Source organism: Oryza glaberrima, chromosome 7 (genome assembly GCF_000147395.1).
Source record: "Oryza glaberrima chromosome 7, OglaRS2, whole genome shotgun sequence".
Taxonomy (NCBI): Eukaryota; Viridiplantae; Streptophyta; class Magnoliopsida; order Poales; family Poaceae; genus Oryza; species Oryza glaberrima.
Window position 1 is genome coordinate 2,282,684 of NC_068332.1, and position 136,434 is coordinate 2,419,117.

The following is a 136,434-nucleotide window of genomic DNA, read 5'->3' on the forward strand; positions in this document are numbered from 1 at the left end:
GAGATCGAGTCCGATGCGGTTGGCTGCGGCTGTAGTTTGAGAGAATTACAATTTGGGATTGTAATTTGATTTGGTAATTAAGGATAGAGTCCTAGTGGAATTAGGAGTTGTACTCCTACTTTGAGTAGGAGAATTTTCGGTATAAATAGAGGGGGAGGGTGTGTCCTCCCGGTATCGGTTTTAGGAAGCCGAGTTTGAGAGATTAGATAGGGTTTCGTGAGAAACTTGTAAGGGGTGCTTTGGCTGCACCTTGTGAATAATACTTGAGCAAATAAGATCATATTCAATCATCAAGGCATTGACGATCTATTCCGGTTTCGTAAGTTTCACGTTTATGTTTGGTTTTGGCATTAACTTGTGATTGTTCGTTTGGCTACGATTTTGTTCAAATTAATCTATTCAAAACCTTTCTAATACTTCATAGATCAGATCTGAAAAGTTTCGTTGGTTCTTGTTAGATTTGAATTTGCTTAAGTTTTGGGTTTAGTTCAGATTTGCTGAAATTCCGAGACAGCTGGCTTTCGAGGGTGTTTTCTCTTAAACCGTTTATTAGTTTGCGAATCCCTTCGGTGGAGTTGTTCCTTGGTTTGTCTAGTTTATTCTGTCAAGTTTTCAACTTGATCCAACAGTTGGTTTAAGAGAAATCGTGTTTTCACCGAAGCGCTGTCGAGCTGTTTTCAGGCTAACAGTCCGACCGCTAGAGGACCTGCGGTCAGACCGGTTAGAGGTCGGTCAGACCGGTCATAGTAGGTCGGATAGACCGGTAAACGTGTGTTCCATTGGCTTTTGAGGTTGGGGTGTGTTTTGATCTATTAAGATTCGATTATTTGACTTCCGCTGACGTAATCTACTATTCACCCCCTCTCTGGTAGGCTTAGTTACTTGTGTTCAATCCTACAAGAATTGGAAAGCATGAGAGTATGAGATTGGCATGGAAGATATCATATCTGTTCTGTGCACGTAAACGGATGAACCCCCAGGTGGATTTATGAAATCAGGACCCTTGCTTCTTTCCTGCCGCAAGGATGAAACCATGAATAATCCCTTCTTATTTCTCGAGATGTCATCTACCCTCGTCCCTCGATAAGGCTCTTACAGGCTTCTCTGCATCAATGTCTCAACATCTTCCTATCCATTTTGGGAGCGATGTCCTGTACATAGTATTGCATCGAGCATCAGTATACTTCACAGTGGAGTGCAGCGGTAGTCATCGTCAGTAGTCATCGTCGTCTAAGGCTGCGTTCCTTCATGAGAGTTTAAGTGAGAAAACACATCGTTTTCCACCCGCACGCTTCCCAAACTACTAACTGTGTGTTTTTTTCAAAAATCTTCTATAGGGAAGTTTCTTTAAAAAATCATATTAATCTATTTTTAAATTTTAAAATAGTTTATACTCAATTAATCACGTGCTAATGGCTCACCTCGTTTTGCGTATCTTTCTAATTTTCTCAATCCCAATCGTTGGAATTCCTCATCGCACGTCCACCTTGTATCTGCCACCTGTCGCGGTTGTCGTTCGTCCTTCTCACCCGCCATGACCGGCAAGCCCCTCCCCCTCCCCCCGCGCGCCGTGGCAGGTGAACCCTCTCCGCGCATGCGCCGAGCTCGCGGAGCTCCATCTCGCTCGCCGTTGCCGTCATTCACCTTAGAGAGAGAGAGGGGAGGGGGGGTAAAGAGGGAGGAAAAGGGTAACTGACACGTGGGTCCGAAATTTATCCATTTAGTTTGTTTTTATTTTAGTGCCACTTAAGCTTCATATGGGATGAAGACCAATTCAACCTGCCACATAAGTGCCACGTAGGACGAAACTGCATCGGAACCACCCGGGGAGTCGATTTCCGACAGTTTTGGAAGTTAGGGGACGGGTTATACCCGGTTTTGTGGCTGAGGGATGAGATTCTACGAGGGGCATGACTTGAGGGAGGCAAAATAGACTTAATCCAAATACTTTATTTTCTGGGCTAATAAGCCGATAATGAAAGCCCACCTAATTGGTCAGGCTAGTCTCCTTCCTTTCATCCGATCAGTCACGGGCACGTGGCCGTTGCCAACTTGCCGTCGACGAGAGCAAGCAAAGCAACTTCAAAGCGCTTCTCGCCGCGGCAGCTACGGCCGCCGGAGTCCGGACGCTGTCGTGCAGAGCACGCTACCCCCCATATATATAAGAGGCGCATCTCATCTCTCTCTCACTGACACCTCCATCCCCACCACGCCCCCAGTTCAATTCAAATCACACCGCCTCGCCGCCCCCTCCACCGACATGGCCGATCCCAACGGCCACCACCGCCGCCTCCCCGCCGGTGACCCAGGCCGCCTCAACTTGGGCTCCTCCCCCGCCTCGTCGGCCTCCGCTGCGACGAGCGCGTTGTCCGCCGCCGCCGACTTCGCCCCCAGCAGCCGCGACATCGTCTACGTCCCAGTCAGCCTTGACGTTCCCTTACTTCCCGTCGGCCACCACGTCAACTTGGGCTCCGCCTCCGCCGCCGGCGACGCCATGATCAACTCCGCCGGCGCTCCCGCTGGAGCTCACCAGTACATGACCAACCCATACGCCGGCGACGCCATGATCAACTCCGCCGCCCTCGCTGGTGCTCACCCTCCCCGCACATGGTCAACCCACCACCGTACGCCGGCGCTTCCTCCTCGCGACTCCCCACTGCTTCCGCCGAGTGGAACGGGGTTTGGCTGCACCCCATGATGGCAGAACAGCAGCAGCAGCAGCCGCCGCCGCCGCCACTTGAGCAGAGTGTCTTCTTCCCCCCCACCGCCTACAGCTTCATCCCCTCCCCATCACTCCATCCGGTTCACGCTCCATACCCATCCTTCGCCCCCTCCGCCTACTTCACGATCCCCACCGTCCTAGTGGAGTTCATGCCGGTGCCGTATCAAGTTCCAGCCCCGGACGCGCCGCCATTCCCCGCAACCTATCACTATCCCGGCGCTCCTCCCGCCGCCGCCCACACCATGAGGGACTCCTCGCCGACCGGAACACGGATACCGGCATCAATGGGAGATCGCAAGACGATGATGTGCGTGAGATACGAGTGGCACGGGTGGTGCAACGAAGGGGATGGGTGTCAATTCGCTCACCACGAGGACGAGCAACGAATTGTGCAGGGGAGGTGGGGCAGCCGCTGGTGGCATCGGTGCAATCAGTTCGCCGCCAGTGGATGGTGCAGGTACGGGCGCAACTGCAGGTATTCCCATGACCGTCGTGGCGGCGTATAGGCCGGAGGAGCAGCGCCATGGGAGTGAGGAGGAGTCCTTCGTCTTAGCAGCAGCAGTTACCACGCGCGCGGAGGAAACACGTCAGGTTAGAGTCTGGATCATATGGCCGAATCATTTGGTTCAGATGTTTGCTTCTGTTGTGGTCAGATGAACCCACTGCGTTTTTTCTTCTTTTGCTTCTGTTAGTGATTTGGTTCGAGTACTGAATCCATCCGAATCTGAGTTCGACGAAGCACCAGTGTTGTTTGTTTCTGTTTTGGTCAGATGAACCGATGTGTTTTTGTTGTCAGGGGTCTAGTCTTAGTCTAGGGGAAGAATACTTGTTTAGAACCCATGCATTTGATTTGATTCTGAGTCCTAATAAACTTGATGCCTTGATGATATTGTTGATTGGTTCTGGTATCTGGTTTCAATCTGGGGGAAATTTGGTTATTACAACATTGCTTGCTTCCTTGCTCTGGATTTGGGAATGTGGTGTGTACTATGCCGCGCGCTGTTTGGCTTTCTCTGGAAGTCTGGATTCGGTTTGGTAATGTTGATGCATTGAGATATTGTTATGATATCTGGATTCGATCTGGGAGAATGCAATATTGGCTCATTGCTTGCTTCGAAACGTACGTATACATCTCTGCCTGCTGCGCCGTACGACGCGGCCGGTTCATGATCTCGACGAGGAGCACGACGAAGTTATTAATTTGGGGCATCTAGATTTTGATTCATTTTGCTCGAGTCTGCTTTGTCCTTGTGTTTTGGGTTGCTGTAGCTTGTAAGCTGATAAGAGACAGACATGTAGCTGACCTTGCTGAAATTATGCACGAGTAGTTAAATATCTAGTTAGATACAACTGCGTAATTAAGAGTTTATGGTTAAGTAGAAACTGAAGAATGGTTCATGGTTCTTCACCGTCAGAGCTTCATCATCACTTAATTCTCCATTTAATTACCACGGCCGCCGGCGCCATGGTACCGCAGACGCCGTCGACATGAGATGCGGGCTCACTGGAGGCACACGGCATTGGCTAGATCGAGTTGGACACCGAGACGTGTGTGTCGTGTCGTGTCAGCGCGCGCGGTACGTACGCCTGTTCACTCGGACGTGCGTGCGCGCGTAGGCGTAGCGCCATGCTTTGCAATGCAATCGTACGTGCGTCAACAGGTGGGCCGTGTGTTTCGGCCTGCCATTGCAATTGGTGGGCCTGGTGGTCTAATCTAACCAAGAGATGTATTCTTCAGGCGGAAAAGTCCACTGTACGTCCCTTTTGCTTATACTAGTAATTCTTGGGTGAGTTTCATTCACGCCTTCCGCAAAACCGGGTTACCCGTTCCAGCATCTCAATTAACGGTTTTTCTATTTCACTTGCGATGGAATTTTTGGCTCCCTTTATCATTTCTTGTCCGTAAGATCTGGACAACGATTCATATTGGACATGACTACACAGCTAGTGGTAGTTGGTTTGTCTAAATCAGCTACCACTCCATCTATGATAAACACTATCCACCTACACTTCAAATACAATTTTCTCTTAAACTACTTATCTGATCTACAATCTGATTACACCGTTGTGTTCGTAACAATTAAATCTTTATAACAAGATCTCACATGATTATATTTTGATGAAAAAATATAAATTACTTTTGTAATATATCTAAATTACTTTTAGATTTCACTAAGTTACTTCTTAGACATATAAAAGTAATTCAATATAACCTAAAAGTAATTTACATATATTATAGAAATAACTTATAACAAAAAAGAAAGTAACTTCTATAATATATGTTAATTACTTTAAAACTTTATTGAATTTACTTTTATATATTTAAGAAGTAACTTAGTGAAATCTAAAAGTAATTTAGATATATTATAAAAGTAATTTGTGATTTTTTATCAAAATATAATCATGTGAGATCTTGTTGTAAAGATGTAATTGTTACGAATACAACGGTGTAATCGGATTGTAAATCGGATGAGTAATTTAAGAGAAAATTTTATTTAAAGCATAGATGATAGGAATATTTGTTCTACCTGCTTGATCAATTAGTACTATAGTAAAGTAAGATTCTTCAAGATATATCTGGACAACGGCTAATTGGATGATAGGGTCGCTCATTATGACTAAATCGAGAGCTCTCGATTTAGATTTTACGATTCATATTTCTGTAGACCCAACTTACAATTACACTCATTTACAAAACACTTATATATACCGTAGAACACTTACAAATAGTTACCGTGTATCTGCACTCGGTTATATTATTAAAAAAAAATAGATTTTACAACTGCTTTTGTCTCTAGAATTACTATTTTTGACATGTTTGTTCTTTTTTTTTCATTTAAAACGGGTAGTATTCACTGGTTGAAAATTTTGTAAGATTTGTTGGTCCAAATCTAATGAGTATTACGATGTAGTGATAAACAATCTACTTGTAGAATGCAAAGAAACGAGGTCGTGGCACTGCCATAGTGGCACCCTAGGATCCACACGCACAGACAAAAGGTTTCAGTAGTCAAAGCGAGACGATTCCGTCACTTCCGTGAGAAACAACGACGTTTTCTGAGACGGCGTTTCCGCTGCTCGCCGTCGTCGTCGTCGTCGTCGCCCATGGGTTCGTCACCGGCGCCGGAGCCGCCATGAGATGCAGGAACGGGTTCACCGGAGGCGCGACGTCCATCTCGCCCTCCAGCATCTTCACCACCGCGCCCATCGGCGGCCTCGCCTCCGGCCGCTGCTGCACGCACCAGAACGCCACCTGGTACATCCTCTCCACCGCCTCCTTGCACCGCCGCTCGTCGTCGGCCTCGGCCACGGTCACCACGGCCTCGCCGTCGCCGCCGCTACAGATCTCGCCGCTCGGATGATTGACGACGGCGGCGTCATCGTCGGCCATCATCAGCTCGCCGCGCTCGTACCTGGTCCACGCCGCCATCGGCCACCACTGCTGGCTCTCCGGCGCGGCCTCGTCGAAGTTCCTCCTCCGGCCGGCGATCTCGAGGAGGAGCATGCCGAAGCTGTACACGTCGCACTTCTCCGTCACGCCCGACTGCATCCACGTCTCCGGCGCGGCGTAGCCGGGGGTGCCGCGCATGCCGGACACGGAGACGTGCGTGTCGCCGCGGTTCACCAGCCGCGCCAGCCCGAAGTCGGCCACCTTGGGCGTCATGCCGCCGTCGAGCAGGACATTGCCGGGCTTGATGTCGTAGTGCACGATCTTGTGCTCGCACTCCTCGTGGAGGTAGCGGAGCCCCCTCGCGACGCCGACGGCGATGGCGCGCCGCGCCGGGACGCCGACGTCGCGGCTCCGGTCGAACAGGTAGGCGTCGAGCGCGCCGTTGCCCATGTACTCGTACACCAGCGCGCGCACGGCGGCGTCGAAGCAGAAGCCAAACAGCCTGACGAGGTTGATGTGGTGCGTCCTCCCGATGGTGCCCACCTCTGCCATGAACTGCTCCTCGGACCTCCTCCTGTCCATGCCGCCGCGGAGCACCTTGACAGCCACGGCGAGGCCGTTGGGGAGCGCGCCGCCGTACACCGTCCCGAAGCCGCCGGCGCCGAGCCGCGCCGAGTAGCCGCGCGTGAACCCGGCGAGCTGCCGCGGCGAGAACCGGATGGGCTTCTCGTGCGCCATCTCCCACAGGAACCTCTCCACCGTCGCGCTCCGCATCGCGGCGTCGGGCACCACGGCGTAGTGCGCCGTCGCCTTCATCTCGGCGGCCACCGCGGCGCCGCAGCTCTCGGCGCCCCGGTACACCTTGACCAGCAACGCCGCGAACGCCACCACGAAGATGATCGTGGCAATCACTGCAGCGACCACCGATCGATCAATGCAAAAATCAAACAAGAGGAAGCAACTCAATATAATCGAAATCAAGCAGCCAGTAGATGAGAGAATATATGAGATGATCATGGAAACCGATGACAAGGGTGCACACCGTAAACGGCAGGCGACGCCATGAAGCAGGTGATGTAATCTTGGTGTTTTGATGAAAGCATGTGAAGAGTGACGGCCTTGTGCCTTGCTCCACACGGCCTTGCAAATCTTAATAAATTTAGCCGGCGATTAACTTTTTCTTGAGAGAGAGGCAAGCTTATCCCAACTCTGTGACTAGTGAGGTGATTGCGACATAACTTAGCGGATGATTACTGTAGCATCACTGTAGCAAATCATGGATTAATATGCCTCGTTAGATTCATCTCGTAAAATAGCCTAGGGGTTATAGAATGGGTTTCGTCAGTAATTTACGTTTAATACTTCTAAATAGTAAGATTCTGAAAGACTATTTAATAGTCTGGAGGATCAAACAGAACCATAGTTCGCTGAAATTTTCTGTTATACTTGGATAGATATATCATATATATTTACCTATTCACTACTTTATTAGACATAAAATTTAAATTAGTTTAACTAGTTTGAAAATTGTACGGTCGACACTGTCACAACATCTCCAAAGAGCACCAAATAAAAAAAAGTTCTCCAAACTCCAAAGGGTCCCTATCCCAAGTCACAATCCCTGCCATTCGTTTGTTGTCGCCTTAACTCTATGTCTGCACATTTAAAAATTGAACGTTATTATTGATGGATTCATTCATACTCTCTCCATCCTAAAATAAACTATACATCCTACAAATTTAGTTGTACTATATATTCAGATTCGTTGTACTAAGAAGTCTAAGATACGTCACATACTAATACGATGTTTGTTTATTTTAAAACAGAGAGAGTGGTTTTCAAAGTCTGCTTAGCCACCATGTGCCCTGCTGGTTTGCTAGCTGGCCAATTGGCCATATGCCACCCCTCCGCTCGTCATGCTCATCCTCTTCGTTATCATTTGGATTTATTTTCTATAAAAAAAATTGGAACTTATCATTGCTAAGTTCATTATTTTTCGTTTTTAGAATTCTGGCAGCCAACACATTCCTCTCGCCTCCTGCCCCCCTGCCTCCCAATCGTCACCACATATATTAATCCATTAAAAATATAGCTATTAAAGATAAAGATATTTGTAGGCAATCAATAACATATGACAAAGTTAAATACAGAGGGTGGGATTTAGATATTGGGTTGGAGAAAAAAAATGTGGGGAGAAAATCTTTTTAGGGAGCTCCCTAAATGGGGGTTGTCAAAAATTGAAAAAAACTTGAACAAATATGTAGGTGAATTAACACTTGTATTAGTTTGAATACATCACTTCATGGAGCTAGAGCCCATCTCTCAAGTGTGATGAGATGCATATATATCTTTAAGGATATATAAGTGGAACCCTTGTTTGACATTTCAAGCAAAAGGGAAGCAGATCAGTAGCATCGCCACTTGTGATGCCACTATTTGTGCATTTGTGCAATACTCTCTTTTAGATAATGGATTAACTAAAACCCACACTCTACATCCTACATGTACATGACCAAAACTGTGCAATACTCCTGTCAACAAAAACTAACAGTTGTGCAACTGTAACTTCCAGGAAACATCCAAATTAAGAGAAGCGCTAATACAGAGGTAATGTCAATCCAAACAACTTTATGGTGTTGCGCAATGCCTAACATTCATCATCTCCTCTCCAACTTGCTTCAAACCAACGACCACTCCACTCTACGAGCTCCAAACTCCACCCATATCTTTTGCCACATACTACTTCCTCAGAATAAGTTAATTAATCTGAGATTAATTTATTTTGGATAGACGTCTATCTAGATTTATAAAATTAGGATGTGTCACATTCTGTGCTATCACCGTAATGGTATTTGATTAGAGCAAGTTTAATAGTATAGCCAACTACTAACTCCAAAGCATCTACAGCTAATGTAATAGCCAATTCATACAATAGTTGCTTACTATACTATTAATACCCGGTCATACCTGTCATACACACATTACGTCTTGGAGTTCGTGCTGCAGCTGGCTACAGATCTGTAGTCCGCTGCTCTTCTCTCTCTTTCTTTATCTATTTAAAATATGTTTATAGCTGGATTATAGCCTGCTATTGTACTTGCTCTTAACAATGTAATGATCCAATTGGAATGATCACCTCTGCAGACTGACGAGACCCTGATCTCAATGAGTTATCACTTTCAGCTGAATCTGTAGTGCTTGTCCACCTAAGCGCAGCCGCCGGCGACGCGACCAAATGCTGGAACGGGTTCACCGGCGGCGCGTCGATGTCCACCTCCCCTTCCAGCATCCTCACCACGGCGCTCATCGGCAGCCTCGCCTCCGGCTGCTGCTGCACGCACCAGAACGCCACCTTGCACATCCTCTCCACCGTCTCCCTCTCCTGCTTCTCCATGGCGTCGCAGCCCTCGATGGCCTCGGCGAGGTGTCCGGCCTCGTGCTTGCTCCACGCCAGCATCGGGAACCACTACTGCTGGCTCCCCGGCGCGCCGCCGTCGTCGAGGTTCCGCCGCCGGCGGACGATCTCGAACAGGAGCACGCCGAAGCTGTACACGTCGCACTTCTCAGTCACGCCCGCCTGCATCCACATCTCCGGCGCGGCGTAGCCCGGGGTGCCGCGCATGCCGGACACCGAGACGTGCGTGTCGCCGCGGCTCGCCAGCCGCGCCAGCCCGAAGTTGGCCACCTTGGGCGTCAGGCCGCCGTCGAGCAGGACGTTGCCGGGCTTGATGTCGTAGTGCACGATCTTGTGCTGGCACTCCTCGTGGAGGTAGCGGAGCCCCCTCGCGACACCGACGGCGATGGCGCGCCGCGTCGCGACGGGGACGGCGCGGCTCCGGTCGAACAGGTAGGCGTCGAGCGCGCCGTTGTCCATGTACTCGTACACCAGCGCGCGCACGTCGGCGTCGAAGCAGAAGCCGAACAGCCTGACGAGGTTGATGTGGTGAATCCTCCCGACGCTGCCCACCTCCGCCATGAACTGCTCCTGCGACGTCGACCACCTGTCGCCATGGCCGCCGACGTGGAGGCGCTTCACGGCGACCGTGAGGCCGTTCGGGAGCATGCCCTTGTACACGGTGCCGAAGCCGCCGGCGCCGAGCCGGGCCGAGTAGTTGTTCGTGAATCCGGCCAGCTGCTGCGCCGTGAACCGGATGGGCTTCTCGCCGGCGATCTCTTTGAGAAACCTCTCGACGGGGGCGTCGCGTATCTGGGAGTCCGGCACCACGGCGTACATCGCCGCCGCCGCCGTCGGGTTGGTGTTGATGTTGACGGCCGGGAGGCCATTCTTCTTGACACATCTGTACACGAGGTAAACAATGGCGACTGATCCAGCAATGCTCACCACTGAAAGCACTGCATCACCAGAGATCAAAACCAAGCATCATCTCAGTGAAACCAGCTCATCATCTCGAAACAAGAAACTGAAAATTGAAAAGAACAAAAGAAAGAAAAAACATATACAAATTGCCGAGATTTCACGCACCGACGACGATGGCTAGGAAGGAGTTGAAATTGCTGGAGGCTTGCTTGTTGAAATCGTCGAACGACTGGTTGGGATTAGCAGACATGTTGGTGGATGAATAATGAATTACTGCTGCAAATGAAGAACGAATTGGGAGGATTCTGAACTTCTTGGTGATCCAAACTCTGAAGCTGATCGATCAAGCTTGCATGCAAACTAACAATGCGTGTAGCATATGCAGCTGTAATCTGGGGCTGAATTTATAGCACTCAAGGGGCTATCGTGTTGGGACAGCAACCAAAGAACTGTTCAACACGCGCTGCAGTAACCAGGTCAAGTCAGAAAAAAGAACGCGGGAGATATGATAATTAACCTGACAGCGACAGGCATATCGTATCTCATTAGATTAAAAAATGCAGAAGAAAACCTGAACAAAAGAACTAGGACTCTGCTTACTTCCCTCAAGAAGAAAAAACAGAGAGGGTCTCCTGTCTGAATTATTCATTGCCGCCGTTGATATGAAGTATTCATCGACGCAATCACTCAGTTTCGACCCTTCCATTCATCAAATTTTGCAGAAAACTCCCTTACTTTCTCTTTTTCAGAACGCGGTCCTATACTTGAATTTTTTTTCACCTTCACATAAGATATATCAGGATCTAGAGGGCCTTTACATAAGAATACATAAGACAGTGAACTTACATTTAGAGACTTAAGAAAGATTATCAAGTTAAGCGAGGACTTTTTTGAAAAATTGCCAGCTCGTGCACCAGGCGACGTGGCCATCACCGGAAGCGAACATGCCAGTAAGAAAAGCCTCGGAGCGCTCTGGTGCAAGCAGATCGCCTTCATCTTTAATTACTCCGATTGACTCCTGAACAAAATAAAAAGAAGAAGAGAAAAGTCAAATCTTCTAATCTTCATCACAAATAAAATCTCATGTTCTCCCAAATCCCAATGTTAAGGCGTAATAAGGCTCCAGGTTAGGGTGACTGCGGCCTAAGGGAGCAATTTCTACTGGGCAAGAGGATGTTGGGTATCCAAGCAAGCGACGGCGGAGGCGCCATTGCCGCCGTATGCGGTTCTCCCTGAGCCATCGCCGCCGCCCCCACCGCCTCCGCTCGGTACTTCCAAACTTCGGTCGCGGCGGATAAGGCAGAGCTCGCCGGAGAAAGTCGGAGGCACCACCGTCGCCGTGTCGCTAGAGAGCCGAGCGCGTCACCGTGCCGATTCGATTTTGAGTTTACCTGAGGGTTTTTGTGAAAAATGACGTACTAAATTATTACACCTCCGTCTTAAAATAAATGCGACCATGAGTTTCCATGTTCAATTTTGATCATCGTCTTATTTAAATTTTTTTATGATTAATATTTTTATTGTTATAAGATTATAAAATATGAACAATATTTTATGCGTGACTTATGTTTTTTAGTTTTTTTTAAAAAAATAAATAAGATGAACGATCAAAAGTTGAACACGAAAATTTATGATTACGCTTATTTTGGGAGTATTACCTTATTCCACACCGTCTGATCAAGTATAGGTGGTGGAGATTAAAGAAAGGCAATATTGCAACACGCCCCCCCTTACAATGTTTCCTTTCCCAATTCGGACTCGTAATCCGAATCCGAATAAGATTTAAAACCTTCGGCGCCGGCGGCGGCCTATATTAAGTAGCACAAACCCACATCTCTGATCCTCACAAACGCAGCCATGGCGGCGGTAACTGTGCTCGATTGCCAAGTGTTCGGCATTCACAAGATGGTGCTACTCTCCGAGACGGCGGCCGCGCCACCACCGCCGCCGCCGCTGGCGGAGCAGCAGACAGCGCCACCGGCGGTCACGCTACGGCTGCTCGTCCAGCGGGCTTGCTGCTACCACGACAGCGACGCCGACGCCGACGGTGTCGTCGACCACGACATGGACACAATGGAGGACGTGATCTGCCGAGTGCCGCTCCGCGAGCTGATGGCGGATGATCGCGACGACGATGGCGCCTCGGTGGCGGAGCGGGCGTTCCGGGAGATGGTGGCCGGGATCGAGCACCCGACGCTGCTCCCGGAGGTCGAGCCGGAGGTGTCGAAGGCCGCGGCGCGCGTCCGGGCGCGGTGCGAGGGTCGCCCGGAGGAGGAGATCGCCGGGCTCGAGCTCCGCCTGCACGTCCTGCTCGTGGTGCACGTGTTCGGAGGCGCCGGCGACGACGACGACGACGACGACGAGATCGGGAGCGACATGGATCTCAGCGACGTGTGCGGGGAAACAGAGGACGACGACGACGGCGTACTCATCAGCGACGAGGACGACGACGAGTACGGCGTCTACGGCGGCGGAGGGTGCGCCATGGCGCGGGAGGGCGGGCCGAGCGACGGCGCGCTGCTGCTGTCGGGCTTCGCGGCGCGCTCCGACGGCGCGGAGCTCGACGACGACGACCAGCTCGAGGTGACGCCGCGGGACGTCCGCCGGCTGGTGCGCATGGCGCTGGACGGCGAGGACGTCGAGCGCGACGAGGCCTACCAGCGGGCGCTTGCCGGCGGCACGGCCGTGTCGCCGGCGTCGCTCGCCGCGATGGTCGACCAGGCGCTCCAGTCCGTTCGCCGGCAGCAGCAGAACGCGCCGCGAGACGGCGTGGTTCGCCGGATGCGCACCGGATTCTGACGTGCAGCAGAGCGGATGACGTGTCGCGCCAACGCAACAACGCCAAGTTTTGTCTGTTACTACTACTGCTCCTATTTTTGATCTTGGTAGAGAAGTTGGTTGTCAATCGATTATTGAATAGCAAAAGCTGATTTCAGAAGATGTTTGGGGGAGTTTTTAGCTAATGCAGCTTCTACCAGAATCAGAAGCTCCCCTAAATAGTCCAGCTTTTGGTTCAGATTGAAGCTGTAGTTGTGGAATCCAGAAAATAAATAGAAGACAGAAACTGGGAAACCCAGGCTCCCATCGGTTGCCATTTTACCCAAAATGGCTTATTTGGCTTATTGGAAAATTAAAATTAATTTATAAGTAAAACTTTTGTAGATTTGTTCGTAGCGACTTAAAAGCCAACATTAACAAAAATTACGTTAAAAGCATTCCAAAATCAACTTCAAAATCAAGTTCAAAAATTCAAATTTTGGCTTATTCTTTGGCTGTTTAGGCCAAACGATGGGGCTGCCAGCTTTTTCATATTCTCATAAGCTGGCTGCTGGTTACCAGCCAGCTGCTTCTCAGAATTTTAAGCTCACAAAACAGACTCTTAGGTACTGTTTTTCAAATTGATTGAAGGCAAATGCAAGCCTTGTTCAGGTTCAAATATTGGAATCTTGAAATCAGCTTATATGTTTCAATTGGATGTAGGCAGATTAAAACCTTGTTCAGGTTCAATAATTCAAATCTATATCAAGCATGCACTGTCCAATTCAAAAGCTAAACATAGCAAATTAGAAATCTGGACAAGTTCAGTGCCCATTTGAAGCTGGAATATGAAATGGACAAATGGTGGTGTATGAAACTATCAATTTCCAATTTCCGCCCCCAAATTCAGCCAAACAAAACTTCAGGTTAATTAGGAACTGAAAACTTCAATGGCCATTCGGTTCTGCTTCTCGCTATCCTATCCTTCCGATTGGCATAGCTGTGCATCAAGTATGAAAATGCACTAGATTAAACTAAATAAAGCAGCTCCTACATATATATGAGTGACATGTCAAGCATGGATTAAATTAACATAGATACAAAAATGAAACATGATTAATTACTAGGATTACTTAACACACGGATCACAGAAAATCAATCCTTGCATGCAGGGGAAATCGATGGATCGACCTCTCTCCTTAACTTGTTCTTAATTCTCATGTACAATCAAAGAAACACACACGCACACACACATGCGTGCACTGCATCTCTCTGAGCAACGAACTCGATTGATTTAATTTTGATTCGCTAGGGATTAAAGAGAAGCTGAGATAGAGATTTCGACGATCATGCGACGCTGAAGGAGCTGGCTGCGCTCTCGACGAACTTCCTGGCGCCCTTGAACCACCTCTTGTCGCCGGCCTGCGCCTTGCAGATGTACAGCTTGCCGTCGTTGACGGTGGCCGTGATCAGCTGGTGCTTGCCGCCCTCGTCGCCGTCCGCCGTCCTCGTCAGCACCGTTACGCTGTAGTACTGCTTCCCTCCCACCACCGGCGCCGAGCTCTCCAGGATGTTCGCCGTCGCCACCGCGTCCGACTCAAACCCACCCTATATCGCATATCCGCACATCACAACACATTCTCGCAAAAACATCATATTTAAAGGGAAATACTACAAGACGATATCCCGTTCGAACAAGATGACTGATACCTTGTTCGGACGGGATGATACCGTATCAGCCGATAACTACGAAATATCATCCTGTCTCAACATGATAGCGTACTATAGCATTCTCATGTATGTAAAGTTTCGAAAAGTTTGACCAAATCCTGTCTCGAACATCAAATACGTTACCTCGGAATCTGTCTTGCCGGAGTAGGCCTGCTTGCCAAGCAAGAAGTCGACCTGAACAAGAAAGAAATCGTTAATTCAGAACTATTTCTACTTTATCTTATAGAGAGACCGTGTCAATGTCTGAAACGATAAATTTTTTTTTTATTTACCTGGGCGAGGAACTCCTCGGGGGAGCCGAACTCGGTGATGGTCTTCTTGGTGGTGGGGTTGATTATGACGGAGACGTTGCTGTTGGCGTCGAAGTTGTCCTCGTAGCGGAGGACCTGTCCGGGGAACTCGCGCTCCTTGCTGGGGTTCCACTTGGACGGGATCAGCAGCTTGAACCCCTCGCCGCTGTAGGCGATGAACTCCGTGTTCGTCTTGGGCTTCCCGAACACGTTCGCCGCCTCGCCGTAGGCCGCGGCGGCGGGCGCCACCTTCACCCCCACCGCCGCCGTCGCTCCGGCCAGCAGCGCGAGCGCCGCGCGGCGGGAGACGTCGGCGTCGTCCTGCTTCTGGGCGCGGCAGACGAGGAGGTGGGTCCGTGTCGCCGGGGACGGGGAGGCGACGCGCGCGGCGACGCGGGCCGTGGACTGGTGGAGGAAGCAGGAGGTGGACGCCATTGCCGGCCGGTGGGCTGGTGCCTCGCCGCTGATTGCCTGCCTGAGAGTGGAGCGGTGTGTAGTGTGGTGGAGGGAGAGGGTGATGGGGCGAGGTGGCGACGGGATAACGAAGAGGAGAGCGCGGTGGGGGCGCGGCGGTGGCGAGGACTTGTGGTGTTTGGCGCGGCGAGTGGATGGTGTTCGGATCGCGGGATAAGGCTTCGCGCCGCGCCATTGGCCCACGTCGGATCGAGCCGTGTTTCGTCGCGCGCTCTCTGGTCACGTCACTCTGCTTGCCTCCCCCCCTCGTACTCTGCCCTCTTGGCACTCTGCTGTTACTATCTGCGATCATTTTTTTTTCACTGAAACTTTTTAGGGTGAATGCCACTAACTTTCTCCGTAATTAAAATTCAGAAGATCTGCTGCCCTTTGTAAAACCAGACCTTTCCAGCTCCTATGTATAAGATGAAGATACATGACTGAAAACAAATAATTATAGCGAAGTAAACATAGCTCAACCGGTTAATTTTAAGATATGCCGACTAAGTTTTTCGAACTTGCTTGTATGGGTGAGTGCGAGCACTTGCGTTTATTTTATGTTTCTAAAAAAATAAGATAATACTTTTATAGTTTTACTCCTGATTTGAAAGCCATGGTTTAATATAAAAACAATGAAAAAAAATTATAAATTAATTATAAAATTCAAAACTGGCAGTAATTTTTAAGACATCTGAAACAAGTATCCCATCTCTGTCCCAAACTATCTAAACAGTTTTTCCCCTTGTTGGACCTATGAAACATCTGGTGACGATTAGCAGTAACATCAAGTGGATAAGGGATTAACAAAGATTTTTTTTTTTAGAAAATAAATGGACCAGAGGCTGATAAAAGTCATTTTTCTTCCATTTTAGATGTGTCGCCGTTCAAACGGATAGACTTCTATTGGTATTTACAGGGAACCGCGCGTTTTGTGATTTTTTTTTCATATTACTATTGCAATTGCATTTCGAATTATTACATCAGCGCGCATTATATGTCATAAAATTCTTGAACGAATTCAAGAAGTCGTTATAGGTTGTGATCTAAACTTCAGTCCTTTTCCATCACATCAAACTGTCATACACACACAACTTTTCAATCACATCATCTCCAATTTCAACCAAAATAAGATACAGAAAAATGGCAATCCCTTGATACTTTTGGAGATTCACAAATGAGCAAAGATGCAACACGGCCACAAACCATAGTCCATATTCCCACACACAACACATACTAATTTTCCTCCAAAAATCTAAACAACTTCTTTTCAGAGAAATTAAGCTGTACAGGTCACAACAATGGCACGCAACTTACACCACCAACCATGTCACAAGAACTCGAGGCAATGATGACGCCATCGCCATCGCCATCGCCATTGCTAAGCTCGATCAAGCTTAAGAGGTTTCTTCATCCACCATCTTGTTGATGAACTCGGGGATCTGCACGTCGAACCCGAAGAGCGTGATGTTGTGCGGCATCGACGGCATCTTCGCCGACGGCATCGGCGGGAACGACAGGTCGGTCAGGCCGGAGAAGTCCGGCATCTTGGGCATCTGCGGGATGCCGGCGGCGGCGGCGACCGCCGGCTGGTTCTTCCCCGCCGCCGCGAGCTCGGCGACCAGCTTCTCCGGCGGGACGTTGGCCGGGAGCTGCTTCTGCACGTCCGGCGGGAGGTTCACCAGCACCTCCGGCGGCATGTCGGCCAGCATCTCCGGCGACACGTTCGCCGGCAGCTTGGCCAGCACGTCCGGCGGCAAGTTGGCTAGCACGTCCGGTGACACGTTGGCCGGAATCTTGGACAGCGTCTCCGGTGGCACGTTGGCCGGCAAGCTGGCCACCATCTCCGGTGGCACGTTGGCCGGAAGGTTCGCCGGCAAGCTGGCCAGCATCTCCGGTGGCACGTTGGCCGGCAAGTTGGCTGGCATCTCCGGTGGCACGTTGGCCGGCAAGTTCACCGGAATGTTCGCCGGAGGGGGCGGCGCCGGTGCTCCTGGCTGGCCATTTGGGATCACCGGCAATGGAGTTTCAGCTAGGAGGCGCAAGCATGCAGAGGAATGGACGTTTATGGACAAAATGGCCAGGAAAGTCACGTAGAAGAGGGATCTCATCGTGACTTTCCCTTTGGAATTCCAAAGCCGGCAAACTGAGGGATTTGCAAGTCCAAAGTGAAGAATTCTCGCTGATATATGAGAATCTAATCAAAGAACAAGCTAAATTTGGTGAGGTTAAAACTGTAAACAACCCATGCTAAAAATAGCCCCAAAATGAGCTGGAAATGGCTCCAAAATGTAGCAAACAACTCATGCTTCAGAGCAAAAACTAAATATAGATGCCAAAGTGTATTTTGCGTGTATTAACCAAACCATTTGGTACTACTGGTAGTAGTTCTTTTGCAACCAGCTGGAATAGTTGACTGCTAAGCCCATGATAAGTATGTAGAAAACAATAATCATGGTTTAAAGGTGGGTTTATAAGGGAATGCATTTTCAGAACGTAACTTCACATCAATAATTTCACACATATCAATCACTGAGATTACAGATTGAAATCAGTAGTTTCATTACCCCTCGAAATGTTTCAGCTAGAAGAAAGATATCTTACATGGGGACGCTGAAAATGTCGGTTGTTCTTGTCAGGAGAAAGGGAGCTTCATGATCATCACACCTCATGGTCTGCTCTGTGAAGGATTAGAGACCTGAATTTCATGAATTTTGCGCTGTATGTGCATCAACCTTCCGTTTTAATTCTTCAACACTATCCAGCACCAACATGAGCAGTTCATTTGATACCACTGCCTTCTCTGCCACTTCATAGAAGGATTTGCATAACAAATCAAACCTTCGTGCAACCGGTGAGTCGACCATCTCATTATAGGACCAGTTAGTAATGGTACCGTGTCTCCGAATCATATCCTTTCTCCATCGCTGCAATACATATTTGGAGGGTACTTTTTTGACCTTCAGTAGAGCAAGTACGGTAATGATGTGGCTACACAATATTCCCCGGAATTCGAAATGACGGCATGTGCATTTACATCTTCCATCACAATCATCTCTGTCCCACCACACTGTGAAATCCAAGCTACATTGTTGCTCCCTAATTTTAACATCTTGCGTCACCTTGAATATGTAAACCGAACCTTCCTGTTTCAGAAGAGTTGGATAACAGTACATCTTACCTTTTAGCTGCTCTTGAAATTCTTCAAACATTTTATTTGTATAAACCTTCTGGAATTTCTTCTCAATGTCATAATGGGTGACACATGGTACAACCTCATGTGAGGATTTCCAGTTAGCATCAGTTTCCTTACAATCAATGCCCACAATTGTTTTATTATATTGGTCCAGAAACTCGTCCAACGTTGTGGTAGAATTGATATATCCATGAAATAAACTACCAATGCTTTCACTATTTTGTGTGCAAAACATACCAGCACAAAAGTTATTTTTCACATAAGTGGGCACCCATTTATGCCTATTACAGAACAGCATATTAAGCCATGCGCTTCTGCCATGAAGGCCAAACTTATCAATTATCTTACTCCAATTGTTTTCAAAAACAGTTTGTGTCAATGAATTATGTACCACAGTTGAAAAAGCATTTTCAATGCTTTGAAATCCTGAGAATCCACTGAGATTTTCAGGCATCTTCTTCATGACAGACTGTAAACGCCATATATGACAAGTTTGTGGAAAAACTTTCTCGATAGCATCCTGAATCGCATCACACTGATCAGTAATTATGACTTCTGGTGGCTTATTTGACATAGCTAGCCAGGATTTGAACAGCTATAGAAAGGTCACAGTGGTCTCATCTGATAGTAGTCCACATCCCAACAAAATCGGCTGCCTGTGATGATTTACACCAACAAAAGGAACAAGAGGGATGCTCTCCTTGTTCATTAAGTATGTAGTGTCAACTGTCACGACATCCGAGAAATATTTACATGAAGCCCTACTTCTTGCATCTGCCCAGAAAACATTTCTCAGGCAGGAGTCCTTGCCAAAGTCCAAAGCATAGAAAAAGCTAGGATTCTTGAACTGCATGCAGAAGAAGTAATGATAAAGCTTATATGCATCACTGAGCTTCAGTTTTCTTTCCAATTGCAAATTGTTCATGGGATCCTTTTGACCAAATGGGCGATTTTCAGTTTGCAAGCAAGGAGTACTGGACTTCTTGTTGGCATGATTGTCTGCTCTCCCATTTGACACCCTTCTTCTTTTAGCACACGAATCAGTTTTTTGTTACATATGAAAACTTCCATTCGACTTGTTTCACTTGGACTGAGATCGTGATTGTGCTCAAGCGTAACTGAAGATAAGAAGAATTTGTCGTCAGGACCATCAAGATCCACAATTATCTTAGCTGGACATTCATTCTGATGATGCTTCCATGCATTGTTTGAGGAGCATTGAGCGTTGTCTTGTCTTCTGCAAGCGAAGGTGAAGGATTGGAAAGTGCTTGAGATTCTCCTTGTTATAGAAAATCCCTTCTTCTGAGCATATCTCTCATAGAACACAAAAGCATCATTCACACTGGCAAATGCCATCCCTTCCTTTGGTTCCATGATTTCCAAGTCATTTTCTGTGGCTTGTTCATCAGTATCACTTCCTGATTCCTCATCGACAAAATCATCCTCATTAACCACTGTTTTCACGAGTGCATTTTCTACTGTTTCCAGGTGCACATTTATCTCTTGCACCTCATCAAGGGATCCACTTGTTGCCATTACCTAAAGATTTAAGAAATTAAGAGAGTCATAAACCCAGTCGGTAAAAACCTAGAATACAGTATTTCTTTTTGAGGACTCTACTTACTGTGTGAGAATTTGTCACAGCAGCAAGGAAATAAACCAAGTTGCCTTCTAAATTCCAATGCTCAACTCTTTCCAGTGGATAGAAACCAGGTGAGATTTTTGCACTGCTTTAAGGGCTCAGCAACCACGATTTGACCACACCTAAAACGCAAATATTAGGGAATGACCTAATATCAAATAAATAGAAGGGTGAGGCTTCAAACCCAGGCCGGCTAGCCCACCACCTTGTGGAGCTAGCAAAAAAACCCTTGAGCGTTTCTCACGATTTAACCACACCTGGAACACGACCACTCACAAGCTGAAATAAGTGGTGATAGGAAAAAAAAAAAAGGAAAGCAAAGCTTCTGCTTACAACATTTCCCACCCTTTTCCCCGATAATGTTGTAATGTAAGCTATTCACATTAAAACAAAAGAACAAGTTTACCATTTTGACATGACATGATACTAGAAGGTTGAAGAATGAAGACTATATGAATCCGAGCAAAAACAGAACTCAGCATTCTAAGTTTCTAACCCATTAATCAACATAATAACTCCGTACTAGTACTATCCACACTCTACCCCTATTCTTGTTCAGGTATACTAACAGTATTCACTTCTACCAGGATCCAGGAGGCGAGGGTCTCTCATCGGCTGCTGCGCCGCAAATCAAACAGAAGACAATCTTTCATGCATCCTAAGTCCCAGATAAACACACCTGGAAGAGGAAGGACCCGTTGCCGCCGCCGGAGGCAACGTTGGGCCCCGCGAGAAACCGCTCCCCGTCCTCACGCCACCGCACACCGCTGCGAACCAAGCTGACGGGGAGCCGAGAACGGAGGAGCGCGAAGATGCCGGCGGCGGGAGGGAGAGCCGGCGCCGCCGGCGGCACAGGTGGAGGTGGGCGAGCGAGTTCGCCGGCGATGGCGAGGGCAACCACAATCTATTGTGGTCTTGACGCGAGCCCAATTCTCATTCGGCCCAATTAATGTGGGCCCATGGATTTCTCAAGCCCATTGGTAAATTTTCAGAAAGGCCCCTTCGTGTATATTGCGCATGATGCACTTTTGCGGAAACAACCTCAGAAAAGATCAAACATACCTTTGCCGCGACACAACGTCCTCTTCCTTCTCCTTCTCATCCTCGCTACGGGGCGGCGCGGCGGCGGCGGCGGAGAGGCGATCAATCGACGCAGACGAAGGTTCGGTTCTACCTTGCTTATGCTGGGCGGGTGTGGAATTGAGATCCGTTGGGAGTCGGATGGATTTGTTCCTGTCGTTGGTGACGAACCCTAGCCTACTCTGTTTGGATTATTTTGCTGTGATAAATCTAATCGGGCCTCGTTTATGGTACGGATTCTCGAAACCAATCAGTTTTTAGCGGATTTATTTTATGCGAAGTATAGCGGTATAGTTTCTTAACTAATTTTTTTTTTAAAATCCTCGGTTGGACATCTCATGCCTGCCTCGGTGCCTCCCCTTGCTAGATGTGCATAATTTTAGGATTGCCGAAGGGCTGAATTTTGGCGAAACCGCATTGCAGACCAAATCGATAAACCGAAGAACAAAGGGTTAATTAAGTGTTTAATTATGTACTTCGTATTTCTCTGCCCAAAAAAGCTTTACTGTTTGGAGTGCCGTGTTGTAAATTAGAAAATGTGTCACAAAACTTTGCTTACACTAATATTTATAGTGGCCAATGTTCATTCTACAATAATAGTTTGGTAGTAATACCGCTTACTACTTCTTTCTTTTTATTTGCACAGTGCCACTGACTACATAACCACTATGAATCAGGTGTACTGATCCTCCTCAATAAGTTGGAGCAGGAGTTATCATGGTGAGTACATTCTAACTGCTTGATAGTAGCTTGTGCTAAATCCATATTCTGTTTAAGGTTTGCAAGTTCTTTTCTTCCGTGGTCACTTATTCGCCTTTTTTTTTTCTGATTGGTGCCACTTCGCAGGCAAGCCTTGCTGATTCTTTCTTAGCAGATCTTGATGAACTGTCAGACAATGAAGCCTATCCTGTGAGTTTATTTCTATTTCTGCCATGCAACTAGATTTAATAAGCGATACTTCTTGAGAGCTTGTTCATTTATCGTCAAAATTTTCAGGAAGAAGAAAATGCTGAGGCAGTGGGTATGGATGAGGATGGCGGTGAAGATATGCTTGACCTTGAGTCTCTTAATTATGATGATCTTGACAGTGTCTCAAAGCTGCAGAAGACACAGTGTTATAATGACATAATGCAGGTGCACGATCAAACTCATAAATCCTCAGTTTGTTTTATATAGTTCTACATGTTGCATATGTAGGCCGTTTCTTTGTTTACCTGTCAAACTTAAAACCATATTCATATGGCGTTCCATGATGTTTTACACCAGAAGTCCAGAACATTGTTTGCTAGTTCAAAAAAGAAACATTAAAGTTGACGAATTACGTGGAACACTTTAGCACTGTAGCCTTCTGTTCGAATAAATAGAATTTGAGAGGTGTTTGTAGGATGCAAAATGAATATAGTTCACTATGCTCAGTGTTAGAATGGTTTGTGTAACTATTGGATTAATATTGACCCTGTAGGCAGGCAACCCAGTTCTTTTATATTTTGAGGCACAAATTGCCGTACTCCTGATGCATGATAGATTGACAATTGATGACTCCATTTGTTTATTTGCAGAAAGTTGAGGATGCACTTCAGAAAGGCACAGACTTCTCCAATCAAGGGTCCATCTTGGAGGAGGATCCAGAATACCAGCTTATTGTTGATTGCAATGCTTTGTCAGTAGATATTGAGAATGAAATCATTATAATACATAATTTCATACGCGACAAGTATAGACTGAAGTTTCCTGAACTGGAATCCCTTGTTCATCATCCTATTGACTATGCCCGTGTTGTTCAGAAGATTGGAAATGAGATTGATTTGACACTCGTAGACCTGGAAGGGCTTTTACCTTCTGCAATTATAATGGTTGTGTCAGTGACAGCATCAACAACTAACGGGAAGCCTCTTTCTGAGGAGAATCTGGCAAAAACCATTGAAGCATGTGAGAGAGCCCTTACTCTTGATGCTGCAAAGAAGAAGGTGCTTGATTTTGTCGAGAGCAGAATGGGTCACATTGCACCAAACCTTTCTGCTATTGTTGGCAGCGCTGTTGCCTCAAAACTGATGGGAACTGCTGGTGGTTTGGGAGCACTTGCAAAAATGCCTGCTTGCAATGTTCAGTTACTTGGGGCAAAGAAGAAGAATCTTGCTGGATTTTCTAGTGCCACATCTCAGTTTCGTGTTGGCTATCTTGAACAAACTGAAGTATTTCAGAGCACACCTCCAGCTCTGAGAACTCGTGCTTGCAGACTTATAGCTGCAAAATCAACTCTAGCCGCAAGAATCAATTCAATCAGAGGTGATCCAACTGGAAAAGCTGGCCGGAACTTGTTAGAAGAAATTCGTAAGAAGATTGAGAAGTGGCAAGAACCGCCTCCTGCAAAGCTTCCAAAACCACTTCCTGTTCCAGACTCTGAGCCTAAAAAGAAGAGAGGAGGCCGTCGGCTTCGGAAAATGAAAGAAAGGTAAGCTTTGCTCATCGTTCTCTTTTACAGATAATATAAAACAGTCCCAGGCTTAATTTTGTGTTAACCTACTTATTGTTTTGTGCCATATGCTGAAACTTGATTTTCCAGACCCGCAATATTACCTTGTCTTAAATTTTGGAACTGATTCTGCAGATATGCGCAGACTGACATGATGAAGCTTGCGAACCGAATGCAGTTTGGGGTACCAGAAGAAAGCTCATTAGGTCAGTTAGTGTTGAGTATAGATATGCCAGTTTGACATAACATTATGTGTTTAGTTTCACCATTGTCATACTGCCTTAGATGGAAATATGGCTATTTCTTACATAATCACATCTTGCTATCATTAGGTGATGGCTTGGGGGAAGGCTATGGCATGCTTGGACAGGCAGGAAGCGGGAAACTACGTGTATCAGCTGCGCAAAGCAAACTTGCTGCTAAAGTGGCCAAAAAGTATGCTTTTGATTCTTTCTGTAGTATGTTTTTTTTTTGTCTTTACATATTAAAGAAATAAACATGGTTCAACTTCAAAAATAAAAGGATCACTCACCATGATTGAGGGCTGGTTTAGATGGCAAAATTTTTTGTTTATGGGTGTCACATCGGATATACGGACACACATTGAAGTATTAAATGTTATCTAATAACAAAACAAATTACAGATTCCGCCTAGAAACTGCGAGACGAATTCCGTCATTAGCAAATGTTTACTGTAGCACCACATTGTCAAATCATGGCGCAATTTGGCTTAAAAGATTCGTCTCGCAATTTACACGCAAACTGTGTAATTGGTTTTTTTTATTAAACCACATTTAATACTCCATGCATGTGTCCAAACATTCGATGTGATGGGTGAAAAGTTTTTGTTTTGGGAACTAAACAGGGCCTGAGAGTCGGAGACAGCTTGTGCCCATTTATTCGAGTCTAGACGCAGGATAATATCTAATGCGAAGTTCTCTTTCTAACTGTTAATCCAATGCAAGCAGGTTAAAACTTCACACTATTAGAGAAAATGTGCAAGCAGGTTAAAACTTCACACTATTCTCTGTTGTTGCATACATATAATTCGCACTGCGTCCAGTTCCAGTTGCCCAGCAAAAGCACTAGTGAAATCCATGTTGCTGTTCTACCCTCCTGCGTTATTTTTTTTTTTAACTATGTTGCTTGTGTTTCAAGTTTTGACCTCTCACGAAATCATCAACATCACTTTGATTCTATATTATTTTTCGAATATCAGATTCAAGGAGAAGAGCTATGGTAGCAGTGGTGCAACATCTGGACTGACGTCTAGTTTGGCCTTTACACCAGTTCAGGTGAGTTCTTGTTATATTGATAAATAATTTTAGTCATGTATGCCCTTCAGCTAATCCAATTGTTGAATATGAAATTGACTGCTACCTAGATTGCTCTTTTTACTTTGGTATTTGGATTGCTCATACTTGATGGATCGGAAAAGACTATGCCAACATTTCTTGTTTCACTTTGCTCTGCAGAGTACTTTTTAATAAGTTCCTGTTGGAAATTAATTTGTGTTCTTGAGATAACAAAGTCAAATTGGATTTAACTAAGGTGAAATGCACGCATGGTAAGTGAATTGTTTAGAGCTATCACTAGAACATACATGTACTAGAAGATCGGTGATCAGCTAGCTGTAAAATGTTATGTCGGCAGGGAGTAATTCAAAAGGAAATTTACTAGCTAGCTAGTTTTGAGCTGTAAAAACGTGTTACTGTAGCAGGTCGATCACGGTAGCAACCAACCTAAAATTCCTATAAAAGGACATATACCCCGATGTAACAAAAGCTGTCTTGGCTTGTGCAATATATCAAGAATGCATACACCCGTTCTTTTACCCTAGTGTCAGGGCCAACAGTTCCTAAATTTTCTATCTTTGAATTCATGTCAACCATGTGTTCTGCCATGCATTTAATTCTGCACCATGCATCACATGTTCCTTGCAAATCTAGTGTCGTGTGTTTCGCGCCATACGTGTTCCCTGATGTATAACATGGAGTACCTTCTAGTGATTCTACATAAAGTCCCTTCCCATCATTTTGTCTTTGTAACATACCATTTTTTTTCTTGTTCAGGGAATAGAACTATCAAATCCCCAGTCCCATGGGAACCTGCTAGGCAGTGGAACACAAAGCACTTACTTTTCTGAGACTGGAACATTTTCAAAGATCAAGAGGAACTGAGCAGAGAAGTTGGTCTCTTCATCCCACCCACTGCATCCGTTTTACCCACAGGTTAAGAACCCTTTGGGATGCACTGACAAAGAACCCTTTGGGATGCACTGACAAAAAACCATCTTGCTATGTAGCAACTTAGGAAGATATCTATCTTGTTTTTTCTTTTTGGTGGTTGTTCCTAATGACAGTAACCACATATCAGGTGTCAAAACCAGAGGCATTTCACTTTAGTTGCCCTTGTACAGCCTATTCCATATAAGGCCTTTTCATCTAATTTTCTCATCTAGTACCTGTTTGACAAGTTCTCATGCTGTCATGCATAGCTAACTTACTAATTCTTTCATAATTCAATATACATCACAGACATTTGGCATCACTTAATCATATAGATCCAATAATTTTTGTGGATAAGTGCACGCATATCACGTGGCATGCATGAAAACACGGTAATGCAGCTGAACACAATCACATATACATGCAAATCCAATTCCAAATCATGACTAGCAGCTAGGGCAGCTCTCAAACACCATACAAACAAGCACGCATTACAATTTACATAAGGTTGAAAATTAGGAGTCCAGAAGAGTACAACTATTATATGTCTAAAGAAATTTGACATACATGCAGGAAAGGCCAACGGATTGACACTAGAAGGAATTCATCAAACTCGGTGAGCTGGCACTTGAGATAGGACGAAGATGACAAGGATTTTATCCACAAATGCATCTTGATTTGAGGATAAATTAATGAATCAATCAAGTAATACTCTCGATGTGTTTGGGAGCTGATGCTGAGGCAGAGGCAGAGGTCGAGGCAGCAGAATCATCTCCATGGCCTTGACGGTTATCAGGATGCTTCACATCTGGATGGTTGGGAGCTGAGACTGAGGCACAGGTTGAGGCAGCATCAGCATCCAAGCTTCCAGCAGCGTCTCCCTGGCCTTGACGGTTACCATGATGCTCCAAATCTGGATGGTTGGGGTGATCTTTTAGAGCAATTTCCACCTTATCTGGGTTGCAGTCACCATGAAGCTCAAGTGATCGCAAGCTCGGAAGACGCTCAATTCCAGAAATGGATTTCATCTCCCTGAAACTCCAAACAATTTTTTCCAACTTAGGATTCTTGCTGAAGCTGATATCGGTAATGTCTTCGCCGTGGATGAGAAGAACCTTGAGATGCTGGAACTGTTTTTCCCCAAGGGTGAGCTTGCTTTGGACATATGACCTGCACCGGAGCCGGAGATACCGCAGTGCTTTGAGATTGCCAACAACTGCCATATCTTGTTCTCCCAGATGAGTGTCGCAAAGAGTTAACTTCGCAAGTCGGCTGAGCTCCTTGATCCAACGAGGCAGCCCACATCTTATGCCGCATATGTTCAGGCTCTCAAGAAGCTTTGGATATGAGAATGCTGTAGGCTCTGCCATGTTCATGTCAGGAAAATTCTCGCATCCATCTGGTACTTCAACACGGATTGACAGAGAGATGAGACTTTTATGCAACTTCTCAATTGCCTGGACTAAGTGCTTGAAGCTGTTTTGGTCACCATGGAAGACCACACCTAGCTTCCTAAGTTGTAGTAGCTTCCCAATGTCCATCAGCTCATCTTCTATGCCAGAAACAACAACATGGCACAATACCTGCAGATTTGTCATGCTTCCGATCCCACGTGGCATACGCACTGTGGAAAATTTTTCGGTCTGTTCATTTTGTTGTTGGGTGTATCCAGAGAGCAAATGTTTTAGCATTGGAAGAACTAGAGATTTTGTAGCGAATGAGCTCACGGTTGTTTCTCTGATGTCCAGTGTCTCCAGCTGCTGGAGATTTTGAATTTTCTTGGGAAGTTTGGTGAGCTTACTTCTTCGAAGGTTCAGATACCTGAGCTGAAATAGTTTGCAGATGTTCTCCAGATGATGGTCCTTTAAGCCATCACAGCCTTCTAGATCCAGCACTTTGAGCAATCCCAGCCGAGAGAATGCTGGCAATGACTTCAGAAAAATTGTGAGGTCATCCAAGGGCTGATCATAATGCTTGCGCATGTTCCAGCATGAGGAAGAACTGGGGCGTGGAGAAGCCTGAAGCTCTGCTAGGACCTGTTGCAGCTGACTCCTGTTCCAAATCGAAACACGGTGCGCAAAATCTGGCTGAAGATCTGCATCCACAAAGTTATCCTCTCTAGCAACCTTGGTGATGAACTTTGAGATCAAGCCATTCACTGCACAGCTCTTGATCTTCCCAGAAGCGCCGATGTCTCTCTCAAGAACAAATCTTTTTGCTAAGAGCACACCAAAGCATCGCTCGGCTTCATCCAGCGCTGTCTGCCCGTTTCGTCCTGTGATTATGCTCTCAGCAGCCCATCTTCTGACTAAGCTTGTTCTCCTGATCATCATAGTACTGTTGCTACTGCTTCCATCATCTTGGATAAATAGAGAGAGATACGTCAAGCAGCTCTTGTAATGGACAGGCAGGTCGTTGTACCAGAACATCAGGATTTGCTGCATGTTTTCATCCAGCATTAAACCATGTGAATCATGCAGGCTATCACACAAGCCCTGAAGTTCTTCCCTGTTCCTGTTAGGATTGGCATAAAGGACATGGAGGAATGCTCTGATGCACATGTCAGTGGAGTTGGAGGCACATTTTGACAGTATGGATCTAATCACTTCATCCAGGTTACCGTTGCTGGGATAGTTTTCAACCAGGGAGACAGCCTTGGCATGGAAGAAGTCGATGAGATGATCCAGAGGAGGGAAGACTCTGTCATGTGGTGAACAGGAGTAGGCTACGGCAGGTGACCGGGTTGTCAGCAGGATGGCACTGTGAGCCGTGTTGCCGGGGAAAGCTGATTCGATGCCACGCCATAGCGATTCATCAGGAACATCATCAAGAACAATTAGGTAGCTCTTATCTTTCAGGAAGTTCTCCATCATCTCCTGAAATGTCATTCCTTGATGAAATCCCATCTCGGATGCCATCGTTTCTGAAATAATCTTGGCAACGTCCATTGCAAATCCTTCATGAACTTCCATTGCCGCTGCTTGTAGAAATCCCTCCTCCTCCTCCTCCTCCTCCTCCTCCTTGTCGGATGCTGTTCCACCGATAAATTCCTTCACCTCGTCAAACGTCGTTCCTACAGGAAATTTGTTCCCCTTTGAGCCCAGATTTTTTCTCGAAAAATTTGAGACCACAATTCTCTTCTTTTTCTTCTTCAGCCGCGTATATCTCCTCTTGTTCCTCTTGTCGTAATCGGATACCATCCCTCCCAGCGCCCGATGCATGTGCTGTATCATAGGGAGTATTTGTGTCATCATGTCTTGGTAAACCCAGCCGGGATGAGATTGGCCGCTGTGCCACTGCCTGATTTGGAACAATTCAAGTATGCGCGGATCATCCAACGCTCGCTTTACAGGATCAATGGCAGCTGCGACGAGCTCCTCGTCATCAGGTCGTATGATTGATATCACTTTTGGCCGTCGGTGCTCGTCGGCGGCAGCCAGCAGCCAGCCAGCCAGCGTGTCGGTTTCACCTGCGAAAAGGTTCGCGGGTGTCTCCTCCTCCAGCAGCGCGCGCCTCCGGTGATCTTGCTTGGTGGTGTTGCCGGCGGAGGAGGCGTCGGCATGGTGGTCGCCGCCGCCAGCCTCCGACAGCTGCCTCTTCGCCAGCCCACGTTGGCCGCCGCGACGGGCGGCGGCGGCGGCGGCGGCATTGTTTCTGGTTCTGGGGACGACGACGCCGTACCTGCGCCGCCGCTCCCCGACGTCGCAGGCGCGCGATTTGAGCTCCCGGATCCGCGTGGCGATGCGGCGGCGTGCCGGCAGCGTGAGGAGGAGCCTGACGATAGGGGTGCTAAGGTCAAATAAAAAATAATTTATGGGTTTTCTCGTGGGACTGCTAGCGCGCACAAGAAAAAGAGAGTTGACGAGCACTTCCTCCCTTTTAGTTTTAACTACCTATATTATTTATTAATATACTTAATAATAATAATTAAGAAAATATTCTCGAGATTTTTTACTGACAGATTGAAAATTTTTTAAGTTAGATTTGAAAACTTTCGATTTAAGTTTTAAATTTTACAGTCAAATTTTAAAAACTTTCAACTTGAAATTTAAAAACTTTCAACTCAGATTTGAAAACTTTCAACTCAAGAATCGAGATTCAAAAACTTTTAAGTCTAGATTTGAAAATTTTGAAAACTTTCAATTTGAGATTTGAAAACTTTCAACTCGAGATTCGAAAACTTTCAAATCCAGATTTGAAAAATTTGAAAATTTTCAAATTGAGATTCGAAAACTTTCCACTCGAGATTTGAAAACTTTCTACTCAAAATTTAAAAACTTTCAAACTCAAAACATGTTAAAAGATAAAAAAAAGTCAGAAAAAAGCGAGGAAAAAAAACGAAAAAAAAAAGCGTGGAGAGGCGCGCGCGCACGCTAACTAGTGATTTCGTTTCTCGTTGTAACCCGGCTTGCCGTATCTAAATATACAGGTGGATCCATCCATAAACTTATTTATAAGTCAAATTAATAGTTAACCCGTAAGTCGAATATGTGGGTTATGCATTTTTTTTTTCCTATAAGCGAGTTCACGGACAAACCTACTTGCACCCCTACCTGAGGAGCCGCCGCGCGCGGCCGCCGGAGCCGGAGCCGGCGAGGCGCTGCATGTAGACGTCGACGCAGTTGTCGCAGTCGCGGGCGAGGTCCTTGACCTGCCTGGTCCACCCCTGGAGCTGGTGGTCGGGGCGGTCGAGGTGGAGGACGTGGAGGAGGAAGCCGTTGATGCTCTCCATCTCGTCCTTGATGAACTGCACGTCGCCGCGGACGCCGCCGAGCAGCCTCGCCTCGTCCTCCAGGATCCGGATCAGCCGCCCCAGGAGCGAGTCCACGGCGCTGTGCGCTGAGCTCACCTGCAACTCACCCATCGATCACTAGCATAGCAGCAGCCAGCAGCCCACCATGACCATGGGAATCAAATCATATATGAATGGAAGGATGACTTTATCAAATGGCCCAAAGGGAAAAGTGAAACGGAAAGATTGGTCTCCCCAAAGCCAAAAGAAAAAAAAAGATAAAAATGGCAGGAAAAGTAGGAAAAGGAGATGATAGATACTCCATCGAGCAGCCCACCATGACCATGGGAATCAAATTATGGATGCCTTTATCAAATGGCCCAAGGGGGAAGTGAAACGGAAAGATTTGTCTCCCCAAAGGGCAAAAAAAAAAAAAAGGCAGGAAAAGAAGATGAGAGATAAAAATGCATGCACGCATGCTCCAACAGGTTATACCGTGAAAGCTGAGGTTAGAAAAAAGAAAAGCTATCAGTGAAAAATGCGTAGAGAGCCGATTATATAGTGGTCCGCTTTTGGCACTAGCTATACTAACTAGGCCAATTTGGTTGTTTTGGAGACAGTAGCCGGCGCTTTCATTAAACTTGCTCTAATCGCATATACCATGTATCAAAACTACAGCATTTTACATTTTACTTTTTTATGAAGGTACAACTAAGTACGCACATATAAACTTATTCTAAGTTCACACAACACCACACGCACACACCCGCGCATGCGTCCAACACACGCAATTGTAGACTTTGAGTTCCATTGAACTCACATGCGCGGATACGACATATTCCGTGCAGTGCCGTTTCATCAAAGTTTCCTACGTAAAGCTTGTTTCAGAGGTTCTCATGCATAACAAACTTAACTATTTTTCTTTCATAAATCAACAAATAGCACTGACATTTGGCATCGCCTAATAAGATAAGCTGTCTAGCTAATTTTTGCGGCTAAGCGCATGAATGTCATTTGATATGGAATCATGCATGGATGAAACATGGTATGGCAATGCAACCGAACACATGCAGATCGAATCCCACAATGTACAGCTACGGCAACTCTCTGAGATAGGGATACAAAACATGCCACACAATTAAAATCTTGACATTCCAAATGAGTACAGCTGTGTACTAAGTATTATTTGCATCCAAGAGCAGGTTCAAACATGAGAATTATAATCAATTGCATAGATTGGAAATGGGTCTAAACAATTAAGAGAAGTGATTTTGCAACAATTAAGAAAAGTGGTTTTGCTCCGTTGAAGTATCATCAGGAAATCTACTACAAAAGGTAAACAGCTAGGAAAAGAATCAAGGTGAGCACTTTGTGGTATGGTATGAACCCACACATGAGGCCATTTACAACAAGAAAAATGACATGACAGAAACAGGAAACCATATCATGGTTCATCTGAGACTGCAGTAAAATGGCAGATCATATTAATGTATAGGAAGCATGCCATGGATTCTCGATGATAACTTCAACTTCAGCATGACCTCGACATGAATCTGATTGACATCAAAGGTTTTGCCCATCTTTTTTAAACTAGTTTGTTTTATATACAACCTTTTTATTTTTTTTTCTATGGAGAGTGGTAGTTGCACGCAATTTTGGATGAAAGTATAAATAAAATTAAATCAAGTATATTGAATTGTATGTAGCACACTACACCTTGAGGTTGAGGGCGCCGTTGCTTACATTGTTCATGCCCTATTCAATCATCAAAATTTCGCAATATCGCACCTAATGCTTGTTTGAGATGTTCTCATCCACAACCAACTTACTATTTTATATTATATTTCATAAATCAACAAATAGCACAGACATTTGACATCACTTAATCAGATATGCTCAATAATTTTTGTGGCTAATTTTTTTTTGAGGTAACCGACGGCAGGAGATTTGCCGGAATGCCATAGAAGGGGGAAATCAAAGTTTTACAAAGATAATAAAGAGAGACAGAGCTCAACCAACTGGAAAAAAAAACAAAAAACAGTCTAGAGATCAAGGCGGTTTAAAAGCCAAAGCTCTTATATCTAGATCTTCCTTTACTTGGTGAGCTACTCTTAACTCCGAAGCCTCATTTTTTTTGGAAGATTCTTCTATTCCTCTCTAACCAAATATTCCACCAGGCGGTGAGAAGGCTTCCAGAGATCACTCTTTTTTGTTCTTTGGATTTGATGCAGTTGATATCATTCCACCACAGTCAAATGTCATCGCGCAATGACAAGGAGGGAAGACCACCCCAAGCACTAACCAGGGAACAAACATTTCCGAAAAAAATGCACGAACGGAAAAGATGGTTTGTGTCTTCAAAAGCTTCTTTGCACAGGTTACAGATCTAGTTGCAAGGCTAATGCCTGCGAAGGAGGCTTTGCGCTGTCAACGTTTTTTGGTGAATGATCAACCATCCAAAGAAACGAGTCTTCGGTTCCGCAGGTGCTTTCCAGATGGAAATGAAGTCATGTGTTACAAAGGATCCTTGAAACTGAGCCAAATAAGCGCTTTCTGCTGTGTAAAACACCTTTCTCATTCCAGTTCCAAGCAATGTCATCCTGCACTTGCGGGTTAACCTGAATTTGCTGTAGCATCTCCCCTAGTTGCACTAATTCGTTGATTTCTTCCACCGTGGTGAATTGCTTGAAGGACTGGAGCCAAAGATTGCCTTCCAGCTCTTTCTGAACATTTCTTTGTTTTTGTTTTGCTAGCTTGAAGCAGAGTGGCACAACATCCTTTGGGCAGGAGTTTTGGAGCCAGTTGTCGCGCCAAAAGCTTGTTTTTGCTCTATTTCCAATAGAAATTGTTGTTTGCCGCTTGGAATAGCCTTTTGTCGGTTTCATCGCAAGGTATTTCCATACCAACCCCGGGCCTGTTTTGGTTCTTCCAGCTGAACCAAAGCCACCGAAGCCTAAGGGCTCCCAAAAAAATTTCAAGGTCCGGAAGCCCCAAACCCCCTAGAGCTTTCGGCCTACACACTGTTTGCCAGTTTACCAGACTGCTTCCTGGGTTTGTGTTACTTGGGTCTTCACAAAAGGAAAGCTCTTTGAAAACGATCTATTCTTTTTATCACCCATCTTGGGTATTGGATGGCGGTGAGGTGATGAATTGGCAACGCACTTAGGACCGACTGAACCAGGGTCCTTCTGCCTTCCGAAGTGAAAAAATTACCTTTCCATGCCGGTATTCGTGACCCAATTTTCTTGATCAAAGGTAGGAAGTCAACCTTAGTTTTCGCGTGTGAAGTGGTAGACCAAGATATCGAAAAGGGAAAGATTTCAGCATTCCAGGGAAGTTCTGAATAACAGTTTCCAGTACTAAATTTTCACATCTTATCGGGAAAGATTTCCGTCTTGTTCATATTTGTGTGCAAACCTGAGACTTGAGAGAAAATTTCGAGGATCCTTCTAATAGCTGTCAGTTCATCAAGGGAGGGTTTCACAAAGAGTGCAACATCGTCAGCTAATTGCACGCAATATCATTTAACATGCATGAAACGCTGTAGTGCAATGCAGCCGAACACATATGCATATCGAATTCCACAACATCAGCTCTCTGAGTGCAAACCGAACACACGAAGATCGAAATTCGACACGGATAAACACGCAGGCCCACACATTAAAAGGTTGCAATTCCAAAAGAGTATAACTATGTTCTTAGCGTTACTTGCACCCAAGAGCAAGTTCAAACTCGAGAATTAGTACAATGAATTGCATAGATTGGAAATGGGTCTAAACAATCAACAAAAAAGTGAATTTTGCAAGGATTAAGGCCTTATTTGGAAGGAATAAGTTCACTTTAGGTCCCTCAATTTTTCGCCCAGTCTGATTTTCATCCTCCGACCAGAAAACCGGATACAACCCATCCCTCAGCTTACAAAACCGTGCAGATCGACAGGGCCGGCCCTGGGCCTAGGCGGGTTGTGCGACCGCCTAGGGCCCAGGCCAGCAGGGGCCCATCAACCCCCACCCCCACCCCATTCCCCCTCCTGCTGCACAGGCCTTGCAGGCCAGCCCGCAGCCCAGTTGGCGTAGCGCGTGCGATGCAATTAGTAGGGAAGGAGAGTAGGAGATGCGAGAGTGCGGCGTAATCGAAGCGACGCATCGTCGCGCCGGTTCGTTCTCTGTGCTTGTTGTTCCTCCTGACGATAGCCGACGCGACGACGTCGACGCCACATGATGCCCCCACACAGTGAGTCCGCGACGCGACACCGACGAGCGAGGGCAACTGACGACGGCGTGACCGCGAGTGTGATCAGTCACAACTCCGAAGTCCGGAATCCCTACTCCGGCAGAAACGGCAGCAGCAGGCGCTAGCGCTCCCAACGCCCTAACCTCCATCCAGGCAGGCAGCCAGAAGCCTAATCGTGACTGGTGAGGACTCCTAATGATTTGATTTTCTCTTAATCTCATTTGCCTCTAACCATCTATTTAGACTTTGTGACTGGTGAGGACTTCTAACTAGGTTAGGGTTTTGTTTTGTGCAAAAATTAGGTTAATTAGGGTCTTGTTTTGTTCCTGTTGATATAGTGCAATAAACTTCTAATGATGTTCTTGTTGTTTACTTTAGTTGGAAATTTCAGGCGTCAGAATGTTGCGTCAGAAATGCTTGAAGAAGAGATTTTTATGAGAGGTATTGTATATTTGCAGTTTCATATTTAAGGTATTAATAATCATACTATTTTGTTTCTACAATTCTTTTAGTTGTTTATTATACTATCAGCAATATTTATCGAGAATAAAATACCATATTACAATTTGCATTGCGTAATTTACTGTTCATTAGTGTTTATTAATGTCACTTTATAAAAAAATGATTTTATAGAGTATATATTGCAAATAAAAAAATTTAGGGCATATAGCGTCAAGTTTGCCTAGGGCCCTCGAAATTATAGGACCGGCCCTACAGATCGAAAAGGTCCCTCGGCAGTATTGTGTCCGGTTTTGGATGACATGGCGTCTACGTGGCTCTCTTTAACTAATCCTCGTTCTACGTGGCATTGATTTGGCGCTTATGTGGCAATTGAATCCAAAAATAATAAAAAACAGTAGGGCCCATATGTCAGCTACAAAAAATAATAAGAAAAAACAGTAGGGCCCATATGTCAGCTACAAAAAATAATAAGAAAACAGTGGAGATAGTTGATTAGTTAGTCGTCGATGGCCTTGGCTCGCATGCAGCACGACGGCCCGCGCCGCTGCCGGCGGCTGTCACGGCGGCGCCCGTAGAGGTACTCCCCGAGCTGCACCCTCAACGACCACCGCTGCACGGCGGCGGAGGACTTGCCGCCGCTTGCCGCGGCGGCGGCGCGGCGGGTGGCGTGGTCCTTCTCGTGGCGGAGCTGCGCATGCTGGAAGCGCTGCGTCTCCTGCTCCCGCGGCGTGATCTTCTCCGACATCTTGCGGACCAGCTCGAGGATCTTGCGCTGGCTGCGGCTGCGGAGGTCGTCGCCGGCGAAGGCGTCGGCGGAGGTGAACTCCTCGGCCTTGCGCAGGAGCTTCCCGTTGGTGTCGATGAGCTGCGCGATGGCGGACTCGGCGTCGACCATCTGCGCGGTGACGTCGTCGAGCTCGGGCGCCGCCTCCGTGCTCCCCCAGAGCTCGCCGACGATCGACTGCAGGTCGACCAGCCGCTGCGCGTCCGCCGACAGCCACTCGATCACCTTCGCGAGGAGGGAGGCGGCGCGCGGCGACCGGGCGAGGAGGGAGGGCTCCGACCCGGATGTGAGTGACCGTCGAGGACGTCGGTGGTGGCGGCCAGGCGAGGAGAGGCGGCGGGCGGCGGCCGGGCGAGGAGGGAGGCGGCGTGCGGCGGCCGGGCGAGGAGGGAGGCGGCGCTCGACGACCGGGCGAGGAGGGGCGGCGCCGTTCTGCTGGGCATCGCGGGCGGAGCGGCCGACGGCGTGGAGCAGCCGCGCTCGCCGGCGACCTCCTCCTATGCATCTTCCTCCTCCGGCCACCTCCGTCGCTCCGCCGGCGACCTCCTCCTCCGGCCACCTCCGCCGCAGCTCCGCCCGCGGCCTGCCGTCGCCGCCGCGCCCCGCCGCTCCGTTCGCCGGTATGCTCCTGCCGCCGCTCCGCCGCGAAGACGAGCGTGAGCCCAGAGGAAGAGAGAACCGAGATGGACTTGTGGGGCCCATGTGGGCCCCACCATCTTTATTTGGGACATGTGGGCCCACGTGGGCCCCACCATTTTTAAAAGTAATTTATGTGTGAGCCTGACATTTGGGTCCCGGAAAGTTTATTATTTTTTCAGATAGAATTGCCACGTAAGTACCACGTCAATGTCACATCAGATAAAGACCAAGTCAAATTTGCCACGTAAGCACCACGTCAGCCAAAACCGTCGTCAAAACCACTGAGGGACCTCATCTGTGCTGGTTTTGACAGTTGAGGGACCCGTTGTATCTGGCTTTTCTGTTGAATGGCGAAAATCGGATTCTTTGACAAGTTAAGGGACCTCATCTGAACTTATTCCTATTTGGCAAGCCGGGATTGAGGCCCATTCCCACAGCCCAATAAGATCTCCATTCGGCCCAAAACCCCCCAAACCCAGCGGCGCCGCTTCCCATCTCGCTCATCCATCTCCGAGCGCCGCCACCCTCCGCATGCCGCCGGCGCCTCCCTCCGAGCGGCGCCGTGCAGGGGTTTTACCAGAGCAGCAGCCGTCGAGGGGCGACGGCGACGGCCGGCTGCGGCTGCGTCATGCTGCCCCTCTCCGCCGACCTCGGCAGACTGGGCCAACCATGGTTAGTGCTTGAGCTTGCATGTTAAGAGTTTATCTGCATTCATGTGAAGTTCTGGATTGTTTAGCAATGGAGTTCTCGCCAGATCTATGAACCTATGAGGAAGAGGATTGAGTGATTAACAACAGTAAGGCACTCACAGTTCCATCGCTAGTTAGGCAAGATTTTACCAGTCGCATCCTGACTTAGTGCACAGAACAACGATTGAACCACCTGTTCATGGAAAGAAATGAGTGGACAATTAACTAACCACATGTTTCAATATGGAGATAAAGAACAATACAATGGTTCTTGAAATGTTATAACTTTGCAGGTTCAGAAAAGGAGAGAGATTATGAAGTCTTAAGATAAACTAGCTTCGATTGATGAAGAAAAACATTCCCCTGTGGTGTTCACTAAATTGAGGAAAGAAAAGCTCATACTTAACAAGATGATTTCCATGAATGCTATAGAAATAGAATAAAGGCATATGGGATAATTGAACACTAGTCTATTTATAGCTCATACATGACAAGCAAGTGGATCTACAGACCTGCACGGTTGTGCTCTTGAGAGTTGTATTCAGTTAAATAACTGATCAGTAGCAGGAAAGCATTCCGCCATTTTAAATGCAAATCATATTCAAGACTTCATGCTATGCAGAAACGCTTTTGAGACTATGGGAGCAATACCTTCAAGCCGGGCTACTGACACTATGTTGGGTTTCCAAAGCTGTGCCACATCTGTCAAGCAATCCAACCATCACAGTTATGAATTAAAGTTTGGAACCATGAGTTCATATTTACTACTTTTTTTGCAAGTAAAACTAAAACAGTTATATAAGTAAAACGAAAACAGTTCATACTGGACTAGACTGAAGGGACTCCAGGACAAACTGATATGAACTGATGGCTATTCTTGTGAAGGTCCTGTACACCACTTAAGTTAGTTAAGCAATAGTAACTATGAAGAACTCCAGAACTCTCTCTCTCCTTGTTTTGTTTTCTTTGGCTGATTTGTAGCCCTTTTTTCCCTATCTAATGGAATTACATGCAAGTCTTTTGCATGTTCCCCAAACTAATGATAGAACACCTTTGTATAGGTAGCAAATGTAAGAATGGAGCAAAAAAACTGCAAACCTTAATATCAGTAGCAAAAACACCGAAAACCCAATGTTTTCCACAGATATTCTGTCATGACGATATTTTGATCCATAACTTATTACACCCAACTTGCCATGTACATTGCTAAATCTTCATGAGTGATTATCCAAAAATACAACTTTAGTACCAGTAAGCCTAGTATAAATGACATAATAACACCTGCACACCAAAACCCCAAAAGATGGTCAGTAATCTGAGTGCAAAGTACCTTTCTCGGAATCGACATCAACTGTGTGGATTAAACTAGTACTTGCAACTTATGATAATATAAATCTCAAACAATGATTTAGGAGACATGTTCTCTCATTATTACTTACATTATTTAAGAGTAAAAGATATGAGAACTAGTCATCTAGTGCATCTGCTGTCTGATATAGCTAGGAGCAGGAGACTATGTAAGTTCAGATGTAAGTCAGGATTCAATATATTTGGAATATCTTACAGCATAAGTGAATTTACATGATTCTACAATGAGTATAACCATTATCTTAACACACATGCAGCTAGTATGCAAAACTTATGCTACCTAAGCATTTTTAGTTCCTTTACGGTGCTCACATCTAGCCATCTAGATATAGGCATTGATATGTACACTGAGTAAAGCTCCATTTTACATGCATATACTTACATGATTTATGTACAGGAATATAAGGATACCACCCATACAAGATCCTCATCTGAGGAATGGTGCATGGATGGATTATTGCCATCTGAGGAATGGTGCGTGGATGGATTATTGCCAAGTTGTACACAGATGTATCGATTTTTATGATCGGCAATATAATTTATAGGGAGCTCTAGATCAAGGAGAGATGATGACACAGACGTTTATACTGGTTCAGGCCCTCAATGCGAGGTAATACCCTAGTCCAGTTTTATGTAGATTGGATCTGTGTCCGATGAGTATGAAAGATTGCGTAACCCCTTAAGGTTCATGCCGGCGCCCCTTATATAATGCTGGGGATTTGCCGGCATGTGTGATATGGTATCCCTTATAATCCTGGTGCATACCATTCATGTACAGATATGAGATAGGTTTCCCTCGCTGCTATCCCTTTCCATGTATTACAAATGACCGCATGGGCCTAGGCAACTCGGCCTACCCCCTGCGCTGTAGCCGAAGGTCTCCTATAGGACACCCGGGTAGCATGTCCCCCACAAGCTGTCTAGAAGAAGGTCCACTCCATAATAGTCCCTGCATTGCACTAACTAGTTCATCAACCCCCTGCAAACAATGCGATGGATGGCATTAGAGAAAAAGAAGTATAATTGTGGGATTTAGGTGTTAGTAGGAAGAGAGAAGCATCTATTACCTTGATTAGCAGGGAGAATTAGGATGATTCCTAGGTTGGTTTTTTTGAGCATCAGTATGATTTCTGTGCTTGTGCAGCCGCCACCCTCCACACGCTGCAGCTGCCTCAGCTCCCTCCATGCGCCATGCAGGAGTTTTACAAGAGCAGCAGCCACCGGGGGACGACGGTGACGACTGGCTGTGCTGCGTCATGCTGTCCCTCGACGCCGACCACCGCGGGAGGAACAGCATGATATGTTCCTGGACCGCCTCGGCTGCAGCCAACCATGGTTAGTGCTTGAGCTTGCATGTTAGAGTTTATCTGCATACATGTGAAGTTCTTGACTGTTTAGTAATGGAGTTCTTATGAAATCTATGAGCCTGTGAGGAAGGGGACTAACAACAGTAAGGCACTTACATTTCCGTCACTAGTTAGGCAAGATTTTACTTGTAGCATCCTGAATTAGTGCACAGAACAAAGATTGAACCATCTGTTCATGGAAAGAAATGAGAGGACAATTAACTAACCACATGATTCAATATGGAGATAAGAACAATACAATGGTACTTAAAAATTGAAATGTTATAACATTGCTGGTTCAGAAAAGGAGAGATATTATGAAGTCTTAAGATAAACTAACTTAAAACATTTACCCAAGGTGTTTGCTAAATTGAGGAAAGAAAAACACATATACTTAACAAGATGATCTCCATGGAGGCATGAACACTATAAACAGGCATGGGATAGTGGAACGGTAGTCTTATTTATAGCTCCAACATGAAGAGCAAGTAATTCTACAGATCTGTATGGTTGTGCCCTTGAGAGTTGTATTTAGTTGAATAACTAAGCAATAACACGAAAGCATTCACATCATTTGAAATGCAAATCACGCTCAAGACTTCATGCCATTTGGAAACATTTTCGAGACTACGGGAGCTATACAATGTTGGGTTTCCAAAGCTGTACCACATCTATCAAGCAATCCAACAATTAATCATAGTTATAAATTGAAGTTTGGAACCCTGAGTTCATCTTACTTCATTTTGCAAGTAGAGCAAAAAAACAATTATAGAAGTATATCTTCAATAAAGAATATGTTGAGCATAATATTATATGGAGACTGAAGGGACTCCACAGGGAATGGATTTTGAGGCTGCAGAGCCTTTAGCCAAGGCATTAAGTTCTTAGGAGACTCACAACAGATTGTGCAACATGTGTTCTAAAAATTGCGTCTGGCATTTAGCACATTAGAACTTGGAACGAATCATGTTCAATCTACCGGAAAGTACCATTTTCATGCTGCTGTCAGTGGTAGAAGGCTACCTGAACCAATCACAACTTTTGACAGCCCACATGAGGGTTCCAAGGAGATGATCTACAAAACTAGATTGCGTTGTCATAGATAATTTGAGTGATAGCAAGAAGAATAAGCAGCTTCGATAAGAATACGTTGAGCATAATATTAGCCTGAGATTGACGGAACTCCATGACACACGGATATTGTGATATGATATGATGGCTCTTCTTGGTTTTGGCCGATTTGTAGCCCTTTATTTTTCTATCTAATGGGATGACATGTAAGTCTTTTGCGTATTCGAAAACTAAAATGCTATAACACCTTTGTATGGGTAGCGAATGTGGCAGTGGAGAGAAAAAAATTGCAAACCTTAATGTCAGTAGCAAAATACTGCAAATTCATTGTTATCCACAGATATTCCTCAGTGACGATATTTGATCCATAATCTATTGCACCCCAACTCCATGTTCATGAATGGTGACCAAAATACACGACCGAAGCACCAAGAATCCTAGTAGAACTGACATAACAAAACCTGCACAACAAACACCCCAAAAAGATGGTGAGTATCTGAATGCAAAGCATCTTTGAAATGACATCAACTGTGGATTGATCTAGTATTTGCAACTTATGATAAATTAAATCTTAAATAACGGTTTAGGCCACCTGCTCTCTCATTACTTGCATTACTAAAGAGGAAAAGAAATAAAAACTGGTCATCTATGCATCAGCCACTGATATAGCAGCAGGACACTACATAGTTCATTTGAAAGATATGACTCAAAATATTTGGAGTATCTTACAATACAAGTGAATTTAAATCATTCTACAACGACTATAGCCGTTCTCTGAACACATGCAGCTGGTATTTATGGAAAACTTATGCTACCTTGAAGCATAAGAATATTATTTGTTCTTAAGCAAATACAAACATAAAACAAAGGAGTACGATACCGATGTGATATCCCTTTCTTCGGTATGGGTTTTGAAAAAAAAAGGTTTCCTAGGCAGTTGGTGCATCTAGATCAAGGAATTGATATGTACACTGAGTAAAGCTCTATTTTACATATACTTACATGTTTTATGTACAGGAAGAGGATACCATCCATACAAGATCCGCATGTGAGGAACGGTGCATGGATGGATTGTACACTGTTAGCTAAAAGAAGGGGCACCCCAATATAAGGCCCAACACTGCACTAACTAGTTGATCAACCCCCTGCAAACAATGTGATGGATGGGGTTAGGAAAAAGGAAGTGTAATTGTGGGATTTAAGTATTAGTAGGAAGGACAAAGAAGCATCTATTACCTTTATTAGTCGTCTACCAGCACGTTAGTTCAATTTCTGGGTTTGCTTTCTTGAGCTTCTTGCACTGCTTTGTGAGCTTCTTGTTGCTAGAGACTTCGAGCTCTAGTAGTTCCAGTGAAGGAGGGAGGCCATCCTTGGGCAGCGACCGGATGGATGGGCAGCTCATAATCCTTAATCTCTTGAGGTTGGTAAGTCTATGAAGCCCCGCAGGAAGGCACCGCAGCATAGCATAGTTTTCAAATTTGAGGTCCTGGAGGGAGGTGAGGAACTGAAGGGCCTCCTCTTGCTCCTTTGTGAAGCGTTCCACCTCGACGTTCCCTCGGAGGATTAGGTCAGTGAGGGAGGAAGAGAGGAGCCTGCACATCGGCTTTACAAGGATTCCCGCCAAGTCATTAGTGTCAAGCATCCGCAGTTTGGAGGAATGCTCAATAAGATGAAGCTGCTCCTGTTCTTGCATTCCCCTGAGTATGGAATCCAATACACCAGCAAACAACCCATATGTTCTGTAGACATATAAGTTGATGAGCTGACCCTGAGTAAGGAGAGGCAATAGGCCCTTGCTTGAATACTCCCCGCTATCTTGTATGGATAATTTAGTGAGAGAGGTCAAGTTTGAGAGGTCCAGCATCTGCACGCCCTCCATTGGGCCTATAATAAGGAGGTATTGCAGGGAGGATGGCAAAAGGCAAGCTGGAGCCTCGTAGGCAGAGAGTAACACGGGGCAATTATCCATGTCGAATCTCTGCAGGGAGCACAGGGTTTGGAGCCCCCAACCTCCTCCTGTTTCTTCTTCCTTATTGTGGTGGCCAGTGAGAAGACGATGGGGAACTAGGATAAGCTTTTCGCAGTTTCCAATCCGTAACTCTTGTAGAGAGTTGGTGAGATGGATTGGGAAGAGCAGCAACCTGTAGTCGCCTTTATTTTCTCGATCCACAGCTACACTCAACCGTGTTATCTTTGGGCAGCCAAAAAGATGCAAACAAGACAGCTTTGGGAGGTGAAAGAGGACCTGTGTCAACTCCTTCCCACTACCATTCCAATGCCAAATTGTGAGCTTCTCAACTGAAAGCTGCCACTCCATGTCACTCCTTTCTATTGGATTCAAGGCAATACTCGAACCATTAAGAGTGAGTCTCTTCAATGAAGTGAGTGTTTTAAGGTGCCGCTCTTTCAGAGGTGGGCAACTATTGATCTTCAACTCTTGTAGCTGGGTTAAATTACGGAAAGCCAGCACATTGTCATCTAAAACGTTTAGATCCTTGTTTCCTCTAATTTCTAACTTGGATGATTTACTCAAGTAAACCAAACTTGCCAAACCTGTTCCTATGTCTTTTATATCGACAGAACACAAGGTCTGAGTGTAAGGGATGGGAGGCAGTGACACTAACTTTGGGCAATTCCATATTTCCAACTCTGTTAGCCTAGGAAAGCAAGTCGCTTTCACATCTTCTTCAGATGTGCAATAGGTATAATATGAAAATGGCAGTTCTGTTAGTTCATTGCAATCATTCACAATAAGTACTTCCAAAATTGAGAAGAACATCGGGCAAACTTCTTTCGCTACCCATTTTCTCAAATTAGGTAACCCAACAAGTTCCAATCTCTTCAAGCTACGGAAATTTTGACCAGTTTTGCAACTAACAAGTGATGCCTCACTAGGTCCGTCTATCAGAAACACCTCCCCTAGTGGTGGAAGGATTTTCCAAACTACATAGCATAAACGAAAAGTCTCCAAGAATTTGATAGAGAGTTCTGCACCCAACCATTTTGGGCAAGAAGAGCCTCCATGCCCATGGATTGATAGCTCTTGGAGGCCGTTATGTGGTTGAAGACTCTCAAGTATTTGATCTTCTTTGTTAGCTTTTGTGCTTGTTCTCCCTTCTTTCCAGTTTAATGCTAATTTCCTTAATCGGTTTTTCTTTAACATTTTAGCTTCGGCCGCTTCTTCTTTTGTGCATACTGTCTCAAGGTTATAAATGCCAAGCTCTCTTAGCTCCATCAAATAACCTAGTTGTTTTAGGTCAAAACCTACATCTTTACTATTGACTTGAAACCTTTTTAACTCTTGTATAAATTGCAGTTTTCCAACATTAGAAATAGCAGGGTGATCTTTATGCTCGGGGACAAGAAAATTGTGCAACTTTGCAAGGTTACTTATGTCTCCAGTCAAATCAAAAGAACCAAACCATTTTTGCAGATCCAATATCCTTAAATGGTAAAATCTGGAAAGGCTAATTGGTAAATGAGCTATAATACCATAGTTGGCCTCTAGCTTAAGATACCGTAGGTGAACAAGTGTTGAAAACGTATCCAAAATGGACCCCACGTGAAATGGCATTGCGGGCAAATGCAGAACACGAAGAGCACTTGCTTCCTTAAACAAATCATGAAAGCATCCAATAAAGCTTTTGTCCACTTCTCCAAATATCATCAGAGTTTGCAAGTTTTCAACCTTTAGTCTTTTTTTTAGTTTTATCAATTCACTCTTGAAGATTTCATCACTTATTCTACCAGTATCATTTGCAACATCTGTGATGATAGATAAGTGACGAATGGATGGCCGGATTTCCACTGCTTTCACATTAGAGCAACGTAAACTAACACACTCAAGAGATGCAACCTTCAATGCTAGATTATGTAGCAGATCATGAATAATATAGCATGGCTTCTCATCAGTTTGCTCTTTTTTAAAAAATCCATGGCTGACCAAACTATCTATATTGCTTAGAGCTATATCTTCAAACGTTTTAGTTTGACATTCGGAATGTAAAATATCTAGTCCTACCCAAAAGTGAATGAGCTCTTTGCTGTTGAACTTGTAATCTTCAGGAAACAAAGCACAATAAGAAAAACATTGTTGTAGATGAAATGGTAGATAATCATAGGAAAGCTTCAATGCGGGCATAATATCATGATCACCAGCCTGTAGTTCCCATTCTTTACTCTCTAAGACTCTCTTCCAATGATATTGATCAAGGTGGTTACTCAACAATTTGCCAACGGTTTTTGCCGCAAGAGGGGAGCCTTTTAGTTTTTTCACTATATCTTTTCCAATATCAAGTAAATCTTGACGACCATTTCTTGATTTTCCAGGGCCAAACACATATGCAAGGAATAATTCCTCAAACTCTACATCATCTAAACCTTCCAACAAAATTTTATTATCAATTGTTTTAACCGTTTCTGTTACTACCGGAAACCGAGTGGTCACTATAATTATGTTACCCTTTGTTTGTCCCTTACTGAGTGGTACTAGGAGCCTTTTCCAATCATCACTTTCACACTTCCAAATGTCATCCAATATCAATAAAAATCTTTTAGACTTCAATTTTCGTTCAATCAGCTCTTCTGCACTACCATTTTTATTTTCACCTTCCTTAGGGAGTTTTTCTTTGATCTCTTCTATGAGCTTACCAACACTAAAACTTTGAGATACACATATCCAAACCTTGATCTGGAAATGGTTTTGCACTAGTTGGCTATTATACATGTGTTGTATGAGAGTGGTTTTCCCTATGCCTCCAGGACCAACAATTGGCAAGACAGTCAGGTATTCTTCACAACATTTACCCTGAGTGATACTATCTATAATTCTCTTCATTATAGTGTCTCTACCATACAGTGTGGGCTCTATACTTGTTGGTGTGGTGACAGGACGACTCTTGGCACTTCTTGATTGCATGGTAAGGTGAGAACCCAGGAGCTCTAGATTAAGAATGGTGGCAACTTTTGCGCACACAGGCTGCAATTGCTCTACAATAATCTTCATTTTTTTGGATAGACCCACCCTATCAAACTTTAACTTAGGTGTTGGTTTCACGCTCTTTTTGCTATCATCGTGCACGGAATCACCACCATCATCATCATGAAAATTTGAGCAAGGGAGGTGTTTACCGATAGCAAGCATGGTGTTGCGTGGCCAAGCGCAGCAGCGAGCAGCACATGAGGAGCACGAGGAGAACCCCAGCAGCTTGCCAGCCGCTTTTGCCGTGTGGTGAGTGTTGAGGAAGAGGTTGCCGACGCAACCTTTGGCGTGCTCGGCAGCAGCCTCGGAGGTGTCATCGAGCTCGTCTTGGATGCGGAAGTAGTCAAGCTCATCGAGCACGTCGTCGGCATCGTACGCCAAGTCTCGCAACTTCTGTAGGAGCTCGTTGAGGTCGGGGTTGTGGATCTCCCTGCCACGGACATTGTTGAGCATGGCCCGCGCGTAGAGCAGCTCCATCTTGAGGGCGTCCACGTTAGGGCCGAGCTCCCGGCTGGCCGCCCACGCCTCCACCAAGCCATCTAACACAGGGCTCAGCGCCTTGCCCACCACCCACCGCGCCGCGATGATCCCGGTATCCATTGATCGATCGTGTGGTTGTGGATGTATAGAAGTAGTAGATGCAGCTGCCTGCAATAAGAGGAAGGAATCCATATGCAATTGATAAGCCACTTGATAGTGCCATACTAGTGCTTAATTGTACTACCTCCATTCCAAAATATAAGCATTTATGCATGTTTTTTTTAATGGATCTTTATCACATTTCATTTGGCATTTTATGTGGAGTTCATTTGTTGTTCTTGGGTTGCTTAGATTGCATCCTACAAACTAGTTACCATACCACCAATTTACACATCCTTATGTGTATAGTAACTAGAATATTGTTGTACAGGATGACGGGACCATGAACTTGTTCCGTGGCACGAGGCTTAGGAAGGAGAGTCGTATAAAGAACCGCATCATCATGGTCAGTTCCAATACCTTGGCGAAAGTGCTCATGTTGGCTAGCCAAACCTGTATGGCACAAACCCAACTTGGTAGCATTGAAAGGAACTACGGATTCACCCCTTGGTTCGTCGGGAACGTGAGGTTTCATCCGCGGCGCTAACAAACCCATCTCTGCCACACAACGTCCTTGGTGAGTATATCTCGATGTCCAAGCTACATCACCATGTGTTCCTCCACCGTCTAACTTCGTTTTCGTCCAAGGTTAGCATAGAGCTCCACAACTGTCCATTCTTCTTCTATGGAGTCGACCTAACACAACCACATGTCGTGGTTTGGAAACTTCTAGCTTGGTTAGTTCTAGTCTAATCCATTCATTTGGGGGACTCTACTACTAAGCCCATTCCATGCCTGGTTTCAGTCCCCCAAAGGCCAAAGCCCGTAGGTCGTAGCACCACCTCCCCTATCGCACCTTGCTGCCACCAGTCACTATCGTCTGCCCTTTTTGGTGAGCTCTTGTTTCTACATGTGCTTTCCTTTTGTTCCTAGGAGGCAACTAGTGCCTACCATGCCATAATTTGGCCAACCGCCCAAGCGATGCCTCCATGGCCACATGCATGGCTAAAGCTCAATCGGGGCTACACCACACAAGTTAGAACCCTAGTACCTTGCATGCATAAGCCCTAGATCCTTCTCGCCCCTATCTTCACTACTTGAGCACTAACTCATGAATAAATAGGGAACGGCATGTCTTGCTTTAGCTTGGCATTTCATCGAGCATCTTGTGTACGCTTCTATTTGGCATCATCCATAGGCATCCAGTTGGCTGCCCTGCCATCCCTTGAGTCAGTAACCCTTGTAGGGCCTGCAGGATGGATTCCCATCTTAATCTGTTCAACTAGTTCACAATTTTGCTAGTAGTCATTAACATTGCTAACTGAGTAGGGTAGTTTGCACGCACGAAATCATCGTTTTAGAGGAAATATAGAAAATGTTCTTCCAGTCATTAACATTGCACGTTAAGACTCGCATGGACGATATGATCATTTTTTCTATTTGTTCACGCACGAACGTCTTTTTTTTTGGCTAAGGGCCAAAATTAAACTATATGAATTTTTGCAATTCATACAAGTCTACAAATGAATAGACGATAGCCAATTAGATTTTGCCATGGGCAGAGGCGTTCACCGCTACCGAAGCCTTCCCATAGGTTCCTCTTGCACAACCAATGATCCCTAGGCCCTAGAAACCCTCCATGCCTCCAATCGCCTTAGGTTAATATTTTGCACCCGATGGATTACATGTGTTAGGCGACATGCGAGCATGTGCAATTAACATCTTTGCGAGTTGGAGCATTTCCACTCTCAAAGGTTGTCCTTAGGTTCACAATAGCATATATGTAGGTCTTGTGCCATAGAAACGCCCCTAGAACAAAAAAAAAACGTCCCCAATAAATGACCCGTTAAGTCGGTAGAATGTTTTTAGCCAGTCAGAGGTTCGGTCAAGTGAAAACATTATTTTTTTCATTTATTTGTGATTTTAGGACAAAGCAGAATTCGTTTAGCTGTTTCTCCCTCACACTAGCTTAGATTTGAGCGGGTTTTTTTTTCCTAAATTAATCTAAAATCATGCACTTTCATATTCTAGAGAAATATTTGGGTTTCTTATACTGTACATTTTTGTCGTTGTATTGATTGCATTTGTTAGGTATTCACGTAGAGCACGACGTTGGCATGATTAGGGTGCGTTTGGATCTAAGGGCTAGAACAAGCCTAGCCTGGCCTGGCAAGACCAGCTGTTTGGAATCGTGAAAAAAAAAATCTTAGGGTGTGTTTAGTTCACGCTAAAATTGAAAGTTTGGTTGAAATTTGAACGATGTGACGAAAAAGTTAGAAGTTTGTGTGTGTAGGAAAGTGTTGATGTGATGAAAAAGTTGGAAGTTTGAAGAAAATGTTTGAAACTAAACTCGGCCTTAACTTTCGAGGGCGAGCTAGCCCGCACGGGCGAGAAAAGGCTGGCTTATGAGGGAGAGCCAAATCGGCTCGCCTCCGACGGCAAACTTCTCGCGCGAAAAAAATAGAGATAAGATGAAGCGATTTATTTTCCTCCCGAACACGTGCGACTTTCTTCAACAACCTAGCTCCATTCTTGCCGAACCATCGGGCTAGCAGATCTTGTGTCTATTTCGCAGCCATCCTCTTGTTAGATCACTCCATCTTCCAGTCATGAATGAATGCATACGAATACGATATGAGCTGCCACCAGTCCTAGCCACAGATAGCAAATGAACCAAACGAAGGGGTACAGCAAACCCAGCAAGCAGGCAATGAGTTGGTTTGCCTTTGCCTAGCAAGGCTAGCAAGACATGGGAACTCCAAACGTACCGTGGGCAACTCCAATGTATTTGGCTAACTAGTCCATAAATGTAGGACCCGCAGCTGGGAGTCCATAATTATAGAAACCACCACAACGTGAGTAATTAAAGTGGGTCCCACTAAAGGTAAAAAAATCAGCACCCCCTAAAGCGTCGCTACTCCCGTTGCCCTCCATTCCTGTGTAACGGTTTGTTTAACATTTGTGAACAGTGCTACTATTCAACTATCATATTTTATTATCTTATTGTCTACCCATATTGCTATGGACAGTTTTTGTTATATCCTTGGTATAGACTACTTGCATAATATGGTTAGGTAGCTGAAAAGAATATAATACTCCCTCCGTCTCTAAATATTTGATGCCGTTGACTTTTTTAAACATGTTTGACCGATCGTCTTATACAAAAAAATTTCAGTAATTATTAATTTTTTTCTATCATTTGATTTATTGTTAAATATTCTTTATGTATACATATAGTTTTATATATTTCACAAAAGTTTTTTTAATAAGACGAACGGTTAAATATGTTGAAAAAGGTTAACGGCGTCAAATATTTAGGAATGGAGGGAGGATTACCTATGGATTACTTTTAAACAACGTTGGAGAAACTAGAGGAGTACCAGGTGGTTCAAGAGCAAGGCAAGCACCCTCTTGATCAATTGCTCCTATTTTCAAATTTGCAAGTTATATTAATTCAAAAATTATTATATATTCGATGTTTTACTTAAAAATACGTGGTTTGCTTGGGTTGCCATTTGCGTATATACCTTGTCTTGATTACTTGAGTATCATTATTCATTATCGCCTATGTTACCACTGAGATTTAGGGTCAAATTAATGATGGGATGACAGCCGCATAGAATATGCTTAGCGTGCTTGTCGTAGTGCTAATTTTACTCTGTTTAATGAACAGAGGGTGATGCCTCTGTGATATTGGTGGAAAATGAGTCCAAATTGATTTTCATTTGGATGGGTGATGGTAGAATCTAGTGTGCTTGTGTTCGCTACTGATATTTGATTTGTCCGCCCGGATCACTTATTCACTTAAGTACTGATTCTTTGGTAAAGTCCAAACCCCATGTGGCTAAAGGGAAGCCCCTAGCTAAGTATATATATTGTTGTTTGTTACAATAGATTTGCCAGGGTGTTGTAGGTCACATTGGTTGGCATTGATTTAGTACAAGCAAGCATATATATATGCCATGTTTGCTGGTGCCCTGCAATGTGGCTAAGGTTTACTTGCACATTGTTTGGTGCCTTAGGCAAGTTATCTATGTTTCCGCCATGCATGTTATATACCCTTTTCATGATGTCATGGATTTGGTTGGTCGACCTTTTTTTATCACTTATGTATTTCCTGATGTGTAGTTCATGTATTAACAGTGGTGTCAATGTTGAATGTGTGTGCTGCCAATTAATCATGGAAAATATTTTTATAAAACACACAGAATTGCTTATATTTTGAAACGGGTTAGTAGTAATATAGCTGAATCTGCAGGAAAGATAGGTGTACGTACACAAATTAAGGAGCTGTCCGGCCGGAGCGCACAGTGGAGGTGGACGGCAACGTACGTAGCGCAATGTGCTGCGATGTGCCCCCTCGCTCGCTCGAACCAATCAACCAATCTGATGAAATAAACTGTCATTCTGGTAACAGTAACATAACCTTTTGCATGTACAGATAGGAATTCTAAGTTTGCGTTTATATATCGCCTCCGGTGAAACGTGCTCGATCAGAAAGTCCACGCCAAATTAAAAGTTTAGAAAAATTGGAACGATATGACGGAAAAGTTAAAAATTTAAAGAAAAAAATTGAAATCTAAACAGTGCCAAGATACGGTGATTGAAAAAAAATTAAGCGACTCACGGTTAACTACAGCAACCGGAGTCGCAGCCGAAGCCGAAGTAGCAGCAGCAACTGGAGCCGGAGAAGGATGGCACACAATCGGCAGCTAGCGTTGATCGACCAAGCAGCGAAATGAATAGTGCAGCAGAACGTCGACACAAGAAATTGCAGCAAATTTTATAGATGCAGAAGAAGAGAAGGGGGAAGGCAACGGTCGGTAGCAGACGTGCAGCGAAGGGCAAAGTGTCCGATTCCAACAGCACACACCACCGCGTAACTTTCACCGTTTCTCGAGAATTTACCCTTTGCTTTGATGAAGGGGCGGAGCCACGTGTAGGATAGGTTGAGCTTACACATGACAAAAAAGAAAACAAAAACAATGATAAAACACTAAACTTTAGATAAAATTTAAACAAAATGAATATAAAACTACATGGGTGATACCTACTCTTGATACCTTCCTGCCTCCACCTTGTTCAAGTCAGTAAGAATTTACCCTGTTTTTGTCGAAATAGTTTAGGATATGTCCTCCTCCTACGTGGCTATATCCTTATTCTGGTATTTTTTTTTCTGGTTCCTTCTTTCAGGCCCTTTGAATCGTAGGAATAAAAAAAATAGAGGAATAGAAAAAACGCAGCATTATGATAGGAATGTAAATATAAAACAAAAGATTGCAAAACACAGAAAAAATACAGGATTGATCGTTTGATTGGGTCGTAGGAAAAATGCAGGAATTGGATGAAAGAGATAGACTCAAAGGAATTTTCCAATAGATTGAACCTCTTGCTAAATTTCCTTCAAAACCTACATGCAATAAGCCATTCCATGAAAATTGTATAGAATTTGGAAAACTCCAATCATTTGAATTAAAGGGCGAAATAGGAAAATTTTCTATAGGATTTCAATCCTATGAAATTCCTCCATAAATCTTTTGATTCAAACGGCCCTTAAGTTTAAACTGAAATCAGGTTTGAAATAAGTTCTTTAGGGTGCTTATTTGTAAAATATATTTTCAAAAGGACATAAATATAAAAAATCCAACCCTGGTTACTACTACAGCGACTTGTTACCGTACACCAGTTGTCAGTTGGATAGAACCAGTCCAGGAACGTGTGGCCCCCTAGCAGGCAAATACCGGGCCCACATCTCAGTCACAAGAAGGCGCCATGGCCCACCTAATAATTCCCCTCCCCAAAAATCGGTTGCTCCTTTGCCTAATCACTCAATTCCAGCTAACTTTCCTCTCATCTCTCTCAGAAAAAACATTCCTCTCATCTCCAATCAGCAGCTATCTCCCTTCCTCATCACCAGCTTGCTGTGATCTTATCAGGCCTTTTTGTTGTTCTGCTGGTCTTGCTCGGTAATTTTTTGCTCCAAATCCATCTCCTTTCTCTTCTTTTCTGCTGTTACCCGCCGTATCTTTGCTTTACCTTTTTTTTTTTTTTTTTTTTTTTTTTTTTGCGAATCCATCTTGCTTTAGTTTGTTGTTCTGTTTCGAGTAAAAAGAATACCCTTGATGGCCTAGTCTGACCAAAAAGGAGTGTGAAGCTCTTCGAAAGGAAAAGGTTTAGACAATACGAGCCTCAGATGCTCGGTTGCTTAGTCGATCCGGTGGTGAATCGAACAATTTAATTCACTGATGCTGTTAATCTTTTTCTTTAAAAGAAAATTCCTTTCTGTTATTGGTGGTATTTTCTTCAACATAAACATATATCTGAAGATTCTTCAGAAATGATCTGAAGTCTGAAGATTTCAGCGTGGCGCCTTAGCTGATTTATTGTAACTGTGATGAATATAGCAGCGTTGACTGGGTACAGTACAATTACTTGCACATCCTATTATGTAGAAACAAGAAATTTGATGAATATAACAAGGAATTCTTAATGTTTATGGCCTTAAATCAGCTTAAAACAACACTGAAGCCACGTTGTTACTTGTTAAATGAAGGTGACTGCTACCTTAGTTCATGCGAAAATATTCAGTGCGACCTAACCTAATTGTACTGAAACGAATTCAGCGTGCAAAGAGATGCCGGAGCACTCTGAGAATGCGGCTGCGAACATTGTGGACAGCATAGTGGACGCCATTGCTGACAATCTTCCCAAGCAGAAGTCAGTCAGATTTGAAGATGGCTCAATCTCTGATCAAGCTAAGAGACTCTTCGGTGGTCAGAAGTCTGTCCATCATGTTTTGGGTGGTGGAAAATGTACGCAAAATCTCCCTGATTGATGCTCAGATATACTTTGCAAAGAACCTATACATAATACATATACTGCAATGTTTGACATCTATGATCTCTACTTGCTTGCGATCACAGCCGCCGACGTGTTGTTGTGGAGGAACAAGAAGATATCTTCAAGTGTTCTTGCAGTTGCAACGGCTGTCTGGGTTTTCTTCGAGTGGCTCGACTACCACTTCCTGACGATTGCTTGCTTTGTTCTTGTTCTTGGCATGGTTGTCCAGTTTGCATGGTCCACTTTTGCAGGCATGCTAAATGGGTATGAAACCTGGAAAAAATTCTCTGCATCTTGTGTTGTCAAAGAAAGCCTGTAAATAATCTCTGAACTTTCAGGTCACCTTCGAAAGTTCCTCGCGTCGAATTGCCGGATGAGCTGTTCGCAAACATTGGTTCTGCAATTGGTACCCAAGTGAACAAGTTCTTGGGCACTCTTCAGGATGTGTCTTGTGGAAGAGACCTGAAGAATTTTCTCCTGGTATGGAGTGCAGCAATGTTCATAGTCATTTCATCTGTTTGTCACCAATGTGCACAATGTTGTAACATCAGATCAAGCTTTGTTTCAGGTGATTGCCGGGTTCTTCGCGGCCGCTATCATTGGGAGCTGGTGCAATCTCCTCACTGTCATTTACATTGGTACTGAAAAATCTATTCTGCATTTTCTCTTTCAATTGTCACTGTGGGTCTGTGAAGATTGAGCAAGATTTGATTCTTAAAACTTTGAATTAATTTTCTGTTCAGGATTTGTGTGTGCTCACACTCTCCCGGTGCTGTATGAGAAGAACCAAGAAAAAGTGGACGAGTTCCTGTACAACACACTTGGCCTGCTTCAGAATCAGTATCAGAAACTTGACAAGGGTGTCCTGGGCAAGGTGCCCAAAGGGATCATCAAGCTTAAGAAGAGCGATTAGTTTCACTAGCTGCTGCTGCTGCTAATGCTGCGTACAGTCAATCAGAATACTGCGTAATTTGGACAGATGTTAGCTTCCCCTGAACAGTTAATTGTGTACAGTATTGGAAAACACCGTGTCAGTGATGCTAGTGGTATACTCCTATATTGTAGGCCAAATTCATCAGTGGCAGATTGTTTCAGCTAGTCTCATGTGTTTTGCCCATGAGAGAAATTGGGAAAAAAAATAAAAGGTGATTTGTGATTCTTTTGTTGTTTCTGATATGCAAGAACAAAGGGCTGGTTTGGTTTTGTGGCATAACTTGAGCTTACCAATTTTTGTCAATCCCAAATTTTGGCAAGTTTTAGCATGACTAATCTTGGCAAGGCAAAGTTGTGTTTGGATTGAAGTCAAAATAGCCTAAGTTAACTATTGAAATGACCTATTTTTCTAGGCTAAGCAAAAATTTAACTTCAAACCAAATAGAAAACACTATTGAAATTGCCAAATATTAGTAAAGGCCAATTCAGGCCACAAACCAAACCAGCCTAAAGTGTAGAAGGTGGATTTTGGTGACTTGAAGTTGTTTCCACAGGCCGCTATTCAGCATGGGCCTCCACTCCCGGATACCTGGGCTGAGGCCCGTAGTGGCGAAAACCAAATGGGCCATGGTCCATGAATTTTCTGTGGGCTGGGCCTCCAGGCCCATTAGAAGGTGTAACAGCTTCGTTCCACCATGGCGCGCATCGGCGCATGCAGGAGGCAGGAGGGAACGTGCATGGCGGTGTCCCTCCACGTGGATGCACCGTGCGCGGCGGCCGCCCGCCACGTGGGCCGGTGGGCCGGCTCGCCACGTCGGACGCCACCCACCGTAGCGACGATCTCCTGCTCCATGCATATACCGGACGTGATGATCAACTCGATCAGTTGGACTAATTATCTACGTCAAAGGCAGTCAAAGCCTGAAAATATTCATGAGGCAGCATTATTTAATATATATTTTGTTACTAATTTTACTTTGGGTCACCTTCTATTGTGGGTGTTTTGTTTTAGACCACCATTTAACCATTGTTTTACTTTAAATCGGGTAATTTTATTTTCTTTAACACTTTAGGTCACCCTCAACTCCTTAATTTATCAATCTAAATTCAACTTGCCATGTGTAAAAAAAAAGATCTACAAACAGTTGAGGAAGTTTTATTGACGAGTATGAGCTGTTGTACCATTTATATGCTTGAGAAGAGAGTTGAGGTAGTCCAAAGGCTAGATTACCCGATCCAAAGTGAAAACTTGATTAAATAGTGATCCAAAGTAAAACACCGGCAATAAAAGATGATCCAAAGTGAACTTTACTGTGGTGTATAATATGATTCGACAAAATGAAGTCACCATGCAATTATCTAAAAGAGAACACTTGCATGTCGTGAACATTCAAAGGCACATGTGCTATATATATATGCTTGCGACAACTATATAATTAACTATGTGCATATATCTTACTATATTATATATCTATACATGCTTAGACTTGCACAGACAATCCAAAGCCATGAAGCCACGTCAGAGTTGGACGACACGTGCATCGATCCATGTCGTCAAGAAGAAAAAAACGAAAGGGAGCTGCTGGGTATCAATCAAAAAAGAAAAAATCAATGTGCTTTGATAGCTTTTAGCTTTGCAGACACTGTACGAAAATTCCGTAGAAAAATTCGATCACTTTGTTATCGATTCGATCGATCGATCCGTCGGATCTTTAAATTTCCAACCGCACGATGACGATGGAGAACTGGAGATGATTAGGTCTCCTTTATACTCCATTTGTTTAATACTATAATTCATTATAACTTTTTTCTTGTTATACTTTTTTTAATTTGATTAAATTTGTAAAAACTAGCAACATTTATAACACTAAATTAGTTTCATTACACTGAATATATTTTGATAATATGTATGTTTTTTTTAGCTAAAAATGTTACTTTATTTTTTATAAATTTGGTCAAATCTAGAAAGGTTTTGCTAGGAAAAAAGTCAAAACAATCTATAATATGAAATAGAGGTAGTACTGACTTTTACGTGGTATATAATTAATTTTCTCTTGTTCATATAGGAGTATGTAAGAATGCCATTTAGGGTCTGTTGTTGGCGCCATTGCTTTTGGAAACCTTTGGGAGTTTATTAGTGGTTTTTCCCACCCTCCCCGGCGTTAGGAGGTTTCCTTCTTAGTAGCTAACTTTTTGTTTATTTTCTTGTGTTTTGATTTTTTTTTTCTTGTCCCCGGTAACGGCTTTATGTTTGTTGTGTTGTGTAACTAAACACTTTCTTTTTTTTTCTAATATATCGACATGTAATTGTTTTGTACATTCGCCGAAAAAAAGAAAAACAGATCATGTACGTATTGCAAGTACCGGTTTTTCTCCTCTAGGAACATTCTCGTCCTCTCACTCCCTTTTAACGTGGCATACACGAATGCCTCTCAAAAATAAATCAAAACCAACGATTTATTTTCATAAAAGAAACTAAATTAAAAAATCGATCGCAGGGTTCCATTACTTTTCTCGATCGTCAGGCATTCGTGTATACGCCGTCAATTAATAGATCTCCATATATCTTCCAGAAACAATGCCTATAAATAACTAGTTCTACATACCACAGCTCACTCAACTCGATCGACCATATACATATAGAAACACTTTCTTCTTCGTCTTCCTCGATAGCCAAAATACACTGTGCTTGGAGATCATCAATGGCGATAGCGAAGAGCGAGTGTGAGCGCCTTGCATGGGCATTGCTACTGGAGAGCAACCTCCTCGTCGGCAACCGTCGCAGCAACGGCGACGACGACGACGACGACGTCGATGTGGCTCCAGCTGCCTGATTTAATTACGGATATAATATGATTATTACTACTGATCATCTAGACTATATTATGATGAGTATAACGATCTCTACGTTAATAAGTTCTGCATGGTCTAAGAGTACTCATCTACATGCAAATATGCACCACTTTCAATTAGTCCTGTAATAGGTGATCACTGTGGTGAGTGTGCAGACTGCAGAGGTTTTGCTGTGTGCTAGCTAGTTAGCTACTCGTACTAATTATTCGATGCATGCCTTTATCTATTAATTACTCCTACTTATGTGATATATATAGTTGGCAATAAAGAGGCATGGTATATATGAATATATCTGGAGTGCTATATATATAATGGGAAACTTATGTATATATGCGCAATAACTCTAATGTAACACGACGTGTAAACATACGGTTTGTCAGGTATGTTAACTATATATATATATATATATATATATATATACACATATATATATATACATACATATATATATATATAGAGAGAGAGAGAGAGAAATAATAATTTAGACAAAATTTCATGCTCAACTACTGTACTAGCTAGCTAGTGGAGTATTATATTATACCTCTTGTGTATTAATTAAACATTAGTGTTTCTGTTCCGTGGACCATATATGGTAGTGATGGATTTTGGGGGTTTCCGTTTGTTTTCTTCCAATAGCCTTCGGAAAACCATATCCGAGGACTTTCATGGTAGATGACCTGAGTAAAATATATGTACTTTCTTTTGCCGAATTACCCTCAATTATAAGTTTGGAACACATTTTTTTCTCCCAACAATAGCCTTTGGAAGACAGTAAATATATTTCCACTTGATGTACATGACTAGATCTAGTCATGTATGAGATCTAGAAAATTTAAAGTGCATGCATGAGATGAGAGGCCTTTGATTGTTCAGTCATATTATTTCATTTCGCAACTGATGAGACGATATGATATTGACACATGATATGTAATTATATATAAAGCTATATCTAATAGAAAATTCATTCTTAAATCGAAGTTCCTGTTCCTGTATCAACGGTTTGCTGGTTTGCAAAGATGGTATATCAACATGATTATATAGCTATATGTTATCTAATTAATGCTACTTTTAACATATACAAGTTAATAAGTTATTTGTGCCATAAAATCACACATAGAAAGCTAGAATGCCTCACTACAAGTACAATCTTGATCTTAAGAAAATATATATTAGGAGCCTTTATGCTAGACACGGTTGTACCTAATAAGAGAAAACTTGTCCAGCCAAGCTAAATTGTCAAATAGGTCGAATATTTTGCATCCTGCATGAAGAAAGCTGCAGAATGGCTTTTCAGCTACAAGAAGGTGAGCTAACCAACTCCTTTGAAATTAATAACAAATTAAAACCAGAGCCAGCTGACTGCTAATACCCTTGCTTTGGCCAACAACCAATGTCAAGTTTGTCAACTAGTAATCAACTAATCTTGATCAGATCCTCCTATAAATTGACGAGAAACATGCAGTATTCAAATCATCAAGCAGCTCCTGGTTTTGCAGCTCTAGCTATTGCCTAGCAAGCTACTAGCCACTGCTAATCTTGCCATGGCTTCCAATTCGGTTCTCTTCGCCACGGTACTCGCCATGGCCGTCGTGCTCACCGGCAGCAGCAGCTGCCAAGCGGCTCGCCTCCTCGCCGACGCAACACCGCCTGCCGTGCCGGCGGTCACCTTGCCACCGATGCCAGCCATTCCTGCCATCCCGGCGGCGACACTGCCGCCGATTCCGGCGGTGCCAACCGTGCCGAACGCCGCGTTGCCGCCCATGCCGGCCGTGCCCAAGGTGGCACTGCCGCCGATGCCCGCGGTGCCGGCTGTGCCCACCGTCCCCGCGGTGGCGCTGCCGCCGATGCCCGCGGTGCCCGCTGTGCCGGCGGCGACGTTGCCGCCGATGCCGGCCGTGCCCGCCGTGCCGAACGCCGTGCTGCCGCCCATTCCGGCCGTGCCGAAGGTGACGCTGCCGCCGATGCCGTCGATTCCGGCGGTGCCCAAGGTGACGCTGCCGCCGATGCCATCCGTGCCGATGCCGTTCTTGGCACCTCCTCCTTCGGCATAATTAAGGACGCTGCCAGTGCTTGTATATTTAGTGGGTCACTTGATTTGATTAATCTTTTGGTTATGTATTAATTTCCCCTGCTTGATTTGTTTTCTGTGTGTAAATGCATGTTGTATACTTGTATGCGAGTTAATTTTTTTTGTAATTTGTTCAAGCTGTACATGTAGTGCGCGGCTATAAGTATTTGTATATGGCATTTGTTTATATAAGTTCATTTTGGTTGGTTTAACTTCTGTTCATATTTCATAATGGTTGTATTTTGTTGCATATATATGTCTTTTGGTAACTTGGATCATTAATTGTATCAACCGAGATGTGTGGGCCGGTATTCTAAGACGAAGTACAATAAAAATGGTTCAACACAATAAAGATGACTCAACAGGCTGTATATAGAAAACTACATATATAAGTAAAATCCTACATAGATTTGTACTATCTATAAAAAAAAGACGGGAAGATACAATATATTTTGTGGGTTTTCATTGGTCCGAAGATAAATATATAAATAGTGGTGGACTAATGGACTAGGGAGAATAATTACTATTGTCATAGACACATGTGGACCCACATGTCATAGACAGCGAGTGACAAATCATTAATTGCCACATATTAAAAGTGGCAAATAGTTAAATGTCCCGCGATTCGAATCCCCGGTCCCCACGGTACTCCCGCCCGGCGTTCTCCTCCGCCTCGCCTCCACACAAGCCCAACTATGAGCAAGACCGGCCCCCGAAGCTTGGTGTGGTTCCGATCCTACCCAAGCTCTCTCTAAGCTCTAGCCTCCCTCATGTGCTTCCTACTTTCCTACTCGATCTTGGCTAGGATCGGCAAGCAGGTTTCTCCCCAAATAACCCATCCAATTTATCTCCCATTTCAGTTCGTTCTCACGACCGGCAGTAGCGGTTTCATCAGTGCGGAGCAAGATAGGAGAGGAGGATCTAGCATATCTCTAATGGCAGCTCCCCTCTCCCACAGTCGGATCTAGCCATGCAGTGGGGCAGACATGGAGAGATTGATGCAGACATGTTCGTGCCAAGAGCCTACAGGTCGAGGCAGGAGAAGAAAGGCTGAGCCACTGGCATGGATGGCCAGGGATCTCACCTTCTTTGCGCTTTTTGTTCCCGGCTACAATGTCTCGTGCATACCAAGCTAGTTTTTACTCTAAAATTAAACACAACGTGGAGCTACCGCAGGAGATCGGATCATATTTGCCTTCTTGGTGGTTGTTCAAGACGTCTAGCTGGATGATGAAGGGACAAGGATTTTTACACCTAGGTGCCATGGCACCCATCATTTGTATATGACTTAAATGGTTATAGAAAAAATTAAAAAGATTTAGTAACATCGACTGCGATGATATAAGTCTATATGCAAACATGCAAGACTAAATTTCATCAACAAATAGAGAAATAAAAATAATAAAATCAGACAGTGAATAGGATCCGTATAGCGCAGATAAAATTTAGAGCAATTTTACGGTCCTTGAGGAGGTACCATGAAGTATCAATTTTTTCTATTGTAAATTTGGTACCTCATGGTAAGCTACTGTGAGGTACCATGAGGTACCAAAATTTACACTAAGATTTTGGTACCTCATGGTACCTACTCAAGGACCGTAGAATTGCTCTAAAATTATCATTTTTGTTTCTTCATATATAGATCTAATTTAGACTTGCATGTTTTTATAGTGTCTGATATATATTATTATAGTCTATCTTATCAAATTTTGTGATCAAGTGTTTATTTGAAAAAAAAATGAAGTCATTTTGATGGTTCTTAGTTCAAATCCTTCAAGAATATCTAAGTAGCTATAGTCCTATAGATCGAGTGTTTATTTGAAAAAAAAAAGGGACAATAATGCTTCAGAAGGTAAACTGTTTGAAAAATATAAAAGTACATGAAGTCATTTTTTGAAAAGATAGAGATTTGACATGGGGTCGAAATTTGTTAAAAGAAATTAGTTATAAGACGAACTGGACATGAATTTTTTTTAGAAAAAAATATATATGGAGAAAACCTGGCCAACCAAGTTATATATATTGTCAAACATAGGTTCAATATTTTGCATCATGCAGAGAATGGCTTTCAGCTGCAAAAGAAGGTAAGCTAACCAACTCGTTGAAACAAATTAACCAGCTAGCATCTGATACCCTTGTTTTGGCCAACAACCAATGTCAAGTTGTCACCTAATCAATCAATCTCTATGATCAGCTCCTCTATAAATTGCTGCGAAAGATGCACATCTTTGCATCACCAATTGAGCAGCTCTCGTTTTGCAGTTCTAGCTAGCTAGCCACTGATCTCTCAGCCATGGCTTCCACTTCGGGTCTCCTCGCCACGGTGCTCGCCATGGCCGTCTTGCTCGCCGGCAGCAGCCGCAGCTGCCAAGCGGCGCGCCACCTCGCCGACGCAACACCTCCTGCCGCCGTGCCGGTGCCTACCGTGCCCGCTGTCACATTGCCACCGATGCCGGCCATTCCTGCCGTCCCGGCGGCGACACTGCCGCCGATGCCGGCGGTGCCAACCGTGCCGAACACCGCGTTGCCGCCCATGCCGGCCGTGCCGAAGGTGGCACTTCCGCCAATGCCCGCGGTGCCGGCTGTGCCTACCGTCCCCGCGGTGACCGTGCCGCCAATGCCCGCGGTGCCCGCTGTGCCGGCGGCCACGTTGCCACCGATGCCCGCGGTGCCTGCAGTGCCGGCGGCGAGCTTGCCGCCGATGCCAGCCATGCCCGCCGTGCCGAACGCCGCGTTGCCGCCCATGCCGGCCGTGCCGAAGGTGACGCTGCCGCCGATGCCGTCGATGCCGGCCGTGCCCAAGGTGTTGCTGCCGCCGATGCCATCCGTGCCAATGCCGTTCTTGGCACCTCCTCCTTCGGCATAAGGACGCTGTCGATGCTTACACATTTATTGGGTCATTTGATTTGATATCAAGCTTTTGGTTATATATTTCCTCTGCTTGATTTGTTTTCTGTGAGTAAATGTATGTTGCATGCGAGTTTTTTTTTTTTGGAATTTTTGTTCTAGCCGTGTTTGTATATGGAGTATGCTTGGCTATAAGTATTTGTATGTGGCATTTGTTTATAAAAGTTTCATTTTGGTTGGTTAATTTTACTTGTGTTCATATTTCAGAATGGTTGTATTTTGTTGCATATGTCTGTTGGTAACTTGGATCATTGTCATTGTATGGTAAATTTGAATGTGGATGTTCTAAAAGCAAGTGCAATAAATATGACTTGGCACGGTAAAGATGGTCCGATACTCCGATAGGCTATAGGGAGGAATACACGCAAGCACAATCTTATATAGAGCGGTGAGAAAAGAAAAAGGGGAATATATACTGTAGAGGACTTTAGATTTGTAGTTGGTTGTAGTTTGAAAAAAGAGGAGAGATATAATGTTTTGTGGGTTTTTATTGTCTAGATTTTAGAAGATAAGATAGTAGTGGGCTTGGTTAGGGTGAATAATGACTATTGTACAAGCTAGCTGCTATACTGCCTATAGGTGATATGGAATTTGGCTATAGCTACCGGTTAGCTTATTATTATTGTTGTTGTTGTATGATTGACACTAGATCGAGAAAAGGTGCGACAAATTAAACCATTGCAGTGAGTGTGACAGATTTTCCTGAACAGTATGGGAATTGAACTTATCGCTGTAAACAAATTCTCGTAAAATTCATACAGGCCAGTGTGAAAATTCTCATTTCTGATTTCTTGTTCAGATCATGGTTTTACCATTTTCTTCCTCCATGTCGATGCCAAAACAATGATAGAAGCCTTCTTTTCCCAATAAAATCTGACTGGTACACCATAAACAGTTAATGCGTAATAATACAGCACATTTTCGATTTTTTTTCCCAATACACTATATAGAACTATTATGTTACACAAGAAACCATATGTTACCATATATCGATTTTTTTTTTAAAAGAGAAAATAGCTCTCTATATAGTGTATATGTGGCGACGGGCCGGGCGTCTCATAAATCAGAGGTCATCATGTACTCAAAGTTCACATAGGCTGAACTCGCATGCTTCAGAAGATAAACAGTGTTTGAAAAATATATAAGCACCAGCTAGCTGGAGTCCCTTTTTTTTAAAAAAAAAAGATAGAGATTTTACATGGGGTCAAAATTTAATAAAGGATTAGTTATATGACGGACTGTACTACATAACTTTTTTTTAAGGTTTTATATGGAGAAAACCTGGCCAACCAAGTTATAATATTTGTCAAACAGAGGTCCAGTATTTTGCATCATGCAGATTGCAGAATGGCTTTCAGCTGCAAGAAGGTAAGCTAACCAATTCATTGAAACCAATTAACCTGGCAGCTGATACACGTACTCTTGCTTTGGCCAACAACCAAATGTCAAGTTGTCAACTAATGAATTAATCTATTTGATCAACTCCTATAAATTGCTGCGAAAGATGCACATCTTTGCATCACCAAGCAGCTCCAGTTTTGCAGTGTTCTAACTATTGCCAAGCTAGCTAGCCACTGAGATCTCTCAGCCATGGCTTCCACTTCGGGTCTCCTCGCCACGGTGCTCGCCATGGCCGTCTTGCTCGCCGGCAGCAGCAGCAGCTGCCAAGCGGCGCGCCATCTCGCCGACGCAACACCTCCCGCTGCTGTGCCGGTGCCTACCGTGCCCGCTGTCACCTTGCCACCGATGCCGGCCATTCCTGCCGTCCCGGCGGCGACCCTGCCGCCGATGCCGGCGGTGCCAACCGTGCCGAACGCCGCGTTGCCGCCCATGCCGGCCGTGCCCAAGGTGGCGCTGCCGCCGATGCCCGCGGTGCCGGCTGTGCCTACAGTCCCCGCGGTGCCCGCTGTGCCGGCGGCGAGCTTGCCGCCTATGCCGGCCGTGCCCGCCGTGCCGAACGCCGTGTTGCCGCCGATGCCGGCCGTGCCGAAGGTGACGCTGCCGCCGATGCCGTCGATGCCGGCCGTGCCCAAGGTGACGCTGCCGCCGATGCCATCCGTGCCGATGCCATTCTTGGCGCCACCTCCTTCGGCATGAGCATCAGCAGCATGCTACCTGCAGTGGTCTACATAAATTGTGTCATTTGATTGGGACTTTTGGTTATATATTTCTCCATGTTTGATTTGTTTTCTATATATGTGTGTAAATGCTTGTACATTTATGCGAGTTATTTGTGATTTGTTCTAGTTATTGGGCATCTTTGTATATGGAGGGCTCGGTTATAAGCACATGTAAAATTATATATATGGCATTTTTATTATAAGTTTCTTTTGGTCAGTTTGAACTTGTACATGTTGGCTTGGCAGTATTTGTTGCATGCCACCTCTTTTAACAATTTGGATGATTGCCATTGTTCGGCCAATGCCACATGGGGATCTTAACCTCATGCCCACAGGAAAAAAACCTCCTTCGGAATATGACAAATTTTCTCAAACAACACCTTGATAAATGAAGTGATTCTTATAAAAATATCATAAAATTTGTGTATTTCGAAGGGAGCCGAACTTAGAAGATCCCTCTTCCAATTCATGAGTCATGATTTTATCCTCGTCTTCCTCCACGCTGATGGCGACGATATATAGATATCTTCTGGCACCATATATATATATATATAGTACTAGTACTTGCCAACGAAATTTGGTAGTTACATCTTAAAATATAGCATGCAGTTACATATGCACATGTTATCAGATAAAGTATTGAACAAATATTTTAGAAATAGATTTTTTGTTAGATTATGGAAATGTCTTCAGAGAAAAAAAACATGTTGCATTATTACATATTAATTGACAGAAAAAGTATGTTGCATTATTACCTATTAATTAATTAACTGCGGGAAACCATACATATTAACAACATTAACCATAACTACAATCCTATGGAGTACATGAGGCAAATAAAAATCAGAGGTCATTACTTTTGGCTGTGTGCACTAAATTATATATACAGAGCGTGGAGATATAATCATATTCCATAAACTAATTAAATAATAATAATCACGCAAATCGTCACAGACTCACAATCCACACAGGCTAGCTGAAGACTGATGCATCTGAAGATAGCAATATTAATTAATTTGCAAAAGTTATAATTATGTCATGTCTAGTCAAATTTTAAATTTTAGTAATTAAGTAGCTGCAGTCATTATGGATAAAAATAACTTCTAGTTTTACTATGGATCATACTCCCTCCATACTCGTAAAGAAAGTCGTTAGGACAGTGACACGGTTTCCAAAACACAACATTGACTTTCTTATTTCTACAAAAATATTTATTAAAAAGTGATATATGTATACTTTTATGAAAGTATTTTTTAAGACAAATCTATATATATGATTTTTACATTTTCAAACTCAACAACTTGAGAGTTATTTATGATTTATATTCTCAAGGTTTGACTTAAATATTGTTCTAAACGACTTCCTTTATAAGTACAGAGGGAGTATATGCAAACTTTATGGAGAACACTGTAGTTTACTGATACCATGCTAAAAATAATAGTTTAACGAAGTACAACCGTTCAACTGCTCTCAACCTGATGCCTTGTATGAGATCAGAAAGCTAGCTAGCTTGTGTTGACTGCTGTTCTAATGATTTGAGATATATCAAACTTGTCAAAACAGTACACTTGTGCTGATCTAATCACATTTCAACTGTCTATCTAATCATAGGTGAGCTAACCGAGGAAGAACAATGCAACATATTGGTTCACCTCTATTACCACCTGATGATCTCTTCTTCCTAACCAATAATTAACAAATCCTTGCAGATGGTTTGGAAGGTCAACAACCAGTGTCAAGATCTGACCATGCAATTAGCTTTGTGAGCTATAAATGTATCCATACATTGCTTTGCATCAAACAACACTGAATTTATTGCAGTAGTTAATTAGAACACTGAATATATTAGCTGTGCTAAGTGTAGCTAGCTCACTGGGCAAAGCAAGCAATATTTCAATGGCTTCCAGCTCGAACTTGCTCGCGATGGCCATTGCCGTGGCTGCCGTGCTCCTAGCGGGCAACGGCAACACCGGCCACGCAGCGCGGCGCCTCGCCGACACGACCGAGGCGCCGGCGCTGGCGCCGGCTGCCGCCATTCCTGCTGTTCCGGCCATGCCGAAACCGACGATCCCCACCATCGTCCCGGCGGTCACGTTACCGCCGATCCCGGCCGTGCCAAAGGTGACATTGCCGCCGATGCCCGCCATCCCGACCGTGCCGGCGGTGACCATGCCGCCGATGCCCGCCGTGCCGACCGTGCCGGCGGTGACTCTGCCGCTGATGCCCGCGGTGCCCACCGTGCCGCCGAACACTGTCGTCGTTCCCGCCGCCGTCGTGCCGGCGTTGCCAAAGGTGGCGCTGCCGCCGATGGCCGCCGTCCCCAACGTTCCAATGCCATTCCTCGCGCCACCACCCAAGGCCTAAACGTAGCTCGTTTCGCCATGTGTGCACGATGAGTGTCAGTGTGCGTTTAATGCTATTTTGTTGATTGTACGTTTTTGCATGGCGTACAGATATTTTGTCATTCTTTCATGTATGTACTGTATACTATATATGTGGGCTTGTACTTGATTGAATTTAATGGAATCGGTTGTCGAGGTTTCTTGACAATAATCTCTGAATTTTACTACAATTCCTGGGTTGACCGACACATAAAAAAGAAAATTCCATTCATACCATAATAAAGATCGAACAAATTTGAAGAATACAGTGTAGAATTAATAGTACTACCTTGCAAAATTGTGGTACTACTTAAAATAGCCGGCTAAACCTTTCTATGGATAGGGTTTTATGATTTTCTCCACATAAAACCATATTCTTTTGGGCTACTTTTAATATTGGAATCAAAAGAAAACAATTATAAATAGGAACTAGAGCATCCATATCACTTGCCCCGTGCATGGCCCCCCGTGGGCTAGGGATGAAAACGGTCGGAAATAATCGGAAACGGTACATTATTTTATTATTTTTTTCGAAAACGAACGGAAACGGTCTGGAAATTTCCATATTTATGAATTCATCTATTTAGTGTCAACTTCAATGCCACGCTTACAGAAATAAAAAAAAACTAAAATTTGAAAACGGTAACCAACGGTAAAATTATTATTATTATATTAGTTTTGCGGAAACGGTATCGGTACGGTCGGGAAGTTTCCATACCGTTTTCACCCCTACCATGGGCTGTGCTCGGCTCGGGGCACATCGGCCCCCGGGGTGCGATCCCCTATGGGCGGTGCTTGGGGCACATCCCTCCCACCCTCCCTGTGGTCGGTGCCCAAGACACCTCTATCACCTCTTGGGCATATTTTTTTCTTTTTAATCCATGTGTGTTTTTATTAAGCTTGGGCCTTTTTCCATTTGTTTTTTCTATAGCAGGCCAAATCCAACAAGATGCACACTTGGACTTCGTAGGCCACATGCTTTTTTTTGTTTTTTCCAGATTGCTATTTGAATCTATTTTAAAACTGGATGTACAAAGTTTATAGGTATAAAATTCACATGAACAAAATTACATAAAGTTTATATGTTCAAAGTATTTATGCATAAAATTTTCGCATATAAATTGTTTCTAGGCCAAAATGATATGCTACTAAATTTCTTTCAAATTAATATATACAAATTTTATCTATACAAAGTTTCTATATACTAGTACAAAGTTTACACGCAACAAAATGTCTATTTGTATAATTTATATATACAAATATTTTGATATACAATCTATCTATAAAAGGAAAAAAAAAGAGGTTAGCTATTGGTTGTGACCCGCATAAAACAAGAAACATAAGTGGGCTCTTTTTCTCTATAAGGGTTCATTAGCTTACCTAGGAAGAGAAGAGGGAGACCTACCTGGGAAGAGAAGAGGGAGGCAGGTAGCGCTACCACACGAAGTAGCACTGATTTTATCATGCGATCGCACGTCCTAGGAGGCACATGATCAATTGCGAATTAGACGAAGCCTTTGTAGGAAAGGTAATCTTGTGCCAACAGGTACTTCTCTATGTCCAACTAGACTTTAGGAAAGCACTAGGACTTGGGAAACCTTGCCCTTCAAGCAAATAAAAAAAGAGCCAGATTGAATTCATGCTAGGAATCCACCAGTCAGACCGTCTGAACACCTACAATCAGGCCATAATTCATTGCACATTTGCACTATATTAAAATGAATTTTAAGGTGTCTTAAGCATACAAGTGGACTAGGAATCAAAAAATAAATCACCTGCAACGATAATAAGTAGATATGCAGATGCAAACCGTGCTTTCATTGAGTGCATGTAAGCAGGCTACAATGTTACCTTCTTGTAGAAAGTCAGAATATAAGGCTAATACCATGGTAAATTGTGAGTGTTTAGTCACTTCTGCGAGAACTCATGTTCTAACTCTACACTCCTATGTCTGCCAAGTTGTGGTATGAATGTGATAATTTTGGAGCAAAGTATTTATCGTCATATCCAATGTTTCATTCATAAACCAAACATATAGAAGTTGATTTCCATTTTTTACCAGAAATAGTATATATCGAAAGAAGCTTTTGACAATTGAGTTTATTCATTCATAAGATTAAATTGCAGATGTTGTCAAAAAAACAAATAACAAAAGGGCAGTTGAAGAACTTTTATGTTCGATCTCAATCTAGAACACGGTTGAGAATATTGAGAATCGAGATTGAGGGAGGCTGTTCTGTTTCGATAACCTATGTCTGCGTGCGTATCTAATGTAATCATATATCATCCGTATAACCGTGTAGGAATCAAATTCATAGCTTATATAGTAATTTTATCATGATGCAACCACCCTAAGTAGCACACGGGTGCAGTGATTGAAATTTCGAAAACCCCTCCGGCACGCAACTATTTCGTCCAAAATTTTCTCCTTTTTCCATTTTAGTCAAATTTGATCAAATTCAACCAAAATTTGTTCAAAATTAATACAAACCAAACTTTGTATAATCCTCGGTTGTCGATGGCGCCATAGAATTAAACACGCTTTCCAATTTTCCATCATCTCAATTATTCCACATTCCCTTTATTTATTGATAGACATGGATTACCATTAAGCAAGCAAACAAACACTAAAACATCACCAGTCAAAGCACTCTCAAAACAATATTATCATGGGAAGAAAACGGAATTAAGCTTCAAGCTTTGTTGTCGTCGTTGACCAGCAGCAGGTGGTCCGGCGTGACGGCGGCCCAGAACTCGCCGTCCTCCTCCAGCGCCGCCATGTGCTCCGGCGCCAGCTCCACCTCGGCGTCGATGCCGCCGCCGCCGCCGTCCCGCCCCGGGAACAGCGACACCTTCCCGTCGTACTTGTTCCCCTTGCCGCTCCTCGCCGCCACCGCCTTCCCCCACCCGAAGTCGCACCCGTACATGTCGAACCGCGGCGAGCTGCTCACGAACATGCCGCCCGCGTCGAACAGCCTGAACGCCGACACCGACGGCGCCGCCGCCGAGCGCGCGCGGATGCGCTCGTCGGTGTGCGCGGCCACCGCGCGGCCCACGGCGGCGGCCGCCCACCCGTGCCCGCGCGCCAGGAGCTCCGACGCCGGCACCGCCTCCGTCGACGCGGCGAGGATGCTGTTCCCGAAGTACTCCGGTGGCAGCGGCGGCCGGAGGCGGCCGCGGCTGTTGACCGACGCGCGGAACACCACCTCCCGGCCCGGCGGCGCCAGCCGCCGCGCGCGGGTGACGCACCGCCATAGTAGCGAGCTCAGCGCCTGGAACCTCGTCACGGCGGCCGCGCCGGCGGCGTCCCCGGCGGCGAGGAGCTCCCGCCGCGCGCGCTCCTTGAGCGCCGCCAGTGACTCCGCCGAGAAGTGCAGCATCCGCTCGCGCAGCAGCGGAGGTGTCGTCGTCGTCGTCGTCCTCGCGATGAGCCCCGCCAGGTCGTCGTAAGGGAGCACCACCGGCGCCGCCGCGCCGCCGTCGGGCGACCAACGCTCGAGGAGAGGCGCGCGCGACGTCGCCACCGCAGCGAGAGCGGGACGCGCGTTCTCGACCCTGGCGCGCGCGATCTCGGCCCAGGCGTTGAGGAAGTCCCAGAAGGCGGTGCCATCGGAGAGCGCGTGGTTGTACATGAACCCAAGGAAGACGCCGCCATCGACGAGCTCGGTGACCTGGACGACGAAGAGCGGGAGCTCATGGCCATCGTAGTTGACAGCGTCGTCGAGAGGGAAGAAGGAGCGGACGAGGCCGGTCGGGACATCAACGTCGGGAGGGAGGATGTCAGCCATGGAGACGCCATCGGCGATGGCGTGGACGATCTGGGCGCCCTGGCCGTCGCAGTCGATGGAGACGGAGCAGCCGCCGCCGCCGCCGGGGTGCTTGTCGGTGACGAAGCGGCCGGCGACGGGGTAGTACACGTGGAGCGCGTCGGCGAGGGCGGCGGCGAGGTGTTCGACGAGGTGGAGAGTGGCGGGCGGGGGCCGGAAGAGGAGGCCCTTCTGGATGTAGTCGGCGGCGAGGAGGGACACGTCCCAGGTGGTGAGCGGGATGCGCTCCCGCGGCCGTGGCGGCGATGGCTTCACCGTGCGCGTCGACACCACGCGCACCGGCGGCGATGGCGGCGGCGGCGGCGGCATCCTGAGGAGATTGCGAGCGTTGGGTGCTCTTCTTGTTCGATCAAGTAGAGAATTTCCACCTCTATACTAACTCACCTCTCCTTAATTAATCTTGTGTTTATGTGTGTGTGTGTATATATAATCTAATCTTTTGATGAGTTGCTAGTGAAGTTCATTTAGACTTGGTACTGATACACGACATTTTGCAAGTCGTCACGTCTGACATGAGCATGCATGCCTGCTAGTACGTTCAAGTGTTCAACTAATCCTAGAGTAAACCATTGGCTTAGTGCCATTAGCACTAGGGAGTACTCTAATTTAAAAGCAATAACACAAGTACACACCATAGCCCTTCTTTTATACCCCTAAAATAATTCAACTTTTGTATTTAAAGACTAGCAATCCCGAAGGCCAAATCCTAACGTTCAAAAAAAAAATAAACGAAAGGATGAAGAGGAAATTCAGTGGAAGGTGCATGTGCTCAACACGATCATTTACTTTATATATTTACTAGACTAGATTTCAGATATTATCTTTGACTTCACAGAATGGCAGATTAACTCAAATCTGATGCAGAAGATTACAGATTGAAAGAGTCCGTCAACTAAAACTGTGCTGCTGCTTACGAAACAAATATCAAGTGCAAGTGTAATAGCTCTTCTTGTTGTTGAACTCATACTCCCTCCGTTTCTAAATATTTGACACCATTAATTTTTTTCAAATATATTTAACCGTTCGTCTTATTTAAAAAAATTAAGTAATTATTAATTCTTTTCATATCATTTGATTCATTGTTATATATACTTATATGTGTATATAGTTTTATATATTTCACAAAAGTTTTTGAATAAGACGAACGGTCAAACATGTGCTAAAAAGTTAACGGTGTCAAATATTTCGAAATGGGGGGAGTATTATATACTCCGACAGTTGGCATGGCAAATCATCCCAAAGCTAAACAGTCCATCCGGTCAAGGTCTACATATTACAATTTCATACAAAACGAGGCGATAATAACATATAATTAATTGAGTTTTAATTATTATAAAATTGAAAGATGGATTAATCTGATATTGTAGAAAAATTTTCATATAGAAAATTTTCGCACAAAACACACTATTTAAAACAAACTATTTAATAGTTTGAAAAGCGTGCCACGAAAATCTTCATTTTCATCTTCATCCAACTTTTGTTGGAGAAACGAACGGGACCGATCAGCATCATCAGGTTACAACTACTTGTTCAATTAACTAACTGTAAGAATTAAAATGTCGGAATAAGCATATTATTTCATGGAAGACTGTAAATAAAAATTGTTATCAGAAAAAAAGTGTGAAAAATTGTTTCTGGCCGGTAAATAATCTCATTATCGATTTCTGATAAGAAGTCTATAAATAAATTCCGTAAATAAATGAAAAATTGTAACAGATTTATATTCTAAAAGCTGCCAAAAGTTTGATTTTATTATTTTACTAAAAATTATTAGAAGTACATGTCTAATTTAATTTTCTAAAACTTCTGATACTATTTGTTAATTGATATATATTGTAAGTTTACATAGGATATGTAATGTGTTCTAAGAGTAAACATGAGTGCTCCATTAACTTTTCTCACTATAGTCTAATAATTTTTTAATATTATAATGGTTACAGTTGAAATGCCATTTATTTTGGAAGAGAATTTTTACTGTCCTTGAGGCTCTGAGGTACCAAATTTGAACCGTTGATCCGGCCTCATCGGACGGATGAGATTGCAGCGTACCGCCTGGTACCGCACGGGCTGATATATGCGGTACCGCAGGTGGAGGGGTAGGAAAGTAATTTCGCCTTATGCCACAACAGCGAGAGAGAGGCCGATGATTCCGCTTGGCTCTTTCCTTCTCTCGTCCCTCTTTCGTTCTTTCGTCTCTCAAAGAAACGAAGCTGGCCTTCTTCTTCCTCCGCACATCTCGAATCCGGCCTTGGTGCACACAGAGGTATTTCCTTCTCTCGTTTTTCTCTCCGATTTCATGGGTGCACGCAGAGGGAAGACCTTTCTTTGATTCTCTCAGCTCTCTTTCTTGATCTCGTATTTCTCTTCGATTTACATGTGGGTGCAGGCAGTGGGAGCAGCGCAGATGATGGGGGATGGCAGATCCCTAGATAGGTCCATCCGCTCGTGGCCCCCTTCGAGCAATGGAGGCGATCTTGCCACATGTAGGGTGGAGCTGGTGTTCAGAACTGCGCAATGACGGGTAGATTGGCCGCATGCATCTTCATTCAGTCGTGCCCTAGTAATCGTTAAGACTAAATGAAGATGTGCTTAGTCTTAATGTTCCTTCTATTATGTACTGTGATGCCCTCCTATGATGTAATTAAGTTAATGGATGAACCATCTACATCTGTTTAATCCTAAATGGATGCTTCAGTATTGAAAATCTGGTTGTTTTGGTTCTGCCTATGAATTTTTGCTGCTGCTGTTTCTGAATGGATGCCATTGCTGCTGTTTATGAACTGGCTAGTGTCTACTAGTTGCCCATGTGGAAGCTGATGAAATCTGATGTTTGTTTCACTGATGAAAGCTGGTGTTTCTGCTTCTGCCGCATAACATATTTGGCACTAATACACTTACTAGCATGGATATTTGGGATTTAAACACAAGTACAAATCCAGGAACACAACATGTGAGCTTTGCATTCACTGATTAATAGATGCAATTTAACTGAAACAGCCAGATTTAAACACAAATACAAATCCAAGCACACAACATGTGAGCTTTGCATTCAATACCGATGCAGTTTAACAACAAGCTAGGCAAAATCAACCCCTAATCCATAAGAAAGTTTGCAAATATAAAATGCAGTACTTCTGGTGCAATACAGGTTTGGAACAGGTTTGCAAATAACAAGAAGCTGGACAAAATCAACCCCTAATCCATAAGAAGGATGGCTGGCGGCGCTGCTCTGTCTGGGATGGCTATGGTCCGGGCAACGGCGGTGGGCACCTGTGCTCGGCCGGCTATGGTCGGGCGGTGGGTGGCTGTGGTCGGACGCCGGCGGAACTGCTACGGCGGACGACGACTCGTGCTGGACTTGAAGGGATTGTTTCGCCTGCTTTGGCGGTGCCGACCGAGTGGCCCAATGAGTGAATGCCTCCTTTTCTCCGATCGTGCCCCTCCCAAATCAATGGCTAGATTTGATTTGGTACCTCATAGTACTTAGTACCTCATTGTATCTCATGATACCTTCTCAAGGATAGGAAAAGAGCTCATTTTGGAAACGAGAGTGTAAATAAAATAAGCAAAGTGTTGGAGCCCTTCCATTTTCAGGGCCCACCAAACTCCCAACTCCATGGAGCCCGGCGATGGGGAGCTCACCCCCAACCGCGAGAAACCCTACGTCGCCGGCGGCGGCGGCGACGGCGACGGCCGCGACGGCGAGGACCGCCTCAACGCGCTTCCCAACGACATTCTCGTCCATATCCTTCTCCGTGTAGGCACCGGCGGTGCTGCTCGGACCAGCGTCCTCTCCCGCCGCTGGCGCCACCTCTGGTACCTCCTCCCGGAGCTCGATTTCGGCCCCGAAGCCGACGCCCACAGCATCCGCGCCGCCCTCGCGGCCCACGAATCGCCTTCCCTCCGCCGCCTCCTCGTCCGGGCCGCGGACGTTGGCCCTCGCCGCATCGCGGAATGGCTCCCCGTCGCCGCCCGCCGCCTCGCCGTAGATCTGTTCTTGGTGAATAGTATGAAAGATTCGGAGCTCATCGAACAAGGTACATTTCTTGAGCTTCCCTGCTTCGGGAGCGCCACCTCGCTCTCGCTGGAGCTAGGGTTCCTTGGCCTCGCCGTGCCGCCGTCCGGTGTGTTCGCCCGGCTCACCAATCTGTCCATCTGCGGTGTCCACTTCCATGGCCCATGCGAGCTCGGCGACGCCGTCTCCTCGCCGCAGTTCCCGTCCTTGAAGAAGCTCACCGTGCTATCTGCTCACAGGATGAACAATTTCAACATCCACTCCAATTCTCTCGTGGAGATTGTGCTCCACGGGATAGGATTGCAACAGCTCAATGTGGTGGCACCAGCACTTGAATTATTAGATGTTAATTGCCACTTTTCTGATGGTTCAGTTCAGAGTCAACCCGTCGCCAACATCTCAGCACCTAAGCTGGAGATTCTCGGGTGGAGTACTACTAATTTAGATCAGAGCTCTGTCAATTTTGGCAAGATGTCGTATCTCAAAGGGCTGTTCATCGCATATTTCTATGTGTATGGAGAAGAGGATCGCAATCACGATTGTCTAAGGCTCTTGCAGCACTTTCAGTTTGATGCCATCCCCAGACTTTCCATCCTACTTACCTACTTTCCAGTGAGTTCAGTTCCTCTGCTTTGTGTGACATCATACTAACATCGTATATGAGAGCACTGTCCTCTATTATGAGTATATCATCTATTCAAGTTTCAATGTAACAAGCAAATCAATCATGGAGGTTGGTTCTTAGATTATCACACAATAGACAATACGCATTTGCATAATCTACTGAATATTCGGTAAGACAATTTAGTACTTCAGGCATGTTTTGCATTGCTCAAGCCCCTACATCATGTTTGAGCACACCACTTCTCCATTATTTCCTACTCTATCTTAATATCTTTCTAATTGATGGCGTTACACTTTCCACCTTACTATGAGATTATGTGCTAGGACTATGCAATACTACACTAGTTTGTTATTTATTGAAGCAAACATGGTCTCTGAAGAGTGGAGAGAATTTGAACCGGTCAATCATAGACATTATTTCTACTCTTGCACTATATATTATTATTGCGAAGCTTAAATTGAGACATGACGCATACTTATAGTGAATGCACAGTTTCTTTTTATTTGCTAAGCTTCCATATTGGCTGGACATTTTTAATAAGTAATCCAAATGAAATCATTAGCTTGTAACAATCATGCCCTGTGCGGCTAATGAATTATCCAAAATGATATGTTTCTGTACTTTTCCAGGTTCTATATATGACCCCATGTTTCCTAGATTTAGAATTGCCAGATTCTGTTGAATCAGAATTAAAATTTTTAGCTTATAGCAAGCATTTTCCATATGCTAATAACTTTCTTCCAATGAGATGTTTGCATCCTCTCCAACTATTATATATAATCACTTATTTTACTTTGTACAACAGACCATAAATGGCGATATATACTTGATGGAAGATATGACAGTGCTCCCTGACATTGTGTTCTTGAACTTAATTTTCTCTTCAAGTGGACATTGTATTGGTCCTAGCTTATTCCATGTTCTCAGGATGACCACTGGTGTCAGAAGGTTGAAGCTAGAATTACATAATCATTATAAACGAGAGGTAAAAGCTGAAACTATACTTAGTTTGTTTATCTGATGCAGAGTTACTAAGGAAGTTACGAGAAGCAATTTGTATTTACATTTCTTGTCACACTAGGCTTGATTTGCTATTTTGCTACTTGCCCTACTCTATATAGTGGTTGTAGTAAATGTGTGACATATGCATCTCCTATCGGCAATACTTTGGGGCAACACAACAAGGATTTAGATGATGATACTATCTGGCTATGCGTTATTGATATTAGAATACTTAGGACGTGCGTAAATTTATACTCCGTTTTCACAGAACTTTCTCATAGGACAGAGGTTGGCTTCAAACTAGTACCCAAGTTGTTATTCTTTTTCAAACTTTTTACGCTGGTTTATCTCGAGTTGTTCAGGCAGCCTGACAACTTGAGGCAAGCTTAATGTTGCTACACTAATATAGCGCTCTTTTCAGTTTTGTGGATCGGATTGTGTTTGTGATCTTCCACCAAACTGGACATCCGAGGAACTTGTGTTGAACTCCCTTCGTGAAGTGCAAATCACTAACCTGAGAGGAACTGAGAATGAATTTGCTGTTGTGGAGCGGCTATTCAGTTGGGCAGCAGTGCTGAAACAGATGACAATAAATTTCCATAACTCAATCACCGTGAGCACTGCAAGAGAGTTGTGCGAGATGTTACTGAGCTTCTCCAGGCCAGAGATAAGCGTGAAATTTTACATTAACCAGGGATCACGTAAGGTTTTGTATGTTCCAGAAGACTAATGTGCCTCATCAGGCTTGCCAGTTGACTAGTGAAGTAGAACTCATTTTGCTTTCTTCCTTTCTCTGATGGATTGATGGAAGAATTCTGTGGGCTTGGTTCTTTGATGGTGATGAAACACAACTTATCTGGGTTCCCAATCCTGGAATTGAATGGCAAGAATCAATCTCTTGGTTGGAAAAAAAAATGAAATGAAAATTTTGTTCATCTGATCGTTCTACGTGTTGGGTAGGCTTAATGTGTGGCTCCGGCCTCCGGACAGGAAAACTCTTCTGATCTTTCTCTTTCTGCTCAGATATGCTACTGCTGCTAAGCTCAATCTGCATCACACTAGACTGTAACTGAACGCCACTTTCATATTATAAGACTTTCTAACATTTCCCATATTCATATATATATATATATATATGTGTGTGTGTCGTGCGGGTGTGTCGTGTGCGTGCGTGTGCGTGTGTGTCATTCATTAACAGCTATATAAATGTAGGCAATGCTAGAAAATCTTATAATATGAAACGGAGGTGTGTGTGCGCGCGCGTGCGTGCGCGTGTGTGTCTAGATTCATTAACAGCTATATAAATGTAGGCAATGCTAGAAAGTCTTATAATATGAAACGGAGGGATTACTTGGATTTGTAAGTTAGCCTGGAATCCCCTGGATTTGTATTTCAGCTTGGATTTGTATTTTTGGTCGGATTTATTTGGGCCGTCCATGCAGATATCTCGCAGCAGCAGCAGCATCTGCACGTTACTCACGTGGCATCTCCAACTCTACCGCCAAAATTTGTATTCTTTTTTGAAAAAAAAATCGTTAGCTCCCGCGACCGCGACGCCTCGTCGCGGCCTTGGTGGTAGAGTACAAGAAGGATCTAGGCTTCTCTTCTCCTCGAGCCAGCAGCCACACACGCCACCAGCAGCCGCGCGCGTCGCCGTCCGGCGAGCGAGGCAGCCTCCTCCGACGACCACAGGGCCACCGCACACGTAGCTGCGGAGCAATGGCGGCGGCGGCGATGGCGCTGCAGGTGGTGGCCGCCGGCGGCGGCTGCTGTTGCCAGCGGCCCGTTCTTGGACCTGATCGGCGGCGGCGGTTGGTGGCGGCGGCGCGGGCGGTGGCGTCGAACGCGGCGGCGGCGGCGAAGGTGAGCGAGGAGGGGAAGGTGAGGCTGGGTGGGTCGGACGTGGCGGTGAGCAAGCTCGGCATCGGCGCCTGGTCGTGGGGGGACACCACCTACTGGAACGACTCCGAATGGGACGGTGCGTACTACTGCCTCAATCCATCGAATTGTTCAAGCATGCTACTTCATTATCTTCCTACTTAGTTATTATAAATTGTGTTTGTTTTGTTTGTGCTGGTAGAAAAGAAAATATCAGTTCTTGCTGGTGTCAAATTTAGTTTCAGGTGATTCTCTGTTGTTCGTTGCTAACCTATATGTACCTGTAGCTATAGCTCTGTTTCTTAGCCGGTCAAAGGAGCAGAAAAGTGTGACCAAGATCATGCTTCCCATGCGCACAAGGTGCTTGTCGCATTGCCTCCTTCCCTATGTGACTCTCACTTGCACGCATGTCACTTCAATTTTCTCCTGTAATATTGATAACCAAACAATCCTCTTGTTGAACCACATCCATCATCCAGAAACCAATGGCAACCATCAAGCAGGTCATTGGGCCCGGTGTAAATCTGTTCCTGATTAGTTAATTAGCAACTTGACATGTCCCTATCATTGATTGATTAGTTAATTATCAACTCTGTCATTTTCCTGTCCATCTTCCTCCTCTTTCTTGGAGAGTTTTTCTTTTGTAAGGTTTCCACTTCAGGTGTATGTTATTGTCTTTGTATTTGTGATACAATCGTTGCTACCGTTTTGGGAAGAAAAGTCTTCCAAAAACAGAACAAAGAAATGATAAGAAAACGTGCTTCCTTTGATTTCATCAGACAGGAGACTGCAGGAGGCTAAAGCAGCATTTGACACAAGCATAGATAATGGGATGACCTTCTTTGATACAGCAGAAGTTTATGGTACAGCGGTAAGAAACTAGAAAAACTTCATGATTCCTCGCTCATATTCTCCTCGCATCAAAATTCTGAAGGTTCATTTAACCTCTAGTTCTTCTGTCCTTCAGCTGATGGGAGCAGTGAATTCTGAAAGTTTACTCGGAGGGTATGCCACGTTTTGCTGTTCAGCACTCCAATTTTTTTTGCGGAAGTCACATGTGCAGCAATAGTCACCTATTGATGTCTCTCTTGCCGCCAGTTTCATCAAGGAAAGGCGAGAGAAAGAACAGATTGACGTTGCCGTCGCAACAAAGTTTGCTGCACTTCCATGGAGATTTGGCCGAGGAAGTGTTCTTTCCGCACTGAAGAAATCGCTTGACCGTCTTGGGTTATCTTCAGTTGAGCTCTACCAACTTCATTGGTCGGCTTGTCTGCTCTTTCTCTTATACATACTTTTTCTGTAAATTTGAGCATTTTGGTCTCAGCCGCTTTTGTTTCTCTGTTTTCAGGCCAGGGCTATGGGGAAATGAAGGTATACAGTCCAATGAAAATTACCCATACCCATATAACCATTTTTATGAATTACTTCCTCCGTTTTGAAATGTTTGACACCGTTGACTTTTTAGCACATGTTTGACCGTTCGTCTTATTTAAAAACTTTTGTGAAATATGTAAAATTGTATGCCTACATAAAAATATATTTAACAATGAATCAAATGATAGGAAAAGAATTAATAATTACTTAAATTTTTTGAATAAGACGAACGGTCAAACATGTGCTAAAAAGTCAACGGCGTCAAACATTTCGAAACGGAGGGAGTATTAGCTAGTTCCTTCTAGCATGACAAAAACTTCAACATTCTGACATCATTGAGCATTATTCAGGGTATCTTGATGGACTTGCAGATGCCTATGAGCAAGGCCTTGTAAAGGCTGTTGGAGTCTCAAACTACAATGGTCTGTATTCTGTCTGTGGCCTGCAAATTAAATGTTCTTGTACATTCCTCGAATTGTTTCTTCCTCAGTAAACTTTCATTGAAATAATAGTTTCTATGATGACTTCATTCAAGAGAAACGCCTTCGGGATGCATATGCGCGGCTGAAGAAAAGAGGAGTTCCACTTGCTGCAAACCAAGTGAACTACAGCCTAATATACAGGACTCCTGAGTTGAATGGTGTGAAGGCAGCTTGTGATGAGCTTGGCATCACCCTGATTGCTTATTCCCCAATAGCCCAAGGTGAGAACCATTTCTCCTTATTCTCTGTCCCAATTGCTTCATCATATTTAGTGCTATTTACAATACAATCGCATTCGTTCTTGTACATTTTTTTAGCCGGGATGGCCAAAGAATTAGGCCGCTAAAATTTGAATTTTAAAATTTAATTTTGGAGTTGATTTTATGGTATTTTCAGCGTAGTTTCTTTTTCAGCATTGGTTTTTTTATCGCTAATAAACCGTTTGGCATATAATTAGCTCTTGGCCAACCGATGGGGCCCTTGTTCTTGTACTGACTCATTTCCATTGTTCAGGTGTTCTGTCAGGAAAATACACTCCAGAAAAACCTCCTACCGGTCCTCGAGCAAACACATATACCCCTGAGTTCCTCACCAAGGTTATATTAGTACATATTACTGAACCTTTAAGCTAGCTAGTTACATACAGCTTCAGCTTGGATGCACCATTCAGTCTCTGCAACTGAACATTTTTCTTATCTAAAACCTAAACATGTTTCATGTGCATAGCTTCAACCACTGATGAACAGGATCAAAGAGATTGGAGAAAGCTATGGGAAGAACCCAACCCAGGTGCTTCACCTCATATAATGCTCAGCTTACCCATGCAAGAAAAGGAATTAATATCTCCAACAAGTAGGATGAGCAGTAACTTGCAAGGAACAGAAGTGCAGTTCCACTGAAAACAGCTAGTGTTTCTTTGTTTGTTTCAGGTTTCACTGAACTGGCTGACCTGCCAAGGAAATGTGGTGCCAATCCCGGGAGCCAAGAACGCCGGCCAGGCGCAGGAGTTCGCCGGCGCGCTCGGCTGGAGCCTCACCGGCGACGAGGTCGAAGAGTTGCGGTCTCTGGCACGCGAGATCAAGGGCATCAAGATGCCCATCGAGGAGTCATAGACATGTAAAAACTGAAGAAGTTGTTCATGTATATGATAGGAGATGTGTATTGATTGTACCATGCAATAGTAAACATTTTACGGCGATAAAATGTGTAGAAGGTGTAGAAAATGAGTCAGAAATTTCTGCCTGCATGAATAGAAAAGGTTTATATGACTTTGAGCCAGCCCTGCCCAGTGATGATTCAAATGCCTGTACAATGTAACTTTGACGCAAACACGCGTGAACCACTACACACTTGTATTTTAAAAAAGAAATAGATCTCATACGTACGTTTTATATTATAAGTCGTTTTAAATTTTTTTCTAGTCAAACCTTTTTAGATTTGACCATTTCATAAAAAATTAGTAACATCTATAAAAGTTTCCCATACAAAAAAACATCTATACAAGTTAAGAGACTCTTTATATAAATTCTATAAGTAACATACGCTTGTGGTGACTTTGTCAATCTCCAGTATAGATTTGTCGGTCCAGTCCTCAAAGATGCTCATAGAGGTATGGTTTGTGTGTGTTCATAGGGGTGAGTGTGCGTGCGTTGTGAGTGTCTGCGTTGTACTGTGTAATTTAAAAAAAATGATGATATGAATACTATAAGTTTGATTGAATCTTATCATAAGCACCAGATTTAAACAATAAGATTGCAAAATTTAATTATTTAACATCGAAGGAGGCCAGAAGTTTTTTTTTTTCTATAGAATGATTTTACCGCCAAAAAAAAATAAATTCTCTCTCTCTCTCTCTCTCTCTCTCTCTCTCTCTCTCTCTCTCTTTTTGAGTTATTTGGAAGCGATATACCCAGAGCGGCCAGCGGCGCGTCCACGTGTTTACCCGCCAAACACACTTGCCAGTCTACTCTCGGCGGCGTCTTCCTCTCCTCGCCTCGTCTCGTTCGTGGCCAAACGAAGCTCGCGCCTCCCGGCCACTCGCAGTCGAAGCCCAGCAACCGCCGCCGCGCCGAGGCCGAGCAACAGTGAGGAGGTAGCTTGCCTGCAATGATGGCCGGGACCCTGCAGGTCGCCGGTGGCTGCCTGGCGCCCCTCCTCCCCAGCCGACGAGCGGCAGGGGCGGCGGCGGCGGTACGCCCGCCACGCGCGTCCGGGGCGTCGGCGTCGGCGGCGGCGGCGGCGGTGGAGGAGGACGGCAAGGTGAGGCTGGGTGGGTCGGACGTGACGGTGACCAAGCTCGGCATCGGCGCCTGGTCCTGGGGCGACACCACCTACTGGAACGAGTTCCAGTGGGACGGTACGTTCGCCCAATGCGCATACTCATCGATTTGCTTATTAACTCTTGATTATTTTTGTGTTATTCCTCCTGCAAACCTGCAATCGATCGGGATTGATTGACCAGTTCTTGATTTAGGATCTCAGTTGGAGAGTCTGGAGTCCGGACTCCACCTAATATGTTGATTTTGGGGGAATTGTTGGGATTGATTCCACTCATTGTGTTGTAGAGTTTCATGTAGCTGATGAGCTAGCTTTCAGGTTCAAAGGGGTCATAGTTTTAACCTGTACTAAGGGCTAAGTAGTAATTAAGGCTGTCTAACTGAGGTTTGTAAACTTACTAACCTTGAACTAACAGTGTAGTACTATTTGCAATTGATTTCTGTCCCAAGGTAACTGTAAGTGGTGGTATCATTAAGACATGAACATCCTGGGGCCTAGTCTAAGTAAACATTGCATTGCAATTATGACACTAGACTAAACGTCAAATATTTATGGTCAGGGGGAGTATGAGTTAAGGGGTCAGGTCTCTAGGTGAATCTTTGATCATGAACATGCTCATGGATTTGTTCTCTCTGCTTGTCCTAATGTTGTCGCAACTAGCAATGTTCGAACTAATTACAGATTGTGGAATTTAAGCAACTCGCATTGGAATGTTTTGAGTCTGATTTTTGTATAGTTTGGAAGGCACCAGCCATCTAAGGATGTAGGATCTGAAAGTGTGATATTTAACAAAGTTGTCTTTCTTTTTTGCATTCCTTTTTTCCTGCTACTTGTTATTTGTTTGTTGGGCTGAAATCAGGGTCATACATCCCATGTGCTTGATGTGCATGTTGCATTATCTGCAAGAAACCACGTGCCACTTGTAATATGCTTTGCGAAATTTTAACGACCAAACATATGAAATGTCATAAATCTCTGCAATTGTTAGTGAAGTAGACAATTTGCTTAATGTCAATGACAATCCAATGACAAAGATACCAGTGACAGTCCCTTAATATGATGAAGCACTCTGAAATTTGCCAGATAGGAAATTGAAGGCTGCTAAAGGAGCATTTGATGCGAGTGTCGATTGCGGAATAACCTTCTTTGATACTGCAGAAGTATATGGTGCAGGGGTAAGAACCAACCCTGTTCATAGTTTCTGATCATTCTCTGGTTCATTTGAAGGAAAGATCTAACACTGCATTTTGGTTATGGATGTTCTGAAGATATCAGGAGCCATAAATTCAGAAAGTTTACTAGGAAGGTATACAATGTACAACTGTTTGTTGTTCCAAATATATGACGATTTTAGCACAAAATTTGTTCTAAGTTCTCATTTACCATCAGATTCATCAAGGAAAGGCAACAGAAAGAACAGGTCGAAGTAGCCATCGCGACAAAGTTTGCAGCCCTTCCGTGGAGGCTTGGCCGAGGAAGTGTTATTTCTGCACTGAAGGACTCGTTATCCCGCCTTGGCGTCTCCTCAGTTGAGCTCTACCAACTTCATTGGTTGTCTCATTGTCTTTTCACTCCAATATTATGTGTTTATTATTGTTGCTAGTTTATTTAACTGGTGTCATCATCTCCTTTTCAGGCCAGGGATATGGGGAAATGAAGGTATTCTTTAATATACCCATATTTAAATACTCCCTCCACTTTTTAATATAAGCTGTTGATTTTTGCATATATGTCTGACCAGTGCAAATATGCAAAAATAAGTTATGCTTAAAGTATGTTTAATGATAAAACAAATGACAACAAACTAAATGGTAATTATATGAATTTTTGAATAAGATGGTTTGTCAACCATATGTTTAAAATTCAGCTGCATCATATATTAAAATATGGAGGAAATACATAATAGAAATATTTGAACTGTACTCAGGAAGCAGTGGGAGCAATTACATTGTTCTTACATGATTCAGGTTACCTTGATGGTCTTGGAGATGCTTATGAGCAAGGTCTTGTAAAAGCTGTTGGAGTCTCAAACTACAGCGGTTGTAATCTGACTTCAAGAGTTACATATGATGCAGTTTGTTGTGCTAGTTACCTCTTTTCAGTGAAACTAATTTCAAGAACGCTCTTTCTATAATTTGATACAGAAAAGCGTCTACGGGATGCTTACGAGCGCCTCAAGAAGAGGGGAGTTCCACTTGCTTCAAACCAAGTAAACTACAGTTTGATATACAGGAACCCTGAAGAAAATGGGGTAAAAGCGGCTTGTGATGAGCTTGGTATTACTTTGATCGCATATTCCCCGATCGCTCAAGGTAGAATTCTGATTCTCTGATTCTGTTCTTCACATTACCATTCAACTATATCAAGATCTTTTTTTTGCAAGAAAAATGTTCAATCTAGTAGTTTAAATGAAAATGTCCTATCTTAGAACTGAAATGTTTACTTCATCGATCATCATTCCATTTCTCAAGTGAGTGATTATCGAAAATAAAATCCTAGCTTAATATGTCTCCTCTGTTCAGGTGTTCTGACAGGAAAATACACTCCAAATAATCCCCCAACCGGACCCCGTGGACGAATATACACTCCTGAGTTCCTGACCAAGGTTGTATTTTTTACTAATATTATTATGAGCTTGTTGCATCCTTGTTCACGAACCCTCTCCTATTGCACTGCTGCAACTCTGCTCATTGAAGATGTTTCTTATTCCAAACAGCTCCAACCACTTATTAACAGGATTAAAGAGATTGGAGGAAGTTATGAGAAGACCCCAACTCAGGTGTTCTTGCTGCTCAATATTTCCTTTTCTGAAGTCTACCCATTGCCAAAAACTTAGAATGCAAATTATTCAGACATAGGAGTAAATTGTAAGAGGGAAAAAAAAATGATATTTTCATCTTTCAACAAGCTCAAGGGCTACCTGGAGATCAACAAGATCCCAAATGCTGAAGCTAAAACAACCACTAACACTTTGAATTCTCGGAAATTTGCAGTGCACCAATTTCGATGACATAGTAGTAAGCAAAGTTGCTCCATTCTTTTTTTCTCCTGCATTTTCTTCAGGTGGTTCTGAACTGGCTGATCTGCCAAGGCAACGTTGTGCCGATCCCCGGAGCGAAGAACGCAGAGCAGGCCAGGGAGTTCGCTGGTGCGCTCGGGTGGAGCCTGACGGATCAGGAGGTGGAAGAACTGCGTTCCATGGCACGAGAGATCAAGCCGGTCATCGGATTCCCAGTAGAGAAGTTGTAATTTCTAGTGAGTTTTTCTTCTACTTTGGGTCTCCGAGAACATCATTTACATAAATACACAATGATCTAGACATACATAGATAGGAACCATGTGTAGTCTTGCTTCGAAGGTAAACGGTGGAACTGAAAATTAAGATGTCTTAGAAAATAACCAAAATTTACAGTCTGAGTAGCGTACATGCATGTATGCTCATCGACCATATTACAACTAAGATTGGTAACTGGATTATCTTCAAGAAACCAATGTTTTATTTTCTCTGGAAAAAGAGAAAACCTGTTTGCAATGTAATGAATATGGCCAGTGCCGAAGCCAGGATTTGAGTATGGGGGGGGGGGGGGGGGGGGGGCAACAAACAAGTGATTACACTTCACACGAGGTAAAATATATGTTATTTCACTTTACACTGGGTTTAGTACATATTTTTACTTTGCATCAGGGTATATCAAAATAATTTGTGTTTTACACTAGATTGCATCATATAACTGCAGGAAAATCTTATAAACCACGTGTGAAACTTGTGATATTTTTTTACCAAGTTTCACAAAGTTTTATCCATATTTTGTAAAACTTGATGAAATTTCTATAGGTTTGATTATGTTTATCCTGGTGCCAAGTGAAACTTATTTGAAAGCAGCTCGGTAAAAAGTGAAATTAGGTGTGTTTTACCCGATGCAAAGTGTAATTTACTCCAAAATTAACAACAAAGTGCAAGGATTAATATTTCAGCGATTTGAAACTAAAATGACGTGAGAAAGTTTCCTAATCAGCATGTGCAAGCGCAAGCTGGAAATACAATATATCAAACGTATACACAATAGTAGCTATAGACGGCGACGTAAATGATCCCTGACTAATTAGAGCAAGATAGCATAGCCAACTGCTAGCTCCAAATCATGTATAGTCAACTTAATAGTTAATTCATACAATAGTTATAAACATATACTACACAATTAATATTTGGTCCCACCTGTCATACACACATGTATCTTGTAGTCCGTGCTGCAGCTGGCTATAAATCTGTAACCCACTGCTTTTCTCTCTCCTTTTTTTATCTTCTCGAACTGTGTTTATAACTGGCTTATAGTCTACTATTGTACCTGCTAAAAAGCTTTGAGGGGATCGAGCAATTAGCAAGTGTCTATATGGGTCATTACTGCGTTTTCATGAAGTTAATAAAATTATTTTAATTGCGGCCTCCCACAATTCTTTTTTCAAACGTGTAGCAGACCCGTGCATCATTATATTCATTCATTTTGATCCGCAGGAGTGTTCAAACACGCATAAACAGCACCTTGCAAAATACTATACTAACATAGTACAGCATAACATAGATGTGATTTATCATAATACTATGAATTGGACAAACAGCTATTTAGATTTGTAATATTAAAATATATCACATCCGTATTAGGTTTCAGGGACGGATGAGAGAGTGACTGTCCCAGAAGAATACATGAAAGAAAAAAAAAGGGGGGAGAAATAGAGAAGAAAAACAGAGAAAAAGGAAACAAGAAAAAGGAAAGGGAGGTAAAAGAGAGAAAAGGAAAGAGGAGAAAAAACTGAAAGATACACAAGCGTTTATTGTAGTTTATTTTACAATGCTGGTTATAAAATCGCTAATAACACATATATAAAAATTTTACTAATGTATTTTTTAAGTTGTTAATAAGTTGTATTCCCTCCGACCCAAAATATAAACATTTTTAGCATAGTAACAAGTCAAACATTTTTAACTTTGACTATTAATAACAAAAACATTAAAAAGAACAATCATGTAAAATTGATGTTACTAAATTTATCATTAAACAAACCATCGTAATATATAACTCTTTTTATTTAAAATATTTTACTTTTATAGATATTATTGGTTAAAGTACCATCATTTAGAGATCGTGTCAAGATCTTAAAATATACTTATATTTTAAAATAGAGAGATAACGTATAAACACATAAGCCAAACAATAGGCTACAACAGAGCAGGCATGCTCGAAGTGCCAGCTGTGGTGAATGATGCCATTGCCGTGGAGGAACAAAGCTCCAGCTCCGGGGACCGACCGGAGAGGGGTATCGACGGCACGGTCAGAGGATCCTTATCCAGTACTTACCTGGTGCTCGTTTGTACCCAAGATAATGTTAGAGCACGGAAAAAAATAAAACCATTAACACATAATTAATTAAATTTTAATTATTATAAATTTAACGAAGTAAGTTTACCTACTTACTTCATTCCAATATAAACTGTAACTTAGTATATATCATATTTGCATTAGATTGCACTTATATTAGATCTAGAAAAGTAATATTTTTAAGCAATTTATATATATAAAGTTTTTACGAAACACACCGTTAATCAATTTAAAAAACATACAAATAAAATTTGAAACAAAATATATATCTTAATCTTTTTTAGGGTGCATATGCGTGCGAGTTGCGACGGTGTACATGTGAGCTTGGGGTGTGTTTAGTTTTAAAAAAAAGTTGAAGTTTGAAGAAAGTTGAGAGTTTGAAAAAAAAGTTGAAAATTTATGTGTGTAGAAAAGTTTTTAACGTAATATAATGTGATAAAAAGTTGAGAACAGGGCGAAACTGAACACGGCCTTGGTCACTCGCTCCCTCCACAGAAAAAGTACTACGCCTACGGCATGGCCTGATCATGGTCAGGTCAGCGGCCACCGCCGGCTTTACGCAGAGCACACTGGCAGAGCTTTGACCTCCCCACGATTCCCCAAAACCGAATATTTTTTTCTTCTTCTTACGGTTCCGGCCGGAGTACGTGCCACTCTACACTACTTGTACTAGAGAAGTATATAGACGGTACACGGTCTAGGACCTCCGAGATCTCCGCAAGATTTTCTTGCCACGGATAATAAGGGTCCCTGTCAAAATTTTACATCCTGTCACATTGAATATTTGAACAACATATATAGAGTATTAAATATAAAAAAGTAACTAATTATACAGATTGCGTGTAAATTGCGAGACAAATCTTTCCTAATTGCTCCATGATTTGATAATGTGGTGCTACAGTAAATATTTGCTAATGATGGATTAATTAGACCTAATAAATTCGTCTCGCAGTTTACATGTGGAATCTATAATTTGTTTTGTTATTAGTCTATGTTTAATACTTTAAATATGTTGACACGCTACAACTTTACACCCATAGTCCATAGATTTAAACACTTCCTAAGGCAACTGACAACGTTAATAGTATTAGCTTTGTTTACTCTTATTGCGTCTCGGTGGCATTCGGTCCCAACGTGCCAGCAAGGATTTATGCTGTCACGTTCATCATGGTCGTAGCCGTATGAAGCTCCTCGGCACCCAAGACGGGCCAGCCTCTGGTCAAAGCCGCGTTAGGGACGTCATACTCCCGTGACGTGATGCCCCCCTCCCCTACCAACCTCTTCCCTCCGAGCTCTAGCGGCCAGGGTACAAGCACGGCGACGAACCTACCATTGTAGCTCGTCGCCACTATGGGTCGGCTCAAGAAGAATCGTCATCGTCATTGAAGAGCCTACCGCCTTGGGCAAGCTCAAGTTGACCAGATCCGCGTCGGAGAAGACCGTCCTCACCTTGATCCGGTCCACCAAGAGCTCACCACCCCTATCTGACCTTGATTCATGCAGCCGGGAAGCTCACCAACAATGCCGCCTCGATCTACTCAAGAGGATGTTGGCGTGCGGGAGGAAAGGATGACACCAGCGTGTGGGGGAAGAGGTCGGTTGTGGAAGAGAACAGCACCGACGTGTGGAAGGAAGGGAGGAATGAGCTTCATTGATTGTGGCCCGTGGAAGAAGAAGGGTGGTGGCCGGTTGATGAATCTCCTATGACGTAAAGTCAGAGGGACATTGTCACTGACATGTGGGCTCACATGTCAGTGACAATGTCCCTCTGACTTTACGTCATAGGAGCGCGCTCTATGGCCGGTGGCGCGAGAGAAGAAGGGGTACAACTACTACGTACTGGTACGAATTCTTAAAGGTCTCAACTCTCAACGTTAGACTTTCTTTTTTCTTTTTACGTGTAATTCTCAAATGAGTACAACTACTGCTGGTACTATAATTCTGTTCCACGACGTACTCCCTCACTCTATCCATTAATATAAGCATATGTTTGGTAATTCCCAGCACACGTTACTGTGTCACCATACCGTTTGAAAACCGTTGGCCGCTGATAAAATTTGGTCAAGTTCTGTTATAACTGTAAAGTTCAGTTTGGGTTTTTTTTTTTAACTTGACCGGAAAACTAGGCGATTTATGTTCTCAAGCAAGCTCGGAAAGTCCGGTTTTCATAAAAACAAACCGATGTTCATCGGTTTTGTAAACTTTGTTCCGAACATTAAAGTCGTTTTTAATCTCAACATTAATCTTCACTAAAACACCAACATTGATTATATTGCGGACTAAAAAGAGTATCACAGAAAAATTGTCACATTCAATCTAACCTGCATAGAGAAGTAGGAGTAATTCTTCCGTCCCAAAATATAAGCATTTTATAAAATTTTTTAATGGTATCTAACAAGCTAGAGAGATAAAACTAAATAGGGACATTTATTCTTTTACCTGAGAAATGGGGATGTTCGTTTATTGGTTGAGAAAAGTAGGTACTATGTACTAAGAACTATAAGTTTTGAACGTAGCGAGGAGTATATTTTGGGACAGAGTACATGTTTATTTACTGATATATTTAAGGGAGTACCCATAAAACTCCCACCTTCAAACTAACATGCATAAACAAGTAAAGAGTAGTTCCGTCCAAAAAATACAGGGACTAGTGAAGTTTTTTTTTTACAAGAAGTACGAGAGTGGTAAAATTAAAAGGGGATATTTATTCTTTTACCTGATAAATGACCTATGTTTAATATTGGTTGAGAGAATAATAAGAAAGCAGGTAGAGAAATTGAGGTAAGAAAATATACGGAGAAGTTCTATATTTACACCATATTAGTAGCGGTGTTATGGTATACTCACCTACCCGATAAGAGGGAGACCACCATCTATCTTATGGACCATCACTGTTAACCTAAATTCTACTGCAGTGAGAATCTATTTGCTTTATGTGTATTTTTTAGTGTTTATCCTACTATCATCATTAATCAGAGGGTGACAATTTAGTTTTCATCAGTTTACCTAATTATTATAATTAGAATCCGCTATGATGTATAGGTATTTTGTTAGTTGTATGATAAATTTTGAATGCAACCAGGAGTACTCCCTCCATCCCATTTTAAATATAGCTGTAAGTTTCTACATTCAATATTTAATCGTTCATCTTATTTAAAACTTTTTTATGGTTAGTATTTTTATTATAAATAATATTTTATACATTACTTATATTTTTATTTTTTTTCGAAAGAAAATCAAATAAAACGAATGGTCAAACGTTGAATACGGAAACCCATGTTGACAGCAGCGGATCCATCTCCCGGGCTGGTCGGGCAGCCGCGCGGGCTCCGCTATTACCGTCACCTCTATTGATAGCTATTGATACCCATAAAAATTAATCGATCACCGAAAAATACTATTAGTCGTCTGGGCTTAATGATGATGCTGGCTCCACCACTGTACGTTGAATACGAAACCCACTACTACTCTTGAAATGAGACAGAGGGAGGTTATTTTTTTTTTTGGGAACAGTACTCCTTTCCAAGCTGCCGACTGCCGTTGCCGATTCTGAGGGCTGGGCCGGCTATGGCTGACTGACTGACAATGTTACGTGACGTCCCAAAGCAGGCAGGCCAAAAAAAAAAAAAATCCGACGGTTCGTCAACCCGTCCTCTCCTCCTCCATACAAAAATGCTACGGACACGTCTCCCTCATTCTTTCTCCGCTTTAATTTCCCCGACGAAATCGAGCCCAACTACAACTATCCATCCATTTCTTCCACTAGACATCTCACCTTGCTTCCTCGCCACTCTCACTTCCTCTCCACGAGCAAGAGGAGCAAGAAAACGAGGTCAGGTCAGCTCAGCTCAGCTCACTGCCATGATCACTGTACTCCAGTTCTTTGCTTCTTCCTCTTCTCTCTTTTGATTAGCTTTTCTGAATTTTCAGTGAAGTGTGACCTGCCGGCTGTCGAAGAATTGCGGCGCCATGGATGCGGGTGCAACTGCAAGGTCGTCGTCGTCGTCGGCGATGATGATGAACCAGAAGAAGCCCTTGCTGTAATCAAGATTTTTCGTTTTCTTTTCTTTTCTTTTCTTTTTGATCTTGTGTTCTGTGTTGCTATGGTTCTTGATCGATGTAAAGATTGGAGGATTTTGTTCTGTTTGCTTGCGTGGCGTAGCTCGGATGGCGAGCTGGTGGAGCTCCTGTGGCAGGACGGGGGCGTCGTCGCGCACGCGCAGACGCGCCACCGATCGCCCGGCCTCCTCGCCCGGAGCGGCGTCACCGGCGAGGAGGAGACGGCATCCGCGTGGTTCGCGGATGGCGGCGGCGGCGACGACGCGCTGGGCGTGGGCATGGGCAGGGACATCTACTCGCAGCTCTGGCACAGCTTCGCCAATGTCGACGGGCACGCGGCGGGCGCGCTCGCGCTCGCGACGCCGACGCCGCGGGCGGCGGCGAGGAGCGACGACGTGTCGAGCCGTCTCGACGAGGCCGGGCTGAGCATCTGCGGCAGCAACGCGGTCGCGGCACCGGCGCTGCCCGCAGACGACGACGACGACGCCGCGCCGCGCGAGGAAGAGGAGGAGGAGGTGGAGGAGGGGACGGGCGCCGCGCGCGCCGCCGGCGCGTCGTCGTCGGGCGGGTCGGGGAGCGGGAGCGGGAGCGGGAGCTACCCGCTGTTCAAGCGGGGGAGGGAGGAGCTGGTTGACAGCCTTAGCGAGGTCGCCGACGAGAACCGGCCGTCGAAGCGGCCGGCGGCGAAGCGCCGGACTCGCGCCGCCGAGGTCCACAACCTGTCAGAGCGTGTAAGACCTCAAGAACACCAACCAACCATTGATGGATACATGGTGTTGCATCATTTGCAACAAGGTGAATGTTCTTGATTTTTTTTGCTGTTCTTGCTGCAGAGAAGAAGGGATCGCATCAACGAAAAGTTGAGAGCATTGCAAGAACTGGTGCCTCATTGCAACAAGGTCAAACAATTTTTGCGAAAAATTGTGGGAATTTTTGTTATCCCGTATAATAGTATAGTGTTCTTGGCTTATTGCCATGGTTGAATTTTGTGGCAATTTGATGATTCTAGCTGTTTCTCAGACTGACAAAGCATCCATACTAGATGAAGCAATTGAGTACTTGAAGTCCCTGCAAATGCAAGTTCAGGTTTGAAATCAAACTTTCCCCATTTCTCCACAGTAGCAATAGAATTTCAATCCTTCTGTATCAATCAATCTTGTTACTTGATTGTGAGACTGTTGCTTCATGTTCAGATCATGTGGATGACTACCGGGATTGCGCCGATGATGTTCCCGGGTGCCCACCAGCTCATGCCACCGATGGGCATGGGCTTGAACACGGCATGCATGCCTGGGGCTCAAGGCCTGAATCAGCTGCAAAGAACAACGCATTACATGAACAATTCTCTGCCAAACCAGATGCCTCAGATCCCTTCTCCAGTTATGAGTGCACCCAATGTTCCAAACGATATGCAGAGTGATAATCGCATCCGCGGGCCAAGAAATCCTTTTCTTCATTGCAATGATACACTGACAGCAACAGCTCAGGTTAATTATTATGTGAAATTTCATCATTACCGATAATTCAGATTTCAATTCTTGTTTATCTTATAATATCAGTTCTTTTCAGGTGCCAGGTTTGTTTCCCTATGGATCTCAAATTGCAGAACAAAATGAGATTCAGGAGTTACTCTCTGGCGCTGTCATTCCATCCTCATCTGATGGGACCATAAAATAAGTAAGATGTTTTGATGGTCAGTACACAGTTCTTGATATTTCCAAACTTAAATGCAGCATGGACATGTACATGAAACCTCCCTATAGATGCACTTGCACAACAATATTAGGTATATAAATCAGAGAATACATGGTATATCATTTTTTTGCGCTTAACCGCACTAATTTGTGTACTGAAACTAGTTGATTGTCGTCATTTGATCTAATTCCATCTTCTGATAGATCAGTTTTGGACACTTCAGTTCTGCTTTGGGCATTGTCTAGTCCTATCCTATCAATAGATGAACTCTGGCTGTGGTTGTGCATCCATTTCGTTCTTTCGCTGTTGCATTCAATAGACTATTTTGTCACATTAGAAAAAACAGTGGGCTAGTTCACAAACAATTGGGTTGAGCATCGCTTTCATGATATGGACATGATAAGCAGTGTATAGGGACTTGCATGAGGGATCAGCAACTAGCGAAAAACGCTACTAGTAGCACTGCATGTTGAGCAAGTTGTTGCCTCCTTGATGCTATCCTTAATATCTCGACAACCAATGCTTTCTTAACACGATTGCTGAAAGATAGGTTCATTAGCTGATAAAGGTTATGATGATCTATAAAGAAACAAGTTTAGATTGACCATCTAAAACATAACTGAAGATGTCAGGGAAAATCAGACATGTGCAATGCCATCTAGCATTATAAGAATACTTTCTTTCAGCATATAAAATTCACAGTCATTCCCAAGCAATATAATACTAGTGATGAAACAATGTTTTCCTCACTTTTTTTTTCTCATCATCATTGACTTGTTTGTTGTGCAGTGACCAACATGCAAGCAACTAGGGGAGATGAACAAAGGAAGGCAGAACAACTGGTCCTAGAAGAATGATTTGATTCCAAGATGCAGTTTGTGTGCTGTGAGTCGTGCAAGGCTGAAGCTTTGGGACACCACTCGGCAGTCGACATGTGTACACCGCGATCGCTCCTGATGCTATTCTTATCTGAAGAGTATAGTGATCAACATCACCTTTCTGTTTCTGGAAGGGTTTTTGTCTATGGGAGATGAACTGGAGGATCCCTTTGCATAGATAATCAAGACAACAGGAAGATGCTTCATATGATGCTACATGTATGGAAATGGCATGCACCGGCAATATATGAAGAATATAGTGGCTGTGTGGACTCAGCTTGAACCGGCATCGCAAAAGCTGCACAAGAACACAACAGTGACAGTTTCACTCTTCTTTTAGCTGATGTTACTGTTATATGATGCCTGAGGGACATGCATCTGGTGAGTTCTTACAAGAACAAATCAAGGAACCAAATGACAGTTTTGGTTGCTATGTTGATTTTTCAACTGGATAAGCATAACCATCGGTTCTTCAAGATTGCACATGGTCTGAAGCAGAAAAAGAACTTAGGTAGACTGAACCATGTGCAATTCAGATATATGGCACATCAAGATCATTAGAAATGCGCAGATATCGGCAGAAATTTTGCTCCTGAACAAAACAGCTACCACATCTGTAGCTCCTCTTGCCTTGGTACTCATTGCCTCATCAATGTAACTTTCACCTTTCTCATGATCTTGACTGTACTACTTGCAACTAGTCGAATTCCCTGCACAATTGTGCAGTAGACAGTATAGCAAATATGAAATTGCATTTCTTGTACATCTATAATCACATTATTCGATCAATCTCCATCATTATAATTTGGACTTAATTTGCACATTTCGCAACATATACATAATTTGCAAGAGAGGTTTTTGCAATGTCTGGTAGTGAAAATGCCAAAATGGGGGACTATGTTCTTCCTGTGTTAATGATAGTTAGCTGGTACACCGTTGCTTTGTCGTTAGTTAATCATGACAGGGATGTGCTTCATTAATCACTACTTAATAAAGTAATTAGTGAGTCCATTTCAGTCGCTATCAATCAAGATCTGAGCTTTTGGTCCGCATTTATACGTTGAGATTTGGTTCTCGCCCTAAAGTTGGATGTAGAGTATCTTGTTGGGAGAAAATGGCACATCGAGATTGACATAAACATATCATCCTTTTTTGTCAAAAGATGATGTTTATACGACAAGCCTTCAGTATGGAAGCATTGCAATGCTCAACAGTAGTACAAACTAACAAACACAATAACAGCCAACGCATTACGTGGATCTCTTCCTATCACTATTCTTCCCTCAATTTGTTAATCTCTCTGCACCCAAAATAGTGTATTATCACTCTGATCAGCCAACAATTTAGGCAGATTAATTTTCTCTTCAAAAAAAATTTAGGCAGATTAACAGACTGTTCCATGAACAGCAGTTTGCAGGGATAATTTTCATGGTCTTTTAAATATTTTTTTCTACTGCAAACACAAATGGGGTGGTGGCGCAGTTGGCTAGCGCGTAGGTCTCATAGCTAATATTGTGAGTGATCCTGAGGTCGAGAGTTCGAGCCTCTCTCACCCCAATCTTTTTTTTCTTTTTTCACTGCAAACATGAAACCTTAGCTAAACCCACATGAGTTCAATGGAAATTAAATATGAATTATATTTTTTTTTTGTAATGATGCTTTTATATTTGTTCAGAGCAAACATGAAACCTGAACCCACATGTGTTCAATGAAAATTAAATACTCCCTTTGCTTTTAATAAATGATATTGTTGACTTTTAGAAATATGATGAATGGAATGACAAAAACCGAGTGATTGCGTGTATCAGCTGTTCTTCCTGTTCATATGATCATATCGCCGGCGCCAGGGGCAATGGTTCAACTTCTGCATTCCTGTTCAATATCATCAGGGAGGCAAGGGCACAGCACAGTGCTGCCCCTTTTATTTATTTATTTATTTATTTATTATTATTATTATTTTTTTTGCTCTCTGCGCTGTGCAGCCTACTTCTTCCAGCAATTTCTGCACAGATTTCTGTTTGGAGAAGGTGGAGTTCCCTTTTCAGCTTCACTGTTTAGTGATCTGTAATCTTTTCAGTCGGGTAAATAAAGGCATTGATCATTCGATAGGAACAGAAAATGGAGTGTTTGCTTGGTAATGTAGATGTGGACCTAAATTAATTGGTTTTAAGCCATGCCATTATGCAGATGTAATGTAGATGTGCAGCCTACATCTTCGCAGCAATTTATGCACAGATTCCTGTTTAGATGTAATGTAATGTAGATGTGGAGATCCTTTTTCAGCTTCACTATTGAGGGATCTGTAATCTTTTTAGTCAGGTTAAACAACACTCAATCAATAGAAACATGAAATGGAGTCTTTGCTTGATAATGTAGATGTGGACATAAATTAAGTTATTTTAAGCCATGGCATTCTTGTATCACGAAAACAGCATAGTAAGTTCTTTTGTCTGTTAACATCAGTTATCTTTTTGGTAGTACTGACATATACTGCCAGCATCAGCATTACTTTTGTCTGTTAACATCAGTAAACAGTTATTATTTGATTGATAATATATGGTGCTAACTGTATATACAACTAGTAAGTTCTTCCTTGACACATGAAAGGACATCCAATTAGCATTTTCTTCCGTGTCAAAAAAAAAAGCATTTTCTTCAGATACCGATCAAGTTATTCAGGAAAGGTTATCAGCAAATCAACTTGTCATTCTGTTGTCAGGACTGAGCATCACAAGATGCACTGTTGGAGATCATGGAAAACCTTGTCGAAGTTCTGATGCTGTCACAAGTGTTCAAATGATATGCCATCGGTATATACTTCCGTTTGTTGAAGCCACCATAGAAGCTTGGTTGCATGTGAATTAGCAGGAGGAGTTGTTGGATCATCCTGGGAGCCTTTTGGGTGAAGAATTCTTGGGCCAGCATGAGATGGTACAGGGTTAACAAGTAAGAGCTACACCATTTAGTAATTGTGTAACTGGAACTGGACTGAGTTGTTGACATGCTGTGATGACACACAACTGGGAGAAAGGGGAACGAAGAAATGAGCGCTGTTCTTGACCTGCATATGGACAGAGAGAAATTCAGGCACCTGGCAGCCTCTCTCCCAGCAGCAGCTAGATGTTCAGATTAATTGGTTGACATGTTCATACACATTAATGAGGGATGTGGAAGGACTACAATAATCTTCTACTGTTCCAAAAGGTTGTCTTGCCTTTTTCTTGTAGTGCTACTATGCAGTTGGACCTTCTTGTTGTTTTTCCATTGTTTGCTGGTTGCAAGCGATTCTCATATGTGCTGCTTCTTGCAACATTTCTGTGATTATATAATGTAAAGTTGTGTTGTTTGCAACTTCATATATATCTCAGCAGACACTGCACCTAGGTTTTCAGGACTCAGGATCATTCCAATTGTGACTTAGTTTCAGACTTACTAGTATGGTTTCTTACATGGAATTTGTAACCTGAATACGGAACATCTTCATTCTTCAGGTTATAGAATATTCAGATGTTAACATGGAGATCTTCCAGTCCATACAGAAGCATCTTCAGGTTAACATGAAGTTTGTGATGAAATCTGTCAAACTAGGAGGGCCTTTGGCTCTTGTTATCAGAAATTCAGAATGGACAGTGACAAACAGCATCTTGAATTTGCTGAAAAGCTTCTGTCAGGTAAGCTTTCTCCCTTTCTGAACAGATTGACTAATAACACGCAACAGATTGGCTGGTTAATAATTTGAAGTTTTAAACTCAAGTTCATGGATTCAGTCTCATCTGAAAATGATACCATGCTGATGTTGTTGGATTAATTTGAAGACTTCAGCAGTAATTTCTTCGAAAAAGTAAAAAAAAATTATAGCATGCATTATGCATCTTTTTAGGCCAAGGCCAAAGGAATTTGACACCCAGCTTTATATAGAATGCAAAATGGAATGCAGTGTGAACTCCAGCTTACAATCACTCACCATGTCACCAGCTCTGTACTCCTTTCTGTTTAATAACTATGAAGTCTGCTGTCAAAAAAAAAAAAAAAACTATGAAGTCTGAAACTCTGAACACAATAACTGTTACAGAAACAGGCTAAATGAACAAGTCGAAAACCGCAATTAAATTGAGACCAAATTAAGTCTCACCTTCGACATACACTAATCCTACCACCCTCAGTAAGTTTCTTAATATTCTAAATTAAGGAGCTTGCATTATTCAACCTCCATTCATGCATCAAAGAAAATACTATATATGCACATTTTGCTTCTTCTTCCTCCTGAATTTCTTTCAGGTCCAAGTACAGATACTGTGTTTCTACAGATCGAGGCAAGCATTGAAATTACAGACAAATATACAAACCGTCCGAATATCAAGATTCAAATCACAATGTGTCACATCAGTCTTTGTAAAATATTTGTAAGAAAGTTTTTGTAAGTGCATCCTTTTTCCTTTAAAATGGACAATATTGTAGAGTGTATGCCAAATAATTGGGCGGCTAGTACAGAGGAAGAGATACATCTATTTTTTTCAGAAAGACCCCTCAATAAGTTCAAATTGTACAACCACACCCCCATCTCCTCTCTCTCCGGCGACATGGCGGCGCCTCCGGCCGGCCGGGTTCTCCGGCAGCCACCATCTTCATCGGCGGGATGGAACTTCCGACGTTCGGCATGCTCGGACGCGTCCCTGTGTTTTCTTCTGCGCAGGCGGCGGCCTATCGATCTCTGTCTGCCATGGACGGATTGAGGCGGCGGCCGGCGGCGGTGTGCAGCTCTCGCCGGAGTGCGGCGCGGCGCCGGCCGTCAACCTGACTCAACGGCGGCATGCATGCATGCAGGCAAGATATTCGAACTGATTGGCACATTACTTTGCTCTAACTGCAGCAAGTTCAGAACTGAGCAAAGGTTTCAGTATTGAAAATTATTTTCAGGAATACGCAAGGAGCGTATTTTTTCCATTAAGAGAAATAAAAGTTATTTACAAGGCAGTATTGAAAATTATACTACTATAATTAATCTATCATATTAGTTCACATGTATGATCTTGATTTCATCACAAGATAAACAATGTAGGAGTACGTATATATACATCAGAAACGCAGCGAGTAAATGCAAATGCATGCAATGCACACAGTAATATATAATTAATCTACAAAGGCTAGCTATCTGACTTCAGAGAAATTCCAAAAATTAGACTAGCTCGGGCATGCAATGATGTAAATGCTGTATATATATATGCACTGTCATGTTCATATCCACTGATTGTTTTTTTTTACTCAAAATTCGTGCATGCACTAGCTAGATCCATGTGAATGATTACTTAACAAGAAAAGAAAACAAGCATTCTAAGGATATATAAAACATGCAATGCAACAAGAAAGAAGAGAGAGATGTAGAGAGAGAGAAAGAGAGAAGGGAAGAGGGCCATGCTTGGCACCTCGCACGCCGTACGCAGCGGCCAACAACGAGATCGAGTTCATTGGGTTGGCAGCCATGCGAGCGGCATACAGGGAGCCAGGCATATCCCCTACCTTTTCATCACCTTCACAATCACCCAAAGTACCAAACACACACACACATATATCTCCCCTCCAATGCCGCCATATTGCCACACCAAACTAACTACATCTAAATTAACACCATGAACACTACCTATATCTATATGTCTCTCTTAAAACTATGTCACTCTTTCTTTTCTCCCTTTCAAAGTGGATATGCATGGCTAGCTAGAAGAGAAGATGGATGGATGGATGGATGGATGGATATGGATATGGATACATGGAGGATAGAGCATGGTGTGTTTGTTGTGCTAATGCTGTGAAATGGTGCATGTTTGCATGATGAGAAGGGAGGCCTATCCCTACTTATATAGTGCAGCCACTAGCCCACACCTCCTCTCCTCTTCATAGAATCATACTAGTCAGTGTGGCTACACATCCCTATAACTAAATATATACTCCAAGCAATAAACCATGAGTAATTAATTAACCTAATTATGTAAGCCCACATCCAATGTACACTTGTGTCAATGCACTAATTAATCTGCATGCATGCATGCATGATGAGCTTTCAAGTTTCACCTAAACCCTAGCTAAGCTATAGGGCGTCTCCATGCACATGCATGGTGGTGTGTAAGTAGCACAGACAAACACATGCACACACACATCATTGCAAGATGGAATAAAGTGGAGAGGGGCACTATGCAACCACAGGAAGAGCCACAGCTGGCACTGTACATGTCAAAAGAGTCTCTTCTCTCTTGCTTCTCTTATGTATTGTATACTCCACTTTGTATATATATATATATATATATATATATATATATATATATATATATATATATATATATATATATATATATATATATATATATATACACACACACACACACATGTACATACATTATACACAGTATGTGTCCTACACAGCATACATCCCATCAAATTGACATGCAAGTTAAACCTAACATTGGCCATTGGAACATATTTGAGGGATCCTTTTGAACGGGGTACTAAAAACACAAGAACATGAAAAATTGCAGGAATCAGATACCATGTTCTACACGATCCTATAGGGTTACACACGAAGATTTAATTGGTGCGTTACGTTTGGATGGTTCACAGAAATAAATATTGGAATTTTTTTCGAAAAAGAAAATATTGGAATTTTAAAGTGAACTGTTTGCTAGAGAAAAACTAGAGGGAGAAAGGAAGAGAGTGCATTGGACTTCTCAAATGAAAATAAAACATGAGGTATGAGCTCTCATTATATTTTCCTATAGAAAGGGGGCATACGAAGGCAACCAATAAGAATTTTGGCATATCCCTATTCTTTGATCCAACGTACGGTCCTCATAGGAAAAATTTTTCTAAGGATTCAATCCTCCACAAATCCTTTGAAAATCCTTCAATGCAAAGGAGCCCTGAACTTTTTGTGTACATGTTTGCATAGTTGCATTGCATCATGCATGGTACTCTCTCTCTCTCTCTCTCTCTCTCTCTGTGTATGCCTGTTTTGCAAAGAGCTGGCTTTCTGGACTGGGCTTTGTCTTTGGGTGTTTGGAAGCAAGTAGGATTCCCCTGTGCAGGACAGATGTGGACCAGACCTGTGTGAGTCAAGAATCAAGATAGCTAGCCATTGTTTTGATTTGTTTCAACCTCTTCCTCCATGGCCATGCATGTGCTACTGCTAGCTAGCTAGCTTCTTGCACATATGCTCTCCTCTTCTTTTTCACAATCAATTATTACTGCTGCTACCCTATTTACTCTTTATTCGTTGCTTGACATGGCAGAGGGTCAAGCTCTAGCTTGAGAAGAATCTTGTCGCTTTATGTCTTGGACTTGGAACATTTCAACCCATGCATTAACCGGCTCGTGTCGATCTATCGTCACTCGAAATATTCTCAGCCAGTGTAGTAACCGCTGTAGTATTGTCTCGAGCTTCCTGTTCCTGTGGCCGAGAAGAGAATGCATAAAATTAATGATAACAATTTATTTTAGCAATTCTGGAATGCACATTCATCAAAGTTAGTTTTGCTATGCACAAATAAATTAGTTTTGCTATGAGAAGAACGTCTGCATATTTATTCATCAAAATTAGTAATTTGCTATGCAGAAGTTTGTATGATTTCTTCTGAATTAAATGTCAATTATTCGATGGAACTCATTGCCTTTCCTCACATAGTCATCTTCGTTGACGACTTTCGATGGTGGTTGCAGTGTATCTTAATTTGCCAAGTTGTTCGGATTAGGTCACCAGGGTGGGTGGGTGTATTAAGGATAGGGATGGGAAGAGGAAGGATCCATGGTTTAGACGGAGGCTGGGGAGGGGTGAAGGTAGGTTGACGTATGTGGTAGGACAAGGGAAGATTGGTTAGGAGGGAGGTAGATTTTCAAGGCAGTGAAAATAAGTGGAGGGGTAGGGGTGATCTGAAGGGCAATGGAGATTGGTAGAAAGGGGTAGAGTGGTAGACTTGAAGGCGGTGACAAGAAATGAAGGGTGAGGGGCAATGGATATTGGTAGGATGGGGTAGATTTGAAGGCGGCGACAAGATATGAAGGAGAAGGGGTGAGGAATTGGTCAGAAGGGGGGGTAGATTTGAAGGCGGAGACAAGGTTAGATTTGGTTAGAAGGGGTAGATTTAAAAGCGACTGTGAGAAATGTGGTTCATGGTAGGCCAAGGGAAGATCTGTTTTTTTTGGTGGGTGGGGGGGGTTGAAGGTAGCGAAGTGAAGCTGGAAGGGAGGAGGGAGTTAATATTAACACGAATCTTGGGGTGATGGTAACTTTTCAAATATCGCTATTTGACATTATTTAGAGGCAATCAATCGATAAACAAACAATATGATCCCTTCATTTAACTATTGAAAAAATGTCTATTGTTTTGATCATTTAACATTGTTTACTTTAAAACACTAGTTAGCTAAATGCCTTCACGTTGCAGCAGAGACTTAAACTTAAAATAAAGAGTAAATTTCATAAAACTACAGATACTTTGCACGATCTATCACAAAACTGCATATTTAAGAATTTGTTTCACAAAACTACAGATTCAGTGTTTTCGTTTATCACAAAACTACAGGTACTTTGCACAATATATCACAAAACTACATATTTAAGAACTTGTTTCACTAAACTACAAATTTAATATTTTCATTTATCACAAACTATAGGTTTAGTGTCTTCATTATCACAAAACTACAGGTTTTAGCATTAAAACATACTAAAACCTGTAGTTTTATGATAATGGAGACAAAATCTATAGTTTTATGATAAATGAAGGCACTAAATGTGTAGTTTTGTGATAAACGAATACACTAAATTTATAGTTTTGTGAAACAAATTCTTAAATATGTAGTTTTGTGATAGATTGTACAAAGTACCTATAGTTTTATAATAAACGCGGAGACACTAAATCTGTAGTTTTGTGATAAATTATGCAAAATACATGTAGTTTTGTGAAATTTACACTAAAATATAAAAAAATATTCATGCTATCTTTATGCACTATTTTTTTTTACCGGACCATACGAGAGATAAGGATATCGAGGGGGTGGCGTGGTTCATAAAGTCGGTTTTTTTTGGAAAGGTCAGTTTTTGTGCCAAATTGTTTTTTGTTTACTGAAGTTAATTTGGCTTTTGAACGGTTGATGTTTTTTTGTGTGGGTAGGGGTGGGTATGGACGGAACTCCATTTTCAATGTTGTAGAGATATGGAACATTTTTTTAATTAGCATACTTGTATTACTTCCTCTAGCTAGAAATATTTGGCGTTTAGGATAACTTTCAAATTAATGTTCAGTATAAAACAAGAAAAACGACATGCATGTATTGATGTGCCTTCAAAAGTAGTACCGATCATAATATCATAAACTCATTAGATTCTAACATACAATTAATTGATAGTCAAAGTGTTGAAGTTTGGCTAAATCTTGTCCTAAACATTAAACATTTTATGACATAAGGAAGCACTTAATTTATGCTTGGTAATCTTCTAATTAATTACCTATATGATGTTGGATATATAGATATATTCATGAGATATGTGGTGCGTGGGCCAGTTTATACATGCATCATTCCAGACTTCCCAGTAGATGTCTTCGCTAGAAGTTGAGAGCTAGAGTACATGCACGAGGCCACACTTTTGTTCGATCGATCAATGCAGTCACGCAGATGCAGTGTAGTGGAGAGATCACGTACTCGAGTAGCATGCATGCGCACACGGTGGTGGTGGTCGCCGGCCGGCCGGCCGGGAGATTCGCCGGCGCTCGTGCAGAAGGCAAGTGGCCGGCAGGCATTGCATCTGATCATATGCATGCATGATCTCGATCGATGCTGCAAGAATCATATCATACATATCGATCGATAGATATGAAATCAGCATGAATATGATGCAATGCAGAATGCAGATGAGAGCGAGTGGTAGCTTAGCTTAGCTGCTTGTGTTTGTCCGGCTCCCGTCGCCGTTTTCCTCCCTGTCGGTTTCTGCATGCATGCCAACTGCAATCGTACACCGATACTGTGTACCAGTTTTTACTCTGCTCTCGCTGCAGCTGCAACCGCATCGTTTCTGAATCATCTTCAGACATCACGGCGACACGCTGCCCAGCCCAGCTACCCCCTCCCTCTCCCTGCCTGTCTGCAACAACACATAATGATCCATCAACCTTGCTAACATATAGAAATATACATTTGGTTAATAATATACTCTCTTAACACCCAGTTTTTCAATCGAGAATGCAGGACTATATATCATCAATATATCATATACCTCCAGATTAATTTGTCATGCAAAGCATTGTTGGTGTATGGGGACCAGCAAAATATATTGGAGAGGAAGTACAGCATATATATGTTGAAAAGCAGGGACCAGATCAATAAATGGCTGGCCAAGTGGCCATGGATGTTTTTTCTCTTGGACATTACTGACCTGAGACCACCCCTGGTCACCATCATGTTGGTCTGCTGGACTACCCTGCAGCTGGCCAGCACGCCCCACATGTCGCACGAAACCATTCAGCAGAGCTCCATTAGTTAACCCTTGCAGATTAATTAACTTGATTCAGAGATTAACAAAGAAAAAATTGCTACAAAAAAGCATCGCCACAGTGAGTCCACAGCTAGCTAGATTGGAAGAGAGCATATGGCAAAGGGCTGATGAGAAGAATATTGACACACACATAGCGTCATGCATGTCAGAATTGTATATTTCAGAATTCAGCATTGCTATTGCTATTGCTATTGTTGGTTAGCTGTTTTTTCCTTTCGGTACAATATGACAATATAAGTAGTTAGGAGAATCAAGCTAGAGTTGAGCACAAAATTCCAACCCCAACAGCATGCATGGGAGCTAGTAAACAAACTTTAGATACAGTCTTCCTTTGCTCATGCCCTACATGACAAGAAAGAAATACAAGGTTTAGGCAACCGTTCTAGCAATGTGTCATTTTCATGTAATCACCTATATTGGATGAATGTAGCATGATGCCTGCATTTTGTGCTGCTTTGTCATTTGATCAATGAGGAGTGACTACCCCAAGTTATGAAATGGCCAAGGTGCTAAGATGTCTTTAGCAACGGGACAAAAGCGTTTCAATGAAAACAAAAAGATCCAAGAATCTCAAAAGTTCGGTAAAGAACAAATACATCTTTGAGTAGAAAAATCAGAACTAACCAGACATTGTTTGTAGGACCACCACATGGCACAGTGCTCCATTAGCCTTCTATGGTAGTTAATTTGGTGAACATATCTGAAACCACATTCACTTTCAGTAACTGATCAAGTAAGTCGAGTAGGTATTCGGGCAGCAAATATCTTTGGTATTCGGGCAGCAAATATCTTTTTCACCTGGATTATACCGACAATATCAGATAGTCAACAGTAGTTACCATTTTTTCTGGCTTCCAAATATCCAAAAAATCAAGTTATTACTGTCCAATGGTGCAGGAATACATGCTTTGACGTTACATGTCCTCATGTACAGCCTTCAGCCTCTTTGCAGTGTGCCTTCCAGAATTTAATACGAGCTTTGGCATCACAGAATCACACTTACACAGTTATCCAATAAAAAACATTAGGGTACATATATACATATGCATAGAGTACAATATTAGTGTAATTTTATTTCATAATGCCAGATTGTAGCAAAATATTTGAATTAATAACATTGTTATATTTACAAAAATAATTAGATACTACATCTATGATTTGCTAGGTTACAGGCTAACCATTTTCCTCAGCTGGAAATTGGAATAATTTCCCCATAATAAGTTGGAAACACTAACTAATACCGAAGATATCTTCATCTTAGAGTAAGCGTGCCATGGGTTTCTAACTTACACAATCCATCCTTAGTTACTTTATGGAGGCCAATGCTGATCTTTGAAGGCTTTTATACACTCCATAGTGGATTGGATGCTGCTTGACACGCCCTTCCCCAACTTGGGCAGGTTAACGCCTCCTGAAATCTGAGGGTTTTCATGAAAGTTTAGGAGCCTTTGTCGAGATTCTTTCCTCACAGCCGCTACCTGGCTCGCATAACTGATGGCATCCCAGACCAAGCCTCTGATGATGGTAAAGGTGTAAAACCTAGCTGATTCGAAAGGGATATTGCTTGCGAAACCTACAAACGGGAGGAAATTCTGTTATCCAAAAGTGGAGAATGTAGTTGGTACCTTGCAATAATAGACATAACTAAGGTTGGCTAACTGGCAGGAGGAGAAATAAAACTATGTAAGTTTAGTAGAGGAGTGTTATTGCTGAACTGCTATGTCTGCATTGCATTTGATGGCACTGCAGTAGCGCGTTTGATGGTAAAATCACTTATGATCTAACATCTGAACAGGACTACATGCATATGGTTAGATTGCTAAATCATGTCGCAGCAATCACATGGGTTGCCAGGTTGCAGGGGATCCCTTATAACAACAGGGAAAGAGCATCATTGAAATAGAGATCCAACACAACGGTGCATGCTATTGGACATACTGATCTTTTTTTCACACAAACGGGTAGTTGCTTTCATTTTCATTTTTATTCCCACATGAACATTAATTGATTTACTATTACTGAACAAGTTAAAACTCCATTAATTTCCGAGATCCACCAACTGCAGTGCAGTGAAACAGCGTATATTCTGCAGGAACACAATGAAGTAATATCACTGGATAAAAAGAACACTAGCCAGTGATATTTATCTCACCTATATACAGTTATAGATAACAAATCACTTCCACTACCAACTCAACTACTACATGGATTCGAGGAGACAAATATCACCCTCTGGTATTTAGTCTCAATTATCAATAACAAATAATTTCCAATACTAACTCAACATATCAATAACAAACCACTTCCAATACTAACTCAATTGCTATGGATTAGAGGAGACAATTAATCAAACATGGCATGGCAAACGACGCAATCGAAAACTGAAACTGCAGAAGAAGAGAAAGGCATCACCATCACCATCACATATGAGCAAAGAGCAAGAGAGTGGCAATATACCGCTGTGGTACTGGTTCCTGATGAGGCCGTGCTGCGGCAAGCCGACGCCGACGCCGGCGAGCGTGACGCCGACGCTGAACCCGACGCCGCAGCCGGCGCCGACGTAGCCGATGACCTCGGGCCCGAACCCAGGCCCCCACCCAACCCCGCACCCGAGCCCCAGCCCGATCCCCCAGAACGTGCCCACCGTCGGGTGCACGGGGTTCCACCTCTCGTACCTCCCCAGCATCCCCTTGATTATCATCCTCGGCTTCACCTGCACCGGCGCCGCCACCTCCACAACCCCCAAACCAAACAACAAAAAAAAAAAGTCAATCTCCGACGAGAATTGCTGGAAATGGCGCGGGAGGGGAGAGAGCATTTCAAGTGGTGGGAATACCTGCGAGTTGCGTGGGGCATTCGGTGTCGTGGACGCGGCGGGATCGGTGGGCGGCGGCGGCGGCGGTGGCGGCGGGTGGTGGATTTGGGGGGAATCGGGCATGTGTGTGGGTTGGTCTCGGGGATTGGATGGGTTGGAGGAGGAGGAGGCCACTTGGCGGGTTGAACAGTGGTGGGCGGCCATGTCGTCGCCGTGGCCACCTTATCCTCCTCTCAATCTCTCTCTCACACACACGCTCGAATCCCCATCCACTCCGGCCGTCGCCGTCGTGCGCTTTTCCGGCTGCGCTTTTTGGAGAGGACGGAGGCCCAGGGGGTCGGAGCTTCGCTGACTTGGCATTTGGGCCCAGTTTACTTTTCTAGCGGAAGAATTTGAGCGCCATTTCACAGCTGCTGCAAATGCTGGTAGAAAGTACGACTAGGATCATGTGAAATTCCAGTGGCTGAATTTTCAGCGGCACTTCTACATTTTTTTAACCAGTTTTTTTCCCTTTTTTTTTTACTATAGTTGGTACGCATTACCTCCGTTTTTTTAATATATGACGTTGTTGACTTTTTCACAAACGTTTAACTATTAATCGTATTCAAAATTTTTGTGCAAATATTACATAATACTTTTTAATAAGACGAATAGTTAAATGCATTTTAAAAGTTAACGATGTTATATATTAAAAAAATAAAAAAACGGAGGGAGTATGAAACAAAAATGTGGATTGTCTTACTATTTGCTAACTTCATCTGCCGCAAGTTCAAAAAAAAAAAAACATCTGCCGCAGTTTAGAAGCATACAGAGAAACAACATGTACGTGGTTGAAGCTGAAACATATACCATTCCCAATCACAATAAGATGTTTGGATGCCAAAGTACCACCAAACGAGATGATAGGGGTCAAAGTGCAATTCAACAGGGAGTACATGGACATAAATAATGAAAGGTTCCTCATTTTCAGAATTTTCTTACACTTTGTTGAGAGAGTGCATAACCAAAAGGTACAGGCTAGAGTATATACATTACATATTTTGGAACAAACCTAATACACAAGCAAGGCTACTTATTTGGCTACAACAACAGACTACTTAGACCAAGCGCCAGAAAAAGCGATTGGTGATCTCATTCATGACATAGAAAAGAAGATTGAAGGTCAAAAACCTCAAAACTATACAAACCGGAGTCCTGTGATCAGTTGGAATCATCGAACCCGCCTGATCTGCCGAAATCTGATGTTCCAAAACCATTAGGGCGTCTGCTGTACCGTGTCGAACCTGAATCATCAAAACTCCTAGAGCGTCTGTTGCCATTTCTACTGAAATTGCCTTCTCCAAAGTCACCAAATCCGAATCCATCAGGCTGCTTGGAACTAGACCTGCCAAAGGCATTGGAGGGTCGTCTAAAATCTCCAAACCCACTGCCATATCTTGAACCAGCATCGCGTGATCTCCCACCACGATCAGGGGAACTGCCAAAGCCATCAAAATCACCAAAGCCCCGGGAACGGCCTTCTCCAAAACCACCATAGCCTCCTCGTCCGAAAGAGGAGCCACCGGTTCTTGGGCTTCCAGCTAATCTAGAGCGATTGTCTCTCACAACATTAAACATGTCTGAGGCCTCATCTGCAACTGCAATCTTTGGAAGCTACACACGGTAAAGCAAAAATAAGCAAACATATTTTTATCTCAGCTGCAAAAATGATATCATTAGGATTCAACATGCACAGTTTTGGAACTGTTTTTACCTCTGTGAATTTGCATCCTATATCTTGCTCAATGATCCTTACAGCTCTAGCTTGATCATTTGTGTATATTAAAATTGCACTTCCTTTCTTCCCTGCTCGTGCAGTTCGTCCAGATCTGTGAACAAATAACTCCGAGGTGTTTGGGAGTTCGTAATGTATAACCTGAACAAGCATGCGGAAGATTATTTTTTAAGTTAACCGATATGAACGTCAAACAGCTAGATTAATCATACTTTTCCAAAAATTTCCATTAAAGAAACACATCAGGCTACTTACAAGATCAACATTGGGTATGTCTAATCCACGAGCAGCAACATCGGTTGCTACTAGGATATTAAAGCGGCCATCTCGAAATCCTGATAGTGTCCTTTCTCTCTGATTCTGTGAAATATCCCCATGAAGCGCCTGACATGCATAGCTCCTGCCCATAGCATATGCTAATCTATCTGCCTCTCGTTTAGTTTGAGTAAACACAATACATTTTCCACCATTAGCATGCTCCTGTGGAAGTGTAGAGAAAAGAGTCGTTAACGGTGCAAACTATAAAACACATCATACATTCAGAAGAGTGCTCACTTTGATCAATGGACCAAGAATTGATGGCTTCCCATAGTGCTCAGAGGCAATTGAATAAAGAGAGATTCCTTCAGGTAATTTCTGGTCCTCGTCACCAACCTTAGGAAACAATGTAAAATGTCAGAATTATCTTAACAATCCTGTTGCTCTTCTCAGAAAAACTGTGATAAAGTCCAAGTACTATTTCCAGAGTTAATCAAACAATTCAACAAATGTTTCTAACCTACAGATGTGCCCACCCCATCATTTCTTATATCAATATGAACTCCACATTATGTTATGCTACTCCTTATCCAGGAGTAATATCCCTTCAATTTACCATGGCACATCATAATGAAGCAACTAAGTCAGCATACCGTTTGCACCTAAATATATTTGTATACAAATGTGACAAGGCCCTAAGAAAACTATATCAATACAATAGGGATGAACTTCCCGCAAAAAAAAAAAAAGAAAAAAAAAAGAAGATACACCACACCAGGACAAACAAGATAAGAATTCACAGGTGAAAATAAGAGAAAGGCACTCACTAGGTCAATAATGATTGGATCTTTCAAGTACTTGCTTGTGATTTTTCTAATCCAACTGGGCATTGTTGCAGAGAACAACATACTTTGACGGTTCTGTGGCAAATTCTCCATGATCACCTCAACATCTTCATCAAAACCCACAGCCAACATCTGGTCAGCTTCATCCAGAACCACGAATTGGATCTCAGAAAGGTTTAAAACACCTCTTCTTAAAAGATCAATAATTCGACCTGGTGTTCCAACCACAACATCAACACCATAATTAAGAGCTCTCATTTGATGACTGATGGGAACACCTCCATAGACACAAAGAGAGTCCAAAGGAGCAGATTCCTTAAATTCCTTCTCAACTTGTCTAGCAAGTTCTCTAGTAGGTGCGAGAATTATGGCTAAAGGATTTCTACCACTCCTGCATGCACCAAACTATACCATTATCACAATAAATTCTATCTGTCCGATAATTACATAAAACAAATTCCAGGTGAGAAAGTGAAACCAACCCATTCTTCTCATTGTGACGAAGAATCCTGTCCATGATAGGAATACCAAAAGCCAACGTTTTCCCAGTTCCAGTTCTTGCACGTCCAATCATATCTTTGCCTTGCATTGCTGGATCAAGGACAGCCCTCTGGACAGAGAAAGATAAAACACATCACTACATAAAAAAGCAAAAAAAAGAAAAATAAAGTAGAGTGACAAGAGCACCAAGCAAATCATATTGCAAATTAGATAAATTGTAGGGAAAAACACATTCTAGATTGAGATGACATAAATGATAGATCTACTCTATAACCTCTGCATTGCCAAGAATACAAATGATCTGCCCAGATTCTGGTGGAACTCAAGGACCACAATAACTTGTAATTCTTTTTTCCCCTTTTAATATTTTGGATCTACATCTCTAGATGAAAGAACTTGACCTGGTCAGAAATTCAGAATCACTAGACCTCGTTTATAGTGCAGACTAAATAAGCACGAGTATACACCACCCCAAATAAGGTACAATACAGTCCATCAAATTTTCTGTTGATGGTTTGAAGCAAAGTCCTATTGATTTATCGAATTTGCTGCCAAAATAAATTAGACATTCTTTCTCTTGTCCAAACTTGCAAACAGTTGAACAGTACGATGCAAAATACATTACCAGCAGCTCAGCATCGTGTAAGTACAACTATACAGCTCCTATGTGCAAAACTAAGAATGGCAAATTCCTAGTTTTCATGACAAAACTGTGCCACTATTCAACTAAATCTAACGATTCAGCAGCACACGACTGATAACTCTACAGTTCTAGCACTTCCAAAGCTAACGACACCAGCATCTCATCTAGGGGAAAGAATTTCATCAGCCACTCTACTCGTTCATGTTGAAAACGGGCCTAATCAATCAAACCTCAGTTTCTACTGAGGAAGGCGGTGTTATGGAGTCTACCATGATAGATCCACAGCAAGCCTGTCCTCTGTTCATGAGAGATATTGGTGGGGACTCCATGTGTTGGTTTTTAAATTCATGATCCTATTTAATTTTTGTATGGAATTTATATGGAGAAAATACCATATGCTTCTATTATGGCTTACAATTTGGGTGACAAGGCGTTTTGGTCCATCAGTCATCTGTTCTTATATGGCAATGTTATCTTGGCTTCATTTGAAACAATTAACTGTGAGAACGTTATTTAACACTTAGAAGCGGGATAAGTCGATCAAAATGCAGCATATTTGCATCTAGGACTCTTCATGGATCATTAACTTTTCAATTTTTAAACAGTTAATGTCCTGTACTGTGCAATGATTTAGTTTACAGCAAACAGCTGGTTGCACAGCATCAATGTGAAGTATCCACACTGTTTGGTACTCATATTGTTTACTTGTATTAAACCTTTGTCTCGATGCTTAACTTGTGTTTTTTTTTTACACCACAGCAAAATGTAGCAAATGTTCTACTAGCTTCTAAGTGCAGTTAACAGAAGTCCAATGTGCACTTTGGCCTTTTGGACTACTATTCAACTGTGGAAAATCTTTCTAACTTGAAAATTTCTAGGACAGATTTAGGATTTTGGAACCAAGAAAACTTATTGAGCTGAAAAACAGGTTCAATCTTTAGTGGGCATCTAGTACCAAATAAGCACAAGCACAGGAAGTGTACTAAAACAAGGGCACCAGAAGAATGTCCATCAAATTTTGAGTTGACGGTTCAAAGAACATCCTATTGAATTTTTTGCAGGGAAGATTTGAATTCGAATTTGTGCCAAAATCAAACTACACAATAGTCATTCTTTCTCTTGCCCAAACTTGTATACAATTCAACAGTGGGACACGGAATAGAGAGCCAGCAGCTAAGTGAATAGGGTATGTACTACTATACAACCTAATGTAGCAAAACTAAGAATGGCCCTTTCCTCACTCCATCACACAACTATGCTGATAATTCAACTAAACTAAAAGAAATCAGTAGCACACGACAATGAAATGTAAATATGACAGAACTGTAGAAAAAGCACAATCTGGAATGAGATGAACATATAAATAGGCTTGTTCCATAACTGCTGCATTGCTGAGACACCAAATGTGACCAGATTCCAGTGGAACACAGTGTCCAAATATGCAAATAACTTATGATTCCCTTCTTTTTTCTTCTAATATTTTGAATTTAAAATTTTACATCTGAAGATTAAAGAACTTGGCTCAGGAAGAACCTCATTCTGTGATTCATTGTGTATAACAATAAGCACAAGTGTACTCTAAAAAAAAGGCACCAGAAGAATGCCAATCAAATTTCCAGTTGATGGTTCAAAGCAACATCCTATTCATTTGAATTCGAATTTGCTGCCAAAATCAAATTATACAATAGACATTCTCTTGTTGAACATTGCAAACAATTCAACAGTGGTACACAAAATACAGTACTAGCTTCTCAGTGTATAGGATATCTACAACTATACAGCTGTGATGTAGCACAACTAAGAATGGCCCATTCATCATTTCCATCAGGAAACTATGCTGCTAATTCAACTAAACTAAAAGAAAATCAGTAGCACACGCACAGTTCTAGCGATTCCAAACCTAAAAATGCCAGCATCTCATCTGGAGCCAAGCATTTCATCCGTGAATCTACTCCTTCATGCCAAAACCGGACCAAATCAAGCAAGCCATAATAAGTTTCCAATTAGCGAGCAGCAAGCCGGCTACCTGGATGGGGAAGAGCCTGGTGATGCCCCGTGCGGCGAGCCTCTCCACGATCCACGGCGAGATCCCCAGCCTCGCGACCTCCAGCCCGTCGTCCCCACCGACGGCCGCCCCCGCCTCCGGGCTGGACCACGACGCCGGTGTGGACCTGAACCCCAGGGGGCTCGGCGAGCCATGGAACGCCCGCCGCCTCGGTGGCTCCGGCGCAGCAGGGCCCCGGCATGGGTCGAGAGGGCTAGCCGACGGGGAGAGCAGCGCGGCGAGAAGAGATCTCCCCCGCGGCGCCGCCGGCGAGGAGGAGGCGGCGCAGAGCGCACGGCTGAGTAGCGAGAACATGGCGTTTTTTGTTTTTTTTTTAGGGAAATTCTTATCTTGGGCTTGGGATGGGAGAAGTGAAGCGGGTTAGCGTAGGGATGGCAAAGGGGCCATCCCCGCTGGGGTGTGTTCCGACAGGGCCGCACACCCGATGAGCCCATATGCCCATTGGCATTAGCGAGAACAATATGATAGTTCGGTAGGCCGACTGCGAGGGCTGCAGCTGCGGCTGCGCACAGTGAGTATGGTACTGTTTATGCCGGCTGCGGCGCAACCGCAACCTAGCAGCCGAACAAGTCCAATTGTGTCTTTTTTTGTTTTTTTTGGAAATTTTTGTGTTGGGCTTTAGATGTGAGAAGTGAAGCGGATACGGATGATAAATTGTTTGTGTTGTTTGGATCTGTTTAAGTAATTTCTTATTGTATCAAGTTATGAACCGAGTTCATATAAAATATTCTATTCTCTTAAAAATTCAGTTTTTTTTACGAAACAATTACTTCAACGTTCGTGCTGATACAATGTTGTTACTAAAACCTATGCTAGTCGATTTTTTTTTCTCTAAACTTTTATGATCATTTAAGTGTAGTCGTTAAAAGAATGATCATTTGTGTAATTAATAAGTAAAAAAATTAAAAATTTTGGGCACTCACCCTCTCGGTCTCACAACAACTATGAGTTTTTCCTTTTATCTGTGATAAATCTTTTACGACTGAAACTATTAATGGAACTCGGGTTATTAATTAAAACGTGTGACTAGTCAATTAACACAGCTTATGAGTGATTCTATTCATAGCCACTATTACTGTTCACGGACATAAATGTACTACTGACATTGCAAACTTGGACAATCAACAACAAAATTGGCAGGTGTTATATTGGAGCTAGAATGAGCTGCAAATTGCTTCAGCCCGAGATTAAACAGACAACTAAACCCAGACTAGCATACATCCAACGCCCGCAGCTAATCTTTGAATCCAGATTATACATCCACATCAAACAGAGCATGCATGCACGCACTCAGGCATAAATTAAACCACTGTTCTTCTAATCAAGTCTTAGAGAAAGAAATAAGCCTCACATCCTCTCATATAGATCACTTGGAGCGTCCAAAGTATGGGATCTTCCCAACCAGAAAAGCCCAGACGTTCTCCAGAATGAGGTTGGTAAAGGTGTCTATAACCATTTTCACGTCTTCTGCATCAATTGATTGAAGCACCATACCCAACTCTTGCGCGAACTTGTCAATCACGAAGGGAATTCCGAACTTGATCGCCAGTACAACTGTCACAACAACTCCAACAAGGAGGCCTAGTCCAGTTGTAAAAGGTATACTCCAACGAAGTTGATTCATCATGACCTTGATTTTATCCATGTCTGCAGCTCCGGTCCTAAAATTTCCAAATGACAAACATTGATTATTCTTAACTTTCATTAAAAAGAACACATGTATGCACTAACAGAAACTAATGATTGGTACATACTGTGCATACTAACCACATAATAAAAAGATTAAATTTCAGTTTAGATCACTTTTAATAACTGAAGTTTCACAATATACTAGGGCCTAACATATATTTCACATAAACACCACATATAGTACCATTCTTTACACTTTCGATAAGAATTTACAGCTATACATATCCTAGCGCAAAAAAAACTATACATAACAATAGATCCTACCAAACAAATAGGGTTTCATTAATTAGTACTAACTCCGTCTCAAACATAACAATCTAGGATATGATTAGGCTTATCATAGGACTATAAATTTAGACATGCTCTATGTCCAAATTCATAGCCTTGGGATAGATCTAATCTTATCTTAGATAAGATTGTGGAACGAAGGAAGTACATATAAACTTCCACAAATCAGTCACCACATGACAATTGAGGGCACTTAACTTGATGAATACTCAGACTAAAAATAGTGAAGTAGCTCGTCGCACCCCTAATTAGAGTCAATTCTTTAGAGTGACAGGTAATTAAGTCATTCAAAAATTAAATCAACAATTTAAGATAATCAATCAAGCAATATGATATTTGTTGCTTGCCCTTTGTGAACCCCGGTCCAAAGTGTTAAAGAATGTTACTATATGCAGTGTTATGTGAAAATATGAACCTATAAGTAGTCCGGTGTAAAATTTTGGTTAGTAAAGAAGGCCCAAAATAAAATATACTCTTAACAAAAAAGATGAACAAATTGATTGATTTTAAACAGCTCATACAACAGTGTTGATCTAGCTACAGAGATGATTAGATGAATGGTTTCTCACCTCGGACGAGAACACAAGTCGTCGAGTTTGCCAGAGATGTTCCTGGCGTAGAGAAGAATCCTTTGGAGAAGACGTTCATCGCGAGGTTTCGTCCTCCGACGGCGGCGAGCACCGGGCGCGCGGTCGTCGGCCTTGTCGGCGTCGCCCTCAACGACCACCCCGGCAACATCCTTGGCCTTGTCGACGTCACTCGTGCCATCGATGACCACCGCGGCGACATTCTTGGCCTTGTCCTGGTCGCCCGCGCCCTCGACATCCTGGCTGCCCGCACCTCCCACTCCGGTACCGAACTTGTCGACATCGGTCGCGTCCTGGAGGCCGGCGCCGTCAGCCATCTTGGCTTTGTCGGCGTCGTCATTGATGTGCTTGTAGGCGATGCCGTTCATGGCGCTGCTGTCGCCTGGTCCACCTCCATGAGAATCGAGCAGCTCTTTGAGACCTTGGTCTTTCTGGTTGGAGGGGAGTGACGAGATGCCCCTGTTGCGGAGGAACGGAGAAGGGGGCAGCAACGGGAGCGGACGGACGACGAGAGCGCGCGGTGGGTTGCCGTGGCCGCGCCCGCGGACGGCGATCTTGGCGTCCCGGCGCCAGCCCGTCTCCTTGGCGACGGCGACGTCCTTGGAGAAGAGCACGGCGTTCACCGCGGCCACCGCTCTGGTGTCGTCCTGGATGGCGGCGAGCGACGCGGCCTCCCGTGTCGTCGCCCCCTGCCCCTGGCGCAGCAGCTCAGAGCGGTTGGTGACAGACAGCACGGAGGTGTGACGACCAGCCAGCGGCCCCATCGGTGGCGATGGTGGTGCGCCCGCGGGCCAGCGACGCGGCAGCCTTGGCGGCGGCGCGAAGGCGGATCATGTTCCGTCGTCGGGAGCGCGCGGTTGTAGCTGGTTGTGGTGGAGCTAGCGATCGAGCTAACCCTAGACGACGACGGAGCGGGGCATGGCGAGGTCGGAGGCGGCGGCGATAGGTGGATGGGGGGAAGGGATGGGATCGATCAAACCCTAGTTAGACTCACCATCTCACACCAGCCGCGGCTCGTGCTCGTGTGCTCCGAGAGTGAGAGAGAGAGGAATAAGGACGTGTTTCTTTTGCTTTTGCTTTTAGCTGTTGATCCCCTCAGGCGGTTGCAGACTTGCGGTTGCAGGAGAAGACGGAAACCAAACCGTGCCTAAACGGCGTTAGCCAGCTGATTCGTCTACTCATTCCCTCCAGGGATGGGACCCACCATGCAAGTCCGACCGACTAGGCGACTACTGGTTGCATTGCACCTAAGCCGCGCGCCATGCACCGATCGTATGTATACTGCGTTCACCACTGGACCTCGCACGCAACGCAAACGTACGGTTCGACCGATCCATACGACCATACCCTAGCCTGGCGCACGGTGCAGTGGTAGCGAGTAGCGACAACCCTTTTTAATTACACTTTTGCCCTTTTCTTTTCTACCGTAGTGGGTTACAAGCGCGCGCTTAGCCCTTGTATACTTTCTTTCTTTCTTTTTTATTTTTCAGAAAGCCCTTGGTAATACTAGTGGTACAATGTTCGTGTGGCTGACCTGATTTAAAGTTGCTGGAAAGGATTAACTAATTATTCCCACTCTCCCTAAAATTTTCATGAGGCCGGTGAGAGTGGGCACAAGGGCTAGCTGTTTAGTTTGATGTCACAAATATGTAGTTTGAATGTATTTTGTTATATATTCTTTGAGGAGGAGGGGTATCCTTTCGAGTTTCTCAATTCAATAATATCTACCTGGTGTTCAAGAAATCAATATTGTTAGAGGCAATTTTATGGTCTACCGATGGATAAATGGCTAATTTTGCTACATGGCTATTTATTTCGTTATTGGGCATTATAAAAACGTGCTATAGCTAGAGGACACTTACAAAACTGGTATATTTTGTGAGGATGTCGTGGCTGTTATTTTATTATTTATGGCTTAATCATAGAGAGAAAACTTTCAAAAAAGATAAGAATTTTGCCCATAAGCTTCTAACCTAACATTGGATTGAATAAGTAATAAGATGTATGATATTAATGCACTTGGCATGATGACCAATTGAGAGTTGCATAATTAATGTGCATTTTGAAAATATGGAAGGAAATCAAAATTCTGGTTTATTTTCAAAATTCTGTAAAAAATTAAAAATTTAGAAGAGTTACAAACACAGCCTTAAAGAGCATCTCCAACAGAGTTGGTATTCGACTATCTAAACCAAAATGTGACAATTTTAATAAAAATGTAGTCTCCAACAGACTTGCCAAACGGATGGCTAAGCCATCCGACTAGCCAAACTCATCTCCTAGCTAACAAAACTTGCCAAACGTGGGCCCCACCACCCTCCAAACCCCCTCTTTCCCCGTCCCCTCACTCACTCTCCCTCTGTGTCGCCGTCCTTTTCTTTTCCACCCCTCTTCGCACCAGCGCTCCCTCTCTGTTGCACTCCTCTCGCGTCGCAGTTGTTGAAGATCCATAACTTCGCGCCACCGCTGTCAAAGATTGGGAGCCAAGATCGCTAGCAAGCGCCAGGCGCCAGGGTCCCCTCTTCACGTTGCCACTGTACGTCCGCTGCTGATTTCCAGTAGTCTCCATCGCATATGCTGCTGATTTCCATCTCCGTCGCCTCCTCGCCGACGCACATCCTCCTCCTCCATTGCAGCAAGCATCTAGGTTGGGGGTCGCTGTTGTCCATCCTCTGTCGCCAGCTACGTCCAGCGAAGGAGCTCCCCATCCCCTGCCTCCTGCCCACGTCGTCGTCTGCTACATGGATCCGCCGTCGAGCTCATCCTCCACGCCGACTACCGCCCCTTTTTCCTCGCTACCGAGTTCGTCCTACGCGTCGACTGTCGCGCCCTCTCCGTCGAGGTCATCCGGATCGTCGAGCTCACCGCTCCGCTGGGCCACCACATGAATCTCACTCCCCTGGTTGGAGAGAGAAGACAATGGGCGAGGGGAAAAATACAGAGGGAAGGACAAGAGAAGTAAAGAGAGACTAACATGTTGGGATTGGGATAACTATTACTCCAGATTGGAGAATGTGATGGAAAGTTTGTTGGAGTAAATACAAATATACTGTAGTTCTCTAATTTTTACTAAATAGCCATGCTCTAGGCTCAACTTTTCTCGAGAGGCAGTCAGGGCCAGCCCTGGCCCTATGCAGCCGAGGCAACCGCCGGGGGCCCATGATGATAGGGGCCAATACCTAATACTAGTAGTCTAGTACCTCATCCGATGTTAAGATCAATGATTTTTATTCAGAATTAAATGTGTTGCAAATGAGTTTGCCAGATTCTTCGATGTCCACACCTGAGATTCTGATGTTTATTATGGATGCAAATTGCTATCCAAATGTTTTTGTTGCCTATTGAATTCTCTTAACTGTACCTGTGACGGTAGCTTCAGCTAAAAGAAGTTTCTCAAAATTGAAGTTTCGAAGAACTATCTGAGATCAACTATGTCGCAAGAAAGGTTAAATGGCTTGGCTATGTGCTCAATCGAGAAGAATATCTTGGACACTATTGATCTTAATCCGTTCTTGATAATTTTGCATCAAGAAATGCCCGAAGAAGTATCTTTTCATGGAAAGCAATGGATATGATGTGGTTCTATTCTTCATTAAGTTAATGAATAATGATATTAATTCCAAGTTACAAATATATTGTTATTTTGGTCGACTTTATTTCTTGATAATTATCAGACATGTTAAATTTAATATATGAATATATTTGTTTTTATTTTACAAGTAAAATTAGAATCTATATATACCATAAAATTTTATATATAACTTAGAGGGCCCATCGTGATGAGTTCACTTAAGATCCTCGGAATCATAGGACCGGCCCCGGAGGCTGTAGCCATATTGTGTTCACGCAATGGATTACTAGAGGAGTAATAGTAGTTGACAGACATGACTATACTAGAGTTGCCTGGAATTCAAACAGCGTAAAGCAAGGTACTAGCCTCTGGGCATGCGGGACCTAGCTACCCAGCAGCATCTGGGCACGACGGCACGGGTCAGCTTGCCCATTAAGGAAAGGGAACAGACACCGATGACCAGACTCGGGCTCTGGAAGGAAGCACAAGTAAGCCAGCAAACGGAACTAAACGGCGTCAAAGGGGAAAAGAAAAAGGACTCCCTCCCTTCCACTACGCACTCCACGAAGTGATGCAACCGCTGTACATGCATCATCAGTGCTCCGATCTCATCTATGCCTTGCCTAATCTTCATCAATCCCTGGTCGATCGTGGGCTCGTTTGAAACAATATTTTTTTTCTCTGGTTTTTATAGGAATCTGGTTTGAAAAAAAATATATTCAAATTTCAAGGCTGCTTGTAAATCTAATAATTTCATAGACTTTTTTAGGAAAGGCACAACTTTTTTCAGCTGAACGGATGAATATAATGGACGATGAATTATCCGATTTGCAGTGATATTAGAGGTATCTTATTCGAAAAGAAACAATATTTAAAGGTACAAAACAGTATACATTAACAATTATAAAAGTGTAGAGTTTTGTTTTATAGTAGAAGTTTTCTAATAAAGCTTCTGAAAAATTACCGTTTAGAAACTTGGCAAGTATACTCTAGTGTATAAATATAAGATCTTGATATTATATAATGCGTAACAGCGTAAGAGAAAAAAAAAAAGACGTGGGCTTTAGGCTCATTTGACTCAGACCTGTAGGCATCGTTTAGCTTAGACGGGACGGCTAAGATGATGAAAACACGATCGATAATTAGCACACGATTAATTAAATATGAGTGAAGTGCACCAGCGGTCCCTAAACTTACGCGGTATGTCATCTAGGTCCCTGAACTCTCAAAATTCATTTTTGGGTCCCCAAACTTGTCTTGGGTGTCATATAGATCCAAACAGGCTCCGAGCCGCTCCATCCGCTGACGTGGCATGCCACGGTGGCGTCTATGTGTCGATGGGGCCCATGTGGGTCCCACATGTCGGTATCTCTCTCTCCTCCTTATTCTTTCCTCTCGCTTCTCGACTTTCTTGTTCCCCTCTCATATGTGCGCGCGCCCGAGAGGGAGACGGCTGGCGCGTGACGGCGCGGGTGGCGGCCGGGCGATGTCGGCGCAGCACAGCGGCGCGGGAGAGGCGGCGGTGGGGATGGAAAGGGAGGCGCGGCGACCGGGCGACGTCGGCGCAGCGCGACGGCGCGGCCGAGGCGATGGTTGCGCGGCGGCGCACACGCGGGTCGAAGCGGGGCGCTGCGTTACACGGCCCCGTCGGATCCGCCTCAAGCACCGACTAGCCGCCTCCGTGTGACCCCTGCTGCCGAAGCCCCTTCTACGCATATCCCACTGCTAGTGTGGCTCCGGCCGAAGCAACCCTGCGCGTGCCCTCGGCAGCCCCCGCGTCCCCGACACCTCTGCCGCTGCACTATGCGGAACCGTGCGGGGCCGTGCGGGGTCGTGCCGGGCAGCCTCGCCGTGCAGGATCGCCTCCGCTCGCACCACACCAACCACGTGCGGCACCGTCGCCACCGCGCGCCCGTCTTGGCTGCCGCCTCCTGCGGGCCAGCAGGCATGCATGCGTTTGCATGAACCCACGCCCACGCTGGCATGCATGCGTCTAGCCAGCAGGCATGCGTGCGTTTGGATGGCACTGCCACATTATGCATGGCACTGTTCCCGGCGGAGGCTACCTCGTGCACCGCCCTCAAGCAGCTGCACGCCCGGCAGGACGGGCCTCGGATGGCCTCCGGTCTCCGTGCCGCACCAGCCTCCGTGCCGCAGGCGACGCCGCACTCGCCTCGGACGAGGCCGCGTCCTCCGCGTGGAGCTCCGCCGCGACCCCGCTGCCTCCGCCGTCTCAACACACCAGCGCATGCCTCCGTCTACTCCGCCGGTCGCACAGGGCTCGGCCGCGGCGCCGCCTCCGTCGGCTCCGCGGAGGAGAATGGCGGGGTGGTGGCGAGTTTTCTTGAGGGGGGTGAAGTCGTGAAGAAGAGGTGGCGGCGTCAGAGTTGAGGGCGCACGGGGTCGGGGCCGCACGGCATCGAGCGCACCCAAGGTGCTCGTCCGTGTGTCTCCAGAAAATATGGTTTTTAATTTTATTTTTATAAATTACAGATTCCACCTCTAAACCACGAGATAAATTTATTAAGCCTAATTAATCCGTCATTAGCAAATATTTACTGTAGCACAACATTGTCAAATCATGATGCAATTAGGCTTAAAAGATTTGTCTCGCAATTTACACATAATCTATGCAATTAGTTTTTTTTTTGTCTATATTTAATACTCCATACATGTGTCCAAACATTCGATGTGACATGGTGAAAAGTTTTTGCGTGGGAACTAAACAGGGCCTAAGAAAGTATATAGAAATGAACGGAGGAGGTTTGTGATTGGATGAGTAGTGGAGGTACTAGGTGGAAAAATTGAATGGTGGAGGGTTGTTATTGGTTGAGAGGAGAATGTTGGTGGAGAAGTTGTTATATTTTGGGATAAATCTTAAAGTCTAGAAGTTGTTATATTTTGGGACGGAAGGAGTATGTTGAGGTAGAAGAAAGTCACTCAATATGCTTTTGTTGGCCTAAGAAGAAGTGAAGGTAGGTGGAAAAATTAAATGGTGGAGGGTTGTTATTAGTTGAGAGGAGAATGTTGGTGGAAATCGCATTATGAAAAAGAAAAACAACACTGCAAAATCAAATTATGTTTTTCTTTCTGGAAAAAGAAGCCTGAGTTGTACGTCAAATGCAATAATACGCCTTTAAAATATCCTAACTTTGCTTTGCGTCTATTCGGATGGTTGGTTGCTGCAGCCAACACAAACAATGTTATACACACACCGAGGAATCAACGAATTACGACGGCTGCAGTTGATGATATTGAATATATCTACTTTGCACACGAATCTAAATAAGTGTATGTTTAGATTTATATAAAAATTAACTTTATTAATATGAATGTATTAGTTTCGTGTAATACTAGTAAAGACATGAATGGTTGTTTTGGATTAAAACCAAAATGTGCTCTACTAAAATTTTGGTAACTTAGCCACCAATAAATTGGTAGAGGATTTCATCCTAAGGAACATATAGCGAGTCATATTTAACTCGCTGGGGTCATATACAGTAACAAGCCATGTACAACCGACCCGAGGCCCGGCCCGGCCCGTGAGACCGATACGATTTGGAGCTTGCACTTGGCATAAAGAAGAGGAGATAAACGGAGCAACACACTTTCACCCTCGAAGAGAGCGACCCCAAAACAAACCAAACCAAACCCTAGCCGCCTCGCCTTCTTCGATTCGTCCTTCCCTCGATCCGCTGTGCTATGGCGCTGCGCCACTTGCCCGGGAAGCTGAGGCTCGCCGCCGCCGATCTCCAGCAGGCGGCGGGCCGCCGCATGGTTCCTGGTCGCCCTCGACTTCTCTCCCGCTCCTCCCAGGTCCGTCGTCTGATTCCCCACCTCTTCCTCATCCGTGGTAGCTACATGTGGTGCTTAATTTCCTGCGCATCCGAGACGACGAGGTCATGCATCTCCGCGCGTACCATGTTTTCACGTGGAATCGTAGATCGATCGCAATCGTATCCTATAATCATCAATAGACTGCACGCACGATTCTCTTTAAATAATTGCAATCCCCAGCTGCCGGTGCTTTATTTCCCCTCGCACCTCACTTTTTTTACTGAAATCGTCGCTGTTTTTGTATATTTGCGATTAGCCTTAGCAAATGTATATTGTGCCTGTCGATGCTATTCTGGCAAACCCAATTAGGATGCTGTTTGGAACTATTTTGTACCTTATTAATTTTAATATAAGTAAAGAAATACAAGTGTGAAACATGGAATCTGAGCCACCGCTTCTTCCCTTGCCATACTGCTGCTTGATCTGGCTCAGGGTGTCGTTTCTGCTGCTGGATCTATCAGCTTTAGTAAGGGGAGCGGCAGGCAGCATGACAATGGGGAACAGAGGATTCTTTACGGTTAAGGGAAGTAGATGATCATGAGCGAGGACGGAGGTTGATTGAGGCTAATCCGGTTTAGGGTATGGCTGTATGGGTAAACCGAAGTAGCAAAACGAGACAATTCATGGAAACATGGACCATTCATTCATCAGCATTTCATTGATGAAGCTTCATATTATTTCGTACATTAGGGCGTGTGGATGTGACAAGGCAATCTGAATGTTGGTTGGGGGGAAAGTACTGTTTATGAGCTAGACCTTGGTGCATATTTTGGAGGTGTTGGTGTTGACGAAGAGTGATAAGCCTGCTCTGGATTCATGCCTCGATAATTTAGGATTGCTCTTGACCAAGTTTTTGGATTTACAGGGGTATAAGCGGCTGGAAAGCTTGGTCAAACAAGTACTGGCCTCACTCCTACCTTGGGAGACCTTAGTGTTTTGCCATATCCATGATTTATTGATTTGGTTTAGGTCTCATGGTTTGAAAATATGGAAGAGGGCACTTATATATGTTAGAGATCTTTTTTTTTTTTGGCCATTCTTAGTTACATATAACTGACTAGCTTCTTCTATGTTAGTATAGTTGCATTTATGCTACATGAAGGGATTGCATGCACCATATAATCTTGTAGGAGTAATTCTTTCTTAAAATGAATAACATGCACAGCTAATTCATCTTTTTATTCAAGATGGTAGTACTATGTGCTTTCAAAGATTTTCTGTTAGGCTGTTTGCGGTGTATGGTTTAAGTAATTAGTTTACATGTCAAGTTGGTTTATTTGGTAATCTTGTTGAATTGCAGGGCGAAAAAAATGGCCGTGCAAGTAGAGTGGTCCTGAATGAAAAAAGTGAACGTGAAAAAGAAATCTTGTAAGTGCTCTATGTAATAATAACCTGATGTTTGATTTAAGTATAAATGGAGTGATCCTAATTCATTCATTTACCATGGTTGTTTCTGGAAGGCAAGACATGGAAAGAACTATCAAGAGGCTACCTATGATTACAGCGTTGTCTATGGTTGGTGGTGCTGGCCTTGCGTTTGGCTTCTTGGGATGTGTGTTTGTTATTGCCTCGGCCAGTGAAGACTGAGGAGACAGTTTAACAATTGGTCAGTTCGCTGTTTGTATGAGGCATCGTGCATTTGGTGTTAGTCCAAGAGTACTAATTTTTATGTGGGCAATGTCTGTTATGTAAGATCGACGCGAAGTTCTTAAATAGTAGTAGTACCACCCAGCATCGATCCCAGAGGGATGTGATCGTAGGGAAGGAAAAAGAACTACTGTTTAAAAGACTGTATTATGCTGCGGTGTGTTTAAACTAATATATTATTATTATGTCGTTGTGTGTTGTGGATCAAGTTCCCATCTTAGTTTTTCGCTTATGCTTATTCTTATTAGTTAAAATTTGAGCTTTCAAACTTAAATTTGGAGTTGATTTTGAGTTTTTAGTCGAAGTTTATTTTTTAAAGCTTTTTTCCTTCTTTTAAATCGCTAAAAACATGCATGAATTATTATTATTATTATTATTTACAAATATATGGTTTGGCTATTCTACTAATAAGCAGGGGCCGTTCGCAGCTCATGTTATTATATGTATACATGCTATATATTGATCTGACACCTTATACCATACCTCTTTCTTTGATGATGACATAAATTGAATTCATCTTCCAAAAAGTACTCTCCCCTGTTTGTCCGCCTAAGCCTAAGCTATAGGATTATTCAAGGTGACAGCAGAGCCAGCATCATGGAATATGGAGGCGCGGCTTCGCTTTGTCTCTTTAACCGCTCTGCATGCGGACGCCGAGACTAGACTAGCAACACCTGTGTGCTGTGCCTGCTACCGCGGCGGCCAGCCAAGGAGTAGCATGGCGAGAGAGACAGATACCTCTCGGATAAGATGCTCCCGAATACTTACGTGGCACTGGCATCCGCTAATTCGATCCGGTTCACGTCTTCTACCATAGTGATACTATTATTATAAATACTAACGTGTGGGATAAAATAATAGAACATACCTTCTCCGTCTTAAAAAGGACCAATCCTACCTACAAATTTGGACACACGTAGGAGTTCGTTTTTTCTGGGACGGAGTAATATATATTAGTAATTATAATAATAATGTCATTATGACAGATGATCCTCACCCGCTTCGCTCGACTAGAGAGAGTGCTGTTAATTTCCATCCTCAGATCCATCGTATGCAGACCTTGAGGGTTGCTTTCGCCATCGAGTTCGATCGAGCACATAATTTGCTCTCTGTGGACTGCATGTTGTGGCCTCCATATGCATCTTCTGTGGGCAGCGTCGTCTGCCATGGATCGCCGCTTGTCTTGTGTTGGGCGACGCTCAAGATCGAATATCAGACAGAGCAAGAGCGCCATGGCGCCAGAGTATGGAGTTGCCAATTTGTCATCGTTCGGAGCTGTGGTCACTACGTATTACCAGTTGCAAAAGTTACAGTACGTCCACCCACCACCAAACTAATTAACTGCAAAAAGCCTTGTAGTCGTATTCTCTGGTGTCACCAATTAAGCAGCTACGGCCTTGTTTAGTTCGTGTGCCAAAAATTTTTGGAAGTTCGAAGAACAATTTTCCTTCAAACTTTCAAAAATTTCGTCACATCAATTGTTAGGACACATGCATGGAGCATTAAATGTGGACCAAAAAAACAATTGCACAGTTTGCATGTGAATTACAATACGAATCTTTTGAGTCTAATTACGCAATGATTTGACAATGTGGTGCTACAGTAAATATTTGCTAATGACGAATTAATTAGGCTTAATAGATTCGTCTCGCAATTTACAGGTGGATTATATAATTTGTTTTGTTATTAGACTTTAATACTTTAAATGTGCGTCCATATATATCTAAAAGTTTATGAGCATGGAACTAAACACGGCCTACATCGTCTGTACATTGAATACCCACACTGCCGGCCCGTCCCTGCCATCCATGTCCTCTTGCTGCGTACTCCCTCCGTCCTAAAAAAAAACCTAACCTAATATTGAATGTGATATTTTTTTAGTACAACGAATCTAGACATACTGCTGTCCAGATTCATTATATTAGAAAACATCCTATTCAATACTAGGTTGAGTTTTTTTGACAGAGGGAGTATACTACTTTAGGTTGTGCTCTCTCTTACCCCGGTTCGTAAATCGGAGTGGCAGATTAGCGTATTATTAGTTAAGTATTAGCTTAATGTTTTAAAAAATAGATTAATATGATTTTTTAAGCAATTTTCTATAAAATCCATTTGTATAAAACTACACTATTTAGCAATTCGATAAACGTGCGCGCGAAAAAGGATAGAGTATAATTAAGTTGGCGAAACGCAATAGAAACCACCCTAATCGCATATTATTCTGTGTTCTTTTTTACGAGTTCCCAACCCTTCTCCCTCGTTTTCCACGTGCACGCTTTTCAAACTGCTAAATGGTACGTGTTTTGCAATGCTTTAAAAATATTATATTAATATATTTTTCAAGTTTTTATACTAAATATTTAATTAATTATATATTAATTTATCGCTCCATTTTGCGTGCGGAGGGAGTGGTTCCCAACCCCTCCATAAATACAGTTATATTTAATCTATAAAGCAACAGGTACGTTCTTTGCTAGGTGCACCCAACAAAATATACATAAAACATCCTTATCTCTTTGCTCAACCATCCGATCTGTTCATCTGAAGACTGAAAATGGACCGTGGGTATCTCTGTCTTATAATACCATGATGAAATTACCGATCCGCTCCTCCGCCCAATTTCCGCTCCTTTTGACGCCCACGACTCTGCCACCTAAATAAACCATTGGGATAATTTTTTTTATTTTCTAATTTGATAGAATGTTACACACACTACTTAAAAAAGGGTTTTCCTTGTACATATACCTCTTTAAATTGCAGACGGAACATGACTGGTCGTGTCTGCAAAAATCATCCTCCATTTTCGTGCGCGGCTCCTTAGAAAGGACCGCACAAAAAAATCGATTTTCGCGTGTGAGCCTCTTAAATGGATCGCATGCGAAAATGAGTCTATTTTCACGAGCGAACCTCTTAAGAGGTACAAGCAAAAATATCCCTCCTTCTTTTCCCTCTCACTCACTTTAAAATTTTCACCTATCTCCCTTTTATTTTCCCACTCATCCCTCTATCTCCTCTCCTATCTATCTCTTTCCTCCTCTCCTCTCCGCGGCTCGGTGGCCGGCTCGGCGTCGACGCCGACGAGGTGGTAGCCGGGAGTGGCGGCTCGCGGCTCGGCGGGCTCGGGCATTGCGAGGTGACGAGGCAGGAGGCGGCGGCCGACGTGCTCACGTCGACGGCCGCACGCAGAAGGCAGCGAGGGGCGACGGCGACCGACCCCCGCTTGGATCCGGCGACGGCGGCCGTCCCCCACATAGATCCACGCGGATCCGGTGGCGGTGGCGGCAGCCGGTGGGCGGTGGGGAAGAGCCGTGGCGGTGGCGGATCTGACGAGGACGGCGGCGACGGCGGCTTCGAGGTTAGGTTCGGAGGAGGCGTGGCGACGACGGATTTGACGACGACGACGGCTTCGAGGTTAGGGTTTGGAGAAGGCGTGATGATGATGGATCTAACTAGGATGACGGCGACGAGGAGGAGGAGGAGGTTAGGGTTCAGGTTTTCGATTTTATTTTTTTATTTTTCGTTTTGCATGCGGATGACATAAGCACCTGAACGCAAAAGTAGCGATTTTTGTAGATACCTGTGTGCGTGCGGTTCATCCTTCCGCATGAGAAATCCCTTTTTCACTGCACGCAAAAATCATTTTCGTAGTAGTGACGTAGTTACTTCTACGATTTCAATATATTAAGACGGTCTAATTGGACAAGTAGGCCAACTATTCCTAAGACCATTTTTTCAAAGTATACATGGAAGTTGATAGGTCATATTCTTAAGAGGAAATTTCAAAAATCTATAACTTTACTATAAGTTTGCTGCAACATTAGTGACATGTTTTAGTTTGCTGCAATAATAACGTGAGAAATTATCATAAAACTACAACTTTTACGTTATATACTGCTACAGTTATCACCTACTCCCTCCGTTTCACAATTTAAGACTTTCTAGCATTGTCCACATTCATATAGATGTTAATGAATCTAGACACACATACATCTATATGAATATGGATAATGCTAAAAAGTCTTACATTGTGAAGCGGAGGGAGTATATGTATTGTAGCAGCATATAACGTAGAAGTTACAGTTTTGTGATAATTTCATACGCTATTATTGCAGCAAACTGAAACATGTCGCTAATGTTGCAGCAAATTAATAGTTTTATCACTAAAGTTACAATTTTCTGAAATTTACTTTATTTATAAATACTGTAGTGGAATGAATGTTATTGCCGCTAACGCAAAGAGGTGAGGTTGCTTCCCGTATCATCGGTGTAAATGCCAGGGTTCACCACCGCGGTTACCGGGCTTATCGCGGGGGTACAGTAATATAAATACCGCGGTAACCTCCTCAAATTCAAATAAATTTAAAAAATAATTTGAATTTTTGATGAATTTTGCACGGTTTCGTATGGTTTTTCACGGTTACCACGCGGTAACTGTACTTACCGCCGGGGCGCGGTAACCCTGGCCCTGACGGTTTGGAAAACCCTGGTAAACGCTGCCTTTTGGGCTGGGTGGGGTCCTCAACGTTGTCATTCCATTCGGCAGGTACCCCTGATAGGTTGTGTCGCCTCTACTCTTTTAACTACTCCCTCATCCTATAACGATCGTCATACATATACATATTTATGTATCAAGACCAATAATAATTTTATTCGTATTAATTAAGATACCATACGCACATTCTCCCGCAATACATGCATTGATTAAAACACCATACCAATTACACTTTAGCATGTATACATTCTCCCATACTTTATTAATTGTATTTTAATGAAATCCGTATTCATATGATTATATGATGATGAATTTGAGAAATTTTGGATTCCATTATACGATGATATGGGAAGGAGGAAGTACTAATTAATTAATCCTTGGTTTGTTTAAGTAAATAAATATATAGAACGATATGCATATTCATTCAGTTTTGAGACTAGCCGTACGTGCAATTGGGCCTGGCCTCCCCTAATTATGACATACTAATTAATCCTCTAATTATGTAATTATGTCAAGCACTGTGTTGGTTCCTTGCAGTTTTGCAGGCCCAATTAAGCAGGCTAGTGATTAATGTATACTGGGCTACGGTGGCCCCCGTCATTGGAGATGTCACTGCTGTCTCCGTCTTCTAACCACACGCTTCGCTTTGCTCTCGTCACCAACACTAGTAATTAATCACTTGGTTATCGATCCCATATTTTTGATGGTGCCGTCGTCTCCCACGACCATCCATTTAAGACCGGTAAATTCTTCTCTCTTCCCCCTTTCCTCACCTCTCTCCCACCCTGTCTAAACCCAGGATTTTAATTATTGATTGGCCCCACCGTTATTTCGTCGGAGTCACCGCCATCTCGCCATTGCTGGGGAAGAAGGCATGTAGAATGAATCGTGACGGATCCAATGATGGAGGGTTCGACAGAAATCCACCCCAAATTTACATCAAATGGAGGTTAGCACTTCTGATAATATATAGATACGAAAACATACTTTTGTTGTACTTTGGAATGGAGGGTGTATGCTCAAAACATATATAACATTATATTGATACGATATTCCTTTAGAGTAAAATGCTTAAAAATTTGTGTGTATTATGGTACAATTTTATTTTATAATCATCATCATTCAGTACATATCTTTTAAGTTGGTATCTTAAGTCCAAATCCTGGCTTCGCCGTTGTGTTTGATTTAAATAAATGCATGAAAATGATCCTAACATCTACTCCATCCGTCCCAAAAAAGAGCATTCCTAGCATCTCAAGATAAAACTGGGGAGTCAAAATGACCAAAATACCCTTATGATTAGAAAAAGTAGTAAAAGTGATAGGTATGTAAAATGTATTCAAGACATAATTGGAAAAAGTAGTAAGGGTGATAGGTATGTAAAATGTATTCAAGACATAAAACTTCCTGCTTTATGTGTTGAGGGTAGTTAGGATGATAGAAGTTGTATTTTTTTTATTTACAAAATTCAAACTCTATAAGTTACTACTCCCTCCGCCCAAAAAAAATTAATTTAGGAGGAGATGTGACCCATCCCCTCATATACATACATTAATCTAGGAGGGGTCATACATACATCCCCTCCTAGGTTGATTCTTTTTAATACGAAGGGAGTAATTTTTAGGACGGAGAGACTACTATATATTTTGATTTTACATGTTGTTTGATGAAGGCGGGACATAGATGACACTACTGTGAGCAGGCTGCTGCCCATGATTACAGCCACGTCCATGCAGATTTGTATCAGGTGCAGTTGGTACTATGACTGCAACTTAGGCAGTCCACTGCCACCTGTTAGATCTGAATCTAACGGTCCACGTGCACCCGGATACTGTAGAACATTGTAGCAACAAACATTCGCTATTCCTACTGCAGGTGATCTATGTTACCCCGATACGGGGATACGGACACGGATACACGACACGGCGACACGGGGATACGACATTTTCCAAAAATTAAGGATACGGGGATACGCTAATATATATATAAAAAAATTAAAAATACAGAAAAGTAGTAAATTGAACAGGGCAAAAATAGATTGTGAATAAGTGCTAGACCACAAATAGTGCATAGACCACAAATTAATAGTTCAACGGTACATCCAAACTCGCAATGACCATAGAAGTTCACATCCAGCCCACAGGGCACGGGCACACAACTAGTTTATAAATAACAAGTTCACAGCCACAAATAGAATAATTAGGATAGACCGATAGACTTGTTCAGGACTCTAAGTTCAATTCAATAATAACTAGATAGGTAAATCAATTTAATTGCTGCTTGTATCAATCATGGTAACTGAAGTGGCTGAAGGTCCAGCATCAGCAGACAGATCCAATGCACCAAGATCTTCTAGCACCCTCTCAAGGTCAGGCTCATCAAGTGAAAGAGCAGCTTCTTGAAGAAAATCAGCACCACCCTCGAACATCTCAAAGCTGTCTCCTCCAACATCCCACATTCTTGATGGACCAGTATAGTTCTCTTCAGATTTCCTGGAAAGAAAACGCAAATTCTGGTGCACAAACACCAAATCTTCAGCACGTCCAGGGTTTAGCCTACAATAAAGCAATTGTAGTCACTGATCAGTTCCATGCATTTCAAACATACAAGAAATTTACTAAGTAAGAGAAGGAACAGAACTTGTTTCTCATTGAATTATGGATCAAACCATAGGTGCTCCAATTTCTTTCAGCACAAGATGATGATGTTGGTTGTCCAAGTAATTTTAGCGCCAACTTTTTTAACTCAGGGGCAGAGTTACCATAAATTCCCCACCATTGCTTTGCATCCAAATGAGCTCTATCCTCGATTGAGTCAAAGGAATTAAACCCATTTCCAAACAGCGAGAAATCTGCAAACTGCTGCTTGATCTTCCTTAATTCATCACCAGCAAAATACCTTCTGAAGCATTTGTTTCTCATTTCTGAAATTTCTGCATCCATGTGAGGAGCTTCACGGGTTGGAACCTCAGCCAACCAGCTTTCGCAGTAGTACCTACATTTTATAAAAACAATTAATAGGCTAACAACGACTACAAATTATGGAAACAAACATTTAAAAGTAGAAGCAGAACATTACTTGGGGTTCAGTGAGTGTGCCAAGCAATGCAAGGGGGTATTACTTTTTGCCCATCGAGAGTACAAGATCTCTTGCACATGAAAGAAAAAGGAGGAATGCTCATATAGTTCTTTCCCTTCATGACGATAAACTATTTTTTTCACCTTATCTATCATTGAATCCCACATCTCATAAACCAAATGGAGGCAAGGTTTGTCGGTGTCAGCTGCACGAATCATGGAATAGATAGGATCAGTGAAATCTAGGATATACTGCACCTTATCCCACCACACATCATTTAGAACCTTCTCTTTGACTTGCTGTGCTTGAACTTGATTGTCTTCCCTATAAGAATTCCATTTTTCACTCACTACCATCAAGATTAGAGATTCTTTGATAGCACGGAACCTCTTTAACATTACAATGGTAGAAGCAAATCTTGTATCAGCAATGGCAAGAAATTTTAGCTTACTGAACTCATTGAACATGGAGAGCCTCATTGAGTGGTTCATGATGAAGTTTTTTATGAAAGAAGCATCTGCTGCTACCTCAGTGATCCACTGAAATTCTTCATAAGCATCCCCACTTGAACTCTTGGCTGCACATATGTTCTTCAAGGCCAGGTTCAAGGTATGGACAACACACGGCGTCCAAAAAATGTGGCTGTACCTCTGTTCAACTATCAACCCAGCAGCCCTGCAATTAGCTGCATTGTCAGTGATAACCTGTACCACATTCTTTGGTCCAACATCCTCAATGACTGCAATCATCTTCTCAGCAATATATTCCTTCCTCTTAATTTCTCCTTCAGTGTTGATTGCTCTTAAAAACATTGGCCCATCTTCTGTCACTGCTAGAAAATTCAAGAGTGGACGCCTTTGAGCATCAGACCACCCATCGGACACAATGCTCACACCTTTTACAGGCCATGTCGACTTAAGGGGATTTAACAACCGCTCAACATGTGTCTTCTCTTGAACAAGAAGAGTAGTTCGTAGCTTGTTGTAACTTGGAGGGGAATAGCCCCCAAGCGCATTGTTGCAAGCAAACATAAAAGCCTTCCTGAAATATGGGTTTCTTGCAACATTGAAAGGAATGCCTACAGACCAAACCAAATGTCCAAATATTAGTCACATTTGTAACACAAATATGAGAATGTATGAGTTAATAAAACGTACTAAACTCTAGTCTAACCTGCTGTGTAGAACATTCTCGCAATCAAAGCATCAAGGTTGGAACGAGTATCTGAATTGAAGCTAGACTCAATAGCTGAAACAGCCCTTCTCTTCCCCCTACTCGCGCCCTCTGCTGGCAGTGGGATGTCCTTAGGCAAGTTCCTTTCAGCAACTGCTACAGCTCTAGCCATTTCATCGTGAAGTTGACTAAGAACATCGATTGTTACCTTTGGACAGGGAGCTACACCATTAGATCCCACCTTCAAGAGATGTGCTTTAACTCTTGAGTAGCTCCCATGCATAATATTACCACAAAGCCTGCATCTAAACCTTACATTCCCTCCCTGGCCTTTACCTGTTTTCTCCATTAACTCAACATACCTCCACAATGGCTTGTTTTCATTGTCATTGGGAGGAATCACACGGCAAGCATTCAAGAGGTTGCTTGCCCTTGCTGGACCACTAGTTCCTCTTGATAAATCAGTAGCAGAATTAGGAGCCGGACTACCACTAGGATGGCTAGATGCACTAGCACTAGCACTTGAGCTTCCAGTTCGATAATCCATGGGATCTAACAAAAAAAGATAGTACTTATACTAAGAAAAGATGAAGGGCATTGCATTCTTGCAGATCCACTAAAACTCTAAAAGAAATAAGAAGAGCATTGCAGAATTGCTCTGCTGCAGTGCATAGAATGCTAAAAGAGGGGATTTATTATTCACCTCAACAAGGGAACGAACAGGAAAACAGATCGGCGACGACAGTGTTGTGCCGACGTCACAGTAGGAGGCGGCGAGGCGCAGCCCAGTGCGCGGCGCCGGCGTAGCTCGGCGGCGGCGACGGTTGACGAGGCAGCCCGGCAGCAGCGACGGCACTGGAGCGCGTGAGGGGCGTTGGTGGTGACAGTGTTGGGCCAGCGTCGGAGGTGGAGAGCAGCGTGGCGGCGCCGGTGCAGCCCGTCGGCGGCAATGGCTGATGGGGCGGCGGCGGCGCTGGAGCGTTGGGGAAGAGAGGCGAGAGTGAGAGTTGAGAGGCGACGCAGGCTGGGTGGATATGCTCCCCACGCGCGCGCGGGTTTTGGTACCGGCGGAATATTAGGGTTAAACGTATCGGGACCGTATCAGAACGTATCGGAAACGTATCAGGAATTATTTTATTTATTTTAAAATCAAGATAAATACCGATACGTCCCGGACACGTATCCGGCCGTGTCCGATACGTGTCCGTATCCGATCGCATGTCGGACACAGACACGCGCCTGCTTTGCCGTATCAGTGCTTCATAGCAGGTGATCCCACATCCTGTCCATGCATGGTTGCTGCTGCTGGGCCCCCCGGCCTTCTGGGGATGTGTTTTTTTGTTGCTTTCGGAGGCAAAGATGAGGGGGTGTTTTAGTCCCTCTCACCCACACACTCTCTCAGGAGGTGTTTAACCACTTGTCAGTTCACTGTTAGTTTAAGAGTAGATTATTATGGTTGATTAATTACCGGTTATGTAAGAGCGATGTAATGCATGTGGTGGAGAGAAAAAAAAAAGTACTCTTCAAATAACCACTACTCGCAAGCATTGTTGGTTTATAAATAAGAGTACATTATTTTCATGCCAGCTGCCAGGTGCCCAGCTTCTTTTATTCTAAGTAGTTATTGAATTGCATGGTGCAACTAAGGATCATTATTTTTTGAGAGATCGATGAACGTGAGCATGAACTCTTGTAACCAATTAATTAATCTATTGTTTTTATTTAATTAAGTAAGGTCTCCTTTAGAACGCAACATTCAAAAACCACAAAAATAGGAAAAAAAATGTAGGGATATATTGCTCTTTTGAATATTTTGAAACACATGATTATTTTAGCTAGTGCTTTAGGATGGTTTACATGAAATAGACTACAAGAATTATACAAGA

The 136,434-nt window shown here is 43.5% G+C and overlaps 22 protein-coding genes, 1 non-coding gene and 3 pseudogenes across 28 annotated transcripts; 14 read left to right on the plus strand and 12 right to left on the minus strand.

Moving 5' to 3' along the window:
• Positions 1-5,332: 5,332 nt before the first annotated feature.
• Positions 5,333-7,390, minus strand: LOC127778954 (G-type lectin S-receptor-like serine/threonine-protein kinase At1g34300). Its single transcript, XM_052305608.1, has 2 exons — positions 7,156-7,390; positions 5,333-7,024 (listed from the first exon to the last, which is right to left on the minus strand). Exons 1-2 carry the CDS (start codon positions 7,214-7,216, stop codon positions 5,733-5,735), a joined length of 1,353 nt encoding a protein of 450 aa, XP_052161568.1. The 5' UTR covers positions 7,217-7,390; the 3' UTR covers positions 5,333-5,732.
• Positions 7,391-8,272: 882 nt separating this feature from the next.
• Positions 8,273-10,791, minus strand: LOC127780043 (G-type lectin S-receptor-like serine/threonine-protein kinase SD2-5; annotated as a pseudogene).
• Positions 10,792-12,288: 1,497 nt separating this feature from the next.
• Positions 12,289-13,230, plus strand: LOC127779274 (uncharacterized). The gene has a single exon (XM_052306004.1). The coding sequence runs from the start codon at positions 12,289-12,291 to the stop codon at positions 13,228-13,230; it is 942 nt and encodes a 313-aa protein (XP_052161964.1).
• Positions 13,231-14,286: 1,056 nt separating this feature from the next.
• LOC127779944 (oxygen-evolving enhancer protein 2, chloroplastic-like) lies at positions 14,287-15,777 on the minus strand. Its single transcript, XM_052306877.1, has 3 exons — positions 15,192-15,777; positions 15,043-15,093; positions 14,287-14,796 (listed from the first exon to the last, which is right to left on the minus strand). The coding sequence occupies exons 1-3, from the start codon at positions 15,642-15,644 to the stop codon at positions 14,536-14,538; spliced, it is 765 nt and encodes a 254-aa protein (XP_052162837.1). The 5' UTR covers positions 15,645-15,777; the 3' UTR covers positions 14,287-14,535.
• Positions 15,778-16,754: 977 nt separating this feature from the next.
• On the minus strand, positions 16,755-19,318 carry LOC127779275 (uncharacterized). The gene is made up of 3 exons (XM_052306005.1): positions 19,247-19,318; positions 18,841-18,967; positions 16,755-17,856 (listed from the first exon to the last, which is right to left on the minus strand). Exons 1-3 carry the CDS (start codon positions 19,316-19,318, stop codon positions 17,057-17,059), a joined length of 999 nt encoding a protein of 332 aa, XP_052161965.1. The 3' UTR covers positions 16,755-17,056.
• On the minus strand, positions 17,867-21,394 carry LOC127780538 (protein FAR1-RELATED SEQUENCE 8-like). The gene is made up of 2 exons (XM_052307457.1): positions 21,177-21,394; positions 17,867-20,394 (listed from the first exon to the last, which is right to left on the minus strand). The coding sequence occupies exon 2, from the start codon at positions 20,389-20,391 to the stop codon at positions 19,777-19,779; it is 615 nt and encodes a 204-aa protein (XP_052163417.1). The 5' UTR covers positions 20,392-20,394; positions 21,177-21,394; the 3' UTR covers positions 17,867-19,776.
• A 163-nt stretch (positions 21,395-21,557) lies between these two features.
• LOC127779468 (U4/U6 small nuclear ribonucleoprotein Prp31 homolog) lies at positions 21,558-26,988 on the plus strand. 4 transcript variants are annotated; one of them, XR_008018657.1, is made up of 10 exons: positions 21,558-21,659; positions 22,255-22,297; positions 22,424-22,486; positions 22,574-22,711; positions 23,137-24,029; positions 24,186-24,256; positions 24,383-24,485; positions 25,270-25,345; positions 26,123-26,281; positions 26,852-26,988. XR_008018657.1 is itself a non-coding variant. In XM_052306251.1 (10 exons), the coding sequence occupies exons 2-9, from the start codon at positions 22,295-22,297 to the stop codon at positions 26,228-26,230; spliced, it is 1,455 nt and encodes a 484-aa protein (XP_052162211.1). In that variant the 5' UTR covers positions 21,558-21,659; positions 22,255-22,294; the 3' UTR covers positions 26,231-26,238; positions 26,852-26,937. The 4 variants fall into 4 exon arrangements, 3 of the variants coding, with proteins under 3 accessions (XP_052162211.1, XP_052162209.1, XP_052162208.1); XM_052306251.1 differs by having other exon boundaries at positions 26,123-26,238; positions 26,852-26,937; XM_052306249.1 differs by lacking the exon at positions 26,852-26,988 and having other exon boundaries at positions 22,224-22,297; positions 26,123-26,550.
• LOC127779276 (disease resistance protein PIK6-NP-like) lies at positions 26,947-31,314 on the minus strand. Its single transcript, XM_052306006.1, has 2 exons — positions 30,832-31,314; positions 26,947-30,052 (listed from the first exon to the last, which is right to left on the minus strand). Exons 1-2 carry the CDS (start codon positions 31,140-31,142, stop codon positions 26,980-26,982), a joined length of 3,384 nt encoding a protein of 1,127 aa, XP_052161966.1. The 5' UTR covers positions 31,143-31,314; the 3' UTR covers positions 26,947-26,979.
• A 4,887-nt stretch (positions 31,315-36,201) lies between these two features.
• On the minus strand, positions 36,202-37,636 carry LOC127779280 (uncharacterized). Its single transcript, XM_052306011.1, has 2 exons — positions 37,604-37,636; positions 36,202-36,762 (listed from the first exon to the last, which is right to left on the minus strand). The coding sequence occupies exons 1-2, from the start codon at positions 37,634-37,636 to the stop codon at positions 36,202-36,204; spliced, it is 594 nt and encodes a 197-aa protein (XP_052161971.1).
• On the plus strand, positions 37,609-42,945 carry LOC127778569 (uncharacterized; annotated as a pseudogene).
• Positions 42,946-52,971: 10,026 nt separating this feature from the next.
• Positions 52,972-55,161, plus strand: LOC127778718 (reticulon-like protein B8). Its single transcript, XM_052305339.1, has 6 exons — positions 52,972-53,128; positions 53,786-53,974; positions 54,086-54,266; positions 54,341-54,482; positions 54,571-54,640; positions 54,746-55,161. Exons 2-6 carry the CDS (start codon positions 53,797-53,799, stop codon positions 54,913-54,915), a joined length of 741 nt encoding a protein of 246 aa, XP_052161299.1. The 5' UTR covers positions 52,972-53,128; positions 53,786-53,796; the 3' UTR covers positions 54,916-55,161.
• A 3,083-nt stretch (positions 55,162-58,244) lies between these two features.
• LOC127779893 (protein PELPK1-like) lies at positions 58,245-60,068 on the plus strand. Its single transcript, XM_052306817.1, has one exon. The coding sequence runs from the start codon at positions 59,330-59,332 to the stop codon at positions 59,837-59,839; it is 510 nt and encodes a 169-aa protein (XP_052162777.1). The 5' UTR covers positions 58,245-59,329; the 3' UTR covers positions 59,840-60,068.
• A 2,037-nt stretch (positions 60,069-62,105) lies between these two features.
• On the plus strand, positions 62,106-63,079 carry LOC127780091 (protein app1-like). The gene has a single exon (XM_052307041.1). It carries the CDS (start codon positions 62,150-62,152, stop codon positions 62,720-62,722), a length of 573 nt encoding a protein of 190 aa, XP_052163001.1. The 5' UTR covers positions 62,106-62,149; the 3' UTR covers positions 62,723-63,079.
• Positions 63,080-64,298: 1,219 nt separating this feature from the next.
• Positions 64,299-65,101, plus strand: LOC127780132 (protein app1-like). The gene has a single exon (XM_052307093.1). It carries the CDS (start codon positions 64,354-64,356, stop codon positions 64,858-64,860), a length of 507 nt encoding a protein of 168 aa, XP_052163053.1. The 5' UTR covers positions 64,299-64,353; the 3' UTR covers positions 64,861-65,101.
• A 1,605-nt stretch (positions 65,102-66,706) lies between these two features.
• LOC127780526 (protein app1-like) lies at positions 66,707-67,423 on the plus strand. Its single transcript, XM_052307445.1, has one exon. The coding sequence runs from the start codon at positions 66,780-66,782 to the stop codon at positions 67,245-67,247; it is 468 nt and encodes a 155-aa protein (XP_052163405.1). The 5' UTR covers positions 66,707-66,779; the 3' UTR covers positions 67,248-67,423.
• A 2,390-nt stretch (positions 67,424-69,813) lies between these two features.
• On the minus strand, positions 69,814-71,544 carry LOC127780076 (uncharacterized acetyltransferase At3g50280-like). Its single transcript, XM_052307029.1, has one exon. It carries the CDS (start codon positions 71,398-71,400, stop codon positions 69,958-69,960), a length of 1,443 nt encoding a protein of 480 aa, XP_052162989.1. The 5' UTR covers positions 71,401-71,544; the 3' UTR covers positions 69,814-69,957.
• Positions 71,545-74,672: 3,128 nt separating this feature from the next.
• LOC127779170 (putative F-box/FBD/LRR-repeat protein At4g03220) lies at positions 74,673-78,243 on the plus strand. The gene is made up of 3 exons (XM_052305888.1): positions 74,673-75,718; positions 76,537-76,716; positions 77,155-78,243. Exons 1-3 carry the CDS (start codon positions 74,708-74,710, stop codon positions 77,461-77,463), a joined length of 1,500 nt encoding a protein of 499 aa, XP_052161848.1. The 5' UTR covers positions 74,673-74,707; the 3' UTR covers positions 77,464-78,243.
• A 115-nt stretch (positions 78,244-78,358) lies between these two features.
• On the plus strand, positions 78,359-81,745 carry LOC127779171 (uncharacterized oxidoreductase At1g06690, chloroplastic-like). The gene is made up of 10 exons (XM_052305889.1): positions 78,359-78,711; positions 79,391-79,482; positions 79,579-79,616; positions 79,710-79,871; positions 79,960-79,982; positions 80,336-80,407; positions 80,521-80,688; positions 80,981-81,063; positions 81,194-81,256; positions 81,397-81,745. Exons 1-10 carry the CDS (start codon positions 78,453-78,455, stop codon positions 81,577-81,579), a joined length of 1,143 nt encoding a protein of 380 aa, XP_052161849.1. The 5' UTR covers positions 78,359-78,452; the 3' UTR covers positions 81,580-81,745.
• Positions 81,746-82,413: 668 nt separating this feature from the next.
• Positions 82,414-86,158, plus strand: LOC127779172 (uncharacterized oxidoreductase At1g06690, chloroplastic-like). The gene is made up of 10 exons (XM_052305890.1): positions 82,414-82,823; positions 83,828-83,919; positions 84,013-84,050; positions 84,134-84,295; positions 84,381-84,403; positions 84,712-84,783; positions 84,889-85,056; positions 85,267-85,349; positions 85,461-85,523; positions 85,808-86,158. The coding sequence occupies exons 1-10, from the start codon at positions 82,574-82,576 to the stop codon at positions 85,991-85,993; spliced, it is 1,137 nt and encodes a 378-aa protein (XP_052161850.1). The 5' UTR covers positions 82,414-82,573; the 3' UTR covers positions 85,994-86,158.
• Positions 86,159-91,752: 5,594 nt separating this feature from the next.
• Positions 91,753-95,579, plus strand: LOC127778369 (transcription factor PHYTOCHROME INTERACTING FACTOR-LIKE 13-like). 3 transcript variants are annotated; one of them, XM_052304955.1, is made up of 8 exons: positions 91,753-91,956; positions 92,050-92,159; positions 92,282-92,909; positions 93,012-93,077; positions 93,199-93,264; positions 93,372-93,665; positions 93,748-93,871; positions 94,663-95,579. In XM_052304955.1, the coding sequence occupies exons 2-7, from the start codon at positions 92,089-92,091 to the stop codon at positions 93,853-93,855; spliced, it is 1,233 nt and encodes a 410-aa protein (XP_052160915.1). In that variant the 5' UTR covers positions 91,753-91,956; positions 92,050-92,088; the 3' UTR covers positions 93,856-93,871; positions 94,663-95,579. The 3 variants fall into 3 exon arrangements, with proteins under 3 accessions (XP_052160915.1, XP_052160914.1, XP_052160916.1); XM_052304954.1 differs by having other exon boundaries at positions 91,755-91,956; positions 93,748-93,855; positions 94,663-95,578; XM_052304956.1 differs by having other exon boundaries at positions 91,755-91,951; positions 93,748-93,855; positions 94,663-95,578.
• A 639-nt stretch (positions 95,580-96,218) lies between these two features.
• On the plus strand, positions 96,219-96,308 carry TRNAM-CAU (transfer RNA methionine (anticodon CAU)). The gene is given in 2 exon segments: positions 96,219-96,256; positions 96,273-96,308. It is a non-coding gene; the product is annotated as a tRNA-Met (tRNA).
• A 10,066-nt stretch (positions 96,309-106,374) lies between these two features.
• On the minus strand, positions 106,375-108,453 carry LOC127780937 (cadmium-induced protein AS8). Its single transcript, XM_052307931.1, has 3 exons — positions 108,122-108,453; positions 107,743-108,016; positions 106,375-106,858 (listed from the first exon to the last, which is right to left on the minus strand). The coding sequence occupies exons 1-3, from the start codon at positions 108,302-108,304 to the stop codon at positions 106,596-106,598; spliced, it is 720 nt and encodes a 239-aa protein (XP_052163891.1). The 5' UTR covers positions 108,305-108,453; the 3' UTR covers positions 106,375-106,595.
• A 583-nt stretch (positions 108,454-109,036) lies between these two features.
• On the minus strand, positions 109,037-114,528 carry LOC127780653 (DEAD-box ATP-dependent RNA helicase 53). Its single transcript, XM_052307587.1, has 7 exons — positions 114,148-114,528; positions 111,460-111,587; positions 110,960-111,368; positions 110,430-110,528; positions 110,130-110,354; positions 109,854-110,015; positions 109,037-109,753 (listed from the first exon to the last, which is right to left on the minus strand). Exons 1-7 carry the CDS (start codon positions 114,478-114,480, stop codon positions 109,301-109,303), a joined length of 1,809 nt encoding a protein of 602 aa, XP_052163547.1. The 5' UTR covers positions 114,481-114,528; the 3' UTR covers positions 109,037-109,300.
• Positions 114,529-115,272: 744 nt separating this feature from the next.
• Positions 115,273-117,807, minus strand: LOC127780138 (uncharacterized). Its single transcript, XM_052307097.1, has 2 exons — positions 116,733-117,807; positions 115,273-115,847 (listed from the first exon to the last, which is right to left on the minus strand). Exons 1-2 carry the CDS (start codon positions 117,512-117,514, stop codon positions 115,553-115,555), a joined length of 1,077 nt encoding a protein of 358 aa, XP_052163057.1. The 5' UTR covers positions 117,515-117,807; the 3' UTR covers positions 115,273-115,552.
• Positions 117,808-123,920: 6,113 nt separating this feature from the next.
• Positions 123,921-125,990, plus strand: LOC127778866 (uncharacterized). The gene is made up of 3 exons (XM_052305507.1): positions 123,921-124,137; positions 125,459-125,526; positions 125,619-125,990. The coding sequence occupies exons 1-3, from the start codon at positions 124,024-124,026 to the stop codon at positions 125,743-125,745; spliced, it is 309 nt and encodes a 102-aa protein (XP_052161467.1). The 5' UTR covers positions 123,921-124,023; the 3' UTR covers positions 125,746-125,990.
• Positions 125,991-132,586: 6,596 nt separating this feature from the next.
• On the minus strand, positions 132,587-133,218 carry LOC127779282 (uncharacterized; annotated as a pseudogene).
• Between the last annotated feature and the right edge of the window lie 3,216 nt (positions 133,219-136,434).

Excerpts from the sequence above, each read along its gene's own strand:
- LOC127778954 (XM_052305608.1), bottom strand. The coding sequence starts at position 7,216 with ATGCTTTCATCAAAACACCAAGATTACATCACCTGCTTCATGGCGTCG. Across the intron at positions 7,025-7,155 it reads GGCGTCGCCTGCCGTTTACG|TGATTGCCACGATCATCTTC; the intron begins GTGTGCACCCTT and ends TGGTCGCTGCAG.
- LOC127779274 (XM_052306004.1), top strand. The coding sequence starts at position 12,289 with ATGGCGGCGGTAACTGTGCTCGATTGCCAAGTGTTCGGCATTCACAAG.
- LOC127779944 (XM_052306877.1), bottom strand. The coding sequence starts at position 15,644 with ATGGCGTCCACCTCCTGCTTCCTCCACCAGTCCACGGCCCGCGTCGCC. Across the intron at positions 15,094-15,191 it reads CCGAGGAGTTCCTCGCCCAG|GTCGACTTCTTGCTTGGCAA; the intron begins GTAAATAAAAAA and ends TTTCTTGTTCAG. Across the intron at positions 14,797-15,042 it reads CCGGCAAGACAGATTCCGAG|GGTGGGTTTGAGTCGGACGC; the intron begins GTAACGTATTTG and ends TATGCGATATAG.
- LOC127779275 (XM_052306005.1), bottom strand. The coding sequence starts at position 19,318 with ATGAAGAAGATGCCTGAAAATCTCAGTGGATTCTCAGGATTTCAAAGC. Across the intron at positions 18,968-19,246 it reads AAAATGCTTTTTCAACTGTG|GAAACTGATGCTAACTGGAA; the intron begins GTACATAATTCA and ends ATTGATTGTAAG. Across the intron at positions 17,857-18,840 it reads ATTTCAAGAGCAGCTAAAAG|ATTCTCATATATCAGCGAGA; the intron begins GTAAGATGTACT and ends TTCTTTGATTAG.
- LOC127780538 (XM_052307457.1), bottom strand. The coding sequence starts at position 20,391 with ATGGCAACAAGTGGATCCCTTGATGAGGTGCAAGAGATAAATGTGCAC.
- LOC127779468 (XM_052306251.1), top strand. Across the intron at positions 24,486-25,269 it reads GCTGCTAAAGTGGCCAAAAA|ATTCAAGGAGAAGAGCTATG; the intron begins GTATGCTTTTGA and ends TTCGAATATCAG. Across the intron at positions 25,346-26,122 it reads TGGCCTTTACACCAGTTCAG|GGAATAGAACTATCAAATCC; the intron begins GTGAGTTCTTGT and ends TTTCTTGTTCAG.
- LOC127779276 (XM_052306006.1), bottom strand. The coding sequence starts at position 31,142 with ATGGGTGAGTTGCAGGTGAGCTCAGCGCACAGCGCCGTGGACTCGCTC. Across the intron at positions 30,053-30,831 it reads CGCGCGCGGCGGCTCCTCAG|GCTCCTCCTCACGCTGCCGG; the intron begins GTAGGGGTGCAA and ends CCCTATCGTCAG.
- LOC127779280 (XM_052306011.1), bottom strand. The coding sequence starts at position 37,636 with ATGGATGAGCGAGATGGGAAGCGGCGCCGCTGG. Across the intron at positions 36,763-37,603 it reads ATGGGAAGCGGCGCCGCTGG|CCCTCCCTCCTCGCCCGGTC; the intron begins GTTTGGGGGGTT and ends TCCGGGTCGGAG.
- LOC127778718 (XM_052305339.1), top strand. The coding sequence starts at position 53,797 with ATGCCGGAGCACTCTGAGAATGCGGCTGCGAACATTGTGGACAGCATA. Across the intron at positions 53,975-54,085 it reads TGTTTTGGGTGGTGGAAAAT|CCGCCGACGTGTTGTTGTGG; the intron begins GTACGCAAAATC and ends TTGCGATCACAG. Across the intron at positions 54,483-54,570 it reads ACCTGAAGAATTTTCTCCTG|GTGATTGCCGGGTTCTTCGC; the intron begins GTATGGAGTGCA and ends GCTTTGTTTCAG.
- LOC127779893 (XM_052306817.1), top strand. The coding sequence starts at position 59,330 with ATGGCTTCCAATTCGGTTCTCTTCGCCACGGTACTCGCCATGGCCGTC.
- LOC127780091 (XM_052307041.1), top strand. The coding sequence starts at position 62,150 with ATGGCTTCCACTTCGGGTCTCCTCGCCACGGTGCTCGCCATGGCCGTC.
- LOC127780132 (XM_052307093.1), top strand. The coding sequence starts at position 64,354 with ATGGCTTCCACTTCGGGTCTCCTCGCCACGGTGCTCGCCATGGCCGTC.
- LOC127780526 (XM_052307445.1), top strand. The coding sequence starts at position 66,780 with ATGGCTTCCAGCTCGAACTTGCTCGCGATGGCCATTGCCGTGGCTGCC.
- LOC127780076 (XM_052307029.1), bottom strand. The coding sequence starts at position 71,400 with ATGCCGCCGCCGCCGCCGCCATCGCCGCCGGTGCGCGTGGTGTCGACG.
- LOC127779170 (XM_052305888.1), top strand. The coding sequence starts at position 74,708 with ATGGAGCCCGGCGATGGGGAGCTCACCCCCAACCGCGAGAAACCCTAC. Across the intron at positions 75,719-76,536 it reads TCCTACTTACCTACTTTCCA|ACCATAAATGGCGATATATA; the intron begins GTGAGTTCAGTT and ends TTTGTACAACAG. Across the intron at positions 76,717-77,154 it reads ATAATCATTATAAACGAGAG|TTTTGTGGATCGGATTGTGT; the intron begins GTAAAAGCTGAA and ends CGCTCTTTTCAG.
- LOC127779171 (XM_052305889.1), top strand. The coding sequence starts at position 78,453 with ATGGCGGCGGCGGCGATGGCGCTGCAGGTGGTGGCCGCCGGCGGCGGC. Across the intron at positions 79,872-79,959 it reads GAGCTCTACCAACTTCATTG|GCCAGGGCTATGGGGAAATG; the intron begins GTCGGCTTGTCT and ends CTCTGTTTTCAG. Across the intron at positions 80,408-80,520 it reads TGGAGTCTCAAACTACAATG|AGAAACGCCTTCGGGATGCA; the intron begins GTCTGTATTCTG and ends ACTTCATTCAAG.
- LOC127779172 (XM_052305890.1), top strand. The coding sequence starts at position 82,574 with ATGATGGCCGGGACCCTGCAGGTCGCCGGTGGCTGCCTGGCGCCCCTC. Across the intron at positions 83,920-84,012 it reads CAGAAGTATATGGTGCAGGG|ATATCAGGAGCCATAAATTC; the intron begins GTAAGAACCAAC and ends GATGTTCTGAAG. Across the intron at positions 84,051-84,133 it reads TCAGAAAGTTTACTAGGAAG|ATTCATCAAGGAAAGGCAAC; the intron begins GTATACAATGTA and ends ATTTACCATCAG.
- LOC127778369 (XM_052304955.1), top strand. The coding sequence starts at position 92,089 with ATGGATGCGGGTGCAACTGCAAGGTCGTCGTCGTCGTCGGCGATGATG. Across the intron at positions 92,160-92,281 it reads AACCAGAAGAAGCCCTTGCT|CTCGGATGGCGAGCTGGTGG; the intron begins GTAATCAAGATT and ends TGCGTGGCGTAG. Across the intron at positions 93,078-93,198 it reads TGGTGCCTCATTGCAACAAG|ACTGACAAAGCATCCATACT; the intron begins GTCAAACAATTT and ends GCTGTTTCTCAG.
- LOC127780937 (XM_052307931.1), bottom strand. The coding sequence starts at position 108,304 with ATGGCCGCCCACCACTGTTCAACCCGCCAAGTGGCCTCCTCCTCCTCC. Across the intron at positions 108,017-108,121 it reads ATGCCCCACGCAACTCGCAG|GTGGCGGCGCCGGTGCAGGT; the intron begins GTATTCCCACCA and ends GGGGTTGTGGAG. Across the intron at positions 106,859-107,742 it reads CAGGAACCAGTACCACAGCG|GTTTCGCAAGCAATATCCCT; the intron begins GTATATTGCCAC and ends TCCCGTTTGTAG.
- LOC127780653 (XM_052307587.1), bottom strand. The coding sequence starts at position 114,480 with ATGTTCTCGCTACTCAGCCGTGCGCTCTGCGCCGCCTCCTCCTCGCCG. Across the intron at positions 111,369-111,459 it reads CGTCACAATGAGAAGAATGG|GAGTGGTAGAAATCCTTTAG; the intron begins GTTGGTTTCACT and ends TGGTGCATGCAG. Across the intron at positions 110,355-110,429 it reads TTCTTGGTCCATTGATCAAA|GAGCATGCTAATGGTGGAAA; the intron begins GTGAGCACTCTT and ends ACACTTCCACAG.
- LOC127780138 (XM_052307097.1), bottom strand. The coding sequence starts at position 117,514 with ATGGGGCCGCTGGCTGGTCGTCACACCTCCGTGCTGTCTGTCACCAAC. Across the intron at positions 115,848-116,732 it reads GACTTGTGTTCTCGTCCGAG|GACCGGAGCTGCAGACATGG; the intron begins GTGAGAAACCAT and ends TGGAAATTTTAG.
- LOC127778866 (XM_052305507.1), top strand. The coding sequence starts at position 124,024 with ATGGCGCTGCGCCACTTGCCCGGGAAGCTGAGGCTCGCCGCCGCCGAT. Across the intron at positions 124,138-125,458 it reads TTCTCTCCCGCTCCTCCCAG|GGCGAAAAAAATGGCCGTGC; the intron begins GTCCGTCGTCTG and ends GTTGAATTGCAG. Across the intron at positions 125,527-125,618 it reads GAACGTGAAAAAGAAATCTT|GCAAGACATGGAAAGAACTA; the intron begins GTAAGTGCTCTA and ends TGTTTCTGGAAG.